Source organism: Oryzias latipes, chromosome 16 (genome assembly GCF_053564925.1).
Source record: "Oryzias latipes strain Hd-rR chromosome 16, Olatipes_Hd-rR_3.1".
NCBI lineage: Eukaryota > Metazoa > Chordata > Actinopteri > Beloniformes > Adrianichthyidae > Oryzias > Oryzias latipes.
Genome location: NC_136252.1, coordinates 5,912,527 through 6,055,698, shown reverse-complemented (window position 1 = coordinate 6,055,698; position 143,172 = coordinate 5,912,527). Strand labels below are relative to the sequence as shown.

General features: G+C 40.0%; 1 protein-coding gene and 1 long non-coding RNA gene across 3 annotated transcripts; one reads left to right on the top strand and one right to left on the bottom strand.

Moving 5' to 3' along the window:
• Positions 1–52,041: 52,041 nt before the first annotated feature.
• On the bottom strand, positions 52,042–133,509 carry me1 (malic enzyme 1, NADP(+)-dependent, cytosolic). 2 transcript variants are annotated; one of them, XM_023964043.2, is made up of 14 exons: positions 133,202–133,509; positions 107,422–107,555; positions 105,099–105,248; positions 77,160–77,235; positions 74,745–74,906; positions 64,164–64,267; positions 54,597–54,706; positions 53,823–53,920; positions 53,548–53,661; positions 53,287–53,392; positions 53,064–53,206; positions 52,816–52,989; positions 52,602–52,700; positions 52,042–52,524 (listed from the first exon to the last, which is right to left on the bottom strand). In XM_023964043.2, the coding sequence occupies exons 1-14, from the start codon at positions 133,328–133,330 to the stop codon at positions 52,357–52,359; spliced, it is 1,767 nt and encodes a 588-aa protein (XP_023819811.1). In that variant the 5' UTR covers positions 133,331–133,509; the 3' UTR covers positions 52,042–52,356. The 2 variants fall into 2 exon arrangements, with proteins under 2 accessions (XP_023819811.1, XP_078789519.1); XM_078933393.1 differs by lacking the exon at positions 133,202–133,509 and adding an exon at positions 132,728–132,760.
• On the top strand, positions 102,760–107,094 carry LOC110016609 (uncharacterized). Its single transcript, XR_002291918.2, has 4 exons — positions 102,760–102,839; positions 103,980–104,087; positions 104,230–104,322; positions 106,916–107,094. It is a non-coding gene; the product is annotated as an uncharacterized LOC110016609 (long non-coding RNA).
• Positions 133,510–143,172: the final 9,663 nt, after the last annotated feature.

The following is a 143,172-nucleotide window of genomic DNA, read 5'->3' as shown; positions in this document are numbered from 1 at the left end:
CACGTTCCACCATCCATTTTAGAAGAACATAAACACTCACCTGAGCACAGGTGTTAGCTCAACAGACTGAATGACTGAAATATTTCACACTAGTTGGTTTTAAGGCATAAGTATGCGTGTGAACACTATCTGTTTTGTGTACATGTCGACAGGTGGACATTTTTGCAACTAACAGGTGTGTTTATAACATTTGAGTGTGTGTGTGGACAGGCTCCGCCCTTTTTTTTTTTTTTTACATTTAAACCTTACCATAATGATTAACAACCAGTAAACTTGTTGCTTTATGCTGCTTCATGGTCTTATCCCCCTTCCCCTCCTATTATCACCCCCTACCCCCCCTCTCTCTAACGTCCCTCTCTCTTCTTCCCCTCTTTCCTTTTCCGTCCGGTCCAACACCAAAGATTTTCAGACATGTTTGAAATTAATAAAGTTTGGCCTCAATTACAAAAGGAGTTTATTCAGACATACCTTTGGTTTGTCTGAAGATTAATAACCCCTCTTGTTAAAGTAAAATATTTCCAACCCAAGAGGCCCTCAGCTCTCATCTGACTGCCCAGCTGTTGGACAGGACAAGTTAAAAAAAAAAGAAAGAAAAAAATATCGGCTTTTAAAATCTTCATTATTTATTGGCCATTTTAAAATTGTACATTGAAACTCTGTTGACATGGTGGGGCAGTGGTTGGCACTATCCCCTCACAGTTCATGCCCCAGTGGGAACCTTTGTGTGTTGAGTGTGCATATTCTCTCTGTGGATCTGTTAATTCTTTCAGGTAAACTGGAAATTGACCAGTGGTGTAAAATGAAAGTTTTGTACATCTTTGTCTGGTGTAGCATTGATCTAAGAGCTCATTTGATGTGAATATAGCCTTGGCTAATAACAGCTGCAAGAGTAACACTTATAAACTAAGTAAATAGTGGAAAATGGCCTAAAAACAGCTAAAGAAGTTGTCATAAAAGAAACTGATTTTTATGTACCATATTTATTGTACAGTAAATAAGCATTAAATGAAAATACAGTAACATTATAGTAAAAGGAAGCCCAGTATAATTGATGTGGGAACAATTACAATTACAATAAATACTTGCAGCTGGATGCCAGAAACTACTGTTTTTCATTTTAGGGTAGTACAACTGTAAAATGAAATACACAGTAAAATATCTATGCAATGCATTTCATTTTACAGCTTTATTACTGTAAAATGAAATGCACTACATAGAAATTTAATTGTATTTCATCTTATTGTAATAAAGTTGTAAAATGCTTTACAATATGTACTGGCATCCAGCTGCCAGTAAGTTACAGTAAAATCTACAGCAACTATTTTTCAGTGTTGCTGTGTCTCATTGTTATGGTGTTATGGCATTGTTTTTAAGAGAATTCTGTTAAGGAACTACCAGGTAGCTTTTAGGATGACGTCAGTGTTGGGCGCGTGCTGCGTAACAAGACACAGAAAAGCAGGTAAGAAGCGTTTTCAGCGGTGTTAATATTATTCATTCTCTGTTGCACTATTATATTTCTTTTTGTTGTTCTAATGTGTCTGTGTTTTTGGCATATTACTGTTTATTATTGTTATTTTTATGTTTTCTAAGTGTTGTAAATGGCACATTGGCACCGCAGCAAATTCCTAGTCTGTGAAACAGTTTTGTTCACTAACAATGGCAATAAAAATCCCTCCCTCTCTCTCTTAAATAAAACTTTTTAACAAGTAAGGAGTTGGAACCTTTTTTCTCTTTGATAACACAACAATTGTTGCTTTATACTTGCCCGTGCCTCATCACTCGCTACATTCCTAACCTGTTTACATCACGGGACCACTGGCAAGGGTGATCGTTTGGTTCAGTTGTTCCGCTCCGAGAAGGAAGTGTATTCAGACTGAGGAATCTCAGAATGCACCGAAGCTCAGTGCGATTGGAAACGCAAAGGGACCACCTCCAAAGATGGGTCCAAGAGTGGTTCCTGGTCCCGGACTACAGTCCACTTGGGTGTATCAGACTGAAAATTTGTTACGGATTATCGAGGGAAACAAACTCTGGTTCACTTTAATCCTTGTGCTATCTTAGATGACCCCACCCTTACATGGACGTGTTCTCCCTACCATGACAAAGGTGGATAAAGGTGGAAAGATTTCATGTAATCCATGAACACCAGTGAGGTTCACAAATCATTGAAGAAAAAAGGTTCAGAGCACTGTCTAGTGGGTCTAGATGACCCAACTCCCAATGTTAAAGTGCCTAGGATAGCACAAGGGTTACGCGGACAAAATGTGTCCAGTCTGAAGACACCCTAAACTCTCAGTATATTTAAATTGCCGTTTAGTTAGGCCTGTGTACATTTTCTTTGAAAAGCCAAAACACAAAATCAAGCAGGAGTTAAATAAAGCCAAGCCAGGGCAACAAAAGTTTCTGTTTGCAAAAAACTCCCGTAATTTTTGACCTACTTTGTTTTATATTGATCTCTATTTAATCTTTTAAGGTTTAAGTGAACAACTATCCCACCGAGCGACACCCAACAACGATACATTTAACTGTAATAATATAAATGAAAGTAGCAGTCTTTGCATCTTCTCTCGACTTCTTTAAAGCTTTTTCTAATGCAACCAGATGTTTGAAGTAAAAATTCAAAATATTTAGTCAGATCAGTCTAATCACCTCACTTCATCCTGTTTTCTTTTTATAATCAATTTCAGCTGTTTTGAGAATTTGAAGGTACGCAGTGGATCCGCTACACATTCATGGGTTTATGTGTGTTTTAGAAGAACAGAATATTTATCCTTCGAGTGTGCCTTTCACATCCTCTGGAGACAATCATTACCGAACATTACAAAGGACGACTATTTAAACCCTTGCTCCTATTGAAAGAAGAGTCACCCTAACTGACGAGGGGATCTTAAGAAAGAAACTAAAAGTGAAAGAAGGAGACAAAAGACAAAATGGGCTCAGAGACAACATGAAGAAGAGAAAGAGGATGGTAAAGACATTGAGAGAGATATGGAAGGAGTGAGAATGGCACAGAGGGAATCGGAAAAAAGAAGGCTCCATTGGGGTGCAGTGGGCTGTGTGACGGGTTCATTCACTCTGATCTAAACTCTGTGTACCACTGCGCATCAGCGCTCTCACCCAGGCAGCCAACACTGCCACCGCAGACACAAAGTTAACCAGTCAACTCCATTACATTGCAGGAGGCGTGCACAGACCTGCCACACCAAAGGGATTGCCCGGCCAGCCAGGAAAATTAATTGCTTTTAAATGAAGTGGAAATCTCTTTTATTGGGTGTCTGGTGTTGGTTTGTTATCTGCGGGGCTGAAAGGGTCCCTTTGCTCTTTAGTCTTACCGCCTTTGAAAGGGAAACTGACTCTGGATGAGGTCATTGATCAGTGGGGGCTATATACTCCCAGTGGGTTTTTGTGAGCCCTGCCCATTTAACTATCCCTTTGTACTCTGCACATTGAGCTCCAGACGCACTACGGTTAATAAACATATTTGTCAACGATGCTTCCTCCAAGACACCGATCTCTTTGTGAATGGAAAACTGATTTTGAACCAAAGCAAGGCTTGTAAATAAATGAAGCTAACATTTTTTCTGTAATATTCTAAAAAGTGAAATTACATGAAATAGGTTTCATCAAATATTCCCAACAAGGTGGAAGCCATTGAAGCGTTAATGAAATGGGCAGCTTTGACAAAAATGTTAAAAAAAAAGTTTATTACATTATAGCTTCAACATAAGGATTCAATCTTAACCTGAAGTCAGAATTGTTTTTAAACTGTTATCAGAATTTTGGCTGAAATGATTGCTCAACCTTTGAGCTGCTGTACTTGCAGAAATTTAAGCATGCATATCTTGATTTTTGATTGGATTTTTTAATTTTAAATGGTTTATTTCAAGCATCAAATAAGAATAATACGCAAAAACAATGCAATCATCAGTTATACATTAATACAATGACGTATCAAACTTTGGATAATTAGACATAAAATTAAATATTGCTTGAAAGGGAGTGGAAGGAAGCGAACTTATATAATCCCACCCCTGTTCCACTGTAACCATTTTATTACACGATTTATCATTATCTGGTAAATAACTTCTATCAGACAAAATTAAGAATCCTAAAGTATCAATAAAGCACATGACAAAGATGAAATACTTAAATTATGGAAAAAATAACTTTTAGAAATCAACATGGCAAATGCAGATCATTTATCAAAAATATATGCAGATTATGTTACTTATAAAAGTCATGTTTATGATTAATAAAAATAATACCATATTGGTTAAATAGACATAACACTGTTTCAAAAATCTTCATAGCAAAAGTTGCTCAAGTATAAAAGTTAAAACCTGTGCAAAATTATGTTACATTAGGAAAAATCATGAATCAATTTTTCGAGAAAGTGAAGTAATATCACTCGAAATCAATCAATTTAACAATTTGTAATAATTGATTAAGCCTTTATTATTATTATTTTTTTTTTTTTTATGACAAGGTAATGCTGTGAAGTAAAATAAAACAGGGTCCATAATCTGTCAAATGACCAAGGTTGGTATTCCTTCTTCTGCTGATTAACAGCCGTTCTTCTGGAAACAGAGTATATAGTTCTCTTCGCTGTTATGTCTGCAGACATTAGATTAAGGTCTGTATCCTGCTGCCGTTGTCAGCGGCGCTGAAAGTTGAGGTCAAGTTGTCTGCAGGTCAGAACTTTGCTGAAAATCAGGGTCACTTCAGACTTATCGAGAAAGCGATGAACCCAGGCGTCATATTTCTTGAAACTATATTTGACTCTTTGATTTATTACTGCATGTTGGTTCAGACGTCCGTGATCAAACACTTCTCCAAGTCTTTCATGGTGTTAACAACCAGAACCTTGGACCGGTCCGGTGAACCGAGTGGTTTGACGTAAATCCCGCAGCCTTCAACCCAAGTGTTCTCAATCTGCTTACTCTTCCTGAGAAGCCTGGCTTATTTGGCGATTTCAGCATTCCCAGCTGGTCAGATGGTTGTTCAGGTACGCAGCAGATCCCTTTAGATTCTTCCTTTGATTCATCAGCGTTAGCTTGTGTTTTTGATTCACAAACTTTGCTGGGTTTGCTGGATTGCTGGTTTATCCATCTCCTTTCTCCTAGGGAGCGCGTGGCGGGTCGCAATGGTATACAGATCCAGGGAAATCCCTTAAGGCATGAGAAATGATTCCACTTGGTGTTCCAGAGACACTCCATCGCTCCCAGGTTCTGAAGAAATGCCAGCAATGCTAGTGCTATTGTCTCAAAAGGTTGGTGCCATGTATCATTGTGACAAAGTAGTTATCTACTTGTCACCGGTCTATCATAATTCATCACTTTTAGACACATAATGCATAATCACAACATATTCAAGACTTCTTTGATTTTTGTAATGTTTCTCACCTTCTCTTCCTGTTGCCCAAGGAACAAAATGGTGGCCAAGGCCTTTACTTCCTGTTTAATAGTTGGGCACAGGAAGTGGAAAGAATTTGGATTTCTTTGTATATACATTTTGTTGTAATGATTTCAGTTGTTTGTTTATTTATGTATGTCTTTATTTGCAGGACTTTAACTGTATTATTTACAAGACATTTCTATCTTTTGTTGTAATTATTTGAAATGTTTGTTTAAATGTGACTTCCTTCCTGGGTGTGGCCAGCCAATTAACTGGAGCCCTTAAAAGAGAAGGAGCTTAGTGTGAAGGAAGGGACGTGTGAGCTGTGCAGCCAGAGTGTGAGACCAGAGAATAAAACCTGTTCCTGAACTTAAGAGTCATCTGCCTCCTATGTACACCAGGCCACTCTTGTCACATCACATTGTGACAATCATGCTTCCCTGAGGTTCATTACCAACTGTAGATCCATGAGGCATCAATAGCTGCTTTTACATGGAAAAGTAATCGGAAAGAACGCCTGATCAGAAGTATAATGTGTCATGTAAACACGCCGTTCGGAATACTCTGCCCCGATTAGACTCGTTCTGATCAAAATTTCTTTCCGATCAAGATAGGTGGTTTATGCCGATTGCTTATCCGATCGTGTTACATGTAAACAGTTCATTCCGATCGTGGGTCACTACTGTTCTGGTTTACGTCACACATAGAAGTTGCGGTGCTCTAGAGAAGGCAGAGCGCATACGGGGCAGAGCAGCTGCTCCGCGTGAGTGAACCGTGTCTGTCAGCAGAGCAGCCGGACTTATAGCTTTGTGTTTGCGGACAGGACAGTGGTGCTTTGTTATGTGTGCGCTCCGGGTCGGCTGCCGGACTCAGGAGAACTGTATGTCCGTGCAGAGCTTGGGCCGCCAGCTCACACACACCGGCTTTGGGGCGGTGTGTGAGCTTTTCAAAGCAGAAATGCAGCTGAGTCCTTAGAAACCGTTAAAACAATCCCGTGGATTTGTGTTTCCAGTCGTGTCCCGACAAAATAAAGGCTGATGTTTTTCCCACATATTTACGTGCAGCCAGGATGCAGATTGCGGCATTTCCCGCATGGATCTTGTATTCATCAAACAAGGCTAATGTTGTTAGCGCGTGTTAGCCCACTCCTAACCCTGGCTTCTTCCAGCTCCATTCCTCCACAAAAAAAAAGCACTGACCACACGGATTAAAAATAAAATGATGAGTGAACAGGCGCTTTATAATAACCGTAACATTAATAAAAGCACATTTAAAAGATCATCTTGTATATTACCGAGCTGCTGCATGAATGTATAATGGCAGCTCATTTTGTTTACAGCGGGACTCATTTCCTCTTCCGGTATTTTCAACACAACTGCTCATGCCCAAATGATTTATTCCTAACGAAAGTGTGACCATGTGAACGTTCGTTCCAACCAGAAAAAATTTTCTGGGCCCATGTACATGGTTGAATTTTAACCTGACCATTGATCCGATCAAGATATTTTGCACATTTAACCGCGGCTATTGTGACATGTATTCAGGAATACAATGGCCTTCTCTGGCCACTAGGAGGCAGGGACATTGGTACACTTTTATTTACAAGGCCTTGCTTGGATTACTGCCTCCCTACATTTGTTCTTTAATCACAAGGAGAAGTTTGGAAACTTTCTCCTTAAGATCTAAAGACCAGTTGTTGCTTTCTGTTCCATTTGCCCTCACAGAGCTGGGGAAAAAAGCCTTTGTCCACATTATGATGAATGTGGTTTTAATAATGTTTGTTTTTATGTATTTTTTGTATTGAAATGTGCTGCCTCTTGGCCAGGAGTCCCTTGGAAAATAGGTTTTTAATCTCAATGGGACTTTCATGGTTGAATAAAGATTAAATAAGAAAAATAAAAAAAATCAACATTAAGTGGTTGAATTGGTAAGTTTAAACTATCAAATGCTGCCTGAGTATGACTATGACTGCAGCTCGCTGCTCCTCCAGCAGATGGGTCAAATGGAGACCAAATTTTTTTTTAAGCCATCTGTGTGACAACTTGATGGAAGTTTAAATTAAAAGCTACATCAATGCCTTTAAGCTTTTTAACCATATCTTTGTTGGCTTTATTTTTGTAATAGCTGTTGATCCATTGCAGAGTAGGGTTAAATGTGTTTCCTCATTTTGTATCCAGAATAATTTTTTTAAAGAAATACATTAAATTGTCTCTAGTAAAATTAGTTTTCTGTATCCGACTTATAGATCTCAGACACCTACGACATGCACCCTCCTGATGAGCTACAAGACATGATGTTTTCCTTTAGTTGGTAACTGCTCTGGTTATGGGAGTTCCAATAGTGACTACGGTTGGGACCACAATGACTGCTGCAGATCAAGTCCTTCACACAGTGCATCCCCCTCACTAAGCTCCACCGCTGGGCAGTCCAACCATGGGTGTGTAGGGATAGAGAACATTATCTATACTTCCCTGCTCTGCCTTCCTCCTTCTCCTTCTTCTCAAAAGATGTCCAGATACCAAACAAAGGCCTGCTGCCAGACAGCTCTGGAGATGAAGACGAAGCTATAGTCTCACATCCCCATAAGGTTAGATATTAATCCGGCTAAGAGAAGAAAAACCATGCTACAGGTTGCTTTCTAAGCTTTCTTTGTGAGAGTATTTCTTTGTGTTGCTGTCTGTCTGGCTCTTGAATAGAACCCCCCTCCCACCCACCCACCACACACACTCCTTCTTACTATGTCCATTGAAAAAAATAGCTTCTAAATACAGGTTATTAGAATATTTGTGTAGATGAGTAATAAGTTATTAGTTGCAATTACTGGTCATCTATTAGTCTGGTATAATAGACTGATTAGGCTGTGAGCCTTTTAACTTCTGAAGAAGTAATTTGGAAGACAGGCTACCTTTGAGAAAGCGAAGAAAGGCTTCTTTTATTCAGGCCACATCAGGCTATTGTACTAACAGACATGTTATAATGGGATTACTAGCGACTACCATGGACTTATAAAATCAATGGCGAATGCCTCATTTTGTATAATTCACAGGTACTGGAGATGAGAAGAGATCCTGGCTAGTGAAAGGGCACTTAGGGTGGGATGAATAGACAGGGGTATATGCATCTCACAACCTATATACAGTGTAATTTGCTGCATATGGGAGATGGTGGTGGGACATTTCAGTGGCTCTGGGTTTACTGATAGTGACACTTTGACTTTTGGAGTAGTTACGGCCCAGCTCGTTACCTTTCTGCTTGTTGCAGAGAACAGTGTTTGACATGAAAAGAAATTTGAAGCCTGGCGTCCTCTGTGCAGGTAGCACTGGCCCTTTGAGGACAATAGTTCCGCTCTCAGTCTGCGTGAGTTTTCCAAGGACACCCAATTGTTGTCCAACACATTCATTTCTGTAATCTTTTCATTATATGAAAAACAACTGCAGAATTTGAGGCAAATATGCTATTTGATTCTGTTTTATTTTGCCCTCTTTCATCTCCAGTTCAGGCAGATGCTGGCAAATTTGAAGCACTCTTATTATTCAAACTGCTTGCTAACATTTGTTTTCAGGATGAGAATCAAAAAAGTGGATAGAGATGCAAAGAAACCAGCTCGTATGTTCTATGTCTTCATCCACAATACCAGAAATATGGCATTGAGGAGAAAACATGACCAGCTTGTGCTGTTAAAGGTTACCAGGCACCAAGCAGATGAACAGAGGAGGCACCTTCAACCTTTACCACCCTACTCATTCATTTAGCTGCAGCCACAGATGGAGCCCAGTGTTGATGCGGGGCCAAGTAACCCAGAACAATATCATCTTCCCATCGATGGCAGACAAGACAAGTGTATTTTAGTCTTCTACCCACTTGTCTCCTCTCTTTGTACCTACGGTTCTTCCCTGCCTGTTGTTTATTCTAATGTGGCCCTGATGGAGCAGCTGGTGGTGACATGGGCTTCATTATACTGTTCCCACAGTTACATGCTTAAAGAGACGGAGGAAGGCGCCATTGTTGCTCTGATCTGTGAACGACAGCCCCTCCTGTTGCACCAGCTCCTGGATGGTGATCTGAACTGAGCTGATGGATTTCCACCAGAAGGACTGTACAGAATTAGCATAGTGATTGATTTTTACTCTGCAAATGACATCCTGAGATTTAAACTCTCATCACCCATCAAATAAATGTTATTTGCTATTCTTGTTAAACTCTTAGAAATACAATTGATCATCATTTTACAACTGTGTTTTTCTTTCACATTTTGACCCTATCTTGAATTTCACCCATAAAAGATATTCATTTGATACAAAAGAATGTACTTGCATATGAATCTGAACATGGATGTTATGTAATGGAAACTTTTATAACAATTAAAAAAAAATTATAATAATTACCAAAAACACCAAAAAGAAGAAAATATTAACCAACCATTAAAAAAGCTAAAAAAATAAATAAATTGATTTTCAAAAGTTTTATAAAAGCTTTTTATTAAAAAAAGAAATAATTACATACATTATAAGCGGCGGCCGTGGTGCAGCGGTAGGGCGGTTGGCCCATGATTGTAAGTTTGGCCGACTGTGACTGTAAAGCGCTTTGGACCTTTGAATAAGATAGAAAAGCGCTATATAAGTATACGCCATTTACCATTTAAACATTCCTGGGGAAAATTAGGATTTCAACCCCCCTTCATCACCGTTTGTTAACTTTTTCATTCTTGTTCTGTTTTCATGCCATAAAATTTATGGCAATAGCTCCAGTGTTACAATCCTTTGACTACCGTAAATCCTCAACCGTTTACGCAAATAATGTAATTCCAGCGGATTCTGAAGAAGGAAAACCCAGCCTTGCGATTAATTGTAAACACAAATGTTAACAATTACCACAAATCAGCTCATTCTGTTGCAGAAAATGAGTAACTTTGTGACATTAAAGGGCCTATATCATGCAGACTCAACTTTTTGAGCCTTTAAGTGCATTATAATGGCAATTCCTCACAAAAAAACAACCCCAAAGCGATATTTTGATCTATTCACACATCTCTGAGCATTCCTTCAAAAGACCTGCGCTCAGAGCACCAGCCCCTAATTCATGAAAACAAGCGGGTCCTCACATTGGGATGTCACAAAGTGGGGAAAAAAACCCTTCTTGGAAGAGTGTACGCTGCCAGCTCCGCCCCTGACTAACACACAAACCCACTTTCTCAACGAAGCTTGCGGTTTTTAGCATTTCCTGTGCACAATATGCACATCCATTTTTGCAAAAGTTTGGATGTTGTTTGTTTTTTTGGCGAAGGTTTACGTTTTGAAATGGGCGGCACCCACAAGGAGGGAAAGGCGGTGCCTCAACAATCAAGTCGTTTTACTTCCTGGTAGGAAAATTAGCTCCGAAAACAGCAAATATTTCATAAAAAAATGTTCAAAAGGTAACACGTTATCATGGATATAGTTTACTCTGAATGGCTTAAGAAAAGCATTAGAAAGGCCCTTCAAGCAACACTTCGAGCAACTTGATTCATGCTGATCGCTTAAACGGTTGAGGATTTATGGTATGCCAAAGAGTGTGTGCTATTTGGGTGTTCCCGGTGACATCTCCGATCTTAATGTGTTCAACCAACAGTGGCTACACAGACAGACCATCTCAGTAACATGATAGTATTAGTATGTATGACATATAGTATGTAGATAGTATGTAGTGTTTATGTTTTGATTTCTTTTAATTATGTTTTAATTACATTTAATTTACATTTAATTACATTTTTTTAATGTCATTTTTAATGTCATTTTATGTCATTTTATGTTGCTACCTTTGTTTACCAGTCCAGGCTCAGTCATTTTCTCTGTGTATAGAATGTACTGAACGCTAAATATAAAGGGTTTGTCAGGCGTCGGGGTCGTCCCCGCACACCTGCGTGATGATCCGGTCTTGCACACCTGTTCAACATCCAATCAGGGACCCTATTTAGTCCATCTGGCCCTCCAGCCATTGTCGGTTCGTCTGCCCTAATGAAGGACTCGCCGATCCAAGCCAAAGCCAAACTAAAGCCTACGCCAAAGCCCTCGCCAAGGCCAAAGCCGAAGTCTACGCTAAAACCTACGCCGAAACCCAAGCCAAATCCAAAGCCAAGCCAAGTCAAGCCAAAGCTAACGCCCACAGTCCACACCAAGCCAAGCCGACGCCCAAGCCAACGCCAAAGCCAACGTCCACTCCAAAGCCACCAGAACCGAAGCCACAAGTACCCAAGCCTCCAGATCAGAATTTCGCAAGAAACTCTGAATCCTCCTCCAAAGAACAAAAACCCAAAAGAACCAAGACCAACACCAAAAATCCAACGCCCAACATCATCTGTTTCATCCTACAATAAAACTCACTAAATCAAACCAAGTCCTCGTCTGCCTTTTTGGGTCCAGCAACTCCAAACCTAACAGGGTTAGTTTTTTAACTCCTAAATTTTGATGACAATGAAGCCATTATTCGTTGTTATTATTTGTTGGATCATTTGTTGTTCAAAAATAGTTTAAATAATTCAAACAGCAACACGCTAAGAGGTAAATGAAAGGATTCTATTTCTGTTCATAGTTTATCTGCTCTGTGATCTTCTTTACCAACTTTAGCCTGGGATGCAGTCTATGCATACTAATATAAGGTTCTGGCTCAGTGCTGTTCATGCATGTGAGAAGGAAGTACAGTATAAAGGCCAGTGGACAGGATTTCTGCACATCTTTTAGTAAAATAGACGCACAAAGTTCAGCTAAAATACTTCATCTGAGGACTATGAGCTAATTGACAGTCATTTTTATCTACAATTATATGAGAGCAGAATTGTGTGTTCTTAAAGTGCTCACACATTGGATTATTTGTCCTAATCCTAAATTAAATCCAATAAAAGGATAACAAGAGAGGCTTAATTATTGTCTTTTTTGTTGCATTTCATTAGGTGAAAGTAACCTTGTGCTACGGCTTTTCTTTTGCACAACAAGATCAAAAATGTGCAAAGTGCATAAGCGTCTACATGTGACACACCGGCTCTGCCCTGTTTGAAAGCACAGGACAATGCACGGCACACAAGGAAAGAATAGTGCGGCCAGTCACTCAGTCTGTCCAGCCTCTTCATCGCTAAGCCCAGTTTGGATGATTTGGTCGGTAATTGCTGCCCACAAGTGAGCCACTCCACATGAATGGAAGTGCAGTAAAGCGTCAGCGGCCATGATCAGTGTCTGCTCTCAGGTAATAGCCCCTCCTGCCCCCCCCTCATCAGTCCTGCTTGCCTCTCCCAGACTTCCCCTGCTCAATGAGAGGATAAAAGAAGTGAGGATGAGGCAGTGGGCTCTTGCAGAAGGGGGAGAAGGGCCAGTGAGGCAATATAGGCAATCCATAATTACCTGTAATGAGACTTTTGTCTTGGAGCATTACAGCGATGTTCTTGAAGTCACTCTGGAGGTGGTTTTCAGATGGAGGAAGAGCTGGGCACGCCTCAAGTCCTCTCTCGACCCATCTCATCCATATGTGCAGTAATAAGTAATTACTGAAGACTCATTGAAGTCCATGTGGAGTATTCTCCGTCCCCTTCTCTCAAGGCAGATGAATACCCGCCACTCACCTATTACACAAAGTGACACTCCCGAAGATCCAACGTGTCATCTCAATCTTCCTCTTCAGCCCCACTCGTTCTTTGCTTCCACCCCCCTCAGTTTGAGATAACAGCTGGCATCCTTTGAAGTCTGACTGGCCTCCGCTGGGTCAGCGTCATGCTGCATCTGACACATCTATTCATGCTATCCCAAGACACTGAAATCTATTTTCTGCATGGCACCATGTTACAAATATCCATCTAAAGCTTATAATGCTGCTTTATTGCATCTTTGGGATTGTGAGGGCAGAACCCACTGCCCCAAATTTAAGTTAAGTTCATTTGTTATATTTCTTTGAATAAACCATTCTATTTCACACATTTCATAAGAAAATTGACTTAATGACTTGTGCACACATTTAGTTACTTTTGTTTTGTTTTGAGTAATTCTATTCTTTTGAGTTCTCTCTGAGGCCTGATGCTGGGGCAGAGGCGGGAGCTAGAAACTTCCTGATGATGTGGCAGTGGGAGGAGCTGAAGAAGTTCCTGATGAAAGGGCAAAGGGAGGAGCATGGACAACTTCCTGAACACTTCCATCTGGAGAAGATGGAGGGGGAAGAAGAAGTTTATTCCTAATTTTGGCTATTGTTTGTATTTTTTTCTTGGAATATTTTAAGATTGTTTTGAAGTATAAGTTCAGTTTGTTTGTCAAAGCATTAAATTACTAGTTATTTACTACTTTAGTTCATATTTAGGTTTTGAATGTTTTGTATATGTGATTCCCTCCCTATTGTGTCATTGGTCTGATCAGCCAGTATAAAATCTCCCTACTGTTTCCTGTTGGTGGGTCAGTTTTAATTCAGTTTGTTTGAGCTTTTGTTATTGATTCTCTCAGTTATATTTTTGTTGAGTTGACTCCAGTTAATTTCGGCCCATGCCATTTTTGTGTTGGGTAAAATAAAACCCCATATTTGAAGATCTTTTTTGTCCTGCTGCTCAATCTCTGCCAAGCGGACCTTCACATTATATCAAATAAACTCATGAGAAAACAGATGGAAACTCATCATAATCTATGGTTTGTTTAGAAAAGTTCCACACTGTGTGAAACAACCTGAGTGTTCATGTATTGTATCCAAAATAAAGCTGGCCTTATTGTTCTGCAAAGATCAGAAAAGGAATCTGAAATCTTCAATATTGTCTGCTTTAGGAAAGGACATTTGGTTCTATGAAAAGGAATGAACTTGAATCCACTGCATTTCTTTGGAACAATAATGTTTAAATCAAGGAATCATCCGGTTATTCATAAACACACCAGAGCATAGAAGCCAGAACAAATGACATATGACCCTGATCAACAAACTACCAAAGTTTGCACACTAAGACTTCCGATGGCCTGGCTACATAATGTTATTCCATTAATAGCAAATGTGCCTCTGAAGATTTGTGTCTAATATATGTTTGCCTATTTAAAGAATGTTTCTGCATTTTGTCTTCCAAAAGTTGTATCACCTGAAACAATGCTGGTTCTGCTTTTTCCTAATTTGACATTCAGTGATGCATCCAAGTTAGGTCACTGAAAGGAAAACAGGAGCAACAAAAATGGATGGAATAAGGAATTCTGCTGGTTCAGATGTAACTGTTTAAATGGACTTAATTTGACTGTAAAAATAGATGAATGATTTGGCCAGTAATACCTGTAGAATTGATTTGAAAGCTTTCTAATTAAGTGGCTACCAGGCTTTTTCTTCTTGTGTAACCCATTAACAACCAGATGTTTTAAACTTTATGTACCCCTCACCTTTACATGTTGAGGATTTCTTAAAAATCACAAAATAACTGACACAACTAAAAATAGAAAATAGGGTAAAAACATACAATAAATAGATGGTCAGGATTTCAGATTCCTCAGCAGTGGAGGGCAGTAATCCACATGCCCCCTGAAATGTACCCAAATACACCAACTTTGCAGTTGGAAGGTCTAACATGAATAGATTACAAAGGACCTGGTTTGAAAAATATATGCTTGTATTTGTATTTGAAATAAAAAAATTAGGTGCAAATAATATATGGAGCATATGAACTGATAAAAAAGGCAGGATTTATCTGAGGAAATGAAAGGATGCAAGGTCTTTAAAAGCAACCCGAGTGCAGTAATGAGGTCACTAGGAGGTGCTTTAAAGTGTTTTACCCGTATCGGGTCTTAGGTGTCTTATTATTATTATAAGAGGTGCTTGGTACTTTGCCATCTCATGGAGTTTTAAAATGAAGTGTTTCAATGGTACACCCACGATTGTGCGTGTGAGCTCGTCAGCTCTTCAAACTTCTTGCAGACTTTTCGTTGCCCCAGCAGAAAATGACCCTTTGGTGACCACACATGCTCAGACTCACACCCAAATATGTACAAAACAGCTGTGGGTGGGCCTCGTCATTAGTCCTGCTTGTTTTGCTTTTGATTGAGGCAGGTTGCATTGCGGTGCAAATCTGAGAGTGAGCGAGTGTCCCATGTGGATCGGTTCTCAGTGTTCACTTGGCACTGGGGCTAATTTGCATTCCTTTGTGAACAAATAAAGGACACCTATTCTGAGGACAGAGTTTACCAGCTGCCCTCCAAGACTAGTCCTTATTAGAGCCCTGCTGTTCCTCTGAGAACGCCAGCACATGTTCAGCATGCGCCGCTGCTCTCACAGCCCACACACACCCACGCTCCGGGACACGTGCACACCACCATCTCAGCCATGATCCATTAGCAATGCACACAATGGAGCATCACACAGAGACACTTGCAGAGTCCAAGCACAAGCAACAGTGGCAATATTCTGGACCTATCAATGACGTCTGTGGGGCATCTGAGTGGTAAGCCTTCATTCAGCCCAGTTTAGAAATGAAAGACTGGAGCCAGCTCAGTACACCACACAACATGTAGGTGGCTTTGATACAAGCAATTCTGCCCTTATCACTCCCTTGTAATTTTTTGTTTTGTTTTTATTTTTTTTATTTTTTTACTCCCTTGTAGTTAATACACTTAAAGTGTCATTTCATAAATTTTTGTGTACCTGTGGCAAAGTCATGTTTTAAGCCTTCATCCTCGGTTTAGTTTTTGGACAGATGACCATCAGCTCTGGAATGGCCTTACTGAGAATTTTCCACTGTCTTTCTTTCATAATGTTTATTGCTTAGCTGTTGTACAATAATTTCACTGGCAGTGTCAAACGTCAGAGCTCTGTCTCCCCTTCTGGTCACTAGCAGGAACAGTCTCCAGAGTTCTGAGTGCACTTCATCTCCCAGCAACCCCAGCGAACAGTTTATGGATGCCACACTCCTGACTCTCATTTTTCATAATTGACAGTTTACTTTTGCACTGTACTGAGACTCACTCAGTGCAGAGTATTGTTTGTGCCACTCTGCCCGCATTATTGAATGTTACATCCTGACCTGATCTTCTGATTTCCTGACCCTGTTTCGTCTTTAAATTTGTTTGCCTTTCCGCCTGCCCCGAATCTCGCCAGGTTCTTGATTACTATAGTTTTCTCCCTGATGCTACCATGCTTGTTGTTGACTCCTGCCTGCCCGACACTGATTTAGATTTGTGGACTTTTAGGTGAGCTAATAAACCTGCTACAATTGAATTCAGTCATCTGGCTGTTATTGTGACAGACAGGATTAATTACGTACAGTCTGTTCTATTCTATTCTATTCAATTTAGCTTGCCCTCTATTATGCACTTTACATTAGGTTTGTTATGGTGAATGATTTTAAAAAAATCCTTCTGATCTGTAATAAATAATTTGACTATTCATTCCATCTTTGTGACAACATTTAAAATCCCACATGTTTTTAAACCTAATAATTGTCATTGAATTTTGCCACCACACAAACTGCCTGCACATGTGCACACACACATCATTGTATTTTGTTGTGAATGTGGCATTAAATTACTTTCCTTTGAACCACATCTTTTACACACACAAAAATATAAAAGAAATATATTCAGATGTCTGACCTTACATAGTTCAGTTGAATGAACCATCACCAGAGGCGAGAATTAACACAACAAATAATTGGTATTTCCTTTGCAAACAGCACAAATTCACCAGTGAAACTGTTGTTTCGTTATTGAAAACAAGTTTAACTCACGTTTTTCTTTGTTTATTTTTTAATTCCTGTTCTGAAACACCTTGAATGGATAAACTAAGAAATAGGTTGAATACCAAACATTTCTCAGCATGTTGCTGCACAAACTCCTTCTGAAGGTAAAATGTAATGCCACAAACTCCAACACAAAATAGTTTGTTTGCCAAATGCAGAGCAATGAAGAGCCTCACTGAGGACCTGAACAGCTCATTTTCCAATAGTAGCATTTTCTATTTTTGTACGCTGATGACCAGTGAAGAGCTGTTGTCTGTCACACCTCTGATCTGAATTGACAAACAAATTAGAGGATGAATTAAGAGTCTTAAATAAAAGCCAATTGTCCAATTTCAGCTAATTGGAACAGAAGATGTAAGCAGTGGCTAGCTTGGCCTCAACTAGGATCCAAAAGCGACAATTGATCTATTCGCCTCTCCAACAGTTAATGATGTATGGAGAAACTGCACGTTCCCTCAATTTTTGAATGCACTTTTTTGTGTGCATGTACAGCAATTTACAATTGACTGAGCCTGAGAACTGGACTGAGTGACCCCTCCCCCTGTCATTCCAAACTGGAAGGACCCGCTGGTTCCAAGAAGCCAAACTCCCATAGACTTCTATTGGGAAATTAACAGCTATTACTCAGTCATTGTATTTGTCAGGATAATCATTCTTAACTATGATAATTTTTTTTAACATGTTCTCATTCATTTCTTTTTTTTTGCATGAGATACTTTATTTTTGGGTTAGTTTTTGGGTTGCCCTAACCTGTGGAGGGTGGTAGAGAGGAGAGGCTGCATCCTAAAAGGAGAGCAGGTGTGTCTTGCAGTTGCCCTGAAGCTCATTGAAAATGGGCCATAAGATTGTTGTGTGTGGTAAGTGTATTGTAAAGTATTCGTAAGGATAATTGCATGCACTTATATTGTATATGTGATGCTGTCATATGGTGACCTTCGCCACACTCTTGTAATTTCATAAAGCCTTTGTCACAACTGCTCCTATGGCTAAAAATGGGCTGCTTATGAGTGATAAATATGCAAAGCTGTGAGGATTGTGCCCTTGTGTGTGATTTTGTCAGATATACCTCCTGGTTTTGTTCAGGTTTTGTTTTGAGTTGTTCCCCAGTCAGTCACACCAGGTTCAAGTTGATTATCTTCCACAACATTTTTCATTTCAGTTAATTGCCCTCAGTGTATTTTAAGCCTTTATAACATGCATTTGTATGGGGGTTGACCTATACGGGTGCTGTTGGGTTTTGTGTTGTCCAAACCATGGAGAGTTGTAGAGAATAATAATAATAATAATACATATTATTTAAAAATGCCTTTCAAAACACCCAAGGACACTATACAGGTTCAAAAGTAAACCACAATAAAATCAGAACATGTTAAAAACAATAAAATAATTAAAATCATTAATAAAATCAGATAGCAAAAGATGAAGAATTGTGATCTGGAAAAGCAAATTTAAACAGGTTTTGAGTCTGGATTTAAAAATTAAAAGGGGGCAATGTTACAGAGGTCTGGGAGGAGAGAGTTCCAGAGTTGGGGAGCGGAGCGGCTGAAAGCTCGGTAGATGAAAGGAGCTGAAAGCTCCCCATGGTGACAATACGGGCTGGAGGGACGGAAAGCTGAAGGGAGGAAGAAGACCGGAGAGAGCGAGAGGGAGTGTTGATATGAAGGAGAATAGAAAGATAAGAAGGAGCCAGTTTATGGAGGGCTTTGAATGTGTAAAGAAGTTTGAATTGAATCCTGAAAACTACTGGAAGCCAGTGCAGCTGCTGGAGAACGGGAGTGATGTGATGGAAGGACCGTGTTCTGGTGATGATGCGGCCAGCTGAATTCTGGACCAACTGAATTTTATTCAGAGAAGAATGGCTGACAAAGAAGCGGAGCACAGGTTTATCCTGTGGCCACCTTGATGTATGTCATGAAAATTATACAATTGCCGTAGAATTGGTAAGTGTATCCTTGATTGGAAGGCAAATATAAGTTGCAAGCAAACAAACAGAAGATGCTGTCATACAGTGCCCGAACGCAACACTTTGTGACCACCCGTATTTGCCTCATGTACAGTGCAGGTGATTTGTCAGTGCCTGGGACGCCTGTAGGATGCTCGCACACACAACATTCTTATTGTCTAATTTCTTTATTTCTAACGAGGAGTGTGCACTTGTCACGTGAACAGCATTAATGGGCTTCATGCGTAGTCCTCAGAAATTGGAGGGTTTGAAAAGAAATAAAAACAATATGCTGCCCCTGCGTCTCCCCTGCGTCTTACCCTTACTTGCGTGTTGTGTTTGTACGCAAAATAAAAATATGCATCAACATTTTCGCTCTATTGGATATGACTTTACCATTTCCTGCAATCCATTTGTGTGGCCTTCACAGGTTTGAACATTTTTTGCCCTCAGACAACTCATATCCACCCATAAGGGCACTTGTGACTAAGCCATTAGGAATGTACAATTTTTGTTACCATACTGTTGTGGATATAAGGATATGGATGTTGGATTTCATCAAATCCTGCCATGGATTTATGCTTAGATTACAGTATTTCAATGCTAGATAAGAAGAGGACAATTATACAGAGAACTGACAATTGAACAGTTCAAGTGTGTCCAAACATTTGGCAGCAGTGCGGATGTTTCTGGTCAATTTAGCTCTTCAAACATCATTCTTACATCTTATAATAAAAACCAGACAGCTAATAATCACATTAAACATCATTCAGGAACTGTTGCCTTTTGCTTTTTCACTCATATTTTTTGATCTGATTGTTCTCTGCAAGACAGAATTTAGAAAAATCACGGTGACATTGACTTCCAAATTCTCTGTACCCTGAGGCTTAGAAGGTCTTCAGGTCTTTGGGCCTTAGGGCCATTTAAAAAAGGAGCCAGAGTGCCCTCTGTTTTTTTTTTTTATTATTAACATTAATACATTTCTGTTAGCGACAAGAAAAAAATGTGGCTATCCCCCCATTGTACAATCAAACCCATTTTTTTTTAATACGGGGGTTCTGTGCTGCTGCTTCTGTCTTTGTGGCTCCACTGAGACTCAGAGCTGCCAAGGAGAGTCAGGGTCAGCCAGGGACAAGCGAGAAAAAACACTAACCCACGGAGAGCTGAAGAAACATTACAGTGAAGCAGCTTGAATCTGAGAGTTCTGGTCTAACTAGTCGTCGTCCACTAATTTAACGATCTTAATATGGTTCATATTTTAGAAAAATGCTCTATATTAGTTTAGGGGGACTGTTTACTTTTGCCAGATTTCTGTGAACATCAATTTAACACAGAACAGATCATGCAGGGACAGGAAGTTGGGTACTGAGCTCAAAATAAAACACTAGGGGATTTTCAAAATAAATGAACATTATATATGGCGACTTCACAGCTCTCTCACTACGGTTCTGACACACAATTTATCTGTTTAACATATTATTTTCTGATTTGAAATGTCTTCTTCAGCCGCTGCTGCTGCGGCGGGGGTCTATGTGGGGATGGCTGGGCACTCTCCCTCCTTCTTTACACATTCCTCCATCCATTTTAGAAGAACATAAACACTCACCTGAGCACAGGTGTTAGCTCACCTTTGCACTAACAGTTTGCATGATTGAATGACTGAAATATTTCACACTAGTTGGTTTTAAGGCATAAGTATGCGTGTGAACACTATCTGTTTTGTGTACATGTCGACAGGTGGACATTTTTGCAGCTAGCAGGTGTGTTGATAACATTTGAGTGTGTGTGGACAGGCCCCGCCCTTTTTGTACTACATTTGAACCGTACCGTAATGATAAACAACCAGTAAACCTGTCTGCTCTGTGCTGCTGCATGGTCTTATCCTCCCCTCCCACTATCACCCTCCCCCCCCCCCATCTAACATCCCTCTCTCTTCCTCCCTCCTTTCCTTTTCCGTCCGGTCCAACACCAAAGATTTTCAAACATGGTTGAAATTCATAAAGTTTGGCCTCAATTACAAAAGGGGTTTATTCAGTCATGCCTTTGGTTTTTCTGAAGATTAATAACCCCTCTTGTTAAAGTAAAATATGTCCAACACAAGAGGCCTTCAACTCTCATCTGCCTGCCTAACTGTTGGACAGGACAAGTTAAAAAAAAGGAAAAAAAAAGAAATGTCTTCTTCAAACATTAGATACAGCTTGTAGGAACTGGATGTTTAGGAGTTGAAATGCAGGAAACTGGGCTTGGTGGCAGAAACATAAACCTTTGATGAATAAACCTGAGCAGGACAAAAACCGTGGAGAAACAAAAAGCAGATAAGGCGGTTGACCTGAACTGAAAAGCAGACACTTTTCCTCACTGAAGACAATAAACAGAAATGAAGACAGCTGTGGATGATTAACATGAACCTGGAGTGACTGACAGGACAGAATATGACCAAAAACACTGAAAAACTGAACTAAACTGCATAATCCTCACAGCAACATCATGATATCACTACATATTAATAATTTTAGCATTTTTAGCAAGGATGTCTTCATTTAAAATATTACCATCCGGATTAGCCTCAGATTCAGGAACAACAGTTTTGTTTCCGTTCTGGTCGTGGAACAGCGGACCAGCTTTACACCCTCTTTACGGTGCTGGAGGGTTTTTGGGAGTTCGCTCATTTGTGTTTTGTGGATTTGGAGAAGGCGTTCGACCGCGTCCCCCGTGGTATCCTGTGGAGGGTGCTCTGGGGGTTTGGGGTCCAGGGAGCCTTGCTGAGGACTGTCCGGTCTCTGTATGACCGGAGCAAGAGCTTGGTTCGCATAGCCGGCAGTAAGTCAGACTTGTTCCCTGTGCATGTTGGACTCCAGCAGGGCTGCCCTTTATCACCGGTTCTGTTCATAGTTTTTACAGACAGAATTTCTAGGTGCAGCCAGGGACCCGAGTGGGTCTTGTTTGGGGACTACAAGATTTCCTCTCTGCTCTTTGCAGATGATGTTGTCCTGTTGGCTTCATCGAGCCAGGACCTCCAGTGTGCATTGGGGTGGTTTGCGGCCGAGTGTGAAGCGGCTGGGATGAAAGTCAGTACCGCTACATCTGAGGCCATGGTTCTTGACCGGAGAAAGGTAGTTTGCCATCTCTCGGTGGGTGGAGTGTCCTTACCCCAGGTGGGGAAGTTTAAATACCTTGGGGTCTTGTTCACGAGTGAGGGCAGATTGAAGTGTGAGATTGACAGGCGGATCGGAGCAGCGTCCCTAGTTATGTGGTTGCTGTACCAGTCCGTCATGGTGAAGAGAGAGCTGAGCCAAAAAGCAAAGCTCTCAATTTACCGGTCGGTCTTCGTTCCAATACTTACCTATGGTCATGAGCTATGGGTCATGACCGAAAGAATGGGGTCCGAACACAAGCTGCTGGAATGAGCTTCCTCCGCAGGGTGGCTGGGCGCTCCCTTAGAGATGGGGTGAGAAGCTCGATCACCCGCGGAGAGCTCAGAGTAGAACCACTTCTCCTCCACATCAGAAAGAGACTCCTGGACGCCTCCCTGGGGAGGTGTTCCGGGCATGTACTACTGGGGTTGGCCCTGGGGAGGACCCAGGACACGCTGGAGAGACTAAGTTTCTCGGCTGGCCTGGGAACGCCTCGAGGTCCCCCCTGGAGGAGCTGGAGGAAGTGGCCAGGGTGAGGGAAGTCTGGGTATCTTTGCTTAGACTGCTCCCCCCGCGACTTGGTCACGGATAAGCGGAGGAAGATGGAGATGGAGACCATCTGGATTCAACTTAAATAATGTTGATTATGTCTGCAGCACATTGTCAATGTAAATAGCCTCCAGTGTTTTATTGCTTTGATATTTTCCTAGTCTATGATAAAGTGAACAAACTCATGTTGACAGTATTTTGTTTACATAATAGAAATGACCATTGTATCACTTTGACCTACATTAGCTTAGTATTAATCTAGTAGCAGTTTATTTTAAAATTTTGCTTAATTTCTGTATTGTTTAAAGAAAAAAACAGTGTTTTTGCTGCCCCTTTCCAGGTTTGCGCCCCTGTTGCTTTTAAAATCCTGTGCTTGTCCTTGGTCTGCAGGTATGTTTGTCCTCCAGAGTCCAAACAAGTTTTCTCACCAATTCCACACTGGTGATTATTAATAATTGTAAGTTAAGGCTGTTTCTCATACGACCTGCATCATATCAGTCAATGATTAAGGTCAAAAGTTATGGAACAGATGAACGGCCAATCGTTCAAGACTCAAATTAAATAAGGAACTAGATCATAAAGGATTCAGAATGTGTCTCCATACTGTAAACTGAGCAGAGGACTTTTACCTTGCAGCAATAACAATGCTGATGGGTATGATATGAATTCCCTCATATTGAATTCATTTATTAAATTATCCCTACACCTCCAGTGAAAATCAATGCATATAATTAGCAGTCATTGAGCTAAGCCCACTTGCCTATTCACAAGCCAAAGGTGCCACGAGGCGGTGTGGTAAATAGGTTGTTTTCTCTACGCCCCTTTTTTTCACCATTATGCCGATTGTAGGATACTCACAGCTGAGAGAGGGGCAATGTGATGAAGTATGACTGCTGTCACAATACAGACAACAGAGAGGCTCGGTGAAAAATGTAATTTTCCTTCTTCGGTGAAGCTGCAGCGGTGGAAAAGAATGAACCCGGCAGAATTATTCGCCTGCAACTACTAGAGCTTGTGGTAATTACAATAATGATGTCTCCCGGTCAAGGCAGAGCCAGTGCTGCAATCACACAGAAGCTGATCAAAAAATAAAAAAATTCAATACATATTAAAAAGAGCAGATGACAAAATGATGCCGTTTGGCCTTCTGCTAATAGGAAAGAAATAAGATAGCTTTAGCCCTGTTATTTCAAAATACATACCATATTTATATGGATTTATCTGTAAATGTTGACAAACTTGTGCAATTTTATTTTACTGATAAAAGTTCTTTGTTGATTACTTGGTTCAATGTTCATCTTTAACATTCTTTACTGAAAAGAAAGCAGTTTTTGCCTTCATAAAAATGGGATTCAGTGATATTATTCAGCCATAGAATATTGTATGCAAAGAGCATAGTTGACACGCTGACATTCACTAATGCTTTTACTAACCTCCATGGAGCCATGGCTGGCATGGTGCAGCTGGGATACAAGGTATAAACATTAATTTAACTGCTAAATTCATGTGATTTGTTTGTAAACATGGGAATTAATCTAATTGTAAAATACATTCAGCTAAAAATGAAAACAATATATGGATAAACATTTAAAAAATGTAGATTTTTTTTTTTCTGTTGAAGCCACTGGATCTTGTAAAAAAGCTTTGCTTTTTACACGAGGGTCAGTGGTTGTTGACCTGTTTTTGGAAGGAGGCCTGTCTTTTTAAAGAGGGCCTGTCATTGAAAGGCGCCCTGTCCATGGACGGGGGCTTGTCTTTGGATGGTTGCCTGTTATTGGAAGGGAGTCTATCTTTGGAGGTGGGCGTGTCTTTGGATAATAACTTTTGAACTGGATGTTTTTGGTTTGAACTGGAGGAGTCATGCTGATCGTTTGGCAGGCAAATGTCTCAAAGTTTCTTTTAAATCACATAAGTGCAGTAAAAAACAATAGATTGACAAAAGTCTTCGCCCAAATTAAAATTTATGCTGTTTTTCACACACCAACACACACTTTTGGAATAGCCATAGAACTTTGGAATAAACAAATACATTTAGGCAAACCCAAGCCACTCTTTAACCCATTTAATCTAAAATGTTCTTGTAAATAACATTTCTCATGTTTGCTGCTACTGAGAATTTAAATGCCTCATGAGTTAGATCAGTAAAAGACTAAACAAAGTCAGAATTTTACAGAACAATGTTTTATATAGCAAATAGTTGTGTAATGGGGGGAGTTGAATCTATGGTTTTAACAGTGAATTATTAACTTGAGATTGTTAAACAGAAATAAAATAGTAAGTTTTAGTGTAATATGTAAGTATGTCCAATCTAAATCCTAAGACTCTTTAGGCTCTCGTTTTAAAGGATACTTACAATGTCTTCTGTAACATGAAATTTAGTGATTTTGACTTTATTTGTTATGTATCAGACAATTGAAATAGGAAAAAAATGCTTCTATAGAACATACTTTTTGTTTTTAAACCAGTTGCATATTCTAGGAATTCAAATAGATCTTACAGAAGAATACTGCAGGAATTTCAGCCAACAATGCTTCTCAACCGAGAAAAAAAAAGTCCTTATGCCTTTTCAACTGGCTCCAGAAGACATGGTGGAAGGAGCAGGGACTGTGGGCTGCACAGATGTTCCCCCTCATATCCACAAGCGTGACACCACTGTCGCTGGTTTGCCATCGCATGGCGCCCGCTTACGCATCTTTCTTCTTGGTCCCTCCACATTACACACAGGCCTGTTTGATTCTGATGGGTCCTGAAAGCCAGGAGACATACGCAGCTGTAACAAAATCAATGCGCTTCGCCAGGTTTTCAAATCAGGGACATGTCTTATTATAATTACTAGCTGAGCAATTTTTCCTTTTTGCTGCAGAGAGACAAATTGTCATGGTGCCTCATGGACGGTTTTGTGTTTTCTTCTCCTCCCTCCTACCTTGTTGTCCTCCTTTCTTGTCCTGAGAGCAAAGGGAAGACAACAGTTTGGGAAGACGGACGGAGATGGGGCAGAACGGTGGGGGCAGTACTGATCTGCAAATCATTTATTTACGTTTGGCATCTGCATAATGAGGCAGTGAGCCAATGGCAGCCCTGGCTGGCTGTAGACAGGGTGGCATGCCTTCAGTTTTAATGGGCACAGTGAGGAAACTTCCAATCCTTCTTGACATTTCTCATAGCGAAATAAACGTGCTCTGGGTCAGAGTGTCTATTAGGAAGATAAGAGACGAGCAAGTCAATTATACTTCAATGACTGCATAGCCAGGGGACCTCATTAACATGATCAGGGAGGTCCAGGCTGCAGCAGCCCTTTCCTGTGTGTAGCCCCTGATTAAGTTGTGGAAGAATGACAGGGCCTTTTTTCTCCCTGCTTTATGCAGGAAAAGAAAGAAACTCAGAGACGTAAACATATTCAAATATAGCAGAATACACACACACATGCATGCGCACACAAGTACACACAAACAGTCATAAAGCAGACATCGCCAGGATGTGGTGTCTGGCCAGCCAGCCAGAAATTTTTGACACTTTCAAAAAAGTGAGAGGCGCACTCCGTCAGAGCTATGTGAGGAGATTTAATCTGCAGAGGAGGATGCTCTGGGAAAGCATTTGTGGCAGGGAATGTTGGGAGCTGTCATGCACTGCCTGGACGCATGGCCTTGGGTTGCGAGGCGAGGGTGGCGGCGAGAGCGAGGCGGGCGGGGTACGGGTTAAAAAAAGCAGAGCCTGGGGTTTGGTGGGCGGATTGGTGCATATTTTTCTCTCTCCCCTTTTCCTTCTCTTTTTCTTAGTGAGGATGCTGCGCTCTGTTGACATTGATGGGATAAGTGCAGACAAGGCACAGGGAGCGCGGCTTGTCTTTTCTAGTGCTTGCATAGTGTGCATCATTTCCAGCCGCTGCTCAACCAAGGCTAAAATTAATTATTACAAGCGCCTATATATGGAAAAGTGGGAACTGGTCGTTAGTCATCTCATTAGTGGAACGCCTGCTCCACTGTATTCTGTTTTAAACTTTTTTTAACTTCATATTTAGCTGAAATAGCTCTTGTTCATTTAGTGTACCTTTACCTAGCTGGGCAACTACTTGTTGTTGTCTGCCATGCAGAAAGACAGATCTGAACTGTAAAAATAGGACAAAGTTGATAAATAAATGTTTTTATGGTGAAATTACTACGAATTGTTCACCAATAAAGTAAAAGTAAAGAATTTTTACCAAATGCATATTTTATTTGATTAAAACTCAAACACCTTCTATGAAAGAATTGGAAAATCTCCTTTTAATTTGTTTTAGATTCAAATGAGCTCCAATCAGAATTTTCCTGGATTGAATAAATATGAGGAAAACCTGGAAGTTCTTTTTTTTAGTTTTTTTTTCTTCTTTGAAATTTAAATAGTCTTTTTAAATAAAAAAAGGGCAAAAATAGCTTCTACTCCATGTAATCTGTTCATCTGTAATCACTGATTCACTGTGATTACAATCACTGAAGGGAAACGTATTAAGAAAAGATAATAAGAAATAATTTCTTCTATTCTGACAGTATAGAGAAACCATTCAAGGGGTCTCATTCCTCAATGTTTGACATGCTTCAATAAGGATGGGCTTCTAATGTAGCAATAAAACAGATCTAATTTCCTCAAGTTACCTTTCTTAGGCCAAAGTTGTGATGAGATTCTTTGGTTTTGGTCTTTTTTGTAACTCGGTGAAGATGACAGAAGCGACAGAAACAAGCCTTTGTTCCCATGCAGGCACACCAAGCACATACAAAGGCATCCCACTAGAAAAGCTCCTGCTCATCTCTGCTTGCATACCTCTCTTATTGCTCTCTGAAACATGAATGATTTGATTACTTGATGACAGCTTATTTCTTAAATCTGTTTCGGCACCATATGTGTCTAATGTGCGGCTTGCCCGCCGTGCGACTGCCTTGCCCTGAGGTCTGTGAGGGGCTGGAGCAGTTTTTAAACCTGGAGGGAGGATTGTCTTGTGAGCTCAGACGCTCGCTTTGCAAATGCGCATCGGACTGAATTCAAGTGCATGTTCAAGAAAATGACTCCCCATTGCCATGCATTTTGTCTGCTACCACTCTCTCTTTTTTTGTGGTTTTAGAATTTAACAATGCTGCTCAGGGCTAAAAGTTCTGTTTCAGAATATCTTGGCCTTGGCAAAGCAACCAAATCAAGCAGAACAGAGCTTCAGGAAAGCTTCTCTTTCATTATTTCCATTGGCCTCCAGAAGAAGAATTCTTGTTATCGTAATTGGCTCCCTATTTTCCCTCTTGCGGGAATCTGGAAACAAAACAGCGCTTCCCCGTTCCATGTAAAGTTAACCTGCTTTGCAACCTGTGTCCTATCAGTTTAATCGGGCCTTCAGTTGATGTAACTGGATGACAACGATGCCTTGATGATAAATCATGAGGCTGGCAAATATATTACCTGTATTTCTTTCCTTCTTTTGTAGCTTTCTCCTCTGAAAGCAGTGAGAATTGTGGGTACATGTGCTAATGCAGCTTCATGAACAGCGAAAGAATTGGACTTAAAAGACAGAGCTCTGAGTTTTTTCTAAGACGCTCTGCCAATGTATTGTTTGGTGGCACACAATGTGATCAATCAGATAAAAAGTTCCTTTAACAAAAAAAAAACAATTATCATGTCATATTCTGTAAACATTCATGTTGTCATGCAGGACAAAAAACAGAAAAAGAAAGAATGCTTCTATTGTGTTTAGAAAGCTGCACATTTGGTATCAGCAGATCATTCCAATGCGTTTTTGTCTCAGCTCAAAAAGTTTATCCTATTTTGAAGTTAAAATGGATTTACGTCATAATTTACGGATTGAAAAAAGAAAACTCACAAAACAAACTTTCTACTGTGAAGCTGTTTTACTTTTTGATATTCTTTAATTTTAATTTAATCATGTCAATCAACTCTTAGAAAAGGAAATATCAATTCATTAAAACCATAAACTGGTTGACGTTAAAGGCAGATTTTTGTCCGTGTTAATCAGCTGTTTTCCTGTAATTTTTTATGTAAGAATTTAGAATTTTTAAAAATAATATTCAGTTTCATTAGTATTTTGTAAAAACGTTTTTTTATGACAAAACAAACATGGTCTCAGATAAAAACTGATTAAAAAAGATATTTAATTGAGCATACTTAAATCAGAAATTAAATCAAAATCTTTGAGTCTAATTGAATTAATCCAATATATTTGACAGCCCTATAAAGAACACACAATCATAATGGATACATTTTAAACTTGTATATTTTTTTCCTTCTAATGTTATTTCAAATTTCAATCATGTGTGTGTAAGATGTTTAATATTTATCTTGCTTTCGTTTAAGCTGCTATTTGTATTTTACCAGACTTCAGTGAAAAGTTACTAAGTACAATTTAATAGGAGAATTATCACTTGATCCATTTTTAATTTAGGAAAAATCAAAAATGTAATATTAAAAATTAAAAGCCTTTCATTTTTAAATTTATTTGCAGAGGTTTTGGTGATCTCTGACGTTTGGTTGCCGTAGAAATACTAACAATTTATTTTGTCTTTTATTGCTTCTTTAACAACTTTCTCACTTTGAATTTGTCTTTCTCTTTTATTTTAATATTGTCTTTTCACATTAATTATGGCCACTTAATGATAAAGCAGCCTGCTAAGTTTGTATCTGCTGTGGTTTTTTGCGATGTGCTTAGAGTTTGCCATCTTTTCTTGATTCCTCAAAGAATTAAAAGAAGCTGCTTGTAACCGTGACACCTAAACGAGCAGGCTGACCTAAGCATTGGCTGAATTCATCCTATTGCAGACATACACACCCATTCACATGGTGGCTGAGCCTGCCTTTTTAACGTGGTGAAAAAAGCAGTCTTGCTAATTATGATGCAGAGCAGGTGAACTCTGGAGGTCTCAGGTCAGGATGAAGGAGTCCCAGTCAAAGAGCTTTTTGAAACCAAGTTTCCTCTTTGATTCACCTGCCTCAAAGAAACTTGCCAAGTTTTATAAAAGCAGAAATATCAAACAACTTTTTGTGATGTATAAAATGCATCTGAACAGCAAAGAGGAAAAAGCCTGGCTCAGAGTAATGTGAATGACCTCAGACTCACATAAGTGCATTCATCGTCAATCAAAGAGAAGACAGAACAGTTCCTTGTTCAGCATCCAAACTGTATGAAGAACTGACACTTTTGAAATGAAATTGGCCACTTTTATGTTTTCCTGCTCTTGCAATTAATTTTTCTCAACAATTGAAATACACTGGCCTTGCTAATTCTTCTCTTTTGAATTAAGTCAATGCATGAACGACCAAGAAGGTCAGTCTGTGGTCTTTGGATACAAACTATCCTTTATTAATCTGGAAATACAGCTCAGAGCTTCTTCAAGGTTTGTTTTCTTGTAGAAACCAAGTCCTGGGTTAGTGTGGTGCAAGTACAACCTGGGATTCTTATAGAGGCAACTTCAAGGAGAAGGTTTGCCAAAGGTGGACTGCATGTTTTTTTTTGTGAAAATTTAATTGTGAGCGGCAGTGGTCATTATGGGATTCAAACCAACCATTTAGCTCTGCCAATAGCCTATCTGCCGCGCCAAATTGACCTTCGCACTAAGGATCCAGACCTGTGATTACAATGCTCCTTCAGGCAAAAAAAAAAAAAAAAAGCTCCCTCTAATAATTGATATGTTGAGCTTCCACTGCACTGTTGAGCAGGGAGAGAGGAGCAAAGTGATTTCCTGGTGTAAGCAGACAAATAAAAAGCTTCACTGAATGTTTTTGCCATCTCAGATTCCTGCTGAAGGGGTGACACTGGCTGTGGTGCAGAAGACTACTTTGTTTGAAGTCTCTTCGTGAAAGTGGAAGATGAAAATGCTCAAAAATATTCAATGCTGATTTGATTTTTGGCCGCCCATCAAACACAGCAGGTTTCTTTGCTCTGCTTCTTCAGCAAAAATGATCAAAAAAAAGATCTTTTTTTAGATTCAAATTTAAATTTCTTTCCATCTACTTTTCTAGTTTATAATACAATTTCTATGTATATCTATCCATCTATCTATCTACATATATATACATATATTTTGCGGGATTGCCCTCCGTAATCTTTTACAGCTCCTCCTGCTGCAGCTTTATCCACTCCTTAAGCTACGGCGCAGACCTGCTTGTGGCCTTTCTTGCTTTCTCATGATTTCTAGGATGCACCCAGAGATTTTCATTTATAACTTATGGAAGTTCTTTTAGGTCATAATTTAAAGTAATATGCTATTCTAAATTGACTATTCAATTTGCCATTTGAGGAATGCAATTTGAAAATGCACGTTTCAATTGACAATTTATACAATTTAGGCATGGAATATGAAGACACATTTTGCAATTAGAATACAATATTAAGATTTAGAAAGTAATATGACAATCTCAAAATAAAAAATTACATTAAAAAATCAATTGCATTTTAAATTTTCATGGGTTTTTGATGTCATAATTAAAATTTACAATTCAAAATAAAAGAAATGACATTTCAATACATAATTTGCTTTAAATTCATTTTAAAATAACTAAGTAAGAACTGCAAATGTTGTGATTTTTTGGAGGACATCTATAGGGCTGCTGCGTCTTTTAAGACAGTGGTCCTCAACCCCTGAGCCATGGAACGGGACCTTTCAGAGGGTCACTTGGTACCAGGCAACAGACAAAAAAAAATCATATATACAATAACAGATTATTTCCATTTTGTTTATTTTCAGACCCTAAAGGAAGTGTTATTTTTCAAAAACCTCCTGAATTCTGTTCACCATATCTGTCTTGGTCCTGTGACTTAAAGCGGCTACTCTGCTAAGTTAGTAGCCCACAGCTTAAAAGCTAATATTCAAACAACAAAACTTATTTAGAAAGTTTCTTTGGTGAGAAAAGAGTCAGTGAGGAAACCGGAAAAGAGCCTTTAACTTCACAGAAAAATGAAGCTGCTGTCTACAGACAAATCCAGGAGTCTTCCTCCAAATATATTGAGACATTTGTTTTTTGTTTTTTTTAACTTGTCCTGTCCAACAGCTAGGCAGGCAGATGAGAACTGAGGGCCTCTTGTGTTGGACATATTTTACTTTAACAAGAGGGGTTATTAATCTTCAGACAAACCAAAGGTATGTCTGAATAAACCCCTTTTGTAATTGAGGGCAAACTTTATTAATTTCAACCATGTTTGAAAATCTTTGGTGTTGGACCGGACGGAAAAGGAAAGAAGGGAAGAAGAGAGAGGGATGTTAGAGAGGGGAGGGGGGGGGATTAGGAGGGTGATAATAGGAGGGGGGGGGGGGGTAAGACCATGAAGCAGCATAAAGCAACAAGTTTACTGGTTGTTTATCGTTACGGTAAGGTTCAAATGTAGTACAAAAAGGGCGGGGCCTGTCCACACACACTTAAATGTTATAAACACACCTGCTAGCTGCAAAAATGTCCACATGTCAACATGTACACAAAACAGATAGTGTTCACACACGCATACCTATGCCTTAAAACCAACTAGTGTGACATATTTCATTCATTCACGCAAACTATTAGTGCAAAGGTGAGCTAACACCTGTGCTCAGGTGAGTGTTTATGTTCTTCTAAAATGGATGGTGGAATGTGAAAAGAAGGAGGGAGAGTTCCCAGCCATCCCCACACCAAGACCCCCGCCGCAGCAGCAGCGGCAGCCGGAACCCCCCCAACGCCACACGGGAGCTGGCAGGGAACAACCGCCCCCGGGCGACCAAATCCGCCACCCAGGCCAGGGCCAGCAGGACCGCCGCGAGGCCCCCAGAGTCAGAGAGCAGGGAAGCACGGGGGGAAAGAGAGCGCCGCCCCAGCCCAACCAGGAGAGCAGCCCCCCCCCCCCCCCCCCGCCGCGCCGGGAGAGCCCAATGCACACAGAGACATTTGTTACCAGTAGCTGCTCTGTGTAAATATACAGTACAGACCAAAAGTTTGGACACACCTTCCTATTCATTTAAATGAGATGGTGTGTCCAAACCTTTGTCTATACTGTATGTGGAGACTCTCAATCCATTGTTTCACACACGCAGAAAATAAAGTTGCAGTCAAGGTAGATTCCTGTTTATTCTATGTTTGAAGTTTAGAGTCTTACGATGGTTGTGTCTTTTTATTGTGCTTTATATATTTATCACACCTTAACAGTCAACTATAGTTGTTAGCATCCAGTTGTTAGCATCCACTTTAATGTTAAAGGGAAAATCTTCATCACAAAATCTAAGTTCAAACCCTTAGAATAGCCCCCCCCCCCCCCCCCATATGTACGTTTTTGTTATGCTGTATATCATAGGTATGTATTCATCTGTTTAGATCTAGATAGATACATTTTTTCCTTATTCAATACTGCTTAACCTTTGTGCTATCCTAGGCATTTTAACAATGGGAGTTGGGTCATCTAGACCCACTAGACAGTGCTCTGAACCTTTTTTCTTCAATGATTTGTGATCTTCACTGGTGTCCATGGATTACATGAAATCTTTCCACCTTCATCCACCTTTGTCATGGTAGGGAGAACACGTCAAAGTAAGGGTGGGGTCAAAGGAAGGCACAAGGGTTAAAGAAAATCCATTTAATACCGAAACATTCCAAATGTAATGCGTTAGTCCTTCCTAGAGCAAAGCAGCCTCTCATTATGATGCTGCCACCCCTGCAATTAGATACAGCACAGTGTTTTGGGTTTTGCAAACTTACTTTTTTTGTTATTCAATTCCAGGTGTGAACATTATTGTCAGAAGTCAGAGCTCTGTCTCCCCCTCTGGTCACCAGCAGGAACCGTCTCCAGAAATATAACCCTTGTGCTATCCTAGGCAATTGGGAGTGGGGTCACCTAGACCCACTAGACAGTGTGCTGCACCTTTTTTCTTCAAATGATCTTCAGTAGTGTCCATGGATTACATGAAATCCTCTCCACCTTTATCATGGTAGGGAGAACACGTCAATGTAAGGGTGGGGTCATCTGGACCCCATAGGATAGCACAAGGGATAACTACACTACATCGCCCATCAACCCCATGGTACACTTCCTGCCTGCCTGACCCTGATTTAGCTTTGTGGACTTTTGGCTGAACCAATAAACTTACTGCATTTGGATCCAGCTGTTTTATGTATTATGCCTGTTTTATAACAGTTATGACCACACATTCACAGTTCGTTTGATTTTAGTTGCATATTTTACATCAAAGTCTATCTTCATTGGTGGGCCAAAGATGCTGAGAATCTGCCAGGAAAGCATGATGAAGGTTTGAGCCCTGGGTTTTCTACCTGTGCCCTGTTGTTGCAGCAGAAAATCGTGGGATCTTTGTATATCCGGACCCAGTTTGCAAGTCTGAATGAAGTTTGACTATTATTGATGTCTTGACATAATGTTGTACTAGCTGTTGTCAACCTCCAAATGAAATTTGAACTTGAGTTAAATTATTTAAAAAAAGATTGAAATAATCTATGATTTTATTTTTAATAAAAATGATCGAGGATTTAAGGTACTTTCAAAATGTAACATTTATTTTTGAAACTTGGTGGAATACTTTTGACTAATTTTATTTTGGTGTCAGAATTAAACATTTTTTCTAAAATGTTAAATTGAGGAAAAATAAAAGTTTGGAAACAATTTTGTTTTTCCCTGGAGGGCTGTCAAAATGCTCCTCTATAGATCAGGGTCTTTTACATTTCTCACACTTGGCCAATGTGCTGGTTAATGTAGCCTAACAGTCAGATTAACCGGTCAGTAATTAAATGTTATTCATGCAGCCCCTCCCCAGACCTTTTTGCTCCTTCACTTATCTTTATGTCATTAAATTTAAAAACAAAGCCAGCCTTGAGTGTCGCGTTCAGTGATTAGAGCTGGGTTGGGACCCAATTAACGGCATGTAGCTAAACGCTCAAATAGCAAAGAAAAAAGCAGCCAAAGGGGGACATTTCCTGAGGACATAATCAAGTCTGATCACATCAGCTTTAATGGGAATTGCAATGCCTGCTGGGTAGACGTTTAAGCTAAAGGTAACAGCCTGAAAGTGTAGGAATTGTCAAGTTATTTGATCCAAAAAAGGTTTTTTTTTCTAGGAAATTTGTTAGAAAAATTGAACATTTATGTGAAACAGTGATGTTCAACATTGGAGGCCTTTTCAATTTCTTTCACTTTTCAAAATAGCTGCAGAGGTTTTGATGACTCTTCATCCTCTCCCACTATTGACTCTCATAATAGGTAGACAATCCTAAATTCCCAAATGTTTATCTCCATCATTTAAATAAGTGAGAGGCATAAATGGGATTAAGGGTTCTGTGTGGGTTGGGGGTGGGGATGGGGTCTTCTTTTATATTTTATATTGTTGAGCTTGTTTTACGTTTTTGTTCTGGTGCTAAATACTGTGTGTATGGAAAGTGCTATACAAATAAAGATTGGTTAATTTGATTTGATTATATATATATATATATATATATATATATATATATGCACAGAAATAGGTGGGAATAGAAATAGAAGATAGGAAAAATACACCCATTAAAAGAAGGATAAACGGTTTACTGTTTACACTTATTCCAAAACTGTAGAAAATACTTATTCTATACTTTAAAAATAATAGCCCTATAGAAAGTAATTTGTATAAAAAGCTTAGCAAAACGTGTATAATTGTTCATAAGTTTTATTTTTAACTATCAGTACAAGTTCCTGAAACCTTGCATCAGTCATCATAAATGCTGAGAATAATCAATCCTGCAAAAATTTGCTTGAATGCCTGTTGTCCCTGCACAACCAGGCTTTGGGGGTCCTATCATTTCCCAGTGATCCGCCTTCTTCTTTCCTTGTCTGACAGTTATGAAGATCATTTGCAGTCAGGAACATCTCTATGTACTGGATCTTCAGCTCACATTACTCTTGGGAAGTCTGGACTCTTTAAGTTGTAACCTTATGATCCTCCAGGCCAAACTTAAGAGGACACCAGAGTCTTAACCTGTCCCAACCAGCACTCTGGATTAATGCTACTCACATCCCATCACATCCTTGGCCATAACAGAGGCTCTTCAGACTGCAGAACCACAAATCTAAGGAGGCATCACTGGACCCAAGACCTGCCTGAGTTTATCCATAGCCTCAGGTTCTTTGACTTCACAGACCAGCTCTGATGGCCTCAGGGAAGAGAAACAGCAGCACCAGAGAGGAGGAGAGAGGATGATTGACCCAGAAACAGGAAGAGCTCAGACACTGGGTGGTCACATAACCAAAAAAAAGCTTTTGGTCATTTTTGCAATTCAGAGGTTTGCTTGTGACTGAAGTGGGGCAGGTTACTTCCAGACTGTGTAACTTACAGATACAGCCATAACTACAGAAAAACATGATCATGCAGATTTTTAAAAACAGTTTACAAGTGAAGGTGCCTACAGATAGAGGGGGTGTAGAAACTGAAAAACCACATAAATAAGAACTACAAAGAAACGCTTCTGTGTGTCGGTATGTGGCCCTAAGCTTTGGAATGGGTTAAGCAAGGATGCACACGTATTCATCAATTCAAGAAAATGTAAAACACATAAAATAGAGCTGAGGGGGCTAAAAGGTTAACTTTTTAATGACTTTTTTTTGCAATGAGAAACTTTTCATTTTTTCACGTAGAACAGAAACACATCTAAATACATTTTTACAAAATTACTGTGAATTTCATTTTTTTTTTGTCAAAATTAAATTTTGATTCACTGCAAATGTTACATATTATTCACTTTTAAATGCTTAAAGTAAACTTTAAAATTACACAACTCTATAAGAACATAACACAAATAGTTATCTTAAGTCAAAAGTACAAACCACTGTGGTTTTGATCACAGAAACAAATCTTTTTTTCTTGTGTGGCCCTGAGGGCTCTGAAGGTCAAGTACCCACATCTTATTGCCATGGGCTTACAATGGCTTGTAATGTCATTTAGAGAATCACCATCAAGAGATCATAGTTCTTGTGAAGTGATTGAGGCTGCATATCATTGTTTTTATATCAGGAGCCTGTGGGACGCATATGGTTGGCGTACCGGACTTTGGACATGCCTGACTTGGTTTCCTACATTTTGGGACCTACTCTGCAAGTTCCTGACAGAATTCATGAGAACTACATTTATCAAAGGGGTTCAGCTGCTCTAATTAATATGCAGGACTTGTTTATTAGTGGGGTGGAAAGATAACACATCAGTGCAGCATGGAAACCAATGATATTTTTGCGTTCATTCATCTTTCATTCATTCAGTCATTCATCTTCTTCCGTTTTATCCCTTTCAGGGTCACAGCCTGCCTGAGCCTATCCTGGCCACTTGTGGGCGAAAGCAGAGTACACCCTGGACAGTTCGCCAGTCTGTCGCAGGGCCACAATCACACACCCATTCACACTCACACTCACACCTAGGGACAATTTAGAGTTGCCAGCTGACCTTTTTTATGACCATTTTTTGACCATTTTTATGTTGTTTTTTTATAAAGTGAATCCTAGTTGGATTTATGGAGCATTTCAAAAACTGCTGATCTACTGGGATTTTCACCCACAATCAGATGGACTAAAGCAGCAGAAGAAAACACTAGGTACCACTCCTGTCAGCCAAGAACAGTAAATGAGGCAATAATTTACACAGACTCACCAAAACTGGACAATGGCAGTTTTGCCAGAGTCTCCTTTTCTGCTGCTGCTACATTCAGATGATAGGGTCAAAATTTGGCATCAACGACATGAAAGCATGGATCCATCCTGCCTTGTATTAACCGTTCATGCTGGTGGTGGTGGTATAATGGTGTGGGAGATATTTTCTTGGCAAACTTTGGGCCCTTGCCAACTCTGCATGGTTTTGGCTTCCACAGTCACCGGGGGCCTCATTTATAAAACTTTGCGTAGGATTTGCGTCAGAAGTGGCGTACGGATGAAACATAGGACGTGCGTATGCACAGAAATATTCGGATTTATAAAACCGTGCGCACGCAAATCCTACGCATCTTTCCCTTAATAAATCACAACCAATTCTAAATGCAGCGCAGCTTTTGCGGCTTCATGACACGCCCATAGTTGCCCATAAATAGTCTGTGAAATGAATATTCATTGATTGCGAAACCATGGCAAACACTGAGAGGAAATGAAAAAAACGTAACTTCACTCAATGTGAAGTAGAAGTTATCGTTGTGTGGGGGGTGGGGGGGAACACCGAAGCTGACCCCTCTTGATGAGAGACTGGCGTTAATAATTGGGGAATCCCTTTTAAGTGGAGTGGTGACTGAGGCGCAGGGGGAACACCGACGCGCCAGATGCACCGGGTGACACACCCCCAAAAGCCCGCAGAGGTCCAACAGGACGCCTCGAGGAAGTCGGAACCGGCTCATAAGCCACTCGTCCTCGTTTTCCAACAAGTCTCCTTGCTGTCTAAAGATGCGTTCACTCCGAATTCTTCCATTTGCCACATCTTCTAAGAGCGCAAGATCAGCCATTGTGCGTCATTACGCATTGTGATGGGGCATTTTATTTCTATCCATTTATTGCATCTGACAAGCTACAGATGTCGGTAATAATCGACGTGGAAATGGGAAATTGATCAGCGCAAATGTAATTTCTTGTTGCTTTCTGAATGGTTGAGACATACGCCATACATAACTAAACTAACTAAACTAAAGGCATATGCATGTATACCATAATTCCATAGCTTATGAAGAAATGTTTTACTATGAAAACAACTTTCCCCAGTGGACAATTAATACATCTCTCTCTGTCTATCCATCTGTCTGTCTAATTGCACCTAAATCTGCTCTGCAAGACGGACACATTGACGGGAATATCAGTTTTGTACATTATTTCGTTCTGTTAACTATATTATTTATGAGGATGAATTGCACAACATGCCAATATTGCAGAACATATTTCACTTTTCTTTCTGCAAATAAGTGTTCATTTGAATTTCTGTTGTAATTTTCGTTTGATTTTTTTGTTTGTTTCACTGCTGATCGATCAAACGGGTGTTCGTGTAGGCTGTTAATTGTAAGACTTGCTTTGTGAAGTCTTCATGTTATTTATGAGAGGCAGTATTGTCATTTTCACTTTCACGTGTTTCTTCCATCTGCCGACGGTGTCGCCGTTTCTCATTTCACCCATTTTGTGTATACGCCTGGGTCAGAGCTTGTGTGAAGGACCGCACATTTTCCCGTCAAGTTTGCTTTTTATAAATCTCAATTATTGCGTAGAATGGCGTACGCTTTCTTTTGTGCGCACCCAACGTTTATAAATGAGGCCCCAGATCTCAACCCAGTAGATCCCCTTTGGGATGTGGTGAAACGGGAGATTGGCATCATGAATATGCAGCCGACTATCTGCAGTAACTGTGTGATGCTATCGTGTCAATATGGACCAAACTCTCTGGCAAATGTTTTCAGTACCTTGTTGAATCTATGCCACCAAGGATTAAGGCAATTCTGAAGGCAAAAGGGACCCAACCAAGGTGTACCTAATAAAGTGGCTGGTATAGAAAGGTTTTCAGTATATGAGCCCGCCTTCAGTTTCAGCAGAACTGTCATTGTGCGATAATGTGATCATATTAGACCATGTTTCCAATTATTTTGCTCACTGTTTAGAGGTATTGTGCTCAAGGCTGTTGGGGCAGTGAAGCTGGGCCTCCAGACCATTGTGCCTCTCCACAAAAGATAATTAGCCATCCACCTATTTGCAGCCTAAGGACAACCACACCGTGGTTCAATTCGAACAGTTGATTTTCAATAATTGACCTGTTCTGCTTGTATGTATTTCAGATTAAGAATTCATCAAACCTGTGCATTCATTCGCCTTTTTTGTTTTGTTTTTGGCCATGAACAGTGTAGCAAGTGTTTAAAAATAGCGTAATCACAGGCCCATTATGGAAGAACACACATGGGGATTTTTACTTTTTCCCATTGTACCAGGCAAATTTGGGATGCTTTGTTACCCGAATGTGTGAAGTCAGAGTTCAAAAACAATATTTTGTTTTTACTAGAGTTTTTTTGTTTGTGTAATGTTTAATACAGGACTTTCCAGTTAAATTATTATTTCTAGATGATTTTTATCCTTTAATGGAAGAGGATGACAATAAATACACTTGTTTGTTTATGTCGACTATAGAGCTACACACTAAAAAGTAACTGAGCCAAAATTTTCATTTATATCAAAGAAGAATCATTTGAAATGAACAATACAAATCAATAGTGTTCTGCACTGATCTTCTTTATTGTTTCTAATTGACTTGGGATATCAAAGTCATTAAATCCCCTTTTTCAATTTAAAGCTGTTTATAGACACAAGCTGCAATCCTTTGACTTCCAGAATGAAACTCTTGATAAAAACAAACAGAAAATTGACAGAATCAATAAGTTTGGTAAGTTTTGCATTGGAACACATAGCAAAATTTCTTAACATTAATATAGTTTTACAATTTTTTTGTTGTGATGTTGATTACAAACAACAGCAAAAGCACAAAAGAGATATGATCAGCATTTGCTATCAACTTGTTTGATGATGTTTTGATGTTTCCTTTTAAATGCCTGCCTCCTTGTTTCACTCGACAACTAAAACCTTGTCATGTGTCATGTGAATGCACTTGTCTGATTTACCAAGCCAATCTGAGGTCACATTTAGGACAATCCATGGACAGGATACGAGGCATAGAAATAAAAAATGTTCCCTATATTTTCCTTCACATTTTTACTTTTTGTAATCTGCACAGGGAGTTGACAAAACTGAGCTACGATTTTCTCTGCAGTTATGTTCTAACCCTTTGGAGCTTTTTGGATTTACCTGCAGAAATATAGAAAATATTTGTTTGACCTTAAAATATCCCGGGTTTGTTTTTTATATTTTAGGTTTTTTGGGTGGGATTTGCCTAAAAAAGTTATTCATCTGTCTGGGATGACCCTTTTGATTAAAAACATAGTCTGGCTTTTGGCGGGGGGTTAAGGGAGTACAGATACAGAGAGGGGGAGGCAGGAGGTTCAGGGAAACAAGATATTTAATAACAAAAACTAACACAGGAGGGTTATAGTAGGACGGGGGGGGATAAGCCCATGAAGCAGCATAGAGCAGCAAGTTTACTGGTTGTTTATCATTACGGAAAGGTTCAAACGTAGTACAAAAAGGGCGGGGCCAGTCCACACACACACTCAAATGTTATCAACACACCTGTTGGCTGCAAAAATGTCCACATTTCAACATGGACACAAAACAGATAGTGTTCACACACGCATACTTATGCCTTAAAACCAAATAGTGTGAAATATTTCATTCATTCAATCACGCAAACTATTAGTGCAAAGGTGAGCTAACACCTGTGCTCAGGTGTGTGTTTATGTTCTTCTAAAATGGATGGTGGAATGTGAAAAGAAGGAGGGAGAGTGCCCAGCCATCCCCACACCAAGACCCCCGCCGCAGCAGCCAGAACCGCCCAACGCCACACGGCAGCAGGCACAGAACAACCGCCCCCCGGGCGACCAAATCCGCCACCCAGGCCAGGGCCAGCAGGACCGCCGCAAGGCCCCCAGAGCCAGAGAGCAGGGAGGCATGGGGGGAAAGAGAGCGCCGCCCCAGCCCAACCAGGAGAGCAGCCCCCCGCCACGCCAGGAGAGCCCAACGCAGGTCCCCACCGGAGAAGGGCGCCCACAGCCCCAGACAAGCACCCCATCACCACCCACGAGTTCTGGGCATCCCCCCGCCCCAACCCCAGGTACGAACCAGGACCCCCCAAGGGAGACCCCCTCCACACTCCAGGCAGCCACCCACCCGGCCCACGGTTGGTCCAGGGAGGAGCAAGGCAGGGGCCAGCCGCCCCGCCCAGGAGGGGAGCACCCTGGGGAAAAAGGGGGCCCACAAGGGGTGTTGTAAACATGGCCCGACCAGGCTCGGCCACAGTTGGAAATTTGGCAGGGCCAATGTCATTTTTAATCATATCAGTGTTTTAATTATCAATAATTTCTTTTTGCTACAACATAGTTTGCTGCAACACATTTAAATACTTTAATTAGAATTTTAGTTCATCCAACATATTTTATTTAGTCAATATCATCATATTTTATAGCTAATGCTCTGCTTTAAACCAGTGATTTTTAACCTTTTTTAGCCAAGGGCAAGGCACACTTTATCCTTGACAAAAATCCCGCAGCACACCAGCATCCAAAAATTGAAAAAAAAAGGAGAAACTCATAGTATGTATTGATCTACAGTCCCTTTGCAATCTCACATGCATTTTTGTGATAATTGTGGCAGAAAAAGCTGGAAGTTGCAGCTGTTTTTTTTCCAAAAGATGTAATAAAAGTTAAGTTAGTTTTCATTATTTTTTAACTAAATTACTCGAAATTTTACCCTGGTAGTTGTTCCCTACAGTTTATTAAAATGCAATTTTATGTAACCTCACAAAAAAACAAATATATTCTTTCTAAATAGTGATTTATTTTTTTAAATATTTCTTTTAATGTTGGTGAAAAAGCAATTGTAATTTTTGAAAACAATTGATCACAAGATGTTTGATAAATTTTGCACAAAAAACTAACATTATATTTATGTTTTCTGTAGCTGCGCAAAAAAGTGAACATGTTGAAGTTTTATTATATTTTCTTTTGTCTGATTCAAAAATAACAAAAATATTTTTTTTAATTTTAGATGATAAAATTGTTTCAGTGTAGTTTAATTGCGTCTGTTGGCCTTAATCCTGTTTCTTAAAACCCTTATGCTATCTTAGATGACCCCGCCCTTACATTGACGTGTTCTCCCTACCATGACAAAGGTGGATAAAGGTGGAAAGATTTCATGTAATCCATGGACACCAGTGAAGATCACAAATCATTGAAGAAAAAAGGTTCAGAGCACTGTCTAGTGGGTCTAGATGACCCAACTACCAAAGTTAAAGTGCCTAGGATAGCACAAGAGTTACATTTTGTTTTTACTTCTTGTTACATTTTACATATAAAACAATCCAGACGTTATTAGAAAAGTGTTTCAGTTAGAAAGATGACTTGGACCAAACTCTGGGATGTTTGGATGTTAATAAACACAAACTTTGAAGGAGAACTTAACTGTTGACCTCTGACCTCTGATTTCATCAAGAAGATTGAAAAACTGTTTGATGTGTGTTCATTGTGGTTTCAAGGGAAGACTCATTTTACGCTGAGACGTTGTCACTTTAACCCTATGCATCATGGGAGATGTAGTGCAAAAACCCATGCCAATGCCAGAAAGACTTCCGTCTCAGATACCGGATCCGGTGTAAAACTACACAGCTAAAGACGAGCTTTAGCTGGTATTTTTGTTGGAACTGAGAGACTTTACGAGCTAAATTAGAACAAGGAAGTGAAGGCTTTAACCACTTCTGATTGGTCAGACTGACAACGGATGTTTAAGCCTCCAACAATGATTCGAGGAGAGAGTTAAAGGGGCGGGACTTTTCCGAAAACAAAGCTCAAGCTGCGGCTAAATCGCGGTACCGTCATTCTTGTCTAAATATCTTTAACAAGCCTTTTTACAATCTTTCATATTCCTAACTACTCAGTGTTTTATCAGGGCCTGTTTGGATGAACACAGAGCTGATATCCTGGAGATGGAAAATGTTTTTAGATCAGTGAATGGGTAATTTCCCACTGTACACCTGACCATAACTCACCGCATAGTGTGCCGGTTGAAAAACACTGATTTAAACAACAAATAAATAAAGGAAAGTTTACAGATGCATGTGGCAAAAACTGAATGAGGTTCAACGGAATGTTTTATGGAGCTTTAGCCCTGTGTACAACTGGTACTAAGTGAAGTTAGCAGCAAACTAGCTAGTTTTCTTCCCATTTCATTTCTATGTTTCTATTTTTTATAGGTCAGAGTTCACCAAGTGAGCGGCTGGTAAATCTGCGGTACTTTTCCAGGGGTTCGGTTTGTCTCAGTTTTTGTTTGGCTTCAAAGGCTGTGTGCGTGAAACCAAATCAGATGAGCTGAGAGATTCATTAGCACTCAAACCAAAGTTCTTGATTTCTTTTTCTCAGGTGGACTTAAGCACTTAATGGGATAACACAGCAAGAGCATGTGCATACTGCAAATGACAAATAAAACCGGCCACCTCACTCCTGCAGACCACATCAAAGGGAACCTGGTTATTAATGAGAGACTGGAGGACAGTGCACTGCATTACCATCACATACAACTCACTGCTTTCATCTACATCCTGCAACAAATACACATTTATTTGTAACCACAAAGGCCAAGACAGACAAACTACTTTCTTTACCCATAACAACCAGAATCTCTCATTGCCTCTCACAATTAATTAGGCAACTTATTGAGCTCAAGATGCAATATGCATGCTAATTTAATGGGTTGTGTCTGGTTTCAGAGAAAAGAGGAGATGCTTTGATGTTTACAAAACTTGGCAGTAAATCACTGGCGGCGAACAATTACAGAATTAATGAAAATCAGGGAGACAATTGCAAAGGTTATTGTTGCAAATGCATAGATGGTAATATCTTAAAATGCCTGCTTGATGAATGTGATTTTAGCAGAGTGCATTCAGTTTAACAATCAGTGCTCTAATACTGGTCATGAGGGCATCAGCAGTGATGGTGGCCTTTCCTTTCTTTGTAAATAAGACCTGTTTATTTTGGAGCAGGTTCCTGTTTGGAGAAAAGAAGATTCAAATTTAGCCCCCTGCAGTGGGGATTACCGGTATATTATATGGATAAAATACACTGTCAATATCTAAGAGTTTCTACATCTGTGAAAACTTTTAAATCTAAATTTAAGACACATCTTTTTAACCTAACATATTTTAACATATTTATATGCCCTTTAAGTATTTTTTGTCTTTTTTGTGCTTAATCATTTGCAATTTTTCCCCCAAATCTATCTTTAAGCAATACAGTGCCTCCTCAAAGTAATAGCTACAGCCTTTCCTTCCAATTTTATTTGTCTTTTGATTGTTGTTGCTTTTAGGGACTGCCGTGGTGCAGTGGTAGGGCAGTTGACCTCTGATCGGAAGATTGCAAGTTCATTTCCCGCCTTGCCTGCTCATATGCCGAAGTGCCCTTGGGAAGATGCTGAACCCCACCCTGCCCCCTGGTGTAAGGTTGGTGCCAGTGTAGCCTCTATCAGTGTGTGAATGGAACCTTGACTGTAAAGCACCTAGGCCTAGGGCTTTCAAGGAAGGTTGAAAAAACACTATACAAGTCTACGCCATTTACCATTTCAATCGTATAAGTACTGGCATCACACATCATCTCTGATAGTGTTTTATTATTTACAAGTCATTCTCATTCTAAGGAGAATGACTTGGAACAATGTTTGTTATTGTATTTGCTGTGATTTATTGGTTCATTTTTTTTATCCATTCCGTTTATCTTTTACAGGAAAGAACAAATGTACTTGGATGTGTCTTGAATGTTCTATGTATGTTTCAACAAGCTACACAAAAGTGAAAGTAAGCTCATGCTTTTTTAGTGACATTATTCTTTATGTATATTTTAATATTCTTTTGACAGGCAGTCTTTTGATCAGCAGGCAGTCTTTAATTACAGCATCACTTAGTTTTGGCATTACAATTTCGTTAGTTGCCTGTTTGCTTATTAATGAATCAAAAGAAAATCAATTTAACACCATTTAAAGTACTTTTTGTACGCAGTCAATGTATGAGGTCAATGTATGACCACATTTATTTATTAACTTGACCTGAGCTCCCTCTTTCTGATTTCTATGACTTTTATTTTATTGATCAATATTTAGATTTAAGATTTTTCTGCATTTTATGTTTGACTTCCATGAAAGAGAGTACCGGCACTTCTTTTTGTCCAATTAAAGCACTGGTACTTACCACAAGCAACATATTAACTTAACGCGTACAAACCCAGGGGGTACAACATAAATACCAAGTAGGTACGGTATTATATAAATACCAACAAAACTACCATGTAATTACCAGTTAAATATCATGTAAGTACCATACTATAAAAGCACATCTTTCATCACTCAAAAAAGTATTTTTTCTTCATATCATATTTGCATTTAGTGTATAAATGGGATAATAAATTCTGATTCCCATCCGTACAGTTTTAATCAGTGCATAAAATAAGGGAGTGCACTCCAGTTTGAGTTCCACTTCAAGTCCTTGGACTGACTTGTTTGCATGATGGAGCAGAAATAAGTGATTTGGGTCACATGCAAATGTCTTGCTTGTCTTAACTCCAACATGTGTCGATCCATCTGGAGCTTGCTACAGAATGATAAGCACAAGCCTGGCCAGCATGTGTCGTTATTCGAAAGGCGGCAAAGACATGCTCAACGGCTAAAGGCAACGTGCTGCAGAGAACCTCAACCAAAGTGGGTCAAACAAGAAGCATTTCTTTGTATGACGTCTTTATCCTGACAAACCTGCTTATCTAACCTGAAATAAAATGTTTTGGTCAGTTTTTGTTTTTTAATCATCAAAGATGCAACCGAGTAACCTGATTTAACAAAATGCTGGTTTTCTTCAGTGTTCAGTGAGAGCTGCAGGGAATAGTGTCTGTGCACCCTGTGTTACAAGAAAAATTAATTAAACAAGACTTGAGGTTGTGATCACACATGTCAGCTCAGATCTCAGAGCACAAATCCTCATGCTGAGCGCAGGGCCTTGTCTGATTATGGAAGAGTTGTCAAGGCGTTGGCGCTCCTGCTTGGTGCGCGTGGTACCCGCCCGAGAAACAACAGGCTGTCAGAAACCTGCGTCCACCACTGCCTCTCAGGCTAAAACCTGTGCGACGTGCAGGCCTCACAAACTGTTGCCGAGACAGACGCGTCTCTCTGGATTAAAGGTAGAATTATTCACAAGTGGTACAAGCGCTGCTGAATAGATAACAAAACTCCCTCCGGCTACCTGGCAGGAGGCAGAGTTTGCTGAGAAAAAAAAGGTCATTTTTGTGTTGCAAATTGAGTCCTTACTTCCATGTGATGTCAATTCTTTTGTTTCCAGGAAGTTAATTACTCTTTCTTTTTTTCTATACCATCACAGAGTAGGTAAAAATGCTTGAATGTGCTGAATTTGAATGGATCAGACTCCTATCAAGACCTTTAAGGTGATCCATTTTTCATCCCATGCATCACCTTGTAATAAAGACGTCAAAACAAAGGGCTCAAACAGATGCCAGATATGGATTTTTTTACTGACAACACAAGAGTAGCTGTGTAAAGAAGCCTGCTCCTGGTTTGTTGAAGTCCCACTCCATTTAAATTTTGACCTGTTTTTTTAAGTGTTTCTAGTGGTCTTTTAATTAAAATTATACTGTTTTTAACTAAAAGAAAAGAAAAAAACTGAGTCATTTTCTAAGACATATTTTCTGCAGAGCCACAAAAGTTCACCTTTGTGTAGAGGGTGGGACTGTTTACACTCTCTCCCGCCTGCCTACAGCCCCTCACAACCCCAACCTAACATTACTGGTACATTACGGCAATCCAGACATACAGTTTAGACCCAGATTCCAGCTCAGACGAGGAAAACAAAGACGAACATGGATATATTTGTCTGCAAGCAGATGCATGGATCAGTGAACGTGTTGTACGCCTTGTGTATTTTTAATAAAGAAATGCAATTTTAAGCTCAATTTTCTTTACATATGTCCTCCATCATCAGAAAAATTACACAAGAAAATGTTAAAAACACAAAAAAAACACTATTTTTATTGGAGTGGGTCTCTAAGTATTAGGCAGATGGAGGGAAAACGGATAATAACTATTTACAAAACGAAAGTGAGGAGACATTTCTGTCACTCATGTTCCTCACAATGTCTTGCTCTTTCAACATGACTTCTACAGAACAGATTTTTGTTAGAAAAGCCATGGAGCATAGGTAAAGTCCGTGAAAGGAGCCTTTATAAAAAGTGGAAACAACAGAAAGTATTTCGCCTCCTAATAGAGCCTTTTGTGCAAAGACCTTTTCACACCGTGAAGTTTATTTCAGAGAAGCACAGAAAAGTTGTAATGTTGGCAGCATTCCTTTCATATTTACTGGTTGCTTTCTGCAATCAATACATCTCAACTTTTCATCCTGCCACCCTCAGCTCTGGTAAATCGCTTCCTCTCGCTCGTTCTTTGTGTGCGAGAGGAAAGAACGGCACACAGGTGCACAGAAAATCCTTGAAGTGTAAACTGTTGTCCAGCAGTCGACAGCGATGCTGCACAATTAAAATAGCTAACATTAGGTGGCCGAAACAAAAAAAAAAGAAAAAAAACTAGACCTTCAGACTCCTTTATTTGACAGAGATTGTGTGCCTGTGTGTGTGCCTTCAGAATTTCATACAGTTAACTTACAAATACTTCAAGGTTTTTTTTCCAAACAGGAAAAAATTAGATGTTTTTTTTAAAAGGTTTTTAAATTTTTTTTTGAATCGCCTGAAATATGTTACCCTCAAAGCTTAAAGAAAGACCTTCAGGTAGACTAAGAGTCTCCAAAGATTCGCTCTAATTGTACATTATTTGAATAAAATAAAATAAAAAGATAAGAGCTAAAATGAAAGAGGCTTAAAAACCATTGAAACATCACAAATGATCATAAAACTACAGCTAACTAGAAGAAGATGGAAAATGCTAATGGGGTTGATTTCAGGAAAACTTCTGAAGATTTTAATTTATAATTTTCTTGATTAAAAGGTAAAAAGTATGAAGTATAATATCAACTCTTTCAGTCTCAGTTCTCTCTGGATACAGAAGCTTTTTTTTATATGTATATGGATATAAAGTGTGAAGACAAAAGAAGTTCAGACGCTTACAAAGTGGAGAAACACAAACATTTGTTGTGTAATTGTAGAAATGCATCGACTTTTGGAAGTTAGTTTTGGTCTCTCCTTATACCATGTGATGGAGCGCCCCCTGTTGGCCATTGGAGTCTGTTCTTCAATCATTTGCTGAATTCCTAAAACTGACTCAAAGGTCTGAAATTACCACACGGCTGCAGGATGCTCATTCAGATTTTTTTAATTTGCGGAAAAGAAAAACTCAAAACTACAACACAGAGGTGTTGTAGTTCCTGACTCTTACAAACAAATCGTGTGGAAATATTTTTTAATCTATTACACAAATACTTGCTGATCTCAGAGTCTCAGTGATTTGGCAGTCACCAGTAAGTTAATTTCAACAAACTGAATCCCTTGCATGGGTAACCAAAAACAAAAGAAGGTGCAAAAACAGCCATTCACATTTAAAAAGTAAATCGGCAAAATAGTTTTTGCAGTGGACTAAAAAGAAACACATACTGGCTGAATCCCAGTTTAAGGAAATACATAAAAATATTGGCTGATGGAAATATTAAAAGTGCATGTGTCTGCATTAAAGAATACATGTAACAGTGTTAAACCTCTATGTAAAGGAAAAAACTGAACAGTGTGAGTTTTTTTATTCTTCATTTTCCTTAAATGATTCATTAGACACGCTGCAACCAGCTGTTTATCAAATGTTGACAATTTATGGCAGCAGATTTTTTGTTTGTAGACATGTTCACAAAAGCTACTATTTTTTATTAATCATTGTGTCGCATTCTCTTTTTGAAAACGTCCAAATAAACAGACTCCAAGAGAGATTACCTAGCTGATCCTTGGAATAATTCTTCGTATTTATGGTTATGAAAGTGTAACATTGATTTCAATAAGTAGAAAAAGCAAACAGAGGAAAGAAAGGGGCTTTGCTATATGGTGGGTTTAGCTGGAGGAGGGAAATATGAACTGTGACGGCCAGACAGACTCAAACACACCAAAATCACCAGAGGGGGAATTTACTGATTGGCACTGATCAAAAGGTCTTAGCAAGGTGCTATTTGATGAGCATGTAAACAAGGTCAAAACCCTTCAAGGTTACTGCTGCCGACCCGTCAGTGAACTGATTGTATGGGGAGTTAACGTTATCCTAATCCAGGGGTGTCAAACTCATTTTGGTTTGGGGGCCATATTCAACCCGTCTGATCTCAAGTGGGCTGGACCACTAACATAAAAACAAATTAACAGCTTTGTTTTTTTTTTTACTCAATTGGAAAAAAATGCCTCAACTGACATGCCAAATCACTTATTATTACACATTCATATACAGAGGCCAATGGATCTTAAATAAAATTAATTAAACTTAAAAAAAATTCTATTGAATTTTATACAGACTGAATATTTTACATCTGACACTAAAGCAATCCTGATAGCAAACTCAAGAGGGGCTACGCAAAAAAATGAAACACCTGCCTAAAATGTTAATGTCCAAACCATTAAAAAAATCACTAAATTAAACTAGCAAACATTTGTGAACCTAAGAATTTGGAGTTAACCTCCTTTGTCTCCTGAAACTTCACCCATCCATCAATATCAGGATTCAGATCCAGTGCAGAAAAACTTTTACTGTCATTCAAGTGTGCAAACACACATTGAAATGTCCAAGAATCTTTTCCCTTGTTTCTATCTGAATTTTGTAACAATACCTGCCTTCTTCCTGACCTTTAATGGGGCGCCATCAGTGACCAGACTGATGTCAGTGACCAGTTCACTGCAGTAACAAGAGAACTGACTATGTCGTCAGCTGTTGTTGTGTCCATCAACTCAAGAAACACTGCTGTGATGGTCTCTTCAACACCTCTAATAAATATGCACAGCTGTATATATCTGTGATGTCGGTGCTTTCATCAATAGCGACCAAAAATCCAAAAAATGACCGGATTCCTACATTTGGCGCTCAAGTCTCCTCAGAGATGTATCTGCAATGGCAATCCTTGACAGACTTATGTTCGGAAAGGTCGGCTGCTTTTTGGGGCACAGGACTTCTGCAGTATTCAGCATTTTAAAAAATAAATAAATTCAACATCTGAAAATGGTTGGATGTTTGCTCCAACTCATTTGCAATAAGGAATCTGACGTCACAGCTGCAGTAAATGCAGATGGTTATTTTGTCAGTCCAGCTAATAGTTGGTAAATCTTCTCTTTTCTTAACTGCAAATAGTGAAACTTTTCTTTATGGTAAGTCTCATAGTGGTGCTGAATCATGTTATATTCTTTGAGCACTGTAACCTGTTGATGACATACCAAGCATGGAGGTTTGCATTCAGCTCCGTGAACAAATAAAACTAAACTAAAAAACCTTTTTGTCTCTTTAACAACATTTTGGTCATTAGTGTGTCACTACTGATCATTCTTCAGTGGTGAGGCTCGCGTGGAACCAAACTACATCTTACCCAGACGCAGAGCTGTTAGGTTTGGCTTTTGGGACATACAGAGATGCTGTTTCACCTGTTTTGCTTTTCCTTTGCTCCCCCTACATTTACATTGACGTGTTCTCCCTACCATGACAAAGTTGGATAAAAGTGGAAAGATTTCATTTAATCCATGGACACCAGTGAAGATCACAAATCATTGAAGAAAAAAGGTTCAGAGCACTGTCTAGTGGGTCTAGATGACCCGACTCCCAATGTTAAAGTGCCTAGCACAAGGGTTGCACAACCTTATGATTTTTACTCCTCATACGTGGGCCGGACTAAACCACCTGACGGGCCGGATACGGTCCGCGGGCCGTATGTTTGACACCCCTGTCCTAATCCATACATTTGTGATCAGTGTTTTGGTTGAAACATCATATTTGGCTCATGGGTTGAAGTTGTGCTCTGCAGCGAGATGCAGACAGCTGAGCCGACAGCTGCATGGTGTTGACATTGAGACACATTGATCATCAGAGCACAGCAGTGGTTGCCCAGGGCTGATTAGGGGTTTTTAAAGGGGTGGGGGGCAAAAGGAAAAAGGGAGAAACAAATGGGTGTCTTTCGGTCTCTTGCCCCGGGTGGGACGCTCCACATTGGACACTGACAGGTCTATTTACTCAATACATCTATTGACTTCAGACTGGCATGGACAGTGGGCCACCCAAAGTCTCTAGTACTGCCTGTCTGGCAAGTTATTGATTGATTAATCAATAACAAATCCTTCTCAGTTTAACTATAACATAGAAACACATGCATGAACTGCTGGGTCCCACACAAATGATCAACTCTGTGTGGTTTTCTTTTTTTTGTGTCAGTTTTCTGAAAATTTCTGTTTGTGACTGTCTATCACATTTTGTTTCACAAAATCTTTCAAGACAGCTGTTTTTGTTATAAATTGTGTCCTCTGGATGGCGCTACAACATCATATTACATGTACTGAAATCAGCATTTTTAGTTCTGCACAATATTTAAAGAAAACCTTGCACAAAAAGTTACTGATGCAAATGAAATGACTGGAAAATGAAACTATTTATTCCTCCTTTAATTGTCAGAAAATTCCTCTAAAAATATTTATTTGTACTCAAGTTTAACCAAAAATCTTTTATTCCAACAGTCAGACGTGAGACTCAAAGCTTTTAACCAAAACCGTTTTTATTTTTACAAAAAGGCTTTTGGCTGAAATGGCCACCAGGCACATAGTTAATTCAAAATAAAATTAAAAAATTAGCATTTTCCCAGATGTTTTGTGCAATATTTCAAACCGTTTCCTGGGGAAGAGGCAGATCACTTTTGAGCATCATAACAACATCCCCCAACAGGAGAGGACTCTGCCTAAGTTTGATTACCATTTATTTTGATGCAGCTTTTAAAAAAAGATGGAATATTTCTGTAACTCCAACATCTGATTTCGTGATGACATTGCACAGCTGCTGTTAATTTGCATTTTTATTACAGTTTACATGACTGCACAGCCATGCAGTCCTCCGGCCAGTGGTACGTGTCCACCGTAAAGTCGTCGTAGGCGGTATTGAAACACAGAGAGCGAACAAAGGCGTCCTTGTCGGAGGGCTCTGGGCGAAGGCTGGCTATGTTGTGCTTGTAGGCGTACTCTATGATCTGTAAGACAGTGTGCTTTAGAAATGGCGGCTCTGTCACCGAGTCACGCTGAAGCAGGACTGACAAACAGCTCTTACTTTGGCGGCGAGTTTAAGAGACACATCTCTGATGGAGCTGAGGGGAGGATATAGTCTTCCCTCTGCCAGGTCTCTCTCCGTCACCATGTGAGCCAGAGCCTGTCAAACCCAAAACAGCCCTTCTTAATGGAAGACGCTCCAGACAAAAGACAACATCAGAGATGTTGGAAAAAGAGGGAGGATAGAGGAAAAATGAAAGATGAGAGTGCTGCACCTCTGCTGCTGTCAAGAAGATCTCCTCTGTAATGTGTCGAATTGCACAAGCAGTGACACTTAAGCCCACCCCAGGAAAGATGTAAGCATTGTTGCCCTGGCCGGGGTATAATGTCTTCCCATCGGGCAGGGTGACGGGGTCAAACGGGCTGCCGCTGGCAAAGATGGCACGACCCTGCAAGGCGGAGAGGTTGAGCAAGTCATGCTTTGGTCACAGAAAAGTCAGCGGTCTAGCATCTGTGTGAACACCTCTGTCAGCGTGTAGCACTGCTCAGCGGTGCATTCAGCCTTGCTGGTGGGGTTGCTCAGTGCAAAGATGATGGGGCGTTCGTTAAAGGAGGCCATGTCCTTGATGATCTGCTCAGAGAAGGCTCCAGGCACTGCTGCCACTCCTGACAAGGAAGACGAGCAGATAAGGCCTCCGTTTCATGGAGCACCTGAAGCTCATCCTTTCTTTTGACTGATGACTTACCAATGATGGCTGTGGGTCTCAGTTCTCTGACCACATCCTCAAGATTTTTCATCTGCGAATGACTGTGAGCGAACCTCTCCTTCTCGTGGGTCAGGTGGTCTCGGCCCTGTGGTGAAAAGGCCAGTTAAAGAGACGCAAACATCAGTGAAGCACAGATATGTTCGAAGGGGTGTCTGCTCTACTACAGCGCCACTCTTTTTTTCAACATGGGATAATCTGTTTATGCCTGCATGTTCACAGTTTTCAGAATAACAACCACACCTTCACAATGAGACCCTTGGAATCAACCATCCAGATTTTCTTCAAACTCTCCTCCTTGGAGAGTCCCTCCTTCTCCATGGACATGGTGATCAGCTCAGCAATCCCCATCGCTGCCTGGAAGCAAGATCAAAGAGGATCAACTTCTGATCCCATTTCGGATTCCTAGCTATAAAGGAACAGAAAAGTCCCCCAAACAAATCGAGCAGAAAAAGCTTTTCTAAGGAACTTATTTCTTCTGAAAAATGCTGCAGCATTTCCTCAAACAGGAGCCATACCTCTCCTGCTCCTTGGAACACAATGGTATGGTCACACATCTTGCTTTTGGTGATGCGGAGAGCAGCCAAAAGTCCAGCTACTGCTACTGCAGCAGTGCCTGCACACACAGAGCAACAGCAGAGTTAACAAACTCAGACAGTTCACAGCTGTGCAACATGGATGTGACTGCTGTACAGACAAGAGTAATGAAGGAGAGATTTCAGGAAGTATATGGCTGATTGACTCATCAAAATAAAATATTTGTTAATAGTTTTTGGAACAAAACATTCTGATATATTTGATGTCATTTAAAAATGTGCATGGTTTTGAATAAGATCTATCTATCTATCTATCTATCTATCTATCTATCTATCTATCTATCTATCTATCTATCTATCTATCTATCTATCTATCTATCTATCTATCTATCTATCTATCTATCTATCTATCTATCTATCTATCTATCTATCTATCTATCTATCTATCTATCTATCTATCTATCTATCTATCTATCTATCTATCTATCTATCTTCAGAACCCGCTGAGTCCCTTTTAGGGTCATTGGGCTGCTGGAGCCAACCCAGCTACTGTTTGAAGAAAGCAAGGTGCACCGTGAACCGGTCGCCAGCTACATGATTTAGAAATGATTTTACATTTTGCCCAGACTTTTTAGGGTCGACGCTTTAGATTTCTCCATTCATCCTATTTTATCTCTCACATCAGGTTGACCTGCAGTCAGAGAAAAACGATTTTAACCAGGCGATCCCTCAACCCGAACGGGTCTCTTCTGATACCTTGGATGTCGTCGTTGAACGTGCAGTACTTGTTGCGGTACTTGCTCAGCAGGCGGAAGGCGTTAACATTTGCAAAGTCCTCAAACTGAATCAGACAGTCCATACCGTATCTGAAAAAGAAGGGCAGCAGTTAAAGCGCATGAGCCCCCCTGTGCACTACTCTGTCCACAAGGGGGTGCTGTCTTCCTACACAACCCAGCACAGGACAAGAAGAAAGGGGGTGTTGTCCCCTCAACACATTAAAAAAGTGCATTCCTTTCAGCCTTTTGACTATCTGCAGCAGTGGGACATCCTTCCTCTATTGTGGTCTGCATTTTAAAAGGCAGTTAAAGCTTCTGATTTTTGTCACTTTGACCAAATGGGCACCTGTTTTCCAAACTTTGACCTTGTGACAAGTGTCAACAAGGAAGGTCATTTAACATTTAACAAGGGGACAGAATTACACAAACAACATATTTACAGAAAAGAAACACAGTTAAACCCCCCCAGCAGCAGTTTTTAGTTTTACAAGTTGCTATTTCACCACCTTTCACACACGGTCAATGCAGAGCAGGGTCAGGGCCTTTCAGCCCACACAGCCAGAATTACAAGTCTGCAAATGAGATTTAGAGGCAACAAAAAAGGAATTCCAGGTTTCCAAGCCGTTCAACAGATGCATCTTTTTGCTCAGGAATCTGCTGGATTTTTGCAGAACAACTGATGTTGTGATGAGAAATACATTTTCAACTGCAGGAAACAGAAGCAGCACTGGTAACCCGGAAAAAAAGCAACATATTTTCACAGTTTCTTGCAACGACTGTCCAAAATAAAGTCTTTCTGTTTGCTATCTGTAATTTGAAGTATCTAAAATAACATTTTTGTGTTTTTGAATCTTTAATGCCACCCTCTTTTGTTTGCGACTTTAAAACTCAAAAAACTAAAATACCAAACAGATGGCAACAGATTTTTGTGGCAAATGGAAAAGTTTGACAAGTTTTTCAGTTTACCAGGATTAAATTTAAATTAGATAGGAACTCGTTAAATGTACACATACCATAACAAATGGTCTTCTTGTGAAGATGGTGTGACATTACAATACCTGATGTATTATTTATGTGCAGTATCCCCATCAACTGTTGCAGATGCAATATATTTAAAGTTGAGTTATTTTATTAACAACTATGTCTTACAACAGACCTTTCTCAAAAATAACCAGAATTCTGTCTGAAAAATCGTAGGATTTGTGCTTATTTGTGTCAAAATGCGTGCTCCCTTTCACACATGTTCCTCTTTTGGGTTTTGTTGTTGCCATGGTAACCAGCCTCACTTAAAAAGGCGACGTAAATGCCTCCACGCCTTTTCAGAATAATTACATCCACAATTAATGAAGTGACCCAGCAATGCAGCCAACTTTTGCAATAAAAAAAATGACAGAATTTCATTGCATGTGGTTTATGTTTGTGGACAGAGCACACAATACAGGATTTTAATGGATTTTGTGCAAAAAACATTCAGATTCTTATCTGTTAGAGGAAACATCACTTCTCACCTTAAACTAATATCCAATAGGGTCATAAACTGTAAATGAGGGAATGGCTACCATCGTAAAACTTTTATTCAAACTTTTATACGCAAGCTTGTGAGTTAGATGTGACTCTGTATCATTTAATGCTCGTCTTGTAGTTTTACATGTTAGGAAGACTGGCTGAGTTTGTCTGAAACCTGGATTTAAAACAATAAAAGTGTTGTTAGAGACAGACAGAACGACAGACAGAGGAAATTATAGGAAAATAAACTGCAGGATTAGCTCCCAACATTTGTGAGGTCTTTGCTTTTAGCTCCTTCCTAATCACTTTAGTTTTCATTGAGAAAGTACATTTTCCTGCTTCAGTTATTGCCCTGTAACTTTTAAAACTTAGTTTCATCTCAGACTTTTTATAAAACCCCACCTCGTGTTTAATAAGAAAACTTAACCTTAACTCCAACAAAACAAAGCAGTTTCCTTGTTTTTTAGTGGATTTTTCTGCAAACTTTTGAGAGTCATAAATCTTGGGGTCTTGATGTGAGAGTGTTTCTCACTGGATCCCTTTACTGCGATGCACAGCATGAAACGGATGCTCTGACAACCTGACGACACACTACTAGAGACGTGTCGAGGAAAAAAATGTGTTTTCCATCAGGGAATGAGCAGCAGTGATGCACCAAGAGTCTGCACGGATAAGGAAGCCAAAAGAGAGCAGTAAACTGGAGCACGCCTTACCAATATTCAGACTCCCACCAAGCCAGCACATCTTCACAATAAATTTACAAAAAGAAAACAACTTCTTTAAAACAGGCTATAAAATGAAAGTTGCAGATTTTATGAAAATGAAGATCTTTTAATGGCTGTCTCTGAGACATTCCTGATCAGGGGAGGTTTTTACAGCATTTTCTTTGGGTATAGTGTACACACTTTCAGTCTGTGACACAAATAAAGCAGCCTCCTCCTTTCCAGCCGGTTCCAGCACTTTTGTTTAGAGCTCTCATGATACAAACAACTGATGGTTCTGCAGAACACACCTACATTTGTTTACCTCCAAACACTGCTTCTACTCTAAAAGCTTTAACGCACCAGATCATCTCCCGTTAACCCTTGTGCTATCCTAGGCACTTTAACGTTGGGAGTTGGGTCATCTAGACCCACTAGACAGTGCTCTGAACCTTTTTTCTTCAATGATTTGTGATCTTCACTGGTGTCCATGGATTACATGAAATCTTTCCACCTTTATCCACCTTTGTCATGGTAGGGAGAACACGTCAATGTAAGGGTGGGGTCATCTAAGATAACACATATGTTATACCAAAATGGAAGTCAAGTTTCCTCCATTTGCTGTTGACTAAGAGGTATAAAGAGTGAAACCGTTGATGATAAAAATGGTGTTTCAGTAACAAGAATTACTGGAATAAATGACAGCATGAATGAGGAATTTATGTTAAATGAATGTTTTAATGAGAAACCAATAGTCTTGACAGTTTGGATTCCTTCATTTGTTGCAGGTGGATGCAGCGTGCAGAAAGCAGCTGACAAACATCAGCATGCATCTGACTGACTGCAGATGGGCCTCTAAAGGTCATGAACTGTGTGTTATCTGGGGTTAAGGTGCTGAACAAAAGAAACTCTTCTACCTGTGCAAGGAATGTTGTTGTAAAGCTCACACAAATAAAGATAAAGCCATGTTTCAATAACACGCTGCATGCTTTCCTAAAACTGAAGCCTCTGTCACCTTTCTGTCAAGTAAAACTGGGATTGCTCTTCAGAGACATGGCGAGTAATGCATACCAAGTATGAGCACACCTTAAAAAAAATACATTTGTGTTGAAAAGGAGGAAAAGTCTTCAATCACACGGTAGGTAATGAGGAAAATGTAAAATTCTGCATTCGTGTGTAATCATTGGAGGAAATCTAAACCTGGCATTTTCACTGTTCTAGGAAATGTGCTTTTGTTTGAATGACCATGAGCCTAATTAATATGCTGCACGTTATTTCTTTACACTTAGAATCCATAATTTGAAGTTACCTTTAGGTGTCAATAGTTAATCTAAAAATATAGACAGAAGATAAATGATACTGTACTGAGTAATGTACATACAGTAAGTGAAAAAAATGTATATGAAAAACACACTTAATCCACTTAAACAGAATGTTAAAAATGGCTAATTTTATTGACAAAAATAGTTGATTAGTACTAGGATCTGAGACTTTCTTTGAATCCAGAAACCAGGGACTTTGTTTCATGTTTGGATCATGTCATTTAGAAGACAGACACTTTATGACTGACATCTGGATTTACCAGAGATCTGTTTCCATCTCTTCCTCTGGAGTTTTGTCAACAGCATCTGCTCAAAGAGGTCTAGAGTGAGATGTACTTTGTGGGAAAACTGTCAGAACAGGAAGGAAAAGGACTTTCCACCTGTTTGACATGATCAAACCACAGCCTGTGGTCAAATCTGATACATCAGCTTTTATTTTTTCTATAGTTCCTTTACGTTTATTAAACGTATCCAAGAGAAGGAAAAAAACTGTCGGCATCGGTCCTTAGCTTCTTCTTTAGGTAAAGGAATGCAGGACAGCTCAAAGGAATAGTAGAGTGAATGCCGTAGATACAGGAAAATGCTAAGTTTAGCGACAAATGAATTCCCTTCTCCTCAGAAGACGACTAATGCTCCCCTTTTATCTAATCAAATGACGGTTTGCGGACAGAGCATGAACATGTGGCTTTTCATGACTCCAGAAGGAGAAAACTTTCTGAGGTTGGCTTCAGTTCTGGTCTCATTCAGTTATACGAGTGTCATGTGCAGGTACACATGTCTATTTTTACATAAGAATTAAGTAATACATCTGTGTCATGTGTTTATTGATACTTAAGAATTCTTAATTCTGTCTGATAAAAGTTATTTACTGGATAATGATAAATCATGTAATAAAAATGGTTACGGTGGAGCAGGGGCGGGATTATACAGTTTACTTCCTTCCACTCCCTTTCAAGTTACCTTCGATTTAATGTCTAATTATTGTAAGTTTGATATGTCTATGTATGAATGTATATATGCTGATTGTTTTGGGATTATTCTTGCTTTGACTGTTTGAAATAAACTATTTCAAATCAAAAATCCAAATCAAAAATGTTCTGGACATATGGATTCTGAATTCCTGTCTGGCCATTAAGGAGATCGTTCTAATGAGCCTCAAAGGGAGTGAACCTATAAGAAGAAATAAAAAGACATCCAGCATTTCCCTCATTATGTGAAATCCAGTCTTTTAAGTTACAGCAATGAAGACATGTTACTTCAGTGTGATTGTATCAGAACTCACACCTTGTACCATAGCTCAAATACTTATGATTTTCATTGCACCTGTAATATTAGTTTGGGTGTTTTAGGAGCTGTAAGCTAGTGGGAGAGCGTGTAAACAGATGGGTGATGGGAAGTGGGGCAAAGCTTACTCTGTGCCAACAGTTCCATCCACAATTCAGTGGCTACTGCCGCTGTGCAGGAACTATACCCTAAAAAACAAAACAGGTTTTTTGATTTTGGTTAAAAATGGCATAATCAAAATCAAAAGACCTTAGAGAACACTTTAAAACAGATCAAAAATGATTGGAGGGAGTCTTAAAGTAGTATGTGACACCTCCAGTAAAATGGTGAGATTTGATTCAAACCATACTGAGAGTTTCTTCCTTAGAAACACGTGGAAAACATGAAAGCGGTCCCATCCATCCGTCACGTACAGGTAAGCATGTAATGCATTTTTAACTTGGAGAAAAGCCCTTTGGTGTTGTCAAAGCTCCCCCCTGTTTTCCTGCAGACACGGTCTCCGGATCAGTACCTCTGAATGGGTAGCCTTGCATAGCTCTTCATGCTGCGCTGAGCAGAGGAATTCAGCATGCGGGCGAATGAATCTCTACCGACAAATTTTCGGAGTGAGCTGACCATGCTAAATCTCCACGCTCGTTGGACAAATCAGGGATTTGAGGCAGCAAGGCTCCCCTCACCAGCAACAGCCTCGTTGTCCCTAAATGTCCCCTGTTGCAGTGTTTTTCTATATTTTTGAGCCAAGGCACACTTTATCCTTGACAAAAATCCCGCGGCACACCAGCATCCAAAAATTGAAAAAAGGAGAAACTCTATTGTCTGTACTGATCTACAGTCCCTCTGCAATATCACGTGCATTTTTGTGATAATTGTGGCAGAAAAAGCTGGAAGTTGCAGCTGTTTTTTCTAAAAGTCTTGTAATAAAAGTGATGTTAATTTTTAGTAATAATTTTCAACTAAATTAGTTGAGATTTTACCCTGGTAGTTCTTTTTCCCTTCAGTTTTTTAACATTACAATTCCATGTAACCTCACAAAAAACCACATATATGTGCGTTTTGCTTGTTCTTGAACATGCGACACATGCTCTGTGTGTCCGTGGCTTAGGACCTCTGTGATGTTCACTGTGAAGCATAACTCCAACGTTTGTTCTGCAGGTTGACCAGAATTCTCAGGAAACAGCGTGGTTTCATCTTAGACCACAATGGATCCTGTTTTTTTCGGATTAGAGGAAGCACAGGGTAATGTGGATTCGAGTTCTGCTGACAAGAGAGATCACAACAGACAGGGGGTTCAAACTGATTCATTAGTTTCACTCATGACAGCAACAGAGAGCCAGAAAGGATCACAACAAAGGTCAAAGACAAGGGTACACAGCTGTGTGCACACACCTCTTTCCCTGCAGGGCTTTGTGGTGGAGGCCTTCATAAATCCCTGGCCCCACTCTCACTCTCCAGAGAGTCAGCATCTCTCAGCACACATTATTTGTCAAATCCCCAGCTGTCATTAAATAAAGGCTTGTTCTGCGTCTGTTGACCCCTCCATTCATTCATCAGCTGTGTACTTGGAGCACAGCCGTCCAGTCGATGGCGCTCCTTAGATTTTCAAACACCATTTTCTGTCAGGTCCTTAACAACCTGTCAGAACCCAAGAGGTGGAGCAGATTTCAGAATAAAAGCTGGAAAGTAAATCTCAGAAAATGGCCTGATCAGCATTAAAACGTAGTTTTATACGCATTTGGAGAACAAGAGGTTACAGAATTTTATTAATTTCTTCAAATCATGAGAATTTTATCAAATTCTCAAGATCAACTGGCCGGACACCATCTGCAACGAAGAGCTCTGGCATAGGATGCCACCTGTCTAACAAATCCAGTGGTAAAATCTCCTCAGTCCTAAATATTCCAGGGAACTATCAGCTCTATCAGAACAAAATGGAAGAGTTCGGGAACAACAGCAACTCAGCCACAAAGTGGTAGACCACATAAACTGATGGAGAGGGGTCAGTAGATGCTGAAGCACACGGTGCAAGGAGGTTACAGACTTTCTGTGCAGTCAATTGCTACAGAGCTCCAGACTTCATGTGACCTTCAGATCAGCTCAAGTACAGCACGCAGACAGCTTCATGGAATGGGTTTCCATGGCCGAGAAGCTGCATCCAAGCACATCACATCACCAAGTGCAAGTGGGTTCCTTCCTCTTCCAACATGGCCATGCAGCAGAGCACAAAGCAAGGTCCATACAGACATGGATGACAGTCTGATGTGATGAACTTGACTGACCTGCACAGAGTCCTGACCTGAACCCCATAGAACACCTTTGGGATCAATTAGAGCGGAGACTAAGAGTCAGGCCTTCTCCACCAATATCAGTGTGTGACCTCACCAATGGGCTTTACAAAGCATGGTCAAAAATTCCTGTAAACACTACTGAACCTTGTGGACAGCCTTCCCAGAAGATTTGAAGCTGTAATAGCTGCAAGGGGTGGACCATCATCATATGGACCTCCATGGGTCGGGAATGGGATGGTACTTCAGGTGAGCCAATACTTTTGGTAAAATAGTGTAGTTTTCTTCTTTAAATCGTTAAAACATCGCTATAGCTCATTCCCAATTAAATCTTGTGCCAAATTTAATGATTAAGACACGATCAGGGGTGTTTTTTGTTTTTTTTACTAGTGTTGCTACAAATAAACTTGTTGAAATAATTGTTATTGCAACATTAAAACAAGTAATCTTTCCAGTTACAAGATTCAGGCTTTAAAGTACAGCTGCAGGCGGCTCGACTTAAATAGGAAGGGAACATTCTGACTAACCCATTGGAAGTCCCCAAAAAAGTCTGTTCAAACTGATTGGTTTGGAGAGCAGATGAGAGCTTGAGGTCGAAGAGTCCAGGATGACATTCATCCAACAGACACACGAGAGTCAAGTCCAAATGAACTAATATGTTTTCCTGATAAAAAATCTTTTTTTTTTTTTTACAATAAAAACGATTTAAAAAAAATTTAAGATAGAAAAGGCAAGAAACCTGAGGGATGGACAGTAGTTTGATTTTGACATGACACCAAATTCTTAATGTACTTATTCTTAAATGTACTTTAAGTGTGTTCCCTAAAATTCCTTCAGATTTCTCCTCTCCAAGATGAGTCACTGTGAAGTATTTTAGTCTGTGTGACGTTTCTTAGAAAAACTAAACATGGATATTGCTTGCAGAGATGTAATTATTCCTTAAATCTCTGAGCCCATAATTATTCATCTTCTGCCAATCTGGCTCCTATGGGGGAAAAAGCAGTGCTGTTCTGTTTTTGGGAAGCTACTCAGTTATTAGAGTCGTGGCTTCCTGTTGCCAGCTGGAAGGGCCTAGATCCAGGCTTCTCCCTCCAGGCTTCAGTCTATCTGTGAGTTGGGATGAGGCTTAAGCAGGCCTGTATGTGTGTGGTTGGGATGGCTCTACGGCACACAGATACAGAAAAGTTAGCATTTAAGATCAGTGGTTTTCCATTCTGTTTCAGTCAGGAAGCAGTTTGTGAAAGTGCAAAACCCCCTAAAACCAAACGGAATGTAACTCCATCCGTTTTTCTCTTGCAGCAAATAAAATAATGCACATTTAACCATGATGACATTAAGCAACTATTGCAACTATTTCATCCAGTAAATGGAGAGTTGAAAAGTTTCTTTGCCACAGTCTCATGCATTGTTTTTTTGCTTTGTATTGACACTCCAGAGCTGCCTGGATTTAATCCCCCATCCTGGCATTGTTGTGTCATCTTTTGTTTGGATATTCATACCCCTTTATTTGAGCTCTTACTGAAAGCAGCAGCGAGAGTGCAAGCAGCCACGGGAAGCTTCTGTTGAGTCTGTGGGTCAGAGAGAGCTGTGTATTGCTTTGCACACCAAAATGGTTTTTCCCCCATCCTGTTGTGGTAACGCACACTCCGAAACAACACAATGTGTGTGGACAAACACACCTGTACATGCAGATTGCACAGTAATGACCCTTAATTACAGCAGCCACCAAGTGGTACTGCTTTGAGAAGGTGCTAAATGTGTTCCCACAGAGCTGACTCATGCTTTTTGACTGAGAATACATTAAAATCAGAAGCTGTTTATGCATGGAGCTACAACTAAACTGAACTGATTCTGTTCTTTTTTTGTAAGAATTACTGTAACACTATGTTTTGATCTTTAGCTATGAAGAAGAATCGTCCTCAAAATTCTTAATTTAAGATTAAAAAAAAGCCAAAGTGGTAAAATGACATAAGCAGTAAGTCTTTTTCAAGACTTCTGAATCGCTCAAATGTTGTCTTCATTGCACAAACTGTCATTGCTAAACCACTTAACATTTTTCCTTTAAGGGCTCAGAGTGCTGCTGTGACCAAAATGACAATAGCAGGCAGATTAAAGTAGATAAATGGTAAATGGTAAATAGCGTATACTTATATAGCGCCTTTCTTCCTACAAGGACAAAGCGCTTTACAGTCACAGACCCATTCACCCAGTCACACACACATTCACACACACAGTCACACACTGGTGGTCGCTCCGCTGCCAAACACAGGCGCCTGCCTACCACCAGAGGCAAGGTGGGGTTCAGTGTCTTGCCCAAAGACACTTCGACTCATGGGCGTGCAAGGCGGGAATCGAACCTGCAACCTTACGATCATGGGACGACCGCCCTACCGCTGCACCACGGCCGCCCAGGTAGGCATATGAGGAACAAAAGGTCAGTGCGACCATGCACCTGTCTGACACAGCTTTCATAAACTCGTCCAGCAGGTCATCGTAGGGCTGACCTCGCACTCTTTTGTGTCTTAACCCAAGGTAGAGGGGGTCCTTCAACAGGGCCTGCAAATACAAAACAAACAAAAAGAACAGAAAAAAGGTCAGTACTGAGTAGAAGCCCTTCAGCTCTCAGAGGTAGGGCAGGTTTATTTTTATAGCATAAGTGCTTTACAGAAAAATAATCTAGCCACAGGGGTTGCAAGCCAGTTGCCTCTGTGCCGGTCCCAAGCCCGGATAAATAGAGAGGGTTGCGTCAGGAAGGGCATCCGGCGTAAAAATTGCCAAAATAACCATGCGAATCATCCACAACACTTTTGACATACCGGATCGGTCGAGGCCCGGGTTAACAACGACCGCCACCGATGCTGTTAACCTACAGGGTGTCGGTGGAAATTTGACTACTGTTGGTCGAAGAAAGAGGGGAGGCAGAAGGGCCCGTGGCCAGAGAGAGAAGGGAAAAGGCAGGAACATAGGTTTGAGAATAGGGACTCTTAACGTTGGCACAATGACAGGGAAAGGCAGAGAGCTGGCAGACATGATGGAGAGAAGGAAGGTAGATGTACTGTGTGTGCAGGAGACAAGGTGGAAGGGCAGCAAGGCACGTAGTATTGGAGGAGGATACAAACTGTTCTATCATGGTGTTGATAGGAAGAGAAACGGGGTAGGAGTGATTCTGAAGGGGGAGTTTGTAAACAGTGTTCTAGAGGTGAAAAGAGTCTCAGACAGGATGATGAGCCTAAAGTTAGAAATTGAAGGGGTGATGGTGAATGTAGTCAGTGGGTATGCGCCACAGGTTGGCTGTGAGTTAGAAGTGAAGGAGAGATTCTGGAGTGAGTTGGATGAGGTCATAGAGAGTATCCCCAGAGGAGAGAGAGTTGTTATTGGAGCAGACTTTAATGGGCATGTTGGTGAGGGCAACAGAGGTGATGAGGAGGTGATGGGCAGGTTTGGTGTGAAGGAAAGGAATCTGGAGGGACAGATGGTGGTGGACTTTGCGAAGAGGATGGAAATGGCTGTAGTCAACACTTACTTCCAGAAGAGAGAGGAACATAGAGTGACATACAGAAGTGGAGGTAAGAGTACTCAGGTGGACTACATCCTGTGTAGACGAGGTCATTTGAGAGAGGTTAATGACTGCAAAGTGGTGGTAGGAGAGAGTGTAGCCAAACAGCACCGCATGTTGGTGTGTAAGATGACTCTGGAGGTCAGGAAGAAGAAGAGAGGGAAAACAGAAAAGAAGACCAAGTGGTGGAAGCTACAGAATGAAGAAACTTGTGAGGAATTTAGGCAGAAGTTGAGACAGGTCCTGGGTGGTCAGGATGAGCTTCCAGATGACTGGGAAACTACAGCAGAGATTATCAGGGAAACAGGTAGGAAAGTGCTAGGTCTGTCATCTGGAAAGAGGAAAGACGGTAAAGAGACTTGGTGGTGGAATGAGGAAGTACAGGAATGCGTCCAGAGGAAGAGGTTGGCTAAAAGGAAGTGGGATGTAGAAAGGACTGAGGAAGGTAGACAGGAGTACAAGGAAGCGCAGCGTAGAGTGAAGAGAGAGGTGGCAAAGGCCAAACAGAAAGCTTACGATGAGCTATATGACAGGTTAGACACAAAGGAAGGAGAAAAGGACTTGTTCAGGCTAGCCAGACAGAGAGACAGAGATGGGAAGGACGTGCAACAGATAAGGGTGATTAAGGACAGAGACGGAAAGGTGCTAACAACCCAGGAGAGTGTACAGAAAAGATGGAAGGAGTATTTTGAGGAGCTGATGAACGTGGAAAATGACAGGGAAAGAAGGGAGGAAGATGTGGTTGTTGTGGAGCAGGAAGTAGCAGAGATTGGAAAGGATGAGGTTAGGAAGGCTCTGAAAAGGATGAAGAGCGGAAAGGCCGTTGGTCCTGATGACCTACCTGTGGAGGTATGGAAGTGCTTAGGAGAGACAGCAGTGGAATTTCTAACGAGTTTTTTCAATAGGATTCTAGAGAGTGAGAAGATGCCTGAGGAATGGAGGAGAAGCGTTCTGGTTCCGATCTTTAAGAACAAGGGTGACACGCAGAACTGCAGCAACTATAGAGGAATAAAGTTGATGAGCCACACAATGAAGCTGTGGGAAAGAGTAGTGGAAGCCAGGCTTAGGAAAGAGGTGGAGATCTGTGAGCAGCAGTATGGTTTCATGCCCCGTAAGAGCACCACTGATGCCATTTTTGCTTTGAGAATGTTGATGGAAAAGTACAGAGAAGGTCAGAAGGAGCTGCATTGTGTGTTCGTAGATTTAGAGAAGGCGTATGACAGGGTGCCGAGGGAGGAGCTGTGGTACTGTATGAGGTCGTCTGGAGTGGCAGAGAAGTATGTCAGAGTAGTTCAGGACATGTATGAGAGAAGTATGACGGTGGTGAGATGTGCTGTAGGTCAGACAGAGGAGTTCAAGGTGGAGGTGGGACTACACCAAGGATCAGCTTTGAGTCCTTTTTTGTTTGCTATGCTGATGGACAGGCTGACAGACGAGGTAAGACAGGAATCTCCCTGGACAATGATGTTTGCGGATGACATCGTAATTTGCAGTGAGAGTAGAGAGCAGGTGGAGGAACAGCTAGAGAGGTGGAGGTTTGCTCTGGAAAGAAGAGGCATGAAGGTCAGTCGTAGTAAGACAGAATACATGTGTCTGAACGAGAGGGATCAAGGTAGAAGCGTTAGGTTACAGGGGGCTGAGGTGAAGAAGGTGCAGGAGTTTAAGTACTTGGGGTCAACAGTTCAGTGTGATGGGGAGTGTGGAAAAGAGGTGAAGAGGCGAGTGCAGGCAGGTTGGAGCGGGTGGAGGAAAGTGTCAGGAGTGTTGTGTGACAGAAGAGTGCCAGCAAGACTCAAAGGAAAGGTGTACAAGACAGTGGTGAGACCAGCTCTGCTCTATGGGTTAGAGACAGTAGCAGTGAGACAGAGACAAGAGGCTGATATGGAGGGTAGCGGAGATGAAGATGTTGAGGTTCTCCTTAGGAGTGACCAGGTTAGACAGGATAAGGAACGAGTACATCAGAGGGACGGCTCATGTTGCCTGTGTTAGCGACAAAGTCAGAGAAGCCAGACTGAGATGGTTTGGACATGTTCAGAGGAGGGATAGTGGATATATTGGTAGAAGGATGTTGGAGATGGAGCTGCCTGGCAGGAGGGCAAGAGGACGGCCAAAGAGGAGATACATGGATGTCTTAACAGAGGACATGAAGTTGGCTAACGTTAGGGTAGAAGATGTTCATGATAGAGCGAGGTGGAAAAGGATGATTCGCTGTGGCGACCCCTGATGGGAAAAGCCGAAAGAGAAAGAAGAAGTGCTTTACAGAAAAATGACAATATAAAAGCACACAAACATAAATTACAGTTAAAACCTATTTTAAAAATCACGTATGAACAAGAACAAAAGAGTGCAGATAACACACTTTCATCTCTCAACCGCTAAACTAAAAAGAAAAGTATTTAATTTGAACTTGAACAATGTCAGAACAGAAGAGAAGAGACAAAAGTTCCCATCAAACAAGATCTATCAGGAACCAGTTTATAAAGCTGTTACAGAATTCATGCTTTAACTCCAATGCTAACTTTATAAACCACAAAAAAATAAAAACATCTTAGAACATTGTATTCAATAGATAAATGCTATTTAAATCTATCTAAATGCTATTTAAATGTCCGTCCAAAACAGCCTAAAAACAGCCTTCCTATGTGTGTGCAATTTCACAGCCTAGTTCCATCTTTCACACAGGTTTAGTGACATCACATCCTAAAGAGCACATGTTTTAAACTGTCTTTATAGAAACCACTAAGTCAAATGTCATCTTCTTCTCCACCTTAACTCACAGTCAGATGGTAAGCAGACCCAAAAATGACAACACAACGTCCTCCTTAAAAAGGCCGATCTAGTTCACACTGTAGTCCAATAACAAACTGAGCTGCAAGATTAATTAAAGAAACTAATCCCTTTAAAATAGTAAATGCCATAATATTTCTACTCTCTGCTACGACAGCGTATTAGGGCCGCCATAAAAGAAAAAATATACATATATTTGTGTTAAAAATCATAATTTTATAAAGAAAAAGCCATGGCGTTTTGAAAAGAAAGTTGTCATTTCATGAAAATAAAGTTGTACATTTACGAAAAAAGTGAAGATGATTAACCCTTGTGCTATCTGTGGGGTCCAGATGACCCGATCCTTACAGTGACGTCTTCTCCCTACCATGACAAAGGTGGATGAAGGTGGAAAGATTTCATGTAATCCATGGACACCAGTGAAGTTCACAAATCATTGAAGAAAAAAGGTTCATAGCACTGTCTAGTGGGTCTAGATGACCCAACTCCCAATGTTAAAGTGACTAAGATAGCACAAGGGTTATGGGAGGTTCTTGATCAGTGTGGTGTCCATCCGAATGCTCTGAAATGTCTGCAACATAAATTAAACTGCTAATATCTCATTGTTCTTGTCGAAACATTTTAAAAGCTTAATGTAACATTTACATTTTTGAAAAAGTCTTGTAAAATTGCACCTTTTTGAAGAACACGTTTCTGACTTTGGTCTTATAAATTGTTGATTTTGTTTTCATAATTGTACAACTTTTTTCCTCATAAATGAACAACTTTTTTGTCACATATTTGTTTTACTTTTCTTTTATAAAGGCCCTGAAGCTCTGTGGTAATTTTAAATAAAGTGAAACAAAACGAAACTTTTAAAGTAGACAAACGCACTTAAATTAGCAGCTGGTTTTTACATTTTTGCCACAATTACACTTTTAATAGAACCCAAACTAGGTGTGGATCTTTATGGGTCTTCTGCACTTCTGAATTTTGACTAAGAAATAAAAGAAAGAAGTGTAAAGAAAAAAAAGGAGAAATAACAGAACACAATTACAGAAGTTAGTCAGACGGTGTAAATTATTCTATGGTCTAATGTACAAAAAAAAACAGCAATTCAATCGTCTCCTTGCAAAAAAGAGCTCAGTCTGAGTCCTCAATCAATCGTTCTCCAGAGTAAAAGTCTCTGTTTAATAAGAAGACTTTACTCTCAATTTGTTGTCTGAAAAAAAAAAAATCACACTTAAAAAGTAAGTAAGGTGTTAACACTAATTTGTTTTGACACACAAACGAATATTGCCATTGGAGGGGTGCGCTACCACACAGTATGAACAGAGAGTAAATCAACATCACTTCAAGCTTAACCTCCAATATGTTTAACTTCTAAAGGTTTTGGATCTTTTGTGCAACAATAAAACGCCTCACTGGAGCAGACGGCCCTCATTTCCACACATAATTAAATGGTTCCTCAGAGATGAGTGCGATTTGGATCCCAAAGAAGCCACCTTTCCATGGCAGAGCCAGTGTCTGCCATGTCCAAGAACAGTTCAGAAGGTTTATTTGAAGTAGCATTCATTACAGGGCTACAAGCCTTCTGCTGGAGAATCTTTGGTGGATTATAAAATGGCCAAGTTCAACAGCAACCAAAACAAGCATACGTTTTTAAATGATCCCTTAGGAAGGGGCCTCATCTCAGAGGGGGATTTTGGTGGCCATTTCACAAAGAAATGATGAACATACAAGGAGAAAGAGGAGAAATGTTCCAGGAATAGCTTCATTTTTCTGTAGGCCATGAGGTTCACTTGGAAACATGGACTCAATGACTTCGTTGGGTCATAGAGATCAGCCCCTAAGCAAACTCAAGTTATCTGACCTCATTGACTCTGTGCTGAACTGCTGACATGACTTGTCTTTCTGTCACTGCATGTCTGCTGTAACCTGGACCTGTCTTTATTCTGTACAATCCCTTTCCTCTCAAAAATCCATTAATCCTCATGGCTGTGAAGTTCATGTATGCAAGAGACTCACACTCCTTGTAGTTACTGTGATCCAGATGGTCGGAGCAGAAACATCTTCTTGCTTTATGTCTTCAGTTTTGTCTGTAAACGTGCTTTCATAAAGATTTTGACTATTTTAGTTCCCTCAGTAGAACATTTGCCTTCTACACAGATGTTTCATTTGTTTATTTCTTTTAATTTCAGTCTGGCTATACTGTAAAAAGTCAAGTTTCTCTTGAAATGGGATCCCTGTTGATGATGATCTGTTTATGTTGACTATTAATGTCATCCGCATCAATAAAAATAAAATTACTTTTGATTTTCTCTGTATCATAAAAATAGATATGTCCCCAAAAAGTCAGAACAAGTTTAATATTACTTTTTGTCAATCATTTAAATAAGTCAAAATGTTATTTCACGAGGAGTCAAAAAAACATAAATTGGAATACATCAAGTGTTAATTTATTTTAGCCTTAAATCTAGTAAACAATATGACTAACAGGTAATACAAGCCCCAAATCCAGTGTTTCAGAAAATTAGAATATTGTAAAAAAAAGTCTGTTGGAAACTGATGGTGCCACAACATAAATGGTCTCTCAGTAGCTACATAAGTTTGCTGACTTGACAGATTTCCAGATGATGTTCATCAAAACCCTTCACAATAAAGACAAGCCATTAAAAAAGGTTGTTACTAAACAAGATGTGTGGTATTTAGGACAAAATGTGGCAGGAAAAGATGTGGAATCAGGTAAAACTGCAGTCTAGAGAGGACTGAGGCTAAAATCAGAGCATCAAGTGTTACTCCATTCAAAGTGCTGCAGTACTTGTTTCAAACCACTCCTGAGACGTCAGAAGCATCTTCCGTGAAGGACAATTAAAACTGGACTGTTGCTTAATGGTCCCAAGTCCTCTTTTTCAGATTAAAGCAAATATTGGTCCTAGAGTCTGGTGGAAGATTGAAGAGCCACAAAATCCAAATCGCTTCAATTCCAGTGTGAGGGTTCCGCAGTCAGTGATGCTCTTAGGCACCAGTTCATCTCGTGGTGATGGTCCACTGTTTTCTGAAGTCAACAGTCAATGCAACATCTACTGGGAAATTCTGGAGCATTTTGCTGCTCTCTGCTTTAGAGGGTTTTTGCTTTTTCATTAGTACTTCACTAACTTAATGGCTACATCTGTGTCAGAGACTGGTTTGCTGTTCTCGATGGTTAACAAATTTGCCTTACCTGAATTTGATGAAATAAATCTATAAATCATTGTTAAATTGAAAAAGGAAATGCACCTGACCTGAAGGCAGCTGTCAGAGAAGCCTGGGCTTCCATTACACCTCTGCAAAGCCACAGGCTGATCACCTCCATACCACGATGCATGGATGCAGTATTTCAAGAAAAATGAGTCTTAGCCAAGTCCATAGAAATACACTAGACTAAAAACACATTTTATTTTTATTAATCTAGTGCTTTTGCTGTTTTAAATCTGTGTGCAATGATTCTTTGTAATTCCATGTGTGTTAATCCATAGTTTTTGTGAGGTATTGGAGCCAGGGTGGTTTTTGTTCTGCTTTTATTTTGTTACTTCCCGTATCTCACATGTCCTCTCATTTCAGTTGTCTTGACCTTCCCTCAGTGTGTTCACCTGCCCTCCCTGCTGTGCGCACCTGTTTGTAAATGTTTAATCAATCCTCATGGTTATAGTCTGCGTCTCCCCTGCACTTGTTGCCAGATTGTACACAGAGTTACTGGGATATTTTGGCTTAAGAGCAACTTAACAATTAAATTCGAGTTTTCGTTGGAAAATCCTGTGTCCTGCATTTTGTGTCCACCTCGTATCCTGACAGTTTTGATGTCTCCAATGTGACTCTACAATTTTCATAGTCATGAAAATAAAGAAAACTCTTTGAATGAGAAGGTGTGTCCAAACAAAACGGCCCTCTCACCCTCCGCAGGTGCTTTTCTCCTCCAAGCTGGGGTCCTCTACCAGAGGCCTGGGAGCTTGAGGGTCCTGCAGTATCTTAGCTGTTCCTAGCACTGCGCTTTTCTGGACTGAGAGGTCTGAGGTCTTTCCAGGCCTTTCTCAGTATTAAAAGTTTTAACTAGACATGTGAGTAAGTTAGTTTTAGAAGAAAAAACAAACAATCTATGGAGATTTTGGCTCTGACCTCCCCTCTCCTGATATGGCAGCTGTTGAGAAATCAATCTAATCCAGACAAAAATGTTGAACCTACAATTTGGAGAAAAGTATAGAGGCACGTCTGGGTCGTGGGATCCGTCTGCAGGACTATTTGGCTTCCTGCCTGCTTCACTCTCTCTACCCCTTCACCCACTCAAGGGCACATATAATCCCATAATAAGGGTCATTTTAATAATTAGCCAGTGTTTCATCCCCCCCCCCCCCCCCCATTCTGCCCCATCATTCCTTCAGGGTCTGCAGATTAAGATGCAGCAGGCATAATAATCATCACACATCCTTCTCTCATTTCAGTGAATGTGTCATTTCTGCAGAAGGTTAGGAAAATGTGTGTCAGGGCAGAACCTGGCAAATATCAGTATCAAGATGTGATGGAGTATTTCTCATGTTTGGTGTTGATAACAAACCGTCTAAAAATGAAGACATTTCTCATTTTAAAACTGTTAAGCATTCTACCTTTATGAGAAATTAATTTAATAAGTCTGCGGTTTTGGTGATGAATGAGGCAACCACTCATTATTTAATGTTTTTACTGTAAACCTTTTCTCACAGAAGAACATTTGAACTAGAGGGGATTTAAGGTAAAAGAGCAAAAAAGGGAATTAACATTTTTGTGCTTCATTTCAGAGCAAACTGACCAAATCCGCAATCTGTCAAACCATTTGATAGAAGACAAACAAGCTGCAAGAAATTGGTAATGAGAGCCAAAATCTTTTATTTTATCATTAAAACAATATTCTCAGCAAAGCCCCAAAATGAACATTTTCTTAAGGTGGACCAGGGTGTGCATAGTCTTTTAGAAATGGTCTAATCTGTAAAGGAAAATTTTAACTCTTAAGCACCATAAAAAATATCAGCATGGTTTCCTGGGTTTAATCTAGTTTAGGTTGATCTTTGGTGGATTGCATTTAAATACTAGACACTGATCATAAGTAACACCTTTAAACCGTGGCACCAGTAATGAAGCGCATCTGGGATACACTATAGTGTGAAAGGAGGACAGAATCGGTTGACACACAGGTCTCAAACAAATACAAAAAAAGCTTTGCAGGCCCTATAAGGAGAATCACAGAGATTTTAACACAGTGACACATGATTTGAACTCACTCTGAGGCCAAGGCTCAGGGCTGATGCCTCGTCAGAGTGGGAGATCATTTAAATTTCATCCAATTCCAAACACATTAAAACCACAAAGATATAAAACAAAGGCTATGTGACCTATTTTTATCAACGGTTTGGGATTAATATGCTTCTTATGCAAGATACCGGTACTCCTGAAATCAGCTAATAAACTGCATGAAAGTAGATACAAAGTGACCTTAGGACATAAACGATTGCCTGGAGATTTTTTTTCATCTCTCTGGTTTCTGTCCAAAGTTTTTTCTTTCTATCTTGATCTATCTTGATTTGCAAACCCATCAAACCTCAGCAACATCTCTTACTTTTAATCCACCGAAGTATCTTCTTGGAAAGGAGTTAAACTTATCTGAAAACTGTTTTGGAAAAAGGAGGACAGCCTCTGAACTTGAAGCTGAGTTCTGTCAGACACACTGGCAACAGAGCTGCCTGCTCACTTCTGCTGAGTTCTGGAGTTTGTGCACACCAAAGTAGCCAGGTTAAAACCGGGTTAAGACCATCATATGTGAGTTTTCTGGTTCATGTAGGATGAAGACTGCAGCAGCGTACAGTGAACAGTGACAGCTTTGACTCTGGCTGCTGTTCACACAGCTGGCAGAGGACAGAGGTGCTTTCCCCACTGGCGTTTGTCAGTGGAATTGCTTAGTTCACTTATGTAAAGGGCGTTTTCTGGTTTAAAAGTGGGAAAACTGGCTTTCACACAAATAAGCCAAAGCCCACCTGACTTGGGTGGATTGACTGCTTTATTTTGTTTGTTCTTCACCAGAAAAAAAAATATTAAAAAACTGCTTTTTAAACAAATCCTTTCAAGTTGAAGCACTTTTAAATCCACAGTGTTGGTGGATTTAATAGCAAAAATTAAAAGCAACATTTATTTTTTGTAAACATTGCTAAAAAGAGGAGCTGAACAAACTAAACTTAGGAAAAACAAGTGATCTTTTGACAGTTAAAGCCTTTAATGTTTCCCACAACATTTTCCATCTTTTGTTTCCTTTTGTTTCCTTTGTTTCCTTTTCACAAATGTACCATCCTGATATCACTGTAATTGTCATCACATTTAAAAACTATCATTCTGTGAATGTGCTCAAAGCCAAAAGAACAAAAATCAAATAAAAAACAAACAAAAATGTAAGTATTGAACAAGAGAGGGAATTCAAAGTTTCATCTTAAGGCTCTTGAGGTCTTAACTGGCCCTTTGAAAACAACTGAATTCCTAATCTTTTCAGAAGTCAAATCAAAAATGTTTATACTTGTTACAGTATTGTCAGTGATGTGATCTTAATGTCAGTATGTGCATCAGCAATGTACTGTATCTCGTGCTAAACCAATAAAGCGGCTGCTTCTATTTCTCTGCATGATGACAGATTGAATGCTGAAAGTCGGTTTTTACCTCATTATCTGTGCCCACATCCAGCATGACAGGCAGGCACTGTTGTGGTGGCATGCCTCCGCAGGCTGTGTACAGGGCCAGCTTGCCCACTGGGATGCCCATACCATGACAACCCAGGTCTCCAAGCCCCAGGATCCGCTCTCCATCAGTCACACACACGGCCTGTCAACCACATGGTTGTCAGAACTGAACCAAGCCAAACACCTTAAAGAGTGTGTCTCAGCATTCTTCATGAAATCTTCAAGGGTAGCAATCATGGTTTAATTAAATACTGTATAAACTCTTATATTAACCGTTTTTTTTTAGAAAATGTCAAAAAATGCTCTTTGCTTTTGCTCAGACATTTCATCCTTTCTTTCACACTTTCCAGTGACAGGTTTTTCCTCTAACACTGTTCAGGCTCTGCAATATTTCAAACCAATGTCCTCCTTTGGGATGATTTTACCGCATAAATGTTATCTACGGAGCCTGTGACCTGACATGGGTAAAATAATAAATATCTCGTTCCCCCAAATTAATATCTTATTCGCACACAATAATTAAATTGTGGGAATAAAATTATATGTTGTTCCCACAAAATAATATTCAGTTCCCACGCATTAACTAATTTGTGCGAACGAAATAATTATTCACGTCATAAGTCATTCATAAACACGGATGTGAGCAATATTTGGATTTACAGCAGATACCTTCATATTTCTTTCTGTGTGTGTCTCATTACATTGCATGGAAGAAATGGATGATGTTTACAGATCAAATTAATTTATTTTAAAAAGCTTTTTTTATTGCGTGGGAACGAGGTATTAATTTGTGGGAACGAGATATTTATTATTTTACCCATGTCAGGTCACGGGCTCAGTAAGAGCAGACTAAGAGTTAAATATGAAGTTATTTGCTGTGACGCAGGTAACTGGCACATTTGACAGTTGCACTCTGACAAGCTCATGTAATTAGTTTTTCAACTGAAAGGTTAAACCCCGCTTGATTCCTAAAATAGAAAATGTTTCAAAGTTTCTTTCTAAAATCCTCTGTCAATCTTTTTTCTGATTTTTTGTTTGTTTGGTTTGATGCAATTTTTCTCCTTTTGCCTTTTTCTGTCGGAATTATTCTAAACTGGAGTTTTGGTCAGAGCACAGGTAAGCAGCAGCTTTTTAGCTCTGAGGTAAATGCTTTGCTGTTGACAGCTATGAACAGGTGGCTGATGCAGCAGGAATATCTGACATGCCAAGAATGCCTACCAGTGTCGTCATTAAGATGAAGGATGGTGAGATTAGATATTTGTTTTACACGCAGGATTAAGGAACAGGGTTTGGATGTTTGAGAAATGAGCTGCTGCTTCAAAATCTCTCACATCATAAAAAGTTTAATAGAAGTGGAGAAGCAAGATACAGAGGCTAATCAAACTGATGAAGGAGGCCGACTCTTCTGATGCTTGTGGAGCTGATTGTTCAAAGGAGGCTTTAGAAGACAAAAACTCTATTGGAAAACCTTGATCATCCATTACATAACACATTAATCCAACAGTGTCCACATTATGGGGCTTTAAAAGTTGGAGATTTTCTTTTCTTTTTAAAGTTATTTATTTCAAATTCATATGATAAAAATAAACATCATAAACAGAAGTATATGATGAATGACAATAATCAAAGTTTGAAAAGGACTTTAATTGAAGATCAACAATTTATGGAGACCAAGCCTCTTTTTTATTTTTTCCAAATATAAATTCGTACAAACAGTATGTTTTATATAATTACAACAAGTAAACACTGACAACAATCAATTATGGTCAAAAGTTTATATAAAAAAATACAAATGGATGTATGTTGTTGACTTCTTTATATCCATTTATTATATCACCTTTTATCATTTTTTAAACGTTTTATTATGAACATGATTGGAATTGTTTTAAAATCAACCAGGTCTTCAAATTTTAGTAATTTTAATTTGTTAACAGTGAGTAAGTCACCTTTATATAAGATGATCTGGTGATTATTCTTATGGCTTTTTTTTAAAGACAAAGACAGTTTACTGTTGTTTTGTATGTATTTCCCCACACTTCATAACAACATAATAGATCATGTATGGAAGGATGAAGTGTACTTACAAAGTGTAGCTGATGGCTGATTTTTTTTTTCTTAACTTTGTGAAGATCAGATATTGATGCATTTACTTTAGAATTTATGTTTTGAATTTTAGTTTTGATAAGTCAGAAAGAGCTACAATGAGAAAACTTCTGAAGGTGGTGGTGACCTATAAAATGACTCCTTAATCCTAAGAATCGACATTTCATTTGTAGAAGACGAACAGTTCAAATTTAGCTGAGTCAAACCACGTCTGAGTCCTATTTGTGCCTTTTCTTTCTTCTCCAATTAGTTTGATTTAAAGGTTCAAAGGTTTTTAATTCAGTTTATTTACCTTAATGTCCTTTTCCGGCCAATTTTGAAGAATTGAAGCAATGTGGCCGCTGTCATGAATCGTGATGAATAGACCCCTGGAAGACAGAAAATCATGCAGACTTGAGTTAGTGTGAAAGCAATAGATTTTGTTCTCTTTACTCTGTCTAGGTTTCATGTATTTAATGTCTTCCTGTAGGGCCTAAAAGCACATCAACTCTTAGTTTATTGAATCTTTTTCCAACAGCTATCGTTTTAGCCCTGAAGGTTGGGTGAGGTTAAGGAGGTTTTTTTCCCAACCATTTCAAGTTGTGCTGTTCTGAGGACCTCACACTGTAGTACCAAGCTGAGGGCCTCTTCAAGGATTTTGGCCTTTGTGATTCTCAAAACAGGAATGTATCCTAATATCACCTCCTTCATATCACTCCTCTTTTTCACGCCTTTGGTGGAGGAAAACCCCAGGATTAAAGATATTTTCCGAAGGTGGAAGGTCCAGCTGCAGCATCCAACTTGAAATGTATGAGGGGTAGCACCTTATTCATGCTCCAGTGACTGTTAAATCCTCATTATTTGTGAAAAATTGCTCCAAAACCCAAAATGTTCCAAGGTCGCTCCTGGTTGAACAAAATTCTAAACTTGATCTCTACAGGTGGTTATAAAAAGTAAACTTAAAAATGCAGGCGGGAATAAACTAACATAAAAGTGTCAAATAAAAGTGCTGAGATAATTCACACACATGACTCAATGTCAACACAGGTGTCCACCTAACATGAGGAACCACAGAGGAAACCATGAAAATCCAAGATGTGTAACTGGAAATCCAGCATGTTAACACCAACATCTGTTTGACACTTTGACTTATTTGGAATATTGACAGGGATACTTAACCAAAAATAGAATATTAAGGGATTGAAACGATGTTTAGCTTTAATTATGGTTATTTAACTTCAAAATGGCTAACTCCTAAGACATTTGTAGAGTGGTCTGTTTTTTTGTTTGTGCGCAAGCTGTGAAGCTGATTGGTCGGTGCCACAGCCACATGACTCCTGTTAAATGTGCATTGGAGGTCACACATGGCAAACATGTCAGAGCCCCCCGATTCAGGAATGTTTGCTCAAAGAGGTAAGCTATGCGTCTCTTCTAATTGATTAGGCAGGGCTGAAACCCCCTTTTTCTGAAGTTTATTGTTTCTTTCTAAGCTTTTTTTATGTATTTTCTGGGACGGCGCTCAGGGGCACGAGGTCTGTTTACTGCTCTCTATAGTCCCTGAAAGCCAAACGAAGCCTTTCAAAGGTGGAATTTCTTGGGTTTGTGGGGATTGGGGATGTCACAATTCCCACTTTAAAACCAAACTGTATCTTACACCATTAAAACGAATCATGGGCAGAAAAATTAATTGTTGCATCCCTACTGCACACCACTATGTTTACATTGAAAGTGTCAAACTGGCAAATTTAAGGATTTACTATCTATTGTTTTATGACATTACACCAGGCTTAGAATGACCCAACGGAAAGGTTTTTCTTCATTGCCAATGTAAAAAAAGGATATATCTGAATTTTAAGAATTTTGTTGTTTTTGTAATACGCCATCATACATCAAACCAAAACAAAACCATGACCCAAATATCCAGGTTTGATCAAAATTGTGGGGAGAGTGAATTATTATATCCCTATTGTTTTATTTTTGAACAAAACAAGTATATGGCTTTTTGCAAAAAGTTTTTTTCAATTTATAATTTTTACTTTATTTCTTTATAAACTCATTCTTGCCTTCTAAAAAAATTAAAGAATGCCCTTTTTTGCTTTTAACCAATATGCTGTTTTTCTGTTTGGAAGCTAAGTATCATGAATGGTCACCAGTGTTGAAGGTAATGAATTACATAGTAATGAATTACTCTAATTTAATTACTTTTGTCAGGAACGGAGTAACAAAACTAATTACAGTCCAAATTTCTGTAAATACATTACAATTAATAGACAACAGAAACCCTCATTACTTCATTACTCACATTTTGGTACACTTAAATCATAGGTGACTCATCAAAAGAAATTGTGAGTAGGCTTTAAGATTGTCTCTTGGTTAAATGAAACAAAACAAATACTAATAAAAACAGGTGCTGATGCATGCATGGTAATGCAGAGCTGGAGATTGGTCAGAGTAAGAAGAGAGTAAACCTGGACAAATTCATAGAGGCATTCGGCAACTGGAGATTTTCAAATTATTTCCATTTTGTTATAAAATAAAAGCAAAAACATTTTAGCTAAGTGCAAGTTTTGTCCTGGAGATTAACTGCTTTCCACTGCCTTAGTGTCCATGAGCAACCTGTCTTGGCTACAATACAATGTACATTTTTTCATGTTGAAGTGGTGATAAAAAACTGGATTGCCCTTGTGTCGCCTCTGTTTTTATTTGTTGATTTTACAAGGGTGTCTTGTTTGTGCTAGCTTTATTCCCTTGAGAATTTTTATGTGAGTGGAAAAAATTAAAGTAAAGCAATGAGTAATTAACTACTTTTTAACTGGGGAATGAGTAAAGTAATTTAATTACAATTTCATCCAGTAACTAAAGTAATGTAATCAATTACTCTTTGAACGTAATTTACCCAATACAGATGACCACTAGTCGATTTCGAAGCTTTATTCCTTTATGAATTTGTTATATTGCTCCAATCATCAAACACGTCAGTTATGACAGGTACTGTTTCGCTTGATGCTGAGGGTGTTCAGTGGTTGAGGTGGGGGCTCCACGCAAATCTGTCATCTTCTTTCACACCAAACTTATCTGTGTGCACCGGAACAGAAAAGGGGGTCATCCCCAAAATGCCTGCATAGTTAGGAATTTTAAGCACTGAAATTCCCAATTACTGAATGGAAGAAACCACGCTTGAATCTACAAATCTGGCAGACTGTCCTCTGAACTCTGTCCATAGCTTTAAAGGCCCACAGAGATCTTTTTTTCAATACTGCATTTTGGGGGACAATTTAGACTTTGTGATTTAAGATCACACAAGACTTTCTGGAACTTCATTGTTCATTTGCTGTTGTTGCTAAATACATCAATATTTCCTGGTTGCTGGGTTTCTGTCACTACACAGACCTGTGGAAGCCAAACAAAGGTCACTAGGTCACAGGCATCTTTCTGGCTGCTATAACAATCCAAATATTGTTGCTGGCTTCGGAAGTAGGACATCTGAGGTCAAAGTTTCTATCTTGCTTTTGGTCAGGGACCTGTAATTGGAGTATCCAGGTCTCCGCTATGTCTGCTTCAGGAAGCACTTCTTTTGTGTTCCTTTGGACAGACCTTTTTCTTTTTGAAAGTTCATGCTTCTAACTGCAAACTACATTCTATTCGGTTTCTGTGCTACCCCCCAGAATGGGTGTGGCCAAAATGACAAGTCACACACTGAAGTTAAGGGAAAGCTCAGCAGAAGTGACCTCAGAAGTGAGCATTTATGAACAACAGGATGGTTTCATGCAGAGAAAGAGAACCGCAAATGCAATATTTGATTTTGGGATGTTGATAGAGTACAGGGATGATCAGAGAGCTACACTATGTCTTTGTACATCTAGAAACAGTCTGACAGGAAACAAGGAGAGGAGCTGAGGTTTACTTGAAGAAGTCTGGAGAAATGGTGAAGAACTTTGGAGTTGTTCAGGACATGCATGAGAGCTGGGAGACAGTGGTGAGATGTGCTGCTGGTGTGACAGAGGAGTTCAAGGTGGAGGTGGGACAGCACCAAGGATCAGCTTTGAGCTCCTTTCTATTTTTCTGTGGTGATGGACAGACTGACAAATGAGGTCAGACAGGAATCTCTGTGAACCATGATGCTTGCAGATGACTTTGTGATCTCTAGTAAGCGCAGGGAGCAGGTGGAGGTGCAGAGGTAGGGCGGTCGACCCATGATCGTAGGATTGCAGGTTCAATTTCTGCCTTGCACGCCCATGAGTCGCAATGTCCCTGGCAAGACACTGAACCCCACCTTGCCTCTGGTGGGAGGTTGGCGCCAGTGTTCGTCAGTGGAGCCGCCATCAGTGTGTGAATGAGTGAATGGGATTGTGACTGTAAAGTGCTTTGGGCCTTGAAGAAGGTAAAAAAGGGCTATATAAGTATACGCCATTTACCATCTAGAGAGGTGGAGGTTTGCTGTGGAAAGCAGAAAAATGAAGATCAGATGCAGCAAGACAGAATGTGTATGAATAAGAGGAATTCAAGAGGAATGGTGGGGTTACAGAAGGCAGAGGTGAACATGGACTTTAAGAACTTCCATTCAACAGTCCAGAACAACAGAGAAGGAGAGGAAAGAGGTGGAGAGGTGTGTGCAAACAAGTTGCCAAGGATGGAAGAAGGTGTGATATGTAACAAAAGTGTCAGGAAGAATGAAAGGAAAGGTGCAGAAGACTGTGGTGAAAGCAGCCATGTTGTTGGATCAGAGCCTGATGCAGAGACAGAAGGCAGAGCTGACGTAGCGGGATGAAGATGTTGTGGTTCTCTTTAAGAGAGATGAGGATAGAAAGAATCAGCAATGAATCCATCAGAGGAACAGCTCATGGTGGATGTTTTGAAAATAAATGCAGGGAAGCAGATTGAGATGATTTGGACCTTTGAGAGGAAGGACAGTGATTATGTTGGTTGTTGAGGTTGAAGAGGCCAGGAAAGAGGTCTCGAGACAGACCAAAGAGGAGGTTTTAGGATGCTGTAGGAAGACATCAGAGTGCCTTGATTGAGCAAAGACGATACAAAGGTGAGGACTAGATGTAAGAGGTGATTCACTGCCAACCACCAAAAAACCCATCTTAAGTTAAATTAAGTTATTTATAAGTGAAACTTCAGTTATAATGATCTGAGGACACCATCAATCACAGGTGTAAAGGTATGTAAGAATTGAAGGGGAAAAAGTGTTCATCTCAAGAGAAAGGAAGGGGTCTCTGAGGAAACAGGAGCTTAGCAGTGCAGAGGCTGACCCCACAACAAGAGTGTTGGAAAACATCTTCAAGTGATGGATCAAATCAGACAAGGAGCCTTGCAGTACTTCCAAACCAATGTCACCCTGAGGGTTACTAAAAACACTCTGGACTCACATTTTTGTTGCTCCTTACACCCCAAGTTCTCTTTTTTTTGGCCAATCTGTACTTTTTTGACTGTGCACCTGACAAACCTCGGCCCTTCACATCTTTATTCTTAAAGAAGAGGGCGCTCAGAAAGCTGAAGAAACGCTGTGCAGTGCATCATGCTGTTCTTTATTGTCCAAACAATGGTTTAGCTGCTAGATTTTTTATTAGTTTCCTAATACTTTATATTTTAAGATTCTTCCTATATACTATCAGAATCTGAGGAAAGTTTGAGATTAGTTAGATTTTGAGATGAAGAGATGAGGGAAGGAAGAGACCTGAACTAAAAAATGTACTGAGCTGCAGCACAGCACACAGGAACAGCTGCTAAAGGCTTTCAGGGCAAAAAGCAGCTTTCCACTGCATGAGCCCAACATGCACTCCTGAGACCAACAGAGATAGCAGCCTGCCATTTTTGACCTACGTCCACTCAAAACACCAGCAGCCACCATTCTTCAACCTGACTGAAGCACTTTAACCTTCCCTTTAACTAAATATCCCAGGTATTTCAAGAAGCACAACAAACACAGGCAAAGAAAAAAATACATTTACAAGTAGAGTTAATGTCACATATATGATAAGTTAGATGCCTTCAATCCTACAAAACTTGAGATAAGGAATGACAAAACCTTTTTATGGTTACTCTCTAAAAACTGGAGCAAAAGATTTTCCCTCTGAATCAAACCAAAGTCCATGTGAAATGAAAAGGTCTCATTTAGGTTTAATAGATCCCATGTCAATCAGCAGGTTAAAAAGAAAGATAATCTTCTGTCAGAAAAATTCAGTAGATGTTTTACTCCCATCTCCTTTTTCAGAAATGCCAAAAAAAAGAGAAAAATTGGCAAATAACCTGATGTGTAAAAATAAACACCAGGAGCTAATTTTTAAAGCCTTTTTTTAGTTATGTTATGTTTAGTTATGTTATGTAAAGCTGTAGAGTGAACTGCCATTTTCCTTCAGTACTTGGTGTCTCCTGGTTTTGTTAGTTCAGGGAGGTTAGTGTTTGTCTTTAATTTCCCTTTTCCTTTGTACAGGTAAGAAAACAAGATTTCAGTTAGGTGGGGTTTTGTTTGTTATTTTGGCCTTGGTTCACCCTGAAGCCTTGTTGCTTCACTTTTAGTTATTGTTGTTTGTTTGGGGTACGCGTCCCGAGTTTGACGGTCGCGTGCCCAGAGGGGTACGCGTCCCGAGTTGACGGGTGCGTGTCTTGTGGGGCGCGCACCCCGAGTTTGACGGTCGCGTGCCCAGAGGGGTACGCGTCCCGAGTTTCTGTGGTGTGTCTTGTGTAGTGCCTTAGGTTTGTGTGGTACATCTTGTGTTTGTGTGGTGTGCTCTGTGAGAGCTACCGCTTTTTGTGTGCTCCACTTAGGGTAAAAACTTCTTTTTGAAGAAGTTTTATCTTGGGTAGGGGGGTGTTACAGCTGGGGCTGTATTTGATTTTGTTTTGTTTGTTTGTTCTGTGTTTTGTGTATTATTTCTGTATCAGAGTGGGACTTGTGTTTTTTGTGGATCTTTGTGTCTGTTGTCTGATTATTTTCAGGTGTGGTGGAAAGGGTGTGGCCTCCCATTGGACCAGCTGGTGGAGGCAGCCTTTAAAGCCACCATTCCGACATCCAGTCGGTGGGAAGGGAGCCTTGCTGCAACAGTCTCCACTGCAGCTTGGCCCTCTTCTCCGCTTTGTTTTATGTCTTCTCCACTTGTTTTAGTTTGTGTTGCACGTCGTAGTTCTTTGTAGTTTTGTCTGTGCCCACTCTGATTAGTCTTTTGGTTTATAGTTATGTTTTAAGTGAAGCTGTAGGGGTGAACTGCCATTTTGTTTAGTACATGTTTTCTCCTGTTTTTGTTAGGTTAGGGAGGTTAGAGTTTTGTCTTTGATTTCCCTTTTCTTTTGTACAGGTAAGATTATATGTTTCAGTTAGTTGGGGTTTTGTTTGTTATTTTGGCCTTGGTTCACCCTGAAGCCTTTTAGCTTCACTTTTAGTTATTGTTGGATTGTTTGTTTATTTGTAAATAAAATTTGGGTATATTTTTATGGAGACATTCGTTTGGTGCTTTTTGTTACAGTTCATTTATTAGTTAAATCTTTACTTTTTTTATGTTATGCCTTCCTAGGTACCCCTAGACACAAAAGGGGCGTAACATAATTGGGGGCTCGTCCGGTCCGGGATTGTTTGGAGACTTTGGTTAACAGTTTTTCTTTCTCCTTTTTGGCGAAGACCTTGGCATTTGATGTTTGTGACCTGTTTGGCTGTGAAGGCCAACGGCATTTGCAAAGAGCAGTTGTTGTCTGAGCTGGAGTGCTCCAACTCTCAGGCAGACCTCGGCTGGAGGCATCGGTTGGAGGTGGTGTAGGCGACAGTGTAGGAGTGGAGGCTGCTGCAGATGTTGCTAATGCTACTAACCCCGCCCGGGCGGAGGCGGGTGCGGAGGTTCCTGTTGCCGTAGCCGGTTAAGGAGGGGGGCCAGACCCAACTGTATTCTTCCAGACTGGGGTTGCCACAGAGGATGTCCACTGCTCAAGAAGGGTTGTGAGTAAATCCCTTGCTCTTACAGAAGTCACCAAACCGGCATAGTTTGTAACAGCACTTTTGTGTGCATTGGGGTTTCTTTGGTTTAGCCAAAATTTGTGAGGTTGGTGCATTAAGCACATTAATAACATTTTGTGGGACAACAAAAACTGTTAACCAAACTTGCGTTAAATTTTGTTTGGTGCAACACTTTCGTTTTGTTTGGCTAAATTTTGAGTTAGTTTTGTGTGACTAGTTTTGATGACTGGTCTTGACGGGTGCGTGTCTTGCGGGGCGCGCACCCCGAGTTGACGGGTGCGTGTCTTGCGGGGCGCGCACCCCGGGTTGACGGGTGCGTGTCTTGCGGGGCGCGCACCCCGAGTTGACGGGTGCGTGTCTTGCGGGGCGCGCACCCCGAGTTGACGGGTGCGTGTCTTGCGGGGCGCGCACCCCGAGTTGACGGGTGCGTGTCTTGCGGGGCGCGCACCCCGAGTTGACGGGTGCGTGTCTTGCGGGGCGCGCACCCCGAGTTGACGGGTGCGTGTCTTGCGGGGCGCGCACCCCGAGTTGACGGGTGCGTGTCTTGCGGGGCGCGCACCCCGAGTTGACGGGTGCGTGTCTTGCGGGGCGCGCACCCCCGAGTTGACGGGTGCGTGTCTTGCGGGGCGCGCACCCCGAGTTGACGGGTGCGTGTTCTGCGGGGCGCGCACCCCGAGTTGACGGGTGCGTGTCTTGTGGGGCGCGCGCCCCGAGTTGACGGGTGCGTGTTCTGCGGGGCGCGCACCCCGAGTTGACGGGTGCGTGTTCTGCGGGGCGCGCACCCCGAGTTGACGGGTGCGTGTCTTGCGGGGCGCGTGCCCCGAGTTTGACGGTCGCGTGCCCAGAGGGGTACGCGTCCCGAGTTTGACGGTCGCGTGCCCAGAGGGGTACGCGTCCCGAGTTGACGGGTGCGTGTCTTGTGGGGCGCGCACCCCGAGTTTGACGGTCGCGTGCCCAGAGGGGTACGCGTCCCGAGTTTCTGTGGTGTGTCTTGTGTAGTGCCTTAGGTTTGTGTGGTACATCTTGTGTTTGTGTGGTGTGCTCTGTGAGAGCTACCGCTTTTTGTGTGCTCCACTTAGGGTAAAAACTTCTTTTTGAAGAAGTTTTATCTTGGGTAGGGGGGTGTTACAGCTGGGGCTGTATTTGATTTTGTTTTGTTTGTTTGTTCTGTGTTTTGTGTATTATTTCTGTATCAGAGTGGGACTTGTGTTTTTTGTGGATCTTTGTGTCTGTTGTCTGATTATTTTCAGGTGTGGTGGAAAGGGTGTGGCCTCCCATTGGACCAGCTGGTGGAGGCAGCCTTTAAAGCCACCATTCCGACATCCAGTCGGTGGGAAGGGAGCCTTGCTGCAACAGTCTCCACTGCAGCTTGGCCCTCTTCTCCGCTTTGTTTTATGTCTTCTCCACTTGTTTTAGTTTGTGTTGCACGTCGTAGTTCTTTGTAGTTTTGTCTGTGCCCACTCTGATTAGTCTTTTGGTTTATAGTTATGTTTTAAGTGAAGCTGTAGGGGTGAACTGCCATTTTGTTTAGTACATGTTTTCTCCTGTTTTTGTTAGGTTAGGGAGGTTAGAGTTTTGTCTTTGATTTCCCTTTTCTTTTGTACAGGTAAGATTATATGTTTCAGTTAGTTGGGGTTTTGTTTGTTATTTTGGCCTTGGTTCACCCTGAAGCCTTTTAGCTTCACTTTTAGTTATTGTTGGATTGTTTGTTTATTTGTAAATAAAATTTGGGTATATTTTTATGGAGACATTCGTTTGGTGCTTTTTGTTACAGTTCATTTATTAGTTAAATCTTTACTTTTTTTATGTTATGCCTTCCTAGGTACCCCTAGACACAAAAGGGGCGTAACAGTTTGTTTATTTATTTGTAAATAAATTTGTTATATTTGTATGGAGACATTGTTTGGTTTGTTAATTTAAATTTGGTAGCCAGAACAATTTACTTTTATGTTATACCCCGTAGGTACCCCTAGACTCAGAAGGGGGCGTAACATCCAAACGCCACAAACATACCTGTTGGCTCCAAAAACGTTCAGCTGTCAACATGTACACAAAAGAAATAATGTTCCCACACGCATACCTATGCATTCAAACCAACTAGTGTGAAACATTTCATTCAATCACGCAAACTATTAGTGCAAAGGTGAGCTAACACAAGTTGTTCATGTTCTTTTAAAATGGATGATGGAATGTAAAAAGGAGGGAGAGTGCCCAGTCATCCCCACACCAAGACCCCCGCCGCAGCAGCAGCGGCAGCTAGAACCCCCCCACACACACACAAACACAGCCGCACGGCAGCGGATAGAGATCACGGCACGGGCGATCACATCCGCCACCCAGGATGGAAGGAGGTTTTCATTTAAAACCTGACGATACGTGGCCCCATTCATTAATTCCTTTACAGCCCCAAAGCATGATGTTCCACCCACATTCCTCCTCCAGAGTAACGTTCTTACCAAAAAGTATTTTGGTTTCACCTGACCATAGGAAATTCTCCCAATCCTCTTCTGGATCATCCAAATGCTCTCTAGCAAACGTTAGATGGGCCTGCACATGTACTGACTTTAGCAGGTGGGCACTGCAGGGTTTGAGCCCCCAGTGGCGTAGTGTGTTACTGATGGTAGTCTTTGTTACTTTGGTCGCAGCTCTCTGCAGGTCATTCACTAGGTCCCCTGTGTGGTTCTGGGATTCTTGCCCACCGGTCTAGTGATCATTTTGACCCTATGGCGTTTGATCTTGCGGGGAGTCCAAGATGGAGGGAGATGATCAGTGGTCTTGTATGTCTTTCATTTCCTAATAATTGCTCCAACAGTTGATTTTTTTCACACCAAGCTGCTTATCTGTTGAAGATTCAGTCTTCCCAGCCTGGTGCTGGAAGACTGAATTTGGTTACTGGTGTCCTTAGACAGCTCTTTGGTCTTGGTCATAGTGGAGTTTGGATTGTGACTGTTTGAGGTTGTGGACAGCTGTTTGTTATAGATAACCAGTTCAAACAGGAGCCATTAATACAGGTAACCAGTGGAGGACAGAGGATCCTCATTCAGAAGAAGTTACAGGTCTGTGAAAGCCAGAAATCTTCTTGTTTGAAGTTGACCAAATACTTCTTTTCCACCTAAATTTACAAATAAATCCTTTAAAAATCAGACAATGTGATTTTATGGATTTTTTTGTCTCATTTTGTCTCTGATAGTTGAAGTACACCTATGATGAAAATTATCGACCTCTTTCATCTTTTTAAGTGGGAGAATTTGCACAATCATGGCTGACTAAATACGTTTTTGTCCCACTGAAGCACATTCAAAGAAAATCCTCTTTGCAAACTTTGAACACTGCTGACAAACCAGCTGTTGTAACATTTTAGGCATCATTTCATAAAACTGGGGAAGTTTCTCTGGCTTCTACAAGCGGAAAAAGAAAAGAAGAATGTTTCCAGTAACTATGGATTAAAACAGCATCTGTACAGCTGACAAATTCATAAAGACATTTGCAGCATGGCTCGTTGACTTTAAGAGCCTATGAGAGAAGAATGCTAGGTATTAAGAAATGTTTATAATTATTTTATCTTAATGACTAAAAAAGCAAATTAGCTTCAACTGAGTTTCTGCAAGTCCAAAAACTTCATGCAGTATTGGTTTTAGTGTTCTAAGCCAAAGATTGATTTGCATTTAGACATGTATGAGGCGCAGTGGGGCATTTTTTGTGAGATATATGCAGGAAATTTGGCATAATTGGTGTTTTTGTTATAAACAGCCAAATGAATTTGTTCAAGTAGTTTAAGATCAAAAGAAACACAGTAATTTATGGAAAAATGATGTCACACCTATTTAAGTTGAAAGTTTCACATTTTAGTTGAAAACACTTTGTCTTTATCCAATGCAAAAAAAATCTTTATAGGGATGAATAGTTGTGATTTTTTTTTTTAAACATGGATTTGATAATCCTAACTAATAACTAAATGTGCATGTAGTGAAATAGGAATAGCTGCCATGCAAAGCAGATAAAATAAGTAAAACAAGACAGTAAGGTTGAAATATGGCTTATTTTTCCAGGTCATTCTCTCCAGTGTCCCTAGTGGTACGCCTATTCTCTTTAGCTGTTTACTCAACGCTTCGGTAAAAGCGGGTCTCTTTTTTAACAGTCATTTATTGGGGAATTGTGAAAAAATGTCTAAACTCTTCTATGATGTGTTAAAAAAACAGAAGAAGACAAGTATGAAAAACCAAAAATGCTCTGAAGTTTAAGGATTTTACAGGCACACTGCATGGTCATCATGATTTTACGGTCAAAGCAAAACTTTACCAGCTAGAACTATTAGCAGAAGTTTTCTTTTTTTAGGTGAATGATGATAGTGCGATTAAGGCAATTATGAGCTGACAACAATAATGTGCCAATTTAATGCATGACCGTATTTTCCCAGTTTTAAGAGACTGACAATATCAAGACTTTTCCAGTCACTGCTCAAGACTGCTTTTCTCAAAATGTCTTCAATCTTCTGATAGGAGATCACTTGTATAGGAGGATACAAAAATGCAATGATCAGAGATTTTTTTTCAATTATTTGAAAGTGCACTAAACTTGTAAAAAGACTTGACAAAGTTCTGTGCTGCAATGCACTTACAACAACTTCACACACAGCTGTGTATGACCTTAACCACAGGATAAATAGGCACTAAAGGTCTATTTATCTTCATTTTGCCTTCAGTTCATGGTTGTAGCCTATATGCTGCAACCATGAACTCAAACAGGAAAATGGACTTAGACCATATAAGGATTTTGTCCCTGTTGATCAGTCCCAGTGGCGGTTCTACACTAACTTACTCCCTGGGCGAGTAACCCCACCAGCGCCCCCCCCCCCCCCCCCCCCCCCCGCACACATACAAAATTTGACAACATCCTGTTGTGTTCCCTATCTTCTATTTAGCCATTTTACTCAAAAAATGCATGAATTTTCTAGACTCATATTACAGGGGGGGTCAAACTCAGTCACACAGGGTCTAAGTTAAAAACACGCTTAAGGTTTTGGGCCGAAGAAGATAAACATTAACTGAACACACTAAAGCTAAACTTTTAAACCTTTTAAACTGAACTTTTTGAACATAAATATGAATAAAAACAGGAACATTAATCCAGTATAACTCAAGTTAAACCTTAAATAACTTGTAATATTTTGCTCTCCAGAGAAATATATTCTGTCAAAATTATACAAATATGAACATGCTGCAGGACAAAAAACAAAGAAAGCCTGGAAATATTATAATATTAATAAGAAATTACATATCAAATAATTCCATTTTTTTTGCTCTTTCATCATTCTTTAGAGCATTTTTTTAGAGCTGGACTCCTGCTTCATTTTTAGCATTAATTTCTTAATGTGTGACGTCCTGTGTGTGTCTTTGTGAAACATATCAGAGGGATTAGATCTAAAAAATAAAACTTATTGTGATTAATATGTTTAGGTCTTATAAAACATTAAAGACTAAATCTTAGAACTCATCAGTGGGATTACTCCAAAAATATTTGGCATTTCCCTAAATTTGTGCAACACCAACAGTAGAAATCCTCCAAAAAAACTCAATTCTAAAAGAATGGTCTGCGCTCATCCCCCCCCCCCCCCTTCCCCTTCCCTCTCACACACGCGGCTCCGTCTCTATGACGGGAGGTGCAGCTGCGGCTCAGAGTTGATTGTCAGATAGAAAAAGACTCCCAATCCCCTGTTAGTGTGATTCACCCAGCCACCGGAGAATTGCACCCCCCTCTCGAGTTTTTTTACTAATGTTCCAAAGACTACCGCAAAGAGGTGTGGCCGCAAGCGTCTTGCAGCAGAGGGCGGTGGTCACGTGCGCATCGGGTCTGCTGTGTCTGGGCAAAGAATTGTGGGAAATAACCCCCATTGCCTGCTTTTGTCGAAATTGGGTTGAGCACGGATGTTTTTTCTGCCTAAATCCTTTTCATGTGCCTGTTTTACGTTGTTTCACTCTGAATTATTCTTTTTTTTTTTTTTTTTTTTTTTTGCACCATGAGTGTGAAGAGGAAATAGGAGGAAGACATTATTAAGAGTCTGATGTTTCAAAATAAAAGCATTAAGTGTCGGCTACTGAAGCAATTTCAACTTAAAAGCTTTAAGCTACCTCTTTGAATATAGTGTGTACCACATTACGCATCGGGCACGGCAAATGCCGCCCCCTATGAAGTGCCGCCCTGGGCGACCGCCCATATCGCCCATATCAAAAACCGCCACTGATCAGTCCCGAAGGACTAAAGCTGTGACTGTTAAACATAGCTCCTTTAAGTTACTTTTTTAAATGCCAAGAAACTGATGGAGCCAATAAGAGGGAAAAGAAAATTCAAAGGGAGGCCCAACAGTGCTGATCAATGACTCTGTTCCTGCTGCAGCCTGAGCGGACACAAATCTGTCATTGTAAGTGAAAAGATGGCCATCAGGTAAAGTAAGGAGACACAGCAGAGAGCTGAAAAGAGACAAAAACCCTTCATTCTTCCACACGAGAGAATAGCAGAAATGAGGACAACCATGTGATCCAGACAAGCAGGTTATTATTCCTTACTTTCCTCTCTGTAAAGCCACATAAGCACCACCACTATTGTTCATACAGCACAGAAAAAACCTTTTCTTATCTGACAGAAGTGATAGATGTGGCTGGACTGGAAGATGTGGCTAGAGTGGAAGGTGTGGGTCTTTTTTCCCCCCAAAGAATCTGTCAATGCAGTAAAAAAACATAAAGCCAGTATTTTTTATATAAACACAACGCCTTTGTATTTGAAAATGAAGCACAATTCCTTCTACTCTCCGTTCACACCCTCCACTCTTTGTGCAGTGTGATTCTCCAAAAATGACGCAATTCTCCTTCCCCCCACCTCTACCTCCCACTCTGAATGGCTGACTAAACAAAACAACACAACACATATTCAATACATTCCCTGAATGGGCCTTTTCTTGGGCCACTTTCTAACACAGCCCACTGCGGACATCTGCAAAAGGGTTTTTCAAAAAGGGAGTAGGAACTACTGTTTAGATCCAAGTTAGCGTAGACTAGCTGGATCTACTGGCTATGATGTGAGTGGTCAGTTTTATGAATTTTGCAACCGTATTCTTGTGTGATAGGAATACACGAGACAGAAAAAAGTATAGACCAATGGAAGTTGATCCAACTGACTTACAGCAGGAAACAGAAGAAAAAGGTCCAGAAGAAGACCCGGCAAAAGAAATAGTAGGCAAAAACTGGATGAACCCATCAAGGTATTAGATGTTTTTTTGTCTCTGGAGCCAGGCTTTCCATTCATTTGCTTTTTGAACACTTTCTGCCATTTGAAACAAGTTTTTGGTAAGGGAAGCAGATCACATTCAGAGGCATGTGGTTCTGGCTAAGCCAAAAGACTGTAAAAAGCCGGGTCAAAGCAGACTCAACTCTGTGGTAGCACTGAGGCTGAGTTACACATGAAAAAAAGTGAATTGCCCAACATTTAATATAGCATATTTCTAAAATTTCGAATATGAACTCAAACTCGGAAACTTCTGTAAAAAAAGAGGAAGTTCTGTGAGGGTAACCAAAATTTATGACCCATTGTATTTTCTGTGACAAAAAATGTGCTTGTGCTTCAAGGAATGTTGAGAAGGCGGCAGACTAGCTACCAGTGTCTACTCCTCAGCAGATGGAGGAGTGCTTTTAAAGTATCAAATTCTTCATGGTCTAATGCAGAAGAGATAACTCATGTATGGGACTGAAAGGGAAGACAAATGTAAAGTCGTAAATTTTTACAAAACACTTCAGGTAGATGTTAAGAATAAATTTTAACTTCTTCCCGTCTATCCTTTTATGGTCTTTAAGAGTTATCAGAATGGTCCAAGACATTTAAATCTACAATAAAATATTGAAGTTTGTTAACTTAGAGACTGAGGTAACACACTATAAATTTTACTGGAGGAGATCTGTGTGACTGCTGCTGTTGTAAAACTAGAGTGAATGTCATTATTGGTGAAAGAAACGTTTTCTCAACTAAAATGTTGATCAGCAAGACTGATCTCAATTTGTCTTCATTTAAACTGGTAATAAAAAAAAGAATAGCTTTAAGGTTTATGAATGCTTGAACTAAAATTTAAAAAGAAATATTTACAAATAAAGGTAGTGTGGCTGTTTTGTATTTACTTGAAATTACAAAAAAAAAAAAATAAAACTGAAACATTTGTAATACTAGACTAATATTTGGAACCAGTACCTTTTTGAGTTCCTGTTGTCTTTTTATCAACAGGAACCAGTTTGGCCATTCTCTTCTTACTTCTGACATCAACAAGACATTTCCACCCACAGAACTGCTGCTCACTGGATATTTTCCTCTTTTTCTCACCATTCTATGTAAACCCTAGAGAGGGTTGTGAGTGAAAATCCCAGTAGATCAGCAGTTCCTAAAACACTCAGACCAGCCTGTTTGGCACCAACAACCATGCCACGTTCAAAGTCACTTCAATCACCATTCTTCCTCATTCTGATGCTTGGTTTGAAAAGCAGCAGATCATATTGACCACGTCTACATGCCTAAATACTTTGAGTTGCTGCCATGTGATTGGCTGATTAGAATTTTGCAGTTGGACAGGTGAACCTAATAAAGTGACCAGTGAGTGTATATTTGTTCACATCATGTTTGATAAATCTTTCTTTACCAGCAACAGTTTGGTCAACTATAAGAACACTAAGAGGCAAAAGACTAGTATGAAATACACACAGTTCAAGCATAATGTTTGATGAAATAAGTCTCAGAAATTGATGAAACAATCAATAACATTCTTGACTTTAAATGAAGATACATTTGAGGAATATTCTTAAATTTAATTGTGTTTTTGCAAGTTAAAAAGCATGAGAAACATCACAGTTTGACCCTTTGATATACCAACTGGGACGTATTGGGAGATGTAAGTGTTATACAAATCATGCACACAGACATTTCCCAAAAAGAGAGATTAAACGGCATTTCATCAGAAATCCAAGTGCCATTCGTGAAACAAAGGCAGGGTGAGTCCAGGCTATTTCCTTGACTTTGAGTCTCCAGATTGTTATAAGTTGTAACAGCTAAACAGAGAACAAGACTGTTATTGTATTAGAATTTACAGTGTTTTTTTTTAAATACGTGTATCACAAGATATTTTCAAGAATTAATTCTTGTTCCATGATGTTTGGCAAATATTGTGTGAGAAAATGTCATTTTCCTGAGAATTTACATCAAGAGAAATTGTCCAAACTGAGCCTAAACTGTTTTCATTGGTTCACAAAAAAGAATAAAACCCATCTTTTTAATATTATTATGCCTCACTGGAGTGTAATAACTTGACAGTGTGTACTTTGTGTGACAGGACTGAAAAATGAACACTGATGAAAACAGATGGATATCATCAAGTTTGAGGTTCCAAACCTGAGGCCAAAACTCTGACGGAGCCCCAGTCCTCACAGTCACAGCTGAGGTGAGTCCTGGTGGAGCAGTCACAAAAGGGCTTTTCTCTACACATATTAGCCAACCACAACTTTCTATAAATATATGAGAAGAAAAAAAGAACAAGGACGTCACATGTTGAAGCTGTATTCCCACTAACACCACATATGGATACAATCCATAAATTTGAAGTAGGAAATACATCAGAAATAAATACTTTCTATCATTCTTAACACACACCGTTTAGACAGAATTTAAAATTTGGCACCAAAGTTAAAAGGGAATGAGATTACTAGAGAACACAAACTTTGAACTGGTCAACCAGTAAAACAAGCAGGAACTCTTCCAAGTGTGAAAGAAGCTGTTTATTTTTTGTGTTAGAAGTGAGCTGTATCAGTATTTAACCCTTTAAAATAAAACAATCACTTGTCTTTGCTGATTTTATAATTTTGAGATATACTTTGAGATATTTCATTAATTATTTTTCCTGTTAAACAGCATGCTTAAAGCACATACCATTACAAAGAACAAATGAATCAGACCTGTGGGGATGAAGAGTCAGAACAGCTCGTCTGAGGCATTGGCGGTGCTCCTTCACTAGCTTTCACAAAGCCTCTGCCAACATATGTTTTGGCACTTGAGCAGCATACACACATATCATCACTGACAGGTGTAATAAAGACATAATATAGAAGTTTTTAAATTTGTGGTGAGTAAGTGGGGAGCTTGCACTGGTATTTATATGGAATGATAACATTGTGAAGAGCATTCTGACGTCTTCCTTACTGCATTGCAGCATTTAGTTTCTTTTGAGTTTTCTGGTTTGTCCATGTGTAAAAACGTTTTATTCAACTACAGAATGACTGCATGCAGCTGAAATATGCTGTGTCCCATAGTGTTTTTTTTTGAAAAAGATGCCAAGTAAACCCAAAATGTGATCATGACTTTGAAGTTGAGAATGAGTTGAATCAAACAGACCAAATTGAAGTTGTGTGACACGTTTTACCCAACGTCTCGTGCTTCTTATAAAGAGAAGCACAAGATATTACGTATTTATTGTTGTTTGTTGTGAAAGTTGACATTAAGAAATTTGCAAAGAGAGCATAAACCAGAAAAAGTGATCCATCCACCTATCCTTCCCCGTTTTTCTGAGAGGGTTTATTGACCCACGTCTAGCTAAAATTATCCATGAGGTGAAAGTGATGACTATTTGCCACAAACATTGATGTGATGAATCCACATCCTGCTATGTGTGTCAAACTTTTACTTTGATTCTAAAACTCAACCCCACAACTTCATTTTATTTAGATGTTGACTCTTAACTATCGGTACTTACTCTTTGGCCTTTTGCTTAAAAAATACACTAAGATTTTACACAAGTTACTATAAAACAATGACAAAAAAATACTCTTCATTTTTTTTTTTTTATGAGAAAAGCATTTTTCTACACTGGCAGCTTATTGAATTTTGTGTGCTGGATTATTTGGGTTCATATTTGCTGGAGAATGAGCCCAGCATTTAAATGTTAATCTTCCTGACTGCAAAAAAGAAACAGGGCTCCTGTTGATTCACAGTCTGAATAGATTTCAACAAGCAAGAAAGTGAAAGATATTTAGTCTGGGAATTGATACATGTGCGACAAAAGCTGCAGGGTCAAACCAAAATTGTTAACAAATATGCTTGCAGTAGTTTTCAGGTTTCTTCTTAGAGACACATTAGAACAGGAGGAGTTTTCTCCTGTCTTCATGGAAAGACACAACAGTTCTCAGAGACCTGAGAATTTCAGGTCATTTCAAGTAATTAAAAAAAAGGAACAACATTTAATCAAACCAAAAATGTAGCTCAACTACTTTCCATGTTTATACTGTACATTTCAGCACCGGGGCATTAAATGATACATCATTTATCATTCCTCAGGAATACAGAAGGAAAACGGGAGTCATTTGCCATGAAATCTTTTTTTTTTGCTTCCCTTGGCCTGAATTCTTACCAAGGCTATTGTTGTACACAGTCCACAAAATTCAGAGTGGAATTACTTCCAAATGTTCGCCACGTTCTTCCCGAGGCCAGTGTAATTCCACACCACTGCTCTCCTCACCACCTCCTCATAGCTTGTTGTACTTAGAAGAATCAGATACAGAGTTTCTCTTTGGGCTGATCAGAGTGAAGGGCCTAGTAATCAGATTTATCAGCTAAGGTCCTGCTGTCATTTAGTCTGAAGAAACTGATTTTCCTGGGTTAAAGTCTTTCTGTTGTTTCTTCATCCTTTTTGAACACCTCGTTTAACAGTCCAGCACATCTACAGCCCTCAACAAGGAGAATCGTTTTTCTCAGACACTGTGTGTGGGCTCAATGGCTGTTTGCTTAAAAGCCACTAATCTGTGAGGCTGGAACACCTCATTATCCAGCTTGGTTCCCCTCAGTGTGGGGTGGTTTCAGCTGGCACCTTTCATTAGGACTACATCATTTCCTGCAGCACCTACCTTTGATTAAATCAAAGAACTGCTTCTTAAGATGACACCAGAGTTTAAAAAAGGGAGATGCTTTCTATTTGTGTTTCCACAAGCAGAAATCCCAGTTTACCAAGGCCAGGAAATAAACCATATCTCGGGATGGACAAGTCTCATCAAGTTTACAGTAAAACACAAATGGTTACAAAAATTAAAAAAACTTGTTGTTTTTTCTAAAAATGTTAGTAAAACGTGAGTTTGCATTACAAAGTTACATTTAATCAGTCAATAAATAAAACTCAATAAAAATCAATCAATAAAACTTGAAGTACCTTCTTGTGAGGAGACAAAACTGAAACCAAACTCCCTTCCTGAACTATATTCAGCCTCTCAAAAACCTGTCACTCTGTTTTTTTCACTCCTACCACTCTGTACTGTCTCAAAGAACCATTTAACACAATCTCTTTGTTATGTAAAAGACAGAGCTCCAAACGTTTTTCCTTATAATGTTTGCAGTTCCTCAACTATGGATGAAAAAGGAAATGGATGTTTGAAGAAATCCTTGATTTCATCAAAATGACTCTACAGAAAATATGTCAAAGAAGATGACGCTCCCTCAGCTGTATCATTCTGTCTTCATAAAACTCATCCAGTTATTCTGTTATATTTCCAAATTGTGTTTGCATACATCCCAACATCCTCCTAAGTACAAAACCGTTAAAATCAACCTTTATTTTATAGCTTTTTTATAGCTTTTTAAGATTTTCAGGCTTAAAACAATAAAGATGAAATTACAAAGTACCTTCACCCAACATAATGAAACATAAATTGGCACATGAGCTCGAAATAAAAATAGAGATAAAACCTGTTGGCCTTATAAAAGAGAAGAAATGGAACCCTCAGAGCTGACGCAACTCTTTATTTTTGCCTTTAAGCTCATGAACTTTATTTACAAAGACAGTAATTCTCCAAATCCAGCACACTTCTTAAACAAATCTCAGTTTTGATCCCAAAACATGACATATGTCACTGAAAACCTTCCTGCTCTTTAAAAGATGAATAAACTGTTAATGTATCCCTGCCACAGGAAGACAGATGCCACATATCCTCATGCTAAATCATCACCACAGAGTTAAAGAATGTCTGTGTCTTATTAGGGTCTGACAGACAGCTAAAGTAGCTAGTTGACCCTCAACCAAGAATCCACTAATGAGCAACTCATGAACATTAATCTCCATCAGCAAGATGGATTGGCTCGTGTCAGTTACCTTAAGAGCTCTTTGAACAAGAAGTCTCTGACTCTAAAAAGAAGTATTATCAGGTTCTTTTTTAAAGTTTTTTAACACTGAAAACAGACACAGAGTGCAATGTAGACAGATCTTCTCTGCAGACAGATCTTCTCTTCTGATAGGAAGAGACAAAACTAAACTCTAAACTACTTATTTGAAAGTTGTCCTTTCTCCAGCTATAACCCCTTTCTCTTGATCTGAAGATCAGAGCATACACTGTATTTTGACACTTAATGGTGCTTGGCCTTTGGCTATACAGAAGCTGACGTAGGACTGTTTAGTCTCCAAGATGCAGATTAGCTCTTATAGTCAGGCAGGACAAGGAAAGGCGGATACATCCACACAGTAAGTCTTTATATCATGGAGCCACTGATGTGAGACCTGATCTGGTTCTTTGGTGGTCCACAGACACACATGCGCTAACATACACTCACATACACACACATACACACACATGAAGTGGCATCAGTAATCTTGTAAGGGTATTTCTAGAGACTGACATGCAGGTAAAGAGCACATTTTTCAACTTCAGTTGCAACTATGTGGGAGGACAAAGTCAGATACATTTTGATTTTCAAACATAGGTAATGAAGAAAGACCCAAATGCAGGTTAGACTCAAACTAATAAGCTGTTGCAAAATAGTACAAAACATGGATTGAAACTTTATTTAATACAGAAATATTGGCAGTTTCAGAACAAAGCAGTTGTAGCTGGCGATTATTCTGCATTTAAAATTTTAAGTACATCTTCCAAACTGATGACATTAAATATTTTAAGACTGAACAAACTGCAGCAACATTACATTCATGAATTCCTTTCATTCCAGTGAGCATTAGAAGTGGTATAACATTGAAGAGCTCCTCAGTTTTATGTTAGGGTAACAGTTGTCCTTCAGCACGTTCAGATGAGAAGTTTTTCTGTTATGGGATTCAATGACAGAACCCACTGGGCTTGAAGAGTTGATAAGTGAAGATTTTTAACCTCTTCAGACCTGGCGTCCACATAGGAGATCATCACAATGTGGGTTTATTTGCCACTGTAGTCATTTCTGATTACCTGGGTCCCTGTGACTACGAAATAAAAAAGGCATATCAAACAAGACCTCGGGTCTCAAGAGGATAAGGAAATATTCAGGCCTGTTCAGGAATGGGGAGTTCTGATCCTTTGTGAGTTCTGTGTAATAAATATGTTATTTTTTTATTCATTAGAATAACAATAAAAGCATGTACTGCTCTTGCATGTCTGCAAAGCAGCGCTTTCTCTGCATCTTGTTGCAGTTTTTCTGATTGTCTGAGGGGAGAAACTACCATGAGAACTTTAGTTAGACAAGAAAACCATGAAAAAAAAAGAAAAGTGCTGCTACAGTAAGCTTATAAAACAGGTAAAAGGTCACAACAACTTTTTTGTTACGGATGCACATCATCCAGAACCATAAGAAAAATGACTAAATCTAAAGATCTGGCTTAAAAATTCAACAGGAATACTCAGCTTTACTAAAGGTAAAGTCTGAACCCTTGACCTTAGCTAAACATCTACCTAAACTTTGAGCTTTGAAAGCCAAATTTGACCTTCTTCACTGTGACACACTGCAAAAAACAACGTCTTCTGCAAGTTCAGTGAAGGAGGAAGGGCAAAGATTTTCCACTAAACCTGGGGAGACTGTAAGATATGGGATATCTGCATTAATTGGAAAAAAGTTTTTGTTGCCAAGTATTTCTCTTGATGTAAAACTATGTGGATTCCCTTTGGAAACTTCTGACATATCATCGTATACAAGAAAATCATAAAAAAGTCATTAGGACATATTTTCTAAGACAGGCTAGCTGCCATATCAACCTTTCGTTTTCAAATCTTGTAAAATACTCCTTACTTACAGTGCCTTGCAAAAGTATTCGGCCTCCTTGAACTTTTCAACCTTTTGCTAGATTTCAGGCTGGAAAAATAAAGATATAAAACTGTCATTTTTTGTGAAGAATCAACAACAATTGGGACACAATCCTGAAGTGGAACGAAATTTATTTGAAATTTCAACTTTTTTCACAAATTAAAAACTGAAAAATTTGGCGTACAAAATTATTCAGCCCCCTTAAATTAATACTTTGTAGCGCCACTTTTTGCTGTGATTGCAGCTGTAAGTCTCTTGGGGTTTGTCTCTATCAGTTTTGCACATCGAGAGACTGAAAGTTTTGCCCATTCCTCCTTGCAAAACAGCTGGAGCTCTGTGAGGTTGGATGGAGAGCGTTTGTGAACAGCAGTTTACAGATTCTCCATTTGATGCAGGTCTGGACTTTGACTTGGCCATTCTAACACCTGGATATGTTTATATAAGAACCATTCCATTGCAGGTTTTGCTTCATGTTTTGGATCATTGTCTTGTTGGAAAACAAATCTCTGTCCCAGTCTCAGGTCTTTTGCAGACCCTATCAGGTATTTTTCCAGAATGGTCCTGTGTTTGGCTCCATCCATCTTCCCATCAATTCTTGCTGTCCTTGCTGAAAAAAAGCAGGCTCAAACCATGATGCTGCCACCACCATGTTTGACAGTAGGGATGGTGTGTTCAGTGTGATGAGGTGTATTGCTTTTACGCCAAACATAACGTTTTGGTTTCATCTGACCAGAGCACCTTCTTCCACATGTTTGGTGTGTCTCCCAGATGGTTTGTGGCAAACTTTAAACAACACTTTTTATGGATATGTTTAAGAAATGGCTTTCTTCTCGCCCCTCTTCCATAAAGGCCAGATTTGTGCAGTATACCACTGATTGTTGTCCTATGGACAGACTCTCCAAAACTCAGCTGTAGATCTTTGCAGTTCGTCCAGAGTGATCATGGGCCTCTTGGCTGCATCCCTGATCAGTTTCTTGCTTGTTTGAGCTGATTGTTTAGACGGACAGCTGGGTCTTTGTAGATTTGAGTGGTCTGATACTCTTTTCTATTTTATTTTATCACTTGCACAGTGCTCTTTGGGATGTTTAAAGCTTGGGAAACCTTTTTGCATCCAAATCCAGCTTTAAACTTCTCCACAACAGCATCTCAGTCCTGCCTGGTGTTCCTTGTTCTTCATGATGCTCTCTGTGCTTTAAACAGACCTCTGAGACGATCACAGAGCAGGAGCATTTATACAGAGACTTGATGACATGTAGGTGGATTCTATTTATCATCATTAGTCATTAAGGTCAACATTGGATCATTCAGAGATCCTCACTGAACACCTGGAGAGAGTTTGCTGCACTGAAAGGAAAGGGGCTGAATAATTTTGCACGACCAATATTTCATTTCATTATTTGTTAAACATGTTTGAAATATCCAATGAATTTAACTCCACTTCATGTTTGTTTCCCACTTGTTGATTCTTCACAAAAAATTACAGTTTTATCTCTTTATGCCTGAAATGTGGCAAAACGTTGAAAGGTTCAAGGGGGCTGAATACATTTGCAAAGCACTGTAAAAGCAATGAACTTCATAAGTAGACTACAGTTAACATTTTAATTAAAAAATAAGTAGTTGTAAGAGCAGTAAGTAAGTGTTGTAATCATGTCTCAGTGGTCTTTTAACCCCTACTCTTTACAACACCTGAATGAGGATAAAGGGAAGGAGGACAGTCCAAGTAAAGCAGCATGCAGCCCTGAAAGCTGCAGCAAGAATGAATGCTCTATCAGCTCCATCTATTAGCAGCAGCTCGGGGAGGTTTCACTGTCAGAAAGAGAAAGATTTGGACCTGATGAACCTGAGGGAAAACAGACACCACAATAGAGTTGTGTGTGTGAGATTGAGGCACAGTAAAAGTGTGTTTACAGTGAAGGAAGGGAGGAAACCAGCGAACGCCTGTCAGTTAGGAGTGGAGCCAGATCCCCTCCAAGTGAACCCTGTGCTGACTTGAACAACTTCAGCAGTCTGCATGTGTTGTCTAACCAAACTGCTGAACACAGCCATCAAGTTTCATTCAGATTTTAGAAGATCAAAGAAGCGGCTTGAGAAACACCATAAACATGCGTCAACACTTTGCAGCTTCTTCACAGTGAAAGGAAACACATCAACCTTTTTTTCCTAGGTCTTGATTAAGCAAAGCAGTTCAAGCCATTTTTGAACTGAGTTATAAACCAGACATACTGATGAACACCCCACATTTAAAAGTAAAATAGTTTCTGAAACTTTTACGCTTCTAACAATAAAAACATCAAGAACCTAGAGTGTAACTTTTTGTTAAAAAAATTACAAATCCTACTCTAAACTTTCATTTTTTTGTCATGCATGTGGGTTGGTTTGATATACCGTGAAATTGTGTATAGATTGTTATGGAGAAAGTCCAACTTTTGCACATTTGAAAACCCACTCCAATGAAAATTGTGTTTCTGGTGGTTTTAACATGTTTTCTGATGATGGAGGACATGTACAAAGAAAATTAAGCTTAAATGTTCATTTCTGAGGATTTATTTTTTCAAATAATTGGGAATCGGGAGCACACGAAAAATGCCATTGGAAAAAGCTGATATGTGTGACGAAACCTACAACAGAGAGCCACAAAGTCCCTGCTCCGCTCCGTTTTGATGCATCCACTTGTAAATGGCTGGATCCATATATTGTCATGGTTTGAGTTTTGTTTTGTCTTGGTTTTTGCTTTTGTTCTTGTTCTGTCTTGTTTGGTTCTGTTTCCTGTTTTATTTTGAAAGGGTTCCTGTCTTGTCATGTCTTGAGTTTTACTTCCTTGGTCCCCATCTGCCCTGATCGTGTTCACCTGTGTCTTGTCTGCCCTGCTTGTATATAAGTCTTGTCTCTGCCTTCCTCTTGTGCTGGTCCATTAACTTCTGGTCATGTGTTTCACTTCCTCTGGTCTTAGCGTCCTTGTTCAATGTGTCTCGTCACGTCACAGTAAGTTTTGGTTTTTGTTTGGTCATCCTGCTCTTCAGCGCTTTTTGTTCGTTTAATAAACCCTTTAGTCCTGAACCCGTTGGCCTCCCATCTCTGCATTTGAGTCCTACCGGCTCTCGAACCACCCACACGTGACAGAATGGACCAGTCTTATTTTCTGGACCCAGCAGAACGGGACATGCGGCTTCTGGAGGTCTACTGCCAAGAAGCCGAGCATACGAGGTCTTACTGGGATTTTGACCAGGCCCAGTTTGCCTCGTTTGCCTGGAGTGGGAGCCACCTGGACTTTACAGGGAGCCGTCTTGCCCTGAGGGGGAGTCGTCGTCGCCGCCGCCGTCCCCGTCCACGTCACGTTTTTGTTCCGGCGGTGGTCCCGGATGCACCCCAGCCCCGTCCCTGCACCCAGGGGGGGTGCTGGCTGCACCCCGACCCGTCCCTGCACCCAGGGGGGGTGCTGGCTGCACCCCGACCCGTCCCTGCACCCAGGGGGGGTGCTGGCTGCACCCCGACCCGTCCCTGCACCCAGGGGGGGTGCTGGCTGCACCCCGACCCGTCCCTGCTTCCAATGGCATGCCCGACCCGCCAGAGCTCGGCTCCACGCCCGACCCGCCAGAGCTCGGCTCCACGCCCGACCCGCCAGAGCTCGGCTCCACGCCCGACCCGCCAGAGCTCGGCTCCACGCCCGACCCGCCAGAGCTCGGCTCCACGCCCGACCCGCCGGCCCGACTCCACGGCCTCCCGGCCGTCCTCCGGACCTGCCTCGCCGGACCGCTCGGCCTCCCGGCCGTCCTCCGGACCTGCCTCGCCGGACCGCTCGGCCTCCCGGCCGTCCTCCGGACCTGCCTCGCCGGACCGCTCGGCCTCCCGGCCGTCCTCCGGACCTGCCTCGCCAGACCGCTCGGCCTCCCGGCCGCCCTTCGAACGCTTCTCGGCCTTGCTGGCATGCCAAGCCCGGCTTCCCTGTTCTTAGTTGTCGGTCACAGTTGGTCTCACGGGCCCCCTCCTCCTTGGTGGCCGGTTGGAACCTCGGAGCGGTTCCTTGAGGGGGGGGGTACTGTCATGGTTTGAGTTTTGTTTTGTCTTGGTTTTTGCTTTTGTTCTTGTTATGTCTTGTTTGGTTCTGTTTCCTGTTCATGCTAGGTTTCAGGGTGCGAGGGGCTGTAGGCCAGCAGGAGAGTGTAAACAAAAGGATGATGGGAAGTTGGGGAAGACTTACTCCACGTCAACTGTTCCACCTCCAACACCAAGGTGAATTTTTTTATTTCAGCTAAAAACGGCATAATCATAATTTAAAAACATTAAAATAGATCAAAAGATGAATGGAACAAGACTTTAGACATCGTAAGTTATATACTATATTATAAAACTTTTTTTTTTTATATTACATCAGCATTTTTAGGGGAGTCTGCATTTGTCCCACCTGGTTGACACTATTCTTCCCCTTTGTTCAACTCAAGACTTGAATTTTCCTGCAGCTACAAAGGTTGGTATCTGGTTCAGGGGTTTGCGGTGTGGTTTTACTGAAAGCATCCCATCAAAAACAGACCCCTCTTCAGGGTGTTTCCATGTAAAGAGTCTGCATGGGGCAGCTGGAGAACCATGAAAGCACATTTATTAACATTGTAGGCCAAACAGTGTCACTTGTTGTTACAGGGACTGATGGATAATGGCTGACACTATCTATCTATCTTCGGTATAGCACGTCTGCATTATGTTGCCATGTGTTGACATGCTTACTGTCAGTCACCTAATAGCGTCTCGGAGGAAACTCACGGCTAACTTTACTTCCGCCTTGGCGCAAAATTAATACAGTGGCGACCTGGGGGTTAGCCCCGCCCATAGCTACTAAGACTCATGGGAAGTGTGAAATCTTGTGTGTTGAATCCTTCACCATCACTGAGAGAGCTGTGAAGAGAAGTAAAGTTCATGTTGTTACGCTGTTTGAGTGTTCGTAATAAATGGGTTTTAATGCCGGAAAAGACATGGAGCAATCTATTTCTCAGTCTACTCTCTCCCTGAGACTGTTTTAGGGCGAGTGGAGTATGGGGCAAGGACAGTCTTAGCAGCTAGTTCATTAGCAGCTCGGCTCTCGATTCCCCGCTACGAGTGACAAAGCAGCTGAGTAGTCACAATGCAAATGCGGGGGGAGGGAGAAAAACACGTACCAAAACAGTACAGAAGTGAACTGAACCGAAACTGCCTTACCGAACCGGTTCGGTTCAACTATGTGTATCATTACACCCGTATTGATAGACTTACCTTGGTCTTCTGAATATGAGGCCGTATTGTTGGCAGGCCAGGCCAACGGTGGGGGTGTAAATGATGGGCATGAACCTTTCAACATGTGAGCTGATCAGACGGTAGAAAAGCTTCTCGTTGCGGTCCTGCAGCCCCATCAGGAACACATATCTGGCGGTGACAGAAGACAGAGTGATCTCCTTTGCAGAGATGAAGATTTTGTGAATAACTATTGGTGAAATAGTTCTAGCTTCAAAATCTCTTGTTCATCTGAAAGTCCTATGCAGGACTCTGCAACAAGAAGAGCCAAAGAGCTCCCTGTAACAGTCCAGATAGAAGAGGATAACTGTATGTAACTATATTGTATGAATCCTAAAGAAAAAGCTTTAAAACAAAGAAAATTAAAGTGACAAAATAAAAACGTAATCCAATATAGCCCTTTGGAATGTTGCCCTACACAGTGAAAAGACACACATTAAAAATGTTGCATGTGCAACTGCATGCAACAGCCACATGCAACATGTCAAAAAAGGGTTTTTACCTTTACAGTCACATTGATTAGAAAAAAATAATTTATTGTATGCTAAGCAAGTTATACATCACTTATAATTTTAGCCTTTTTCACTCTGAATTGTTTGTTCTGAACCACAGTTTAATTTAGAAATCTGCCTCAGAAATGTTTCACAGCCAAACATGGACTTCATAACAGGTGCAGGCAGCTATTTATTTATTAAGAGCTGTTTGGAAGGTAGGGTAGTTTTCACAGTTTCTAATATGCTGTGGCAGGGTATTCCATATATTCTATAAATATGTGAAAATTCAAATGACCAGCATCATTTGTCAGTTGAATTTCTTTTAAGCTGCATTTGATGCAGTCTGGGCTTATTATAGGCAAAGAACAGCAGATTTATCCGCAAACAGAGTGAAAACTTACCAAACCTAACCAACTCTTCAAAGCTTTCCTGGTCTGAATCCACACCTTTAATTTGATTTTAAAAAATAGGTATAACGCATAAAAACACTCCTACGGTGCGAGATTAGTTTATAACATGCAGAGAAATTTTAGAAGGACAATGTTTAGCTTCTCAAAACCACAGAAAAACCGAGATAAAGACAGTGTTTTTGTAGTGGTTGCACAACTGTAGCAGTTATGCAAAGTGAAAACCAACATGCCGGCCTCAGAACCAAAGAAGGGCTAAGAGCTGCAGAGCAGACTGTGTGTAAACAGAGCAGGCATGAGCAGTGATAACCAAACAGCCTGAAGCTGCAAAACACTTGGGTCTCACAGTAGACAGACTGTCAGTGACACTGACATGGGGGCATGGGAATGCAGTGACTGCTTTTAGATGTTAATATAGTCTTTGCTAAAGCTTTCAATAGGATAACTCTTAAAACATTCTCTTTCACATTTCAAGTGACAGCTGCTGGAACTGAGAGACAACTGCTGACAGACACTGGAAAAGTACATGAGATCATTTAAAAACCCACTCCGATGGTCACTAGGGATGATTTAAAAAAAAACAACAGGAAAATAGAGATGGAGGAAGTGAAGTTACAGCAAGAAACAGTGGTTGGAAGATTTGTGAAGTCAAATCAGTGGTGAGAATGAATGAACGCCTTATCTCTAAGGGTGATAACTAATCTGGATTCTGTGCTTGAGAACTTCCAGATTTGGAAGTTCCTCTGAGGTTCTGATATTCAGATAATACAAAACCCGATAGAAGTGAGGAAGTTCAAACCGTGACAAAACTTTAGTCTCTGTCTGTATGAGTGTTACGACCCCTAGTAGTTGTCTGCTTGTCTTGTGTGTGCGGGTGTGTATGCATATGTGTTCTCAGCTCCTGTAGAAGTCCAGCTCCTGCACAGCTGCTGACTCCGCCCCTCTGCAGAGCTGATTGAGGCTGCTACCTATCGCCTGGCTTGGAGGGAAGCTTAAAAGCTCCGAGGATCCTCTGCTCCAGTGGCGGCTGCATTCCTGAGTGGGAATTTGTTCTTCAGCCTGCCCCTGCTGTCTGCCTGGCCTTAGCTCGAGAAAGCCTCTGGTTTCCCCCTTAGCTTTGATTCTGGTTTTTGTCCTTTTGTTACATTTACTCTTGTGGTCTTTTGTTTGCATTATGAGTAATTGGGTGCCTTGCTTTAAAGCCTGAGAATTTAAGTTATCCCATTATTTATTGCACCTTTGGTGTTGAGTTGATTATTTCTCTTTTAGTCCCCTGTGAGTGTTATTTGTCACTGAATAAACGGCTGTGTGGCCAACTTTAACCCCGCCCGGTTATCATAATTTTCTTTATGTTACACATTTCTCCCTCCTCTCTGAAGAGGGACGTAACAATGAGGTTCTTACCTGTCCAGGTCATCTTTCTTCATGTCGTAGTTCTTGAGCACTCGCAGAAGCTGGACGTCCTGGCTGATGAAGCAGGGAGGCAGCAGGCCGTGGATCCCCAGCTGGAGACGCTCCTCCATGGAGAAAGCCATGCCCTGCAAGCACACAGACAAAACATCATCAGTCCGGCACAGGAAGCGTGTATCCAAAAACACTTTCCAGCAAGATCGTGCTGCACAAAACCTTAGCAGACACTTGTTTTTGGATGAAATGATCTTCCTTTTTGCCTGATCAGATGATGAGATTAAAGATCTAAAGTGCTTAGAGTTTAAATGCAACATTGGAGTAAAAACGTTTTTATGAATAATTTGGCAGTTTTGAGGTTTTTATTCTACAAAAAATCTCCTATGAATAACTGCTTACAGTATTTATGAACATTTGTACCCACTCACTCTCCTTTAGTTTAATGATCAGTTCTGTGCAGATGGCAAACATGTTCGTATTTGAAATATTTAAAAAAAAGTCTTTATCTTCTCCTAAAATACTAAAAGAGAGACGTTGAATGTGTGTGCTACAGAGGATCCGAAATCCTGTTTGCTCACAGTTATGTGTGATGTCCACTTTGACACATATATAAACTCTGAAAAGAGAGACCAGACTAATCCACTCTGACCCCTTTTTTGACTTATATGCTGCTCACCTCTGACCTCTGAACCACCATGAAGACATGAAAGCACACGTGCAGCATGGATGATGACCCAGATGACAGAAAACACACCTCAGCACAACACTGGGAAACTTTGGCAGGAAAATGTAAACAAAACTAGATAAAGGAAAACTGTCAAAAGTTTATGCATATTTCCCCAATCCTTTGCTAAAGATTATTGAAACTATGGAAAAAATTATCGCAGCAAAAAATGAGCAGAAAAAAAAAAAGGACTCTTTTGTGGTAATCTCTATGTAATCAGAGAAAGAGGCAGACAGACAGAACATATCCCGCCTTAGAAATGCAGCTAATTTAGTCTGTAAGAGTTCTTATCCAAAGATGAGAACTTGACTGCCTCCATAAAACTGGGCAAATTGGGGAAGAAGCTGAAAACACTAAATGAATAAATGCAGAAAAATAAAGTTCTAATCTTGACAGGAAATGATCTACGAGTGCAAACCACAGACGAATGCAAACTTTATTAGCCTTACATAACAATAAACAGTGAAGGAGTAAAGCGAGATGGCTTCAAAGTGTTGATCTTATGGGATCGGAGTGGTTTTTGTGGGGAAAGAATGAGAGAAACTTTCAAAATGTGCCATTTCCCATTTGGCAGAACCTCTGAAAGAGCTCAGAAATGAGATGTGTTTTTACAGTTCACAGAACAAGCTATGGGGAATGACTGCGGGCAATTACCATAGCTAACAACATGTAGGTGCCCATTTTCAGAACCAGTCTTTTTCGAAAGGGTCATCTATTACACGAGAAAACTCCAACTGTCCTTCATAAATGATGCACTCTGCAGTCTGTACTTAACAGACCTCAAACAGACAAAAGTAGCTCTGAATTACAGTCTTCTGAAATTATCAGAAATACTTATTTTGGCTCTGCATCTCACGTCAGAGTCATGTTTGCAGCAGCTGCTGGCCCAGCCTGGTTGACCATGAGCGATGTGTGGAAGAAAAGAGTCTTAAAATACTCAAAGCAAGCTGAGTTTAAAGCGCAGCTCCTAAATCAGTCGGCCAAACGATGCTCTTTCATTAAATGAGATGTATTCACAAACTGCAGCCCCTTTCACTGTACATCTCCTAAAGAAGAACAATGCTTCTTCTTATATCCTCACATGTGGACATAAAATAAACTCACACACAAACCTGAAACTTTTCTGACGCAGAGAACCTTTATCCATGCTGACTTACACTTCCTCTGGGATAAATGGTCCTCTCATTGCACAGATTTGCTGAAGAGATTTACACACAAGCCCTGCTATAATTAGAGCACGCAACTTTGTGTTTACTTTTCACTTTCCCAGAGTTTAAGGGCTCTCAAACTTTTCACAGAGGATTTTCACTTCTAGTGAGAGATCCTACATTTGAAAGCAGCTCAAAAAAATATTTGCATCTATTTTAATTAACCAACTATTTCACTTAACAGCGTTTCAGTCAAAAGTACTTACTTTTGTCATCATATTTAACACATATTTGTTCAAACAAGCAGACATTTTCTCTAAGGAATGCTGCAATTCAGAAAAATAAAAAGTTCAGCATCAGATGTTAAGTTTATGTTTTATCTATAGGCAATAAAGAAATTGGTTTTAAACTTGCTTCTTTAAGGAAGCAGGTTTATTTATTTATTTATACCCCATAACACCCCAATTAGAATTAGCATTACCAATACCATACTAATGCTAGTTAGCAAGATACATTGGATTACCAAATAATGCATCAAACTAAGTTTCCTAAAAACTCTTTTTGAGACAGTACACCTGCCTCAGGGCAGAGGGCGCTGATGATCCCAGAGAATGTGACACCGCGGCTAAAGAATAATAGAATTAGTGGTACTGGTAGCAAGGTAGTGCTACCGTCCAGCTCTTCTTTAATACTGTCTAGCATAATTTTCTAAATGGAGGATTACATGTCTAAACTCGGGAATTTCTGGCAGAGATCTCCAAAGACAGAGAGACTTTAAAACTGAACAAAGAAAAGGAAGACTTTTACAAATGATTCATCCACGTGTTTCTTCCAACTCTGTGTACTCAATCAAATGATGAATAAGCTACTCTGTAGGGTTAAAGTTTTTTAATCTGATGAGTCGAGAACTTCACTTCCCAATTACTGTAACAATGTGTGTCAGCGTGGATTCAAGAAAACACTAAATGTAAAGTTTAACTTCACATAAATACAGGAGTATTTCATTGAATTCCCACTATGATCATCTTTTGATCAGTTTTCTAAGCGTTTCCAATGGTGCTGGTAAAACAGCAAAAACCCTATAGTGGATCTTTAAGGTCGTTTGTCACTAGACTTAAATTTACAAGGCGTGCAGTCATGTAAACACTTGAAGCATTCCTGCCTGTTTGTCTAAATGCAGGTTTTTGAATGTCTAATTCCTGCAATGCCTCCTCTCCAATGAAAAGACTAAACTGGGCTGCATGGAAAAAGTCTTCGAAAGCTTCCACATGTCTCTGGCCACATCTAAGCAGCTTGTACTCTGTGCACAGCATACACAAGGTCTGCGCTCCAGAGGGCAATCCACCAGCCTGAACCTGTAATCTGTCCACTGGGCAGTGCCAATCCTTAACCTCGGACTGCTGCCATGCCCACCACACAACAGGAAACTGCTAATTAGCACACCAGATGGCCAGAGAGCAAACATGAAAGTACAGGCTCCTTCAAACTGATAAAATGTCTTTCTGTTCTTCCCATGCAGTTCAAAGTGTAACCTTGGGGTGACTTTTCAGTTTGGCAATTAAGAAACTTAAACATTGTGTTACCTCAACCTTTTAATTTGCCTCTGCCACAACCACACAGAGCTCAGTCTGGCATTTAAGAACACCATTCATGTCTTCACAGAAATCCACTTATGCCACCAGCGGAGAGTGCTTCGTCTTACAGCGAGGAAACTCAAAACTTTTACTTGCCCACCAACATGGTGCACCTATTTAACTTTATTTCACACAGTGATATATCACTTCTTTTTTTTATTTAAGTGTCAGCCCAAGTCACAGGCTGACATTTAAAGGCCATACAGTTCAAAAGGTCACCCAGGCTTATTCAAACATGAGCGCTGCAGAAGCTTAAACATGTCATGAACCCCTAAAGAAAACAGCTGACCTTAAAGCTGCAAGGCCACACCAATCAACTCGCGAATCTCTTTTAATCAGCATCTGGATGCAATTTATAGTCCGAAAAAACTTTAAAATGAGGTTGTGGATAAAATTCCAATTACTTAATTAGATTACTCAGAACTTTAGGCAGTTTTAAGTGCATACAAACGAGGAATCTTTCAGCAGCAGCCCCTGAGAAGTCCCTGTAGAAATCTGTTAGAGAAAGATTCATAAAATACAAAACAAGCTTGGCAGAGGTTGGATTAACCAAGTGCCAGCTCTCAGACACTGAGCCTCAGTCTCAGCTAACATTTGCTCATGCTTAAAGCCACACCTCCATGTTGTCACGAAATAAAAACTAATTCACGAGTTGTCATGTTGCTAAAAATAACACCCATAAATAAAATATTTCAATGTCAATTTCATTTCGAGCAACTTTATATTATTCAAAGTTCTGTATAGTGGGGTAATAAATAACAGTAAAAATAATGTCATGGAACAAAAAATAAAATATTAACAACCATTAGGATGAACACTAGGAAGTAATTCAAACAACAATGCAATACAGAAAATAAATAAACTAAGTTAATTTAGATCAATTTTGTGCTAAAATGTGTTTCAAAGCCAATGCAAAAAATTGAGTTCAAAGTGAAACTGTTTAGAGCTGCTGGGATGCAAAGAGGGAAGCACCTCCATAACCAAGGAGCAGCTGCTGCAAAGGCTCTGCCAGCTAGATTTAAGTCTGGAGTTTGGAACACTCAGAAGATGCTGAGTAAAAGAACGTACACTTCTCCCATCTCCATTTGGGTGAGATATTTGGATGCGAGTAAATGAGATATCTAAAAAATATTAAAACAACAAGCCAAAGAAAGAAGAAGCAGAAAAATATATATATTTTGCAACTGACAAAGTCAACACTGCTTTGCATGTTTACAATTTACCGCTTTACCCATTTCACATAGAACAAGTAGGATCATCACTCCACCCTGCACTGAACAAAGGGAGAATAGGGGAAGGATGGTTTTATATGGATCCCATTCTGCTGACTTTTACTGATTTGTAGTGTGTCTTAAAGACCCACTCTGCTGAAAATCATGTTTTTGGTGTTTCTATACATATTGTTGTTACATTTTTTGGTGATGGAGGCCATAGGTAAGAAAAATTAGGCATAAAACTAAATTTCTGAATGCTTATTTTTTCAAAACATTGTGAATTGGGTTCAGACAAAAAATTTTTTTTTTATAAATAGCTAATTCGTTACATAGAAACAACATCTTCATTTTCCTCGTCTGAGCTGGTATTTGGCTCAAAACTGTATAGCTGGATAGATCCAATATTGTTTACCATTTTTGTTGCACCAGTAATGTTATATTGGGGTTGTGAGGGGTTGTAAGCCAGCAGGAGAGTGTGTAAATAGAGACAGCTCACGGCAACAAGGAGGGGAAGAGGTTGTGTTGCTCCATGCCAACAGTCCCGTCCACAACCTTTTTTATTTTGGCTAAAAGCAGCAAAATTATAATTAAAAGACCACTGGGAATGCTTTTACAATAAATCAAAAGATGGATTATTGGAGTGGGACCTTAAAGTGAAGCAGGCTAAAATTGCTCTCTTAAGGACAGACACTGTGAAGCACAGTAAAGTCTCCCAATGGAACAGCACTCCAACCACACTCGCTGAATTCAGTGCTGTGAGAACAATAGATTCCAGCTTACTGGTACTTGCTTTGTGCTTCTGCAATAAGACTGAAACTCTTTTTTTTTACTGTGGGGCCACAGAAGAACTTGAACTAATCTGTTCAACTCCAAAACTCTTTTAGACTTTCTGAGGAAGCTTCAAAATGACAGAACTGGTACCAAAGCCATGACCCCTTCAGTTTGTAAGATCACCAAGTGCAGTTGGACATGAGGAGTCAGTGGAACATCCATTTCCCACACCAAACAAGTGCTTTGTTTCTGAGGAATCCTGTCCAAAAAGGCTGGACACCCTCTAATTCCACCTCTCATCCTTAAACCACTGCAGCTCCAAAAGAATCGACCACATCTCATAGCGACCTGAGCTCAGCGTGATAGGAGCGACTTTCCCTGTGGAGCATATTTCAGCCAGAGTTTTAGATCAGCCAGACAAAGGCCAACAGGCTGTTAACAGAGACGGGGCTCAAATGCTTGGCAGCCTGGCAGAGACGTTTTTGGCAACAGAGCCCTGCTGTGTTCAATCCATTGTATGACAGGGGAAGCTCTGATTTCAACTGAGGTCCGGTCCTACACAACAGTCAGTTAACATGTTTGGTCTATAATAAAAGTAAAATACAACTAGTAGAGAAGAATACCACTTATCCAGTCTGCTTACATTTACCCATTAGAGACCTGAAGTTGTCAAAACAAATGGTTTCATTTCTTTTGGCGAGCTCAGCGCCCGTGCAGCAGCTGACCAAACAGAGCGCAGAGGTTCTGCCCATAAACACGGAAAAGCCCGCCCTTTACTCTACCCTGCTGTTGCCACGTGTTCAACCTGCACACCATTTGCTCTTCAAACTGGGAGACTTCAGTGAGGACAATCAGTAAAACAAAATCATGTTTGAAAACAAAGGAAATATGTGAACATGCCCTAGAGAAAAAGACACTTAAGGCTCGCGCCAAATCACCTCCACTTCAAACCTCAAGCAGGAAATGTGTCCCAGACGAGAAAACTGGAGCCAGGTAAATATTGAGACTAGAGTTAGAAATTTGCTATCACAGGAAGTGCACTGATGAGGAGACTTTGAAAGACAGCAAGAGGGAAATCTGAGTCATTCGCCTCTGTTCCTCTTTCTCTGATGCAGCTTTCCTAAAGGCAAATGGAAACGTTATAATTGTTGAATGAATTTAAGTGAAGCCTGATCATCAACAAAGAAAAAGACTCACATTTAAACATTAAAATGTTTTTATGGGTCTTCCTCTATCTTTTTATTGTAAAACACTAACTTAGTGCCTCCTGTAAACTTGTATTGTAAATATTGATGTGTAAATATGTAATGTTTTATTATTATCTATCTTATACTGCAATGTCATTGTGTTTTTGTATCGTCACTGCGTACAAAAACCGACTCAGGCTATCGTTATATTTGAAAAAATGGTCTCAATCAACCTACCTGGATAAAAAACGTTCGACAGTATCTGCTGTTTTCTAGTTATCTGCTTTTCTTTTTTTTTAAATATATATATATTTGAAGTAGCATTCAATTCAAAGACCCTGAAACATGGTTATTAACACCTCAGGTAAGTAAACTAAAGTTTGTAAAATTAGATGTTGGCGCATCCTTTCAAACTATTGTAATGTCTTCCAAAAGCCTGTGTTTATTGGATTTGTGAAAAATGAATAAAGAAATAAGAAACAGAGAAAAACAGTTGCTCTTATTAGCAGGTGAGTGTTAGAAAAAAAAAAGAATATTTACTAATCAGAAATATGAGGTCAGATGAAGCTTGCTACCTTTTTTATGCCCGACCCATCCAGAAGCCCACTAGCCTAAGATGAGGGGCCTACAACTATGAATCAGGCAGGAGCAACCTCTCCATTTGAGAGGAGGTCCCTGACAGAAGACAAAGAAAATGATGAGCCAGAAGTGACCAGGCTCCTGTCACCAAGGAACAATGGAGAATGTAGTGTGGTCTAGCACACAAAGGCAAGGACAATCACCAGCCCAACAGAGACACAAACACCCCAGCTTAAGTGTAACATGATTCCAGGTTCACAGCATGGTCAGAGATCTCTGGGATCCACAGTCTCACAGTGTGGAGAAAAGGCCACTAGGCACAGGGAGCCAAATAGAAACGGCCACCCCTATCACACTGTAATTGGCTTTCTCAAAATTGTTGGAGCAGCAGGCACTCAATAAGAGTTATGCATTAAACATTGAAGCAACTGTTGACAAAGCTAGATCAAAGGTATTAAACCCCTAAATGTAGAGTGAGTGGTTTAAAATGAAAATAGTTTTTAAACCCAGACATTAATCTTTTCCAAAGATAGCCCAACAAAAGCAGCTGTAAATTACTGGAGCAGATTGCTTTGACTGCCACCTGTTCATAGATCATGTCAATATCTTTTATGAAGAAATGGCCTCCCTGTAACATGAGATGTCTCCACACCATTCCTCAAATACAGAGGTGGACAAAATTGTTGGTCCCCCTCAGTCAAAGAAAGAAAGCCCACAATGCTCACTGAAATGACTTGAAACGTTCAAAAGTTACAATAAATTAAAATGTATTGAAAATTAAATAATCACAATTAGCCATTACTTTTGAGTTGTTGATTAACAGAATTATTTAAAAAAACAAACTAATGAAATAAGTCTGGACAAAAATGATGGTACCTCCATAAAAGGCTGAGAACTAATTACCCAGGGGGTCATGATGAACTCAGGTATGTCCTTTAATTGACATCACAGCTGTTTTCAAACCCATAATCAGTCAGTCTGCCTATTTAAAGGGAGACAAATAGTCACGTTGTGTTTGGTGAAAAGGTGTGAACCACACTGAACATGGACAACAGAAAGGGAAGGAGAGCATTGTCCCAGGTCATTAGAAACAAAATTATAGACAAACATGGTAAAGGTAAAGGCTATGAAACCATCTTTAAGCAGCTTGAAGTTCCTGTGACGACAGTGACACATATTATTCAGAAGTTTAAGACCCACGGGACAGTAGCCAACCTCCCTGGACGAAGTGGAACATTGATGACAAATTGAGGAGACTGATAGTTGGAACTGTATCCAAAGAGCCCAGAACAACCTCCAAAGACATTAAAGGTGAACTCCTAGATCAAGGTACATCAGTGTCAGATCACACCATTCGTCATGTTTGAGCCAGAGTGGACTTCATGGGAGACGACCAAGGAGGACACCACTGTTGAAAGGAAATCATAAAAAAGCCAGAATGGAATCTGGGAAAATGTCCTTTGGACAGATAAGACAAAACTGGAGCTTTTTGGTAAGGAACATCAGCTCTATGTTCGTAGACTCAAAAATGAAGCATCCAACCAAAAGAACACTGTCCCTACTGTGAAACATGGAGGAGGCTCAGTTCTGTTTTGGGGCTGCTTTGCTGCATCTGGCACAGGCTGTCTTGAAGTTGTGCAAGGTCAAATGAAATCTCCCGATTATCAAGGCATTCTGGATAGAAATGTGCTGCCTAGTGTCAGAAAGCTTGGTCTCAGTCGCAGGTCATGGGTCTTCCAACAGGACAACCATCCAAAACACACAGCCAAAAACCCCAAGAATGGCTCAGAGAAAAGCGTTGGACTATTCTGAAGTGGCCTTCTATGAGTCCAGATCTGAATCCCATTGAACATCTGTGGAAGGAGCTGAAACATGCTAATTTGGAGAAGACACCCATCAAACCTGAGACAACTGGAGCAGTTTGCTCATGAGGAGGGGGCCAAAATACCTGTGGACAGGTGCAAAAAGCTCATTGACAAATACAGAAACCGTTTCATTGCAGTGATTGCCTCAAAAGGTTGTGCAACAAAATATTAAGTTATGGGTACCATCATTTTTGTCCAGCCCTATTATATCAGTTTTTTTTTTAAATAATTCTGTTAATCAACAACTCAAAAGTAATGGCTGATTTTGATGATATAATTTTCAATAAATGTTAATTTATTGTTACTTTTGAACGTTTCAAGTCATTTCAGTGAGCATTGTGGACTTTCTTTCTTTAACTTAGGGGTACCAACTATTTTGTCCACCACTGTATATTCATACCAGGAGTTAGAATCAAAATAGCACAGAGAAAACATTTTTTCCCACTAATCACAAACAGGAGACAGTGTTTTGTTGGCTGAAGTTCCAAAAGATCAGTTGTTATTTGGAAAAACATTGTCTGGAAATCTAAGGAAATGATTTTTATTGAACTGAAATGAAACTAAGTGTTGACAGCAAAAGTCTCAGAGTCAAAACAAATCAAAAGAAGCAACAGGTTTTCCAGGACCCAGTTTATGCCAGACCACAGAAAATAAAACAGAGTTTGATGCTGTTTTGCATGTGACAAAAAGGCATTCTGGGAATAAAAATCAACCAAATGAATTTGCTCTGCTCGCAGCTTAGCAGTTTTCAGAATATTAAGATGCTTTTTGAATTACTTTATTTGAAAAGGATAGAAACTACAGATTCAATTCATTGAAACAAACCTTTATGTTGAAAAAAAAAAGGTAATTTATCCATCTGTTAAAATAATTTATTATTCAAACTGATTCATTCGTTCATCTTTGGAACCTGTTGTATCCCTTTTGGCATCACAGGGCTGCTGGATCCTGTCCCACCTTCTGTTGGGTGAAGGTGGGGTATATTCTGGACAGGTCATAGTCTGTACCAGGGCTTTTCGTAATTTCTGTCTACGAAAAGGAACACCGTAGTTTATTTTTTATTTTTATTTTACATCATTTTGTAGTGCTTCAAAACAGCCATATTACAACAATTCCTGTTTGTGCTCCTAAAAATATTTTACAAGTTTTCACATTCTATATTACAAGTTCTCAAATCAAATCTACAAGCTCGTCCATTTTGGAACATTAATACCTTCATATGAAACAAGTAATACGACTAAAAATGTGTCCTAATGACAAGATCACAAAGGGAAAAAAACTATAAATATATTCTGATATAATAAAAAGCATTTTAAGTTGTTAATCCAAGACAAAAAAAAATCTTGTCCTCCTCCGTAGCACTAATGGGCTGTACTAACTAAGTGCTTTTGTCCCCTCAGTACCCCCCTATCAAGAACTTTACAGTCGCAAGTCCCAATCACACAAAACACACTCACACACACACTGATGGTGGCAGCACTAAGACACTTTGGCACATGGGCAGAAAAAGGCAGGAATCAAACTTGCAACCTTTCAAGCAGAGGTCAGCTGCTCCACCTCTGAACCACAACTGGCTTTAATGAGCTGTGTGGTTTTCCTTAAAACGTATTAGACCTCAGATCAAAACACAAAACTATGTTCCAGCATAACACAATACAACAACATAGCTTAACACAACAAATAACACAAGTCTAAACTCATCACCTTCTCATTCAGCCATTTTCACAAAGGGACATCTTTGTCTTTGTGAGATGCATGCATGAAGACAACACTAATTGAATTTTAGAAAGTTAAGACAGGGAATCCTGGGACTAATACCTGAAAGCATGTCACAAAAAAGTAACAGCAGACACAAGAGTAACAGAGCTCCAGGCAAAGAAAGTACTGTAAGCCAACAATGTGAATATTTGTGCTTGAAAATGACAATTAGTCCTTGTGCTATCTTAGATGACCCCACCCTTACATTGACGTGTTCTCCCTACCTTGACAAAGGTGGATAAAGGTGGAAAGATTTCATGTAATCCATGGACACCAGTGAAGATCACAAATCATTGAAGAAAAAAAGTTCAGAGCACTGTCTAGTGGGTCTAGATGACCCAACTCCCAATGTTAAAGTCCCTAGGATAGCACAAGGGTTAAGAGAAAGAGTAAACCTTTCTAACAACAGTAGAGTGAATGGGAGATTATTTTATTAACTCACTTTTGTATTTACATAGTGTGGAAATTAACAATGTTTTTTTATTACATTTTTATGGGGCATCCTGTTAGCATGAATGCACCTGCAGTATTAGAAGACAAGCAGTATGTGTGTGTGTCCACCTGGAACCTTAGGGTGCTGTCTTCATTCTGATCTTCGCTCTCTACAGAAAACCCTGCTGTGTATAATAACACACTGTTAGTCTGAAGTTTTGGAGATATACACAACCTTCTATCTACTTTGAGCCAAACTTTGAACATGGTCATCAGCAGGCAAATACACATTTATAGTCTGCAGTTCTGCAGGCATGTGTGCAGAACACGGAGGTACTGTATGTAACACATTTGCAAAGCTCACTGGAAACAATACATTAGTGTGAAGACAACTCAGGTAATAACAGGTCAAGGATTTCTTTTCAGGAACGGATAGAGGAGAAACGCTGGTAAAGTTGCATGATATTTAATGTATAAAAGCATATAAAAAGCAATGACAAAAAAATGTAACGAAAGAAACATTGGAGTCTTTTTTGTGACTGTAAAGTCTGACATGAATGTGTTTATTTTCAATGTGAGGCCACAAAGTCACAGCTTTTTCTATTGTCAACAGTCCATTCTCACTGAACGGGCCCCATCTGCTTCCTGCTAAAATAGCCACGATAGCAGAGTTTAGAGGATTGTTCACATGTTAAAGCCCTTTAAGTCCATCCTTTCCTCCCAAGAGAAAGACAAAGAGCAGACATTTGTCTCTTCTCAGGATCTTAAAGCCTGACTAAGCCTTTCCCCGTGAACACATCCTAACAAATGTGCTAAGTAAGGTCTGTGAGAGCACATTGCTTCTAAACAAATCTGGATATACAAGTAGAGCTTCAAACAAACATTTAGAGCAGCTGACAAGCCTGATATGGTGGTAAAGACTATTCAATTCAGGGCAATTTTAAAGAGCTTCATGAAAACATGACAATACAGTCTTTCTTTTACTGGAGGGATTACAAATGACTCAGGGGGTTAACGTTTATATAAAATTGGGGAAGAGTAAGTTTTTTTTTTGTCAAAGAATGTACTTGAATATTTACTCCACTGAAAATAGTGTTTTTGGTGTTTTTAATTCTTGTGCCATTTTTCTGATGATGGAGGACATATATTAAGAAAACTAAGATTAATATTGCATTTTAGAGTATTTCTTTATTCACATCATTGTGAATCATGAGCAGATGAAAAAAGACAATTTGGATAAAAAAGCTTGTAGCTATAACGTAGGCTCTACAGATGCAGCCATTTGTAGACGACTAGATCCGCGTATGTCTTGGTTTTCCTCGTCTGAGCTAACATCTGGCTCAGAACTGAACAGCTAATATTAGTTGCCATTTTTGTTCCACCAGTTATGTTAGGTTGGGGGTGTGAGGGGCTGTAAGCTAGCGGGAGAGAGTGTAAACAGATGGATGATGAGAAGTAGGGGCAGAACTACTGCCACTCTACAGAAACTAGATCCTAGAAAGCGACACAGGGTTTTGATTTTGGCTAAAAACTGCATAATTGTAAACACAGGGAACACTTTTACAATAGATCAAAGGAGGATTGGAGTCAAACTATAAATCCTAACTGCTAATGCTTTCAAAAGACCTGGTTGTTATTGTCTGGCTAATGAAACTTCAAAAAATTGCCTTTTTTCCTGCTTTGTTGGTAACTATGACTGATTTAAATCAATATGAATTCTCACCTAAAAAAAACTTTAATTTGTCTGCATTTATTTTTTTACTTCACCAACATCTTCATTCAAAGTTGACTTCAGCATCAGATCTCAGTTTTAGCAAGTAAATTCCCGCTCATTCTCGTTCCCGAGTCATAATCTCCACCTAGCAACACGCACCACTTTAACCGACCAATAGATCCTCCAAAATTCCTCAACTCAGGCAAGTATGCCAGTGCAGGGCTCTCTAAATCAAAAGGTGTCAACTTGTGAATGCACAGACACTCGTGTTGGTCAAACAGCCTTCAAAGCTGTTGACTTAGGGAGGGCCTTCAAGTGGGTGGAGGCAGTATACGGTTCCCTTGAGGGAGCCCTTTTCATGCCGCCATACATGCCAGGTCCCTTAGGAGCCTGAGTGCTGCTGGGAAAAGGTCCAAGGCAATCAGGGGTCGGTAAAGTCCTAGATACAAATGCACACTTTAGGCAGGAGGAGCTTGAGATGTTCTCCGCCATGTTTAGATAGCAGTTTGGGTTTGACTGTATAGAGGCGTGTATCACTGCTGGCTCTCACCCTTCAACACTAAACGTGAGAAGAGACCATTAGCTAAAAAAAAACAACAACACAATTTGAAGTATCATCACTCGCTCATCTGTCATCATGTCTTTAGAAGTCCCTGACAAGCATTTTCTTGTTGTTACTGTGAGTCTGTGACATTAATGTACCATGACAATGAAAGCAAACAGAAAAAAACGTTTCTCAAAGACAACATAAAAAGCACTAAAAAGGTTTTTAAATCACCATTGGATTGCATCATATTGTCAGCAGGTTTCAATGTTTTTGATTTTTTTTTGTGTCTATGTGCGATGATAGGCGGGAAGGTTGAACTGGGATGACGAGAAAACACTCTTCCAGACAGCACAGACATCTATTTTTCCCGTATTTAATTAGCTCTACTTCTTATTTAAAGGGTATCTGAAAAAATCCTGTGTAGCATCATGCAGGTCTGCTGGACCCTAGGTACACCCAGGACAGGTCATCTCTTCACGACAGCCACTCAGTCACTCCAAAAGGCAGTTCATCACTAACCATCTCATCAATTGGTGGGAATAGCTAAGAAAACCCGCACAAGGAGAAACTGCAACCTTCACAATGGAAGACTGAAATTGATCTTGTGTTTGTCATCTTGTGTTTAGGAGACAGCTCTCCACCCCTTCATGCAACCCTGTTTGTTCCAATTCTGTCAAAATGATTAAATCAGTGCGTGTCTTTATGATTTCAGAGAGGATCTTACTATTCTAAGTTACTAAAATTCCTCCATCTATTGTTGCAAATGGTCAGAGTTAAGTGAGAGCTGGTTTACATTCTGAACAAGTCTGGAGTCTACCAGAGGTCCCAGTATTAGGCTGTGGGGTAAAGACAAAGTATTTGAGACAAGCAGACAGACTTCAGACAAAAAGGCCTCAACTGTGATTTATCAATGCTGACCACCAACCAGCATGAAGGCAGAGATGTATTCTGACCTCAAAGGAAAAAGATCAGTGCCATTTCAGGCTAAAATAATCCATTGTGGACTTGGTTCACACGATCAAGGGACACTGAAACACTTCACACCTTCATTTGGTTTGGGATTGACTTTTCACTTGGCAGATCAATACACTTCATGGAGTTACAACAGCTGATCATTTGAAGGCAGTAACTGCTGAAACAGACAGTGAAAAAATTCTAACAGATTTTGACAGAAGGAGAAAAAGACAAAAGAGGGAAGCTGGCAGGTTCTGCTTCTTCTCATACAGACTTTGACTCTTTTTGGTTCACGTTTGCTCATTGCAGTTTGTCAGCTGTGAAGAGGTCAGAATCGCTGGCTAAAGTTCAAAAGATACATTTTTCAAACGTCCTTGAACTGCAGAATGTAAACACAAGTCTGCCTTCAACCCCGACCCCACCCTTACATTGAAGTGTTCTCCCTACCATGACAAAGGTGGATAAAGGTGGAAAGATTTCATGTAATCCATGGACACCAGTGAAGATCACAAATCATTGAAGAAAAAAGGTTCAGAGCACTGTCTAGTGGGTCTAGATGACCCAACTCCCAATGCTAAAGTGCCTAAGATAGCAGAAGGTTTAAATCTCCTCTGCATTTCTAGATATGCATATTTAGGTGTTTTTTTATTTATTTTGCTGATTGTACTCCATGAATAAGGATGGATCTTACAAAAAAGGAAAAATGATTTGAGGAGGTAAGTGTGTATGGGAGAGTCTGCTGCTGAATAAACAGCATCAGATGTGAGTCAGTGAATGCAGAAGGTTGAATGATTGGTGTTCACATCTTATGATAAGCACCTATGCCTGCAGGTTAGCAGCACATGTAGATGTGTGTGTAAGGCTCATGAAGGAACATGATGAAGAGGAACAAAGGTGCGTTTACTATCTGTCTGCTTGATCCGGTCCAGGCCACTGGAGGAATGTCTGACCAGCAAAGAGTGCAGTCGAGCTGAAACACCTGACCACACCTGGAACATCCCACACACACACAAACACACACGTTATACCTGCAGTATGTTGTCCACTTGGTGAGGAAGACCGGTTCAAGCAGCTGTTCCACATCAAGTCTCAACAGAGACAGATTCTTCCAGTTTTCTTGCTCAGCTGAAGGAAAAGCTGTAATCTGACTGACAATCTCATCGTGCTGCTTCTCACATAGCATCTGTCAACCGCTGCTGGACAGCTAGTAATATAGACACAGTGGAGCTTCAGTGTGGTTTCTGCTCAGCTCATCAAAACTGCCTCTCATGTGACAGTTTTTGTGGAGCTCACAAACTCACGGCAGGAACTAATAACAGAAGATGCAGTCAGGACCATAAATATTTGGACAGAGACACATTCTTTCTAATGTAGTTTCTGTACATTACCACAGTGAATTTTAAATAAAACAACTCAGATGCCATTGAAGTGCAGACTTTCAGCTTTTATTCCATGGGTTGAACAAAAAGATTGCATAAAAATGTGAAAAACTAAAGCATTTTTTAAACACAATCCCTCATTTCATGGGCTCGTAAGTAATTGGACAAATGAAATAACTGAAAATAAAATGGTCGTTACAAATATTTGGTTGAAAACCCTTTGTTGACAATGACAGCCTGTCAGCCAGCCTGACAGCCTGAAGTCTTGAACTCATGGACATCACCAGATGTTGGGTTTTCTCCTCCTGAATGCTCTGCCAGGCCTTTACTGGAGTGGCTTTCAGTTGCTGTTTGTTTGTGGCCTTTCTGTCTGAAGTTTAGTTTTCAACAAGTGAAATGCTGCTCAATTGGGTTAAGATCAGGTGACTGACTTGGCCATTCAAGAATATTCCACTTCTTTGCTTTAATAAACTCCTGAGTTGCTTTGGCTGTATGTTTTGGGTCGTTGTCCATCTGTATTATGAAACGCCGTCCAATCAGTTTGGCTGCATTCACCTGGATCTGCGCAGACAGTATGTCTCTGAACACCTCAGAATTCATTGGGCTGCTTCTGTCCTGTGTCACGTCATCAATAAACACTAGTGTCCCAGTGCCACCAGCAGCCATGCAGGCCCAGACCATCACACTGCCTCCACCGTGTTTTACTGATGATATAGTGTGCTTTGGATCAGGAGCTTCTCCACGCCTTCTCCATACTTTTCTCTTGCCATCATTCTGGTAGAGGTTGATTTTGGTTTCATCTGTCCAAAGAATGTTTTTCCAGAACTGTGCCGGCTTTTGGAGATGCTTTTTAGCAAAGTCCAATCTAGCCTTCCTATTCTTGAGGCTTGCATCTTGCAGTGTAGCCTCTGTATCTACTTTCATGCAGTCTTCTTTTTATGGTAGACTTGGATATTGATACGCCTACCTCCTGGAGAGTGTTGTTTACTTGGTTGGCTATTGTGAACGGGTTCCTCTTCACCATGGAAATGATTCTGCCATCCTCCACCACAGTTGTCTTCTGAGGGGCTGGTGCTCAGAGTGCAGGTTTTTTCAGAGGAAAACTCAGAAATACGTGAACGGATTAAAATGGGGTTTAGGGTTTCTTTTCATGAGGAATGAACATTATAGTACACTTAAAAGCAAAAAAAAAAAAGGATTTTGCATGGTATAAGCTCTTTTAAAAAAATCTTGAATTGTCCTGATAAAGACATGTCAATTTCAGCTAGGTGAGCTTAGGGCAGTGGTTTTCAAACTATTGGGCATGCCTCTGCCCTGAGATGGGAGATTATATTATTATCTATCTATCTATCCATCTATCCATTTATCCATCCATCTATTTTCTGTATTTTTTCGGTACAAAAATCTAAGGCAGAAAAAAATGACTTGCAAAATGCATTTATTGGTTTTACATCACCATAAATCAAATTGACCTGTGTAGGGGATATGCTTAGTAAAACAAGAAAAGCTATTAGCTGCCAGGAACCAAAAACTTTGGATACGTAACACTGGCCTGAAAAAAAAACATTTGAACTTGCGCATTTTTTTTTCTTGTAGATCAATCGTTACAGTCGGGTGATGCCGTTTTAAGTTCGTTAACAGATTAGTTGCCTCTCAGAGACTGTTTGAGGGCGTTTGGAGTATGGGGCAAGGACAGCCAACGTGGCTAGTTAATTTGCTACTCGGCTCTCGATTCCCTGCTACGGGTAATAAAGCAGCTGGGTCGTTACAATGCATATGCAGGAAAAAAAAGAAAAAACTTAGCAAAAAGGTACAGCAGTGAACAGACCGAAACTGCCGAACCGAAACGGTTCGGTTCAACTACGTGTATTGTCACACCCCAAGTAATTATTGTTGTTAACGGCGGTTTTAAAGTCTGGTAATGCCACCCAAACGATTACACATTTTGCACATGCGACCGGTACGAATTGGAAACCTACTTTTCTCTGAAACTCTGATCTGAGAATGGAAAAATGCATGTATAGTAGATATAATGGATGTAATACCTCACAGTTTGAGAACATACAAAGTGAATGATCCTTTACTTAATTTATTTATACTTAGTAAAAAGGATCATTCACTTTGCACATGTTTTTCAGATTCTTTCTCAAATATTCCCCAGACAACAGTGCTCAACCTGCTGATTCGAGCTCTGCTGAGGAGGATCAGTTCATTGAAATCACGTCAGACTCCACCCTGAGGATGAGGTTCACACCACAGACACTCACTGAATACTGGCTGAGTGTGGAGAGGGAGCATCCACTCATAGGGCAGAAGGCTGTGGGCATTCTGCTTCCATTCTATGTGGTCTCTTTGTGAGATGGACTTTTCTGCTGTTGCCACTTTGAAAACAAAGAACAGAGCTAGGCTTAATATTGAGCATGACTTGACAGTTGCAGTAAAAAACCTACAACCTCGTTTTGAAAAATTTGTAGCATAAAGCAGACACATTGCAGCCATTGACACAACTTTTTTGTTTATTTTTGTACATAGGATTAATGTTGTTGTTCTTCCAAAGTGAACGATCCTTTACTTTGATTTTTTTCTAGTCTCTAGCAGCAAGAATGTTTAAGATTTTCAGATGGTATTAAGTTGAACATATTTGGCTTATTTTGTCAGTTGTTTTTTTTGCGGAGGGGGAGGATGAACATTCTTCCTCCTCCAAAGGAGGGAACAAGAGGAGAAGTTTAAGAACCACTGGCTTTGAGTGAAACATAAATCACTAAATGCAGAAAAATTAACAAAATAAGACTTTTGACCAAAAGAGACCATTTAGAGCAGTGTTTTTCAACCTTTTCTGAGCCACGGCACACTTTAACCTTAAAAAAAATCCCGCGGCACACCAGCATCCAAAAATTAAAAAAAAAGAGGAGAAACTCATACTCTGTATTGATCTACAACCCCTCCACAAACTCACGTGCATTTTTGAGATAATTGTTGCAGAAAAAGCAGGAAGCTGCAGCTGTTTTTTTTCTAAAAGATGCAATAAAAGATAAGTTAGAAGATTTAAAAACAGTTTGATGTGTGTTCGTTGGTTTCAAGACGTTTAACAACAGATCTCCGTATGCGCTGTCACTCTCACAACCCAATGCATCATGGGAGATGTAGTGCATAAAACGGCCGGAGATCGGTTTTCGGAGCTTCATTGTTTTGTTCACTTGTTCCACGGTCTGATACCGGATTCTGTGGAAAGCTACGCCGCTAAAGACGAGCTTTAGCTGCTATTTTTTTTAGAACTGAGCGACTTTACGAACTAAATCGGGACAAGGAAGTGAAGACTTTAACCACTTCTGATTGGTCAGACTGATGACGTGATTAAGCCTTCAAGAATGATTGGTGGAGACAGTTAAAGGGACGGGACGTTTCCAAAATACAGCCGAAGGTGCAGCTGAATCGCGGTACCTTATCAAAATGTCTTTAATAAAATAAAATAAACACAAAGAAAAAGTATTTTATGATCTTTTATATTCCTAACTCCTCAGTGTTTTATCAGGGCCTGTTTGGATGAACAGAGAGCTGAAATCCTGGAGATGGGAAATGCTTTTAGATCAGTTAATGAGGGCAATTTCCAACGGCACACTTGACCATCTCTCACGGCACACTAGTGTGCCGCAGCACACTGGTTGAAAAACACTGATTTAGAGCCAATATTTCCTAAAATAAAAGGATATAAAAACAAAGTTTCTGTTTGCCAAAACTACATTTCAACTTAGAGACAAATATTTCTTCTTCTTTTGTGGCAACCAAGCCACAGCAAACTAATATGGCAGTATAATGTCTTCCAGTTGCGTTAGATGACTATCAGGATGTTAGGCATAGCAGCACATCCTCAGCACAGAATCAATCCTGCTGTCTTGCAGAGGCCTCTTGCAGAGGGTTCTCTTTTGTCGTATCTGAAGGATTTTTCTTTTTCTGATTTAATTGATGTACACAGTCTGTGAATTTGACTTCAACACACCAAACTGTTATGTTAATTAAATCAAATACTAAATAAAATATGTATAAATGGTTCCTGTGAGCTTTAATCAGCTAAATTCCTAATCTGAATCTGAGTTTTGGTAAGTATTTTGTCTGCTGATAAACAGATTAGTGCCACATCTTTTCTGACTGTCTGCACTGGTTACGGTCATATTCACCTGCAGTTCAGATCCTAAATGTGCATCTGTAGGAGTACAGTTTCTTTTAAAAGCAGGTGTTGTTTTGTTATTAAAGGTAGATGGACTCAGCATCAGAGAGACGTATAGAGGGCTGAGACACAAACTCCTCATTAAGCTGTGATCAAGCACAAGGACAGAGGTCGTCTGTGGAGCCAGGTTAGGGCTCAACTCAGAGCCACAGAGAGCCCTTTCTGCACCTCGTACCCCACTTCTTCTCTTTATTGCATTGCAAGCATGCACAAAGTGCACCTATAATGCTCGGCTCCCCCATTAATGAGGGATGAGGGAGGAAGGTGAGGCGGTGTATGCACCCACACATCTGCAGCTCAGGGTCTTGTGAAGAGATTTGAGGGAAATTGAGGCCTGTCGATGTGAGGACAGACTGCTTTCAGCGCAGCGTCCCTCAGCTTCAATTAGCAGGGTATGTTGTGAATGGTTGGAGGTAATGTGGAGCAGCTGAGAGAGGTAAACACACCTCGTCTCCTGGGCTAGCTGAGATCAGGAGGAGGCTACCAAAGCACCACTGGCTGGGCCACAGAAGCCCGCCTGTGCTGGGCAGCGAACATGCTTTAGCAGTCATTTCCTTCCTTCTCATCCAATTTCCTGACCTCCAGTTAAAGCACAGGACCCACAGTGGAGGGTTCACCTGGCTGCAAAATAAGCCCCTTTTCACTGTCACCTGTGTGTGCTTAGAAAAACATGGCAAGCCTGCTGATGAAAACATTAGGTTCATCAGGTGCAACCAACATCGTCAATCCACCCACACATCTAAGCAGAATGTGGCCTTTTAACTTCTTCTCATCTCATTAAGGACAAACGGGGACAGCAGGCTTCTCTGTTGTCTTCTAATGAAAGTTTTTACACACTTATAATCAGTCCTGTTAAAGCATGCTTTCTTTCAAAAGAACCAAAGACCAAAAACTGTGAGCTCATTCACGACAAGCAGCTATAAAACAAGAGGAAAAACCACCTTGTAAAAGGAGGAACAAAGAGCTGTGGCTTTGTTAAAGTCCTACTAAACAAAAGAGAGAACAGAGGCAGAAGACTGCATTTTAGTCTCTTTGTAAGCCATTTAGAGGCAACAGAAATTGCTAATTGAGGTCTTTCTATATGCACATTTCATTAAAACATGCAAAATGCGTTTTAGCACCCTCAGGGCCTGGTTGATCATGACTTTGCATTCATTTAGGTCCCACTTTCTCTGCTGTACACTGAATCCTTTTAAAGCCCAAACGTGCAAACTGACAGGTAAACAAACCGTTCATTATGCCAAGTTTTCGCAGCAAACACAGCAGGCTGATTACATTCTAGACAAATAAAATCAATTTGAACTGTTAGACTAATTTACTCTGTTTTGAATTTAAACATTACTAGTGAAAACGTCAGCATCTTGCAGAAAGAACTGCAGCAGCATAACACTTAACATTTTGTATGTGGCATAAAATGAATTTAAATGAGAATTTACAAATTCCCAACATTGTATTTTTGACCTTATCCCTTTAGGGGTCTAACTTCCTTTTTGTAGTTTTTTCCTTTATTGTTACATTAGGTCACTTCTTAATTTAGTGTTGCAGCAGTTTTCAGACTGCATGTGTAAAACTCATCTTTGACCAATGTTGATTATATCTGTTCCCTAAAGCTGGCCAAAGTGTGCCGCCACTACAATACAAACCCCACAATGCTCTGCAAATGTGCTCTCAAAAGTTCGTTGAAAGTCTTTTTCTTTTTGATGAAGATGAACAAATGGTGACTGATGAACTCATGAAGTCTTAAAGCTTGACGCCTCTCATTGATGAACTTGTTTCCAAGTTGACAGTAGGTGTCTTAGAGAGGTGAGCATGCAGCAGATCAGTAAACTGGCTTCAATCTATGTTTCTTTTTTATTCTTGCAACAGGACATTTTGAGTTTTCCTACAAGACATTAGACTTTGGATGTTCTTGGTCTGTTATCAGTTAAAAACAAATACTGAAAAGTTATGGAAAGAGCTTTAGAAAGTAAACACAACTGATTCTCCTAATATTGGATGCTTAATGTTGTTGTTTTTATGTACAAACTGTCTTCAAGGTTTGGTCAGTTCCAGTTTCAAGTATAAAATTCTTCATAAAAAGCACAAACTAAGCTTTACAGACCCTTTTATCATCTTCTTTAGATCTGTTGTAAAATCGATCCCAGTGGTTTTTTAATTATGATTATGACATTTTTAGGCAAAATAAAATAAAAAATAGTGTAGTTTTCTAAGACATACTTTCTTCAGAGCGGCAGCAGTTTATTATAAATTTACCGGTACCTCTGAGTTGTGGGCGTAACTATTGGGGGGAAGTTAGACTCCCTTGACTTCCCATTATCCCTTTGTTTACATTCTCTTCCGATAGCTTACAGCCCCTCTCAACCCCAAACTAACATTATTGGTGCAACAAAAATGGCAGGTACTGTAATATCGGAGCTATTCAGCCACACAGTTCTGAGCCAAATACCAGTTAAGATGAGGAAAACGAAGACATACATGAATCTATTTGTCTACAAGCGGATGTATCAGAAAAGAGCAGAGCAGACACCACACAGTCTGCCCATTGTATATTTTACGCAATGACTACAAGCTTTTTACATCAAAAATGTTTCATCTGCTCCGGTTTCACAAAAACTTGTAAATACAAATACTCAGAAAAGCAGCTTAAATCTTAATTTTCTTAACATATGTCCACCATTTTAATAAGAATGCCACAAGGTTGAATTCAGGTTCAATTGATTGGTCATTTTCAAGTTAAAAACTGAACCAGTCTGGCCCTCGACCGGTACGGTTGTGTTTTTAAGGCCCACTGTGTATTTGAGTCTGAGACACATCCACTCTTAACAGCAATATGTTTTTTTAAAACTAATATTTATTTCTTCCATTTTAACCACGAATTGTTTTCTGCTTACTGAAGATACTCTGTTAGAAACAGAAACAGCTGAAAAGACAGAAGAATTTCATTCTTTGGTTTGGGAATTATTGGAAATCAACATTGGGCCACTGTGATGAACCTTGACACCTTTTTAAACATTTATGATATTCATATAACAAGTTCTCCAGTGGACTTTTGCTTATAGGAAGCAGATACAACCTGTGATTACAATCTGAAAAACCGATAGTCAGAAAGCAATTCCAGTACTTTAAAGTGCAAAGAGGGACGGCAATGCCATGAAGAACATGGAGACGCGGACAATCTAAAAGATAAAGCTATCATCGACAACTAAAGTGAAGAACATACTGTGTTCTCTATTAATGCTGCAGCAGATAAAAAGGTTTTTTAGTTCCTGTAGTTTCTTCGGGATGTCATGAATTAGTAAAGAATAAAATCTTGGCATTTAAGTTAAAACACTGTTAAAAGAATCACAGAGAGAGGAGATCTCTACATTCCTGCTGCAGCAAGAACAGCAACTCTTTCAGAGCAGGATACTGTATGTCTGACTAAGCATGACACAGCAAAAAACATAACTCACACGCACAGCCCTGTCCTGCCATTATGACATATCTGTTATATAATGAACACAGAGTAGAAATGAACAAAGCCCTTTCCTGAGAATTAAAGATACCACAAAAGTGGTTTAACAGGTACCGGCCTAAAAAAACATAGGGAATTGCCTTCCTCTCAGCAAACAAACAGATATACAATAATAGATTTAAAATGTTTGTAAATGTGTATATGTTTTAATTTATTTGGTACCTCTTTGTATAGGTATGTATGATTGACCTCAGCCAGCCTTTTTACACAAGCTTTCACCAAAAATAACAAACACCGCAGGCTGATGAACAGCGTTTGCTAATCCTTGAAAGGGTGCCATTAACCTGTGTACAACTTCTCATCGCGCCACAAACCAAATGACCCGTCTAAACTATCTGACTTATCTGCTCTGAGAATCATGGTTTCTCCTACTGTGGTTAACTGATTGCAACTTTTATCAGTGTGGAAAAGCTGTCACAGCAAAAAAAAAAACAAAAAACTAAATAAACCCTGGGTGACTATCATAAAGGTAAAATAATAGGATAGCTGGTTCAGTAGAGAAATAAACCTGCTGTTGAAAGGACTGGTAAACATCTTGGACTTTTCATGGGTTTGTTGATTAAAAGATTAAAGACCCACTCAGATGAATATTACTTTGTAAGTTTTTTTAACGTTTTCTTGTGACCTTTTTCTAATGATGGAGGCCAGATATAAAGAAATTTAATTTCTGAGTATTTATTTATTCAAATTGTAAATCAGGAGCAGATGAAAAAATTCTGTTGGAAAAAGCTTGTGACATACAACCTACAACCACAAGCTCCCTGCTCTGCTCCATTTTGATGTATCCGCTTGAAGATCAGATTCATGTACGTCTTTGTTTTCCTCGTCTGAGCTGGTATTTAGGTCAAAACTGTAAGGCTGGGTAGCTCCGATATTGCTCACCATTTTTGTTGCACCGCTAATGTAAGATTGGGGGTAGGAGGGGCTGTAAGCTAGTGGGAAATTGTATGAACAAAAGGGATGATGGGAAGCCAGAGCAGACCCACTCCCACCATCCAACTCAGAGGGAAAATTTCTACTGCTGGGAACGCTTTTACAATAAATCAAAAGATCTGAGTGGGACTTTAAATGTGTACTAGATTAGATTGAACCTGGGTGTTTTAAAGGTCAGTCAGCACCACGGACAGAGCCCTTCTGTCCAGTCTGAACTTTGAGGTCCTCTTTCTCCATCGTGGAGAGAGTGTCAGAAAGGCTCTGGTACAGTGACGTTCTTATTGTGAGTCATGCTTTTTTTTTTTCCAACTAGAAAACACACTGGAATGACTTGACCACAATGGTCAAGCTTAACAAAGACCATTTTTCCAGAAGTTAAAACATGCAAAGTCATCTTTGGTCTTGTGATTTTTTTAGGAAGTTATTAAGCATTATTCATGGCATGATTAAGCAACTTTCTGAAAGCATTGTTCCTCTTTATTCTTTAGAAAACGAAGTACGAAGTGAATGGTCATAACTCTTTGTAGAGAGTTGTTTTCTTCATGACAGCAGCCTCTTTTACAGTCTGTGCCACTTCAGCTGTGGCATTGCAGTAACACCACACCCCTACAGCCCCCTAAAAATAGTGACACTGAAGTGTAAACAGAAGCCCCCCCCCCCTCTGTGTGACGGCAGCATCGTTTGCTTTCTTCAATTCTAAATATAACTGCGTCTGAAGCCGATACCTGCACATCCTGACTCATGTCACATTCACGTGCCTGTGAGCGGCTCCGACAAAAGTGCTTCAGGATGAAAAAAACAAGACAAGTCAATGAGTTAAACATATCGTTATAGTAAAAACTCTCGGTCTGGGCGTTGCTGCTTCTTCAATGGACAGAAAACAGACGTTATATTTTATAGCATGCTAACATGTCTAGGTGGAACATTTTCATTCGAATGTTCGGGCTGTTATCAATCTAACGACAAAAACTGACGACATAATTCGTTCCTGCTAATAACCCTGAATGTCTGAAAGTTTACACTCTCTCCCGCTACACGACGTGAAAAATTATATTGCAGATTTAAACAGTATTGGCGGGGCAATGTCTCTGTAGGCAGTAGACCGTTCCGTGATGTCACAATTTCCTACGGCCCCTGAAAGCATCAACTGACTTGTCAAACGCTACTTGAAACTCTCCCAAACCACCAGGTCCGCTCACCTTGTTCAGGTTGGGGTTCCGGGTCACATCGTAGCCCCTCTTTTTTGTGTAAACGAACGTCTTCCCTTTGTCCTCCGACTTGTGCATCTCCGTTTCCACCGACTCTCGTCTAACGAAGCCGTGAGCCATGTCGTTTCCTAAATAGAGCGACTCTGCTGAGGCGTTGTGAACGCAACAAGTGGATCCAGCCGCGCGCGGGTCCCCGCTCTGACGTTTATATCAGGAGCAGGAGTCTCCTTATCAGCATGTGACTGACACAAAGCAGAACATGACTCAGCTACTGAAGACTGAAAAGCTTTCATTTCATTAAAAATCGAATCAATCAAAAGATACAAAGCTTTGCTACCAAACAAAAACTTCAGTTGGGAAATTTAACTCTTGAGGAATTTCCACTCATTTTTAAAGAATATATCTTAACAAAAAATAAACAAATAAATTAAAAAAATGTCACACATGTTGGAAATCTTTTGCTCATTATCAGCATAAAATAACATAAATTATTTCTGTCCAGGACAGCTTTATGCACTAAAAATTTTGAGTGGCTGTTAGTATTTGGCGTTCTTATACGTTTTTGTTACTGCCATATTGTGTTTTTGTACCTTTTAACAAGTTCTCATGGCATTTTACTTATGATAGGGGACATTCATAAAGAAAATTAAACATGAAGTTGCATGTACGTGCATGTGTGCAAAAGAAAAACAAAACAAAACAAATATATATATATATATATATATATATATATATATATATATATATATATATATATATATATATATATATATATATATATATATACACATATATATATATATATATATATATATATATATATATCATATGAGAAGGTGACAGTGGTGCCAGTGGTAATTGGAGCACTCGGGGCAGTAACCCCCAAGCTGGAGGAGTGGCTACAACAGATACCTGGAAAGACCTCAGACCTCTCAGTCCAGAAAAGCGCAGTGCTAGGAACAGCTAAGACACTGCGCAGGACCCTCAAGCTCCCAGGCCTCTGGTAGAGGACCCAAGCTTGGAGGAGAAACCACCCGCGGAGGGTGAGAGGGGCGTTTATATATATATATATATATATATATATATATATATATATATATATATATATATATATATATATATATATATATATATATATATATATATATATATATATATTTATATATATATATATACACACATGTGTGTGTGTGCATGTGTGTTTATACAAGAACTAGAAAACCCGGGCAATAAACAGCTATGCACCTCCAGTAATCAGATACCCTGCAGGAAAGGAAATGGCCAAAGGAAGAGATACAGTCCACGGATGTTAAGACACGAAAGCTCCTGACCATGCATGGATGGTCCATCACAAATCCAGCACCCTGGCAAAGTCACTCAAAGTAATGTATGTTATGTATCTTAGGTGATTTATGGTAAATCTACAGTGAGTTTTGTGTTATTTTGAGGGTCTTCAGGTTGAACCAGCTTAAGCCATAGTCACATGCACATGTATTGATCCGTACAGGTGCTGCAACTTTCTTTGAGATCAATGAACTTCAGTCTGAGTTTCTGAGTTCAAATTTTAAAACCTTGTCAAATATCAGTGTTGCAAAATACACTAACTGGTTTTCCTAGAAAGTTTTGTCTTTCAGAAAGAGGAATGGTGGAATAAATTCCACCACTCATTGTGATTGTTGAGCTCAGATAAGGTTACGTAAGTATAGAGCATTTCTCATACCTGTTAACTACAATGAACAAGTCTGGTAAGTCCACTTTGACCAGCAATAGCTTTTCATACAGCCTCCTTATTAAAGTTCACAAAGTACCTTAATTGAGTAGGCCTCATAATGAGAGTAAATGAGGACATTTATCCAGTATTATTATCATACTTTAGGTGACCCCTTAAGACCTAAACAAAGAAAAAAATTAATTTTGGTTCTCAGTCTGACCTAAAACCTTCATATATGAAAGACTCCAACCATCACATCTGCCCAACAAAAGTCTATGGAACTGAAAATAAGTTAGTTTACCTACATGTCCAATAACATACCTTTATGAAATATATTCTTTTAAGTCAAAATAGAACATTATTGATTTTTTTCTAACTCTAATGCTACCTTATTATAGTTATTTAAGACCACAGGGTCAAATATGGCCCAGATATTTTTTCTATTTTGGCTGCTGTTAATTGCTGCTTCCCAAAGTGGTAAAAAGCGTATACTTGTAAAGCACTTTTCTACCTTCCTTAAAGAACCAAAGCATTTTACAGTCACAGTCCCATTCAACCATTCACACACTGACACACTGGCCAACTTATAACAACCAGGATCAATGTGAGGTTCAGTGTCTTGCCCAAGGACACTTTGACGCATGAAGAGAATTGAACCTACAATCTTCTGATCAGAGGTCGACCGCCAAACCACTACTCCACGGCCGAACAAACAAAATCAAAATTTGTTTAATTCATTTTAAAAGTCCTGAAGAAAACTGTTGTTGGGTTCTCCATGGTTAACAGCAAAACAAAACAATAAACCTCAAAATAGTTTTTGATGCTGTGCTTTCTATATATATATCCTTCTTCTTACACCAGCCTCTAGTTGACCTTGCAACATTTGGTTCTTTATGGTTCATGTCAAAATGTTATGCATATTTATTTCTATTGACTGTTTTGTTTATGTCAGACTCCTATCTTAGCCAAACGTAGTGTTAGTTATACTAACTTTATCTGTTAATTCCAACCACACCTACACCCCCAGCTTCTCATTAGTAGTACACATCAAATCCCAGTAATTAGATACAATTGATACAATACAATACGTGCACATACTGCCATATGCACGTGTGGGTGACTTTAGCTCAACAGAGAAAATAGAAAGTTGTGTTTCAGCGATCTGAAACAAGGAGGAACATGTTATTTTTTGTTTTGGAATTGTGAGGCAAAAAACGTTATACATTTTTGTAATAAAATTAACTCCGGTGTTTTTGCTAGAAAGACGCATCATTCTAGAATAACGTGTTTACTCTGCATTGATTATATGTATACCAGTTCAAAGGATTGCACTTCATCCGCAGATTAGAATTTATTGTTGTTTATTTTGTGTATGTCGATTTTTTGATTTTTTTTCCAAAACTTGGATAAAGCTGAAAGCAGACTGTTTCTGTCGTTTAAGCTTTTTTCTGTCTTTTGTGGTTCATTTGTTTGTAATGTTTTTGAACTGAAACTCATAAATAAGTAATTTGGACTTTTCCTGTCAAACATGGCATCATATAATGTGCAGTTCAGGAGCCCTGTGCTGCAGGAGTGCAAGCAGTGAATGAGGTGAGAGATCAGGTGACAGCGGCAGGAGTGTTTGGTGAAGCGGGATAGGAGATGGCTGAACCTTTCCACAGCTGAGATGACATGCTCACAGGTTACTAGCCTGGGTCTGTTTGCAAATGCTCATATTTCAAAATTCACTTCTCTGGCAGCCTTTAGGAGCACAAAAATAGCAGTCGTACCTTTAGACTGGACACACTTTGTCCTGCTTTGGCTGTAAACGTACCAGATAAATGAGGTTAACTTTGACACTGAACTTAGTTGTGTGTTTCAAAAAGTTTGGCCTGTTTGTGTTGTGCTCATGCAAAAGATATGCAAACTTGATTAAATAATAACTAATTAAAGAAAAGGAACTAGAAGCTGAAACTACTAAATGAAAATTAATCAAGTAATAAAATAGTACGTAAGTCCAATAAATGCATGTTTGCCTGCTCTTCACAGTTTTGTAATAACTGAAATTAGACTATTTAAGCATTTTTTGGGGTATTTTAATTATAAAACAGACTTGGAAAAAAAATGGTGTCTTCTTATGCTTTTACCCTGTTGAAGCTCAGATAAACACGTGCAGAAAGTCTTGTACCTTTGAGTTCAAGTCATAACATAGCTTGGTAGTTTAATCAGACTAAGAAACTGGATTTAGCCATCATATTAATACAAACTAGACCATTTGGTCTTCAAACTCACTTTTTACTCGACTAACATAAAGAGAAAAACACATTGAGGTCTGCTGTGTTGTAAATAAAGACTTTGACCTAGATTAAAACACATGGTGTATTTATGAGATGTTTCATTTGCACACAAAAGTATAAAAACAAGACTGCAACATACTAGAACAAACCCAAAAAAAACCCTTATTGTTCCTTTGTTGATTTTCACAGCATATTGAGATCCCACGAACCTTAATACTATATAACCATTAGAACAGACATATAGTGTTTCTACTGGTGCACAAATTGAACCGAGCAGAACAAAACCGACATAGTGCATGAACTAACAACAAATTACATACCTGCATATCAGTGTGACTTCTGCTGTTACCTTTGAGAAACCAGTTCAGATATGCGTGTCATGATCAGCAAGGCTAAAAGAGACCCAGTTGCTGGAACTCGGAAGGACAACAGGAGATCGAACTGGATTTAATGATTTATTGTCCCAGTCTGTAGATGGTGTTCGGATGAAGATCAGCAGGTTAGTTGTCTATCCAACGACGTAGCAACTCTTGTGGAGCGGCTGAGAGGAGTTGCGTGGTGCGGAGACTTGGCGTGGCTTTGTGTCGTGGCGCCATCGTCCCGCCTCCCCCCTGGAAATGCTCACTGGTATTGACTTTTGCTAGTTTTTGCGAGGTGAATGTGAAAACGCAAATGCAATCCCCTCTTTGCATTTTTGCTTTAATTATGTCACAGAATGAGCGATGTTAAAGTAGAAAAGCAAAAAGAATTTTGAAATATTGCTTTTTCATTTTAATTTTGAGTCATTTGATGCAGTTACATTTTGAAAATGAAAAAGAATTTCTGGTTTGGACTTTTATTTTTAATTATGCTACAGAATCGCTTCCATAGGAAATCCCTTCACACGACAAGCGCTCTTCCTCTGAAACTTTTACTCGTCTTGAGCAAATGAGCAATGGCTTTCAACCACTGATTGTAAAAACAATGGACAGCTCAACCCCTCCTTTCTTGTCTTCTCGAATTAAAAGTACAATAGCTTTGTGATACGGATGCCGCCATGTTGAAATCAGTCGACAGTGATTGGTCCGAGTCGTTGTGAGTCATCGTATCTATGGCAATGGCAACGGTTGTTGACATAGTTAAAATGACTCAGAGCAACTTGGACCAATTATTCTCAACTGATTTCAACATGGCGGCGCCCGTATCAAGAGGCAATGGTGAGGGATTTTCCTCATTTTGTCAGAGCCGGAGGTAAGGCACGGAGGTAAGGCATTTTCTATGGGTGACATCACACCTTGATTCGTTCATTGTTTTACAGTCTATGCTTTCAACAGCAACTGGTTTACAATATTTGCTCGGGCTCTAGCTTGGGCACAGAACAGCAGCGAGACCTGTTCATGCGATGAGTGTGAGCACCTTCTAAATCTTTTCACTTCACACAAACTTAGTCTCAACTCAAAGTATCGCGTTACTTCACTTAACCAATAAGAACAGGCCAACAGGGGGGTTATCTCATGTAGAAGTAACTACCATGCAGTTTCTTATACTAACATTGTTGAAAGCAAAAACTTATAAATCACCCAACAGACTATAATTAATACTTTCTATATCTCATAGAAAAAATTATGCAATTTTTTTGTTGATTTTTTTAAAGCATGTAAAAAAAATGTACTTGAAAAGAAATCTACATCAAGAAATGTCTTAATGTAGTGGGCTTTACAGGGTTAACATGTCAGAACATATCAGATATAATCAGAAATATTTCATAAATAACATTTCTATGTTTAGTTTGATAATGCTGCATGGAGGAATGACGCAGATTCACAACACTTTCACATAAATGCGTTTCTTTGTTTGCAGTTTTATGCAGGCATGTTCACAGACAACCGAGCAAACAGAGCAGTCCTCATTACTTTGTTCTTGAGCCTTTCTTATGAGAGATTGAACAATCTGAATGAGCAGCATCTGCTGGAACCAGCTGGCAGTGGAATGGAAAGAGGAATTTTTGGTTGGCACTATCATTAGCCCGCAGGCTGGGTGTGATCACAGCTCTGGAACAGCTGGATGTTTTTAGGAACTACCTCAGTGTAATGTTGTGTTTATAGACAAACTAAGGAGGAAAATTTGATTCCGAAAAAAGTGGTTTTTGTTGTTTTAAGCTGTAGTTTTGCTGCAACTTCAACGACAGCTGGTTTAACTCAAAAGTTTTCAGAAGCTTCTAATCAATTTAATAGACTTTTATTATTCTTCAGAAACAAAATAACTTAATTAAACAATGTATGTTCAAAACAGTGTGTGATATTTAATGTTTTGATATATTAAAATGCATAAAAATGTATATTTTATTTTTTATGTAATATTATATATTATGCTGTATTTTATTGTACATACTGTATTAACTATACATTAAAAGCCTATTATATATGTTAAAAACATTATTAAAGTCAAATGGTGTATTTTACTTATTTAAAAGATGGTATGGATTTCTTATTTCATCAATGATTGTGAGCTGTCAAATGACACAAAGCTGCTTCTTTTTTAAGTCTTAGGAAGACAAAAATACAGACTTAAGTTGCATTTCCAACCCAAGAACACTAAAATGCCTCAGTAGCTGTGTTTCCTTTACACATATATGCAAAACTTTATTGAAATTCTAGAAATGTCGCAATTACACAGTTTCCATTAAATCATAATTATGTGAATAAACACAAGCCAACTGACGTAAGTCATTCTAAAACATGGCAGCAGATGAAACAATACTTTGTTTTACAGTAAATACGTACAAATTTGTGCCACGGCACTCATTATCCATCAAATAAGACGTCTGTGTTTTATGGAGCATGTACGTGGCCATGGAGCTGCAAGCTTTTTACACATGGGAGGGGCTAGGGAGAAAGCGTTTTGGGTAATGGTAGTTTTACAGAGGAGCTGTGGATTCAACAATTCCACATGACACGCTCAACTTTTAATGAGCTGTGTGATGCTGTGGGACCTCTTGTGGCGCCCGCTGTGTCCAGGGCAGCCTGTTCTTCCCAAGGAGCGCATTGCCATCTGGTTGTTGGTCATGTGACTCATTTAATTGGGAAAAAGTGTTTCTAGGGCAGTTTTGCAAAATATATCTTTCACTTTCAAACACAAAAACATTTTTGTAATATCTGCGAGTTTTTTTTTTTAATTGTTGTGTTACAATTTTGCAAATTTACTATGACGGATCCAGTTTGTGCAATTTCATAGTCAATTGAAATGCTGCTAGTGTGTTCTTCACTGCAAGAGTTATTTCATGCTGGGTTTTTCTCTTGGTAGGTCTGAAAGTATACAGGAACTCTGGTGTGAACCAAACTCTCTGCTCCACTTGAGAACAGGAACCTGCTTCACTTGCAGCTGAACCCTGATGTTCTCCCCCACGCAGGGAGAGGGATCCCTGAGTTCTCTGGCAAGACCAAGAGCCGGGGATCACATCACATCTGAGCCTGGGGGTGTCCGAGTCCCTGTGGTGGGGGTTCTGGTCCTTTTTCCTGAGCGCTGGGCCTCGCCAAAATTCCAACTGTGTGCAAGTCTGGTCGGGTCATGTTTACAACACTTCTTGTGGACCCCCCTGCCCCTGCCTTACTCCTTCCTGGACCAACCATGGGCGGGTGGGTGGCTGCCTGGAGCGCAGGGCGGGTCCTGACTCGTACCTGTGGTTGGGGCGGGGGGATGCCCAGAACTCCTGGGTGGTGGTGGGGTGCTTGTCTGGGGCTGTGGGCGCTCTTCTGGGGCGGGGCCCTGAGTTGGGCCCTTTCTGCGCAGCAGGGGGGCTGCTCTCCTGGTTGGGCCGGAGCTGCCCTCTCTGCCTCCACATGCCTCCCTGGTCTCTGGCTCTGGGGGCCCCCGTGGCGGTCCTTCTGGCCCTGGCCTGGGTGGTGGATGTGATCGGTTGTTCTCCATCTGCTGCTGCGCGGGCGTTGGGGGGTTCTAGCTGCTGCTGCAGCTGCGGCGGGGGTCTTGGTGTGGGGATGACTGGGCACTCTCCCTCCTTTTTACATTCCATCATCCATTTTAGAAGAACATTAACACTCACTTGAGCACAGGTGTTAGCTCACTTTTGCACTAATAGTTTGAGTGATTGAATGAAATATTTCACACTAGTTGGTTTGAATGCATAAGTATGCGTGTGGGAACATTATTTGTATTGTGTACATGTTGACATGGGAATATTTTTGGAGCCAACAGGTATGTTTGTGGCATTTGGGTGTTATGCCTACTCCTGAGTCTAGGGGTACCTAGGGGGCATAACACAAAGGTAAATTTTTTTGGCTACCGAATTTAGAATTTGAGTGTGTGTGTGGACAGGCCCCACCCTTATAGACCTGTATTACATCTGAACCTCTCCATAATAAGTATAACCATCCAGAAACTTGTTGACTTATGCTGCTTCATGGTTTTATCCCCCCCCCCCCCCTTTTTTTATAATCACCCTTCTATCCCCCCCTCTCTAATATCCCTCTATCTTCTTCCCTCCTTTACTTCTCCGTCCGGTCCAACACAAAATATTTTCAAATATGACTAAAATAAATAAAGTTTGGCCTTGATTACAAAAGGGGTTTATTCAGACATACCTCTGGTTTGTCAGAAGATTCATAACCCCTGTTGTTAAAGTAAAATATGTCCAACATAAGAGGCCTTCAGGTCTCATCTGCCTGCCCAGCTGTTGGACAGGACAAGTAAAAAAAGAAAGTTAGGTGAGGCAATAGCATGGATCATCTGTTTAGCCATCTGCTGCAGCAGCAGTAAACTCAGGGTCTCTTTAGCTTCACTTTTTTACCATTGGTAAAGTATGTTATTGATTTAAGTAATGTTTTTTAGCTGCTATAAATAAATAAACAACTATTAAGATCCCCTTGTGACTGTGTCACTGCAAAAAGTCCAGGGGAAATATTATAGGACCATAAAATATGACAAAGAACAGACAGAAAAGCTGTAAGACATGTAAACAAACATTAATTTACAATTGTAGGTAAGGCAAGGCAAGTTTATTTGTATAGCACAATTCGTACACAAAGTAATTCAAGGTGCTTCACAAAACAGAAAAATGCATTAAAATCACAATACATCATAAAAATAATCAACGTAAAATTTACTTTAAAAGAAAAGAAAAAATAAATAAATAAATAAATAAATAAATAAATAATAATTGAAAATTAATTTAAAAATAAAGGAAGGAAAGGAAAGAAAAGTGCAGATAGGACCTTTCAGTCATATACACGGCTAAACAGAAATGTTTTAAGTCTAGATTTGTACATGAACACAGAAGAGGCCTGTCTTACGACTTCAGGGAGGCTGTTCCAGATTTTAGCTGCAGAATATTGAAACGCTGATTCCCCTTGTTTAGTTCTGACTCTGGGAATCAACAGGAGGCCGGCCCCTGAGGTCCTCAGAGTACGAGATGGTTCATATGGCACTAACATGTCAGAGATGTACTTTGGTGCTCGGCCATGGAGAGACTTGTACACAAGCAGAGCTGCTTTGAAGTCTATTCTTTGAGGTACAGGGAGCCAGTGCAGAGACCTGAGCACAGGACTAATGTGATCATACTTCCTGGTTCTGGTCAGGACTCGAGCAGCAGCATTCTGGATGTACTGAAGCTGTTTTACAGCTCGTTTGGAGAGGCCGGTGAGCAGGCCGTTACAGTAGTCTAATTGTACAATCCAATCTATTTTATAATTTATTTTTTCTACTTGGGATGTAAAGAGGATAATCAAATCCTACTCTTTTAAAAGTAGCTTACCCCTTGTGCTATCTTATGACCCCAACTTTGCATTGATGTGTTCTCCCTACTATGACAAATGTGGATAAAGGTCAATGGGGGTTTCATGTAATCCATGGACACCAGTGAAGATCTCAATTCATTGTGGAAAAAAGGTTCAGCGCATTGTCTAGTGGGTTTAGATGACCCAACTCCCAATGTTAAAGTGCCTAGGATAGCACATTACATGATTCATGTAGTTTTATTACTT

Bases quoted from the DNA above. Each gene is read 5' to 3' on its own strand.
- me1 (XM_023964043.2), bottom strand. From the start codon at position 133,330: ATGGCTCACGGCTTCGTTAGACGAGAGTCGGTGGAAACGGAGATGCAC. The intron at 53,921-54,596 runs GTATCAGAAGAG...CTGTGTGTGCAG, and splicing joins GTTCAACGACGACATCCAAG to GCACTGCTGCAGTAGCAGTA. The intron at 53,393-53,547 runs GTGTGGTTGTTA...TTTTCACCACAG, and splicing joins CCAAGGGTCTCATTGTGAAG to GGCCGAGACCACCTGACCCA.